At 40.2% G+C, this 144,179-nt stretch overlaps 3 protein-coding genes across 12 annotated transcripts; 2 read left to right on the top strand and 1 right to left on the bottom strand.

Moving 5' to 3' along the window:
- Positions 1-45,101: 45,101 nt before the first annotated feature.
- HABP2 (hyaluronan binding protein 2) lies at positions 45,102-68,381 on the top strand. Of its 7 annotated transcripts, XR_008438168.1 has the most exons (15): positions 45,102-45,227; positions 53,607-53,643; positions 58,590-58,718; positions 59,490-59,597; positions 60,018-60,134; positions 60,439-60,558; positions 61,213-61,384; positions 61,823-61,911; positions 62,020-62,251; positions 63,147-63,292; positions 63,622-63,756; positions 65,259-65,404; positions 66,264-66,464; positions 66,734-66,813; positions 67,448-67,618. XR_008438168.1 is itself a non-coding variant. In XM_053984044.1 (14 exons), the coding sequence occupies exons 1-13, from the start codon at positions 45,156-45,158 to the stop codon at positions 66,438-66,440; spliced, it is 1,680 nt and encodes a 559-aa protein (XP_053840019.1). In that variant the 5' UTR covers positions 45,102-45,155; the 3' UTR covers positions 66,441-66,464; positions 68,037-68,381. The 7 variants fall into 7 exon arrangements, 6 of the variants coding, with proteins under 6 accessions (XP_053840019.1, XP_053840023.1, XP_053840021.1 ...); XM_053984044.1 differs by lacking the exons at positions 66,734-66,813; positions 67,448-67,618 and adding an exon at positions 68,037-68,381; XM_053984048.1 differs by lacking the exons at positions 66,734-66,813; positions 67,448-67,618 and adding an exon at positions 67,927-68,012.
- Positions 67,927-115,632, bottom strand: NRAP (nebulin related anchoring protein). 4 transcript variants are annotated; one of them, XM_053984043.1, is made up of 42 exons: positions 115,561-115,632; positions 115,206-115,300; positions 114,410-114,497; positions 112,126-112,230; positions 111,507-111,611; positions 110,733-110,840; positions 109,827-109,931; positions 109,172-109,279; positions 108,093-108,197; positions 105,237-105,341; positions 103,381-103,497; positions 101,908-102,012; positions 100,866-100,973; positions 100,059-100,163; positions 97,646-97,744; positions 97,044-97,148; positions 95,376-95,483; positions 94,459-94,560; positions 93,747-93,944; positions 93,423-93,527; positions 91,059-91,157; positions 89,958-90,062; positions 89,398-89,505; positions 88,460-88,771; positions 87,306-87,410; positions 85,171-85,269; positions 83,259-83,363; positions 82,757-82,864; positions 82,212-82,325; positions 80,690-80,887; positions 79,221-79,325; positions 78,094-78,192; positions 77,174-77,278; positions 76,699-76,806; positions 74,794-75,105; positions 73,877-73,981; positions 73,112-73,210; positions 72,889-72,993; positions 71,269-71,376; positions 70,293-70,604; positions 69,908-70,060; positions 67,927-68,096 (listed from the first exon to the last, which is right to left on the bottom strand). In XM_053984043.1, the coding sequence occupies exons 1-42, from the start codon at positions 115,630-115,632 to the stop codon at positions 67,995-67,997; spliced, it is 5,214 nt and encodes a 1,737-aa protein (XP_053840018.1). In that variant the 3' UTR covers positions 67,927-67,994. The 4 variants fall into 4 exon arrangements, with proteins under 4 accessions (XP_053840018.1, XP_053840015.1, XP_053840017.1 ...); XM_053984040.1 differs by lacking the exon at positions 67,927-68,096 and having other exon boundaries at positions 68,477-70,060; XM_053984042.1 differs by lacking the exons at positions 67,927-68,096; positions 89,398-89,505 and having other exon boundaries at positions 68,477-70,060.
- Positions 115,633-123,155: 7,523 nt separating this feature from the next.
- CASP7 (caspase 7) lies at positions 123,156-143,635 on the top strand. The gene is made up of 6 exons (XM_053984386.1): positions 123,156-123,268; positions 137,933-138,081; positions 138,931-139,059; positions 139,532-139,707; positions 141,368-141,506; positions 142,058-143,635. The coding sequence occupies exons 1-6, from the start codon at positions 123,156-123,158 to the stop codon at positions 142,279-142,281; spliced, it is 930 nt and encodes a 309-aa protein (XP_053840361.1). The 3' UTR covers positions 142,282-143,635.
- The last annotated feature ends 544 nt before the right edge of the window (positions 143,636-144,179 follow it).

The following is a 144,179-nucleotide window of genomic DNA, read 5'->3' as shown; positions in this document are numbered from 1 at the left end:
CAATACTAGGCCTGGGGTGAGATTCACAGAGGTCTGGTATTAGCAATAATCCATGGGTTTATTGAGATACTTGGAGATGTAAACACTTTGTCTCCTGTTTTTTTTGTAAGCTAAATAAAATTAGGACTGTCTGGACCACTGCACCACAGCTCTGTGGTTCAAACAAAACAAACCCTCCCTCTTGACATGAACCTCAAGATCCTATATATAACCACAGATGTTAAAATAAATGTTATTATTAAGCAACATTAGAATTTTCAGCTATTCTGAGTGCTTTAATATCTATTGCTATACACATTTAAAAAAACAAACAAACAAAAAAAAACCAACAAAAACACACAGAGAAACCTTAAAACGCATGTCTTAGTATTGAGGTCCTTTTGCTGGTCAAATTCTAAAAATTCTTTCTTGTCTTTGCACGAAGTGGTAGATCACATGAGAAACCTGGCCTGGGATTCATTACTGTGTTTGTCAAGTTTCACTTTTGATAATTGAAACAAATGTAAAAAGTTACAGTTCAAGGAGGAATAGGTAGAAGAAAGTAGAAATGGCACTCAGCAAGCATCTGGGAGGGTACAAATGTCATTTCTCTTTGAAACAGCACACAACAGCATTCAGCACCTTTTACAGCAACCTACATCTCTACGGTGTCTGATTCCAGTGAACTCTTTGAGCAGAAGAGCTTTGCCATTGCTTTCATTGTTAACAATGTCCCCTGATGTCTAATGTAGGGGGAAAAAATATGCTCAAGTTTTTGACTCCGCCATAGTAGATGAATGTGTTCCCATCCTCCTGTAGCCTGTACACAAAAGGTGCAGCTGCCCTGCGCGCATCTCCAAGGCGAACTGTGCACACAACTTCAGTGTCTTCTCACACATCAGCCAGAACTTTGGATTTTAGCACTTGGAAGATTGGGTAAAGCCCGCCCTGTACCTTTATTGCAAGTTAAACCCCCTGAAGATTTCAGTGTTTTTCATTTAGAAAGCTGCTAGAAGGGGTCAGGGGAGTTGCTTTCGACTCTGGGGGATCTAAACCCAATTAAACTATGCAAAAAGTACATTTCTGGAACAATTTTACAGTAAAAGTTTCAGTCAAGTTTTACTTGTTGAGGTTTTGGCTCATCCCTAAAGAGCCAAAAAAGGGGGAAATGTATTTTTTTTTTTTTCCTCCTGGATGGTGCACAGGCTGCCAGTTCATGCAAGCTGAATAATCATTGCTGGCTGTTAGGTCTTAGATTTTCTGATGATTTTAAAGCAAAGCAGGGGCAGCCGCAGTTGTTTTACACTGAGGAATTTCAAAGAATCATCATATGCTTTTTCTTGTAGTTGAAATGCTTAAAATATTCCTGTTCCTAAAGTAAGCTGAATTTACACACATTTATATGTATATATAAACAAACACATACTAAGGCTCTAAGTCTGCTGGGAAAAAAAAAAAGTAGCAGTTGAAGCAGGAATACATCTAAGTTATTCTGTGAGACTATGAAAGCATCAAAAATAAATAAAACCTATAAAAAAACCCAAACCACGAACAAAAAGAAAAAAAAAAAGAAAAAATAAAAATCAAACATTCTTAAGGGCAGGAAGATATTTCACCGGCTTTGCTCATTTGCATGTCAATGCCACAATGCCATGCCAGCTTGGAGCTGCTTCATAGCAGCACTGGTGTCTGAGCCCAAGGGAACAATGTAAGAGGTCAGAGCAGCACGTTTGTAGGTTCACTGATTTCTTTTCAGCATGCTCGGCAAAACAAAACAGGAGTGGAGAGACAGGATCCGTATCCTACGTGGTGATTTGTCACTGACCTTTCAGGTCTCCAGCAGAAGCATGGTGGCTGGTTTTCCTTTACACTGCACAACGTTGGGCAAGGAAAATCCCTGGAATTCCACTGTGGGCTCTGCTGCATCTTCACAGGCAGCACAGCTCCCATCTAGGTATGCTTTGACTATCAGCTTTTCTGTGCCAGAACTGAAGGTCAGGGTGTCTTCAGCTGAAATAGGAGCAGTCAGCTTTAATTATTACTGTCAACTTCTCTAAAGCCTTGTATCTGAATGTTCCAGGTCATTTAATGGATGTTAAGGGGTAAATTTGGCTCTGTTACACATACAGATCTTTCTTAAAGGATGTTGTATTTGTGGCTCTGATTTGAAACAATTAATGAAATTTCATACTATCACATCAGCAAGTGCTTTTAGGAGGACCCTTCAGTTCCTGTGTGACACAGAAAGAAACTACACTGGTATGTGGGGTAGGAATAGGAAAAATACTGAGTCTGAGGATGGGAAGGGTAAACAAGCCCAGTAAGAAGCTCCTGCTTCAGTAGTTCACAGGTGAAGTATTCTACTGAAATTCTGGCTGCACCTTATTGGTATTACACAGGACTCCCTTATCTTTCCTTAGCACTTAACCACTGGCTCGTGATCTCAGCCCTGAATTTTGTGGTTCATGCTTTCAGGTGGTTATGGTTCCCTTCATGAGATGGTTAAGAACTTAGAGGTTGCAGGCCCAGGACTCAATTTTCTTTGTGGAGCCAGCTCCAAGTTTTCTCACCATGCTTATGATGACTGCTTAAACAAGTCCAGCTGTTGCCACATGATAAACACAAACGGCTACTCTGGACTAGACCTCCTGCTACAGCTACAACTGGTTTATTTTCTATTTTCTTAAATGCCTGGGAATTTATGCCACCATGCTGTTGTACCAAAGCAAGAACAAGAGACCTGCAGAGGAATCCAAAATCTCTAAACAAACTAAAAATAAATTTTGCAGCTGGAGGATACCAAGAGGAAAAGGAAGAGCTGCCAATACATGCAGCATTTTTCAGCCTATCATTATGTGCCAATTTTAGCTTGTCAACCATTGCTGGCAGTGGCCAGAGAATGTGAGTGATTTTCATTAATTACCATTTCCCTGCCAATGTTGATAACCAGAACTTTCTTCCACCTCATTGATGTCCATTTTGACTTCTCTTTCTTTTTTCTCTTTTTTTCTCAGTTACAAAACTTCCAATTATCTTTGGAAACAGGAACTTTCACCAGGCCTTAAGCCTGCAGATTTTTTCCTGGATTGAAATTGTGTCTGATTGATTTAATTTCTGTTTTACGCTTGCTTGCACCTTCTTGGACACTGAATGCTGATCAGCTTTTCTGTAGCTTCAGCTGGTTTTAGATGATGGTAAAACCTTCTCTTCTCTGCACTGGATTTTTTTTTTTTTTAAAGACAATAAAATTTCCCCAAACTTTCTTTCATCTGTCTTGGCCATGGGATAGGTGAGCAGAAAGCTGGTTTGAAAGGGAGGAAAAATATCCAGTTGGGGAAGATCACATTGTGTTAATAATGAAGCAGAGTTTGTGGGAGTAAACTAGCTAGAAAGCTGGTGAAAGCTGAAATACTGGTGTTAATCTATCTCATGTTTTGTCGTCACCTGTACAAATGGTGAACTTTACCTTCCATGCTCTAGCCACAATCATCAAAGTACATGTAAGCAAGGGCTACAAAGAGAGGCAAAGCCATTTGGCTTTATATAAGGTAATTTCTCCCTTACTGCTTCTGTCTTGCTTGTATTTTTAGACTAGCAGGACCACAATGATGTTAATCCTTTGTCACTGGCAAGACTTTAATTATTTTGTTCATGAACTAGCAGGTGATTTTAAAGGCTACAGGGTTTTTGCTCAGATTTGCTCCAGTATTCAGTGCTTAATTTTTTTTCTCCCTACATAGAATATTTAGTCATGGTTGAACAAATAACAGATGAGCAAGTTTGAGAAAAGTGAAAGCTAATTTAAACCATTGATTCAAGACTGCTGGTATATTCAGAACATTTTTTCTAATGTTTCTGTTAACCTAAACAATTGTATCTCCAGCACAAAAGGCAAAAATGCTGGAGTTTTCCATAGCAATATTCTCAGCCACTCCATCACTTTCTGTCAGGCCAAGTTATTAGTTTTCTTCTCTTTAAAGCATAACACCTGCTCTGCCCACAAACTTAAGACTCACTTTCTGAAATAATCCCTGCAGTTCTGTGTCTTAGGCTCTGACTTAACATACTCAATTTACTTTCTGTGTTAGCAGAGAAGATCAGCCTGTGCTTCACACCTTTTGGCAACCTGCCATTGAAATCAGAAAAGTGTTTAGAACCAAACATGTCTATCTCAATGGTGGCTAGCCAGTGTTTAGAGAAAAGGGTTTTGATGGTAAAATAATGTTATTATCCAGCTTTCCATAAATTATTCTAAACATATCTAGTTTCTTCATAAGTTCTAGAGAGAACCAGTGGTCTAGTTTGATTTCTTTTCTTATCTTAATCACCTGGGCACTAGCATTTATGAAGAAAAAATCTTTAAGATTGGATGTAGTAGAAATAAAATTTTAAAAAGTAGTAACTTTGGCATGCTTCTTTCATGTCTCCTTTATGTTATTCAAGGAAGTTCTTCGGCTTTGATTTGGCTCACCTACAGCTTTATCTTTCCAGTTTCCTATTAAATAAAATCTGATTCATACAGGAAGTATTTGTATCCAAGTCATGACACCATGAAACATACATGTAAGTTCCTGATTAAGTTCCTACCTGAGGAGATGCTCAGATTGACCATTTTGTACCTGTTGAGATCCAAAATACTATTTCCATTCTCTTGTTTCTGAATGAAAATCTGGTCACTCCTTCAGGTCATTTTTGTAGACAGATTGAATCTTTGCTCTTACCCCTCCATCCTGAGGGACCTGAACCTTTGCTAATTCTACCTTGGGACCCTGAAGCACTTTGTTTCTTTCTGTCCTTCAGGCTGTACCACAAAGAAAATGAACCAGGCTTGATCTTGTAACTCACTGTCAACATTTCTGAATGTCTGTGAAGAGCTCTGCTAATTGTGCTTATGTATTTGCATAGCCATGATCATGTTTAAGTGTTTAGCTGAATTCTAGGAACAGTCAAGCCTCATTAACTAATCATATCTTTGGTGAAAAAAATTGGGTCTGACATCTTCATGGACATAAATGCCCTCTAGTGACTTGTGATCACTGTAAAGAGCTGTACTTTGGGTACAACCTGTGTATTCTTTGATAAATATCTTGTATGTTTGTCTTGAAGAGTTACTTAGATGGACTGTTGGCCACTTACGGTACTGGTTTGTTGTGGGAAAATTCAATGAAGTTTAGGGTTTTTTGAGAAAACATTCACTCTTTATTCTTTAACTCCATGCTCAGACTGAAGGTATTATATGTGAGAAACCCCTCTCATACTGCTGTGTTTGCTCTGCTTTTCCTTCTCTCTCTCTTTTTCAGATAACATGAGCAGATGATAGCTATCACTTTTCCCTGACAGCCCTCAGTGCCATTTTTTCCCCCAGTGTGGAGCAGCACATCTGCAACCAGTATTACTGGGTCTAATTGTGCTTCTAATTGTGTTTTTCCACAACTGGAATAACTTAATTCTCCTTAATGAGCAGGAGAACTGAGAACAGGAGGATTGGGACTGCTTGGTTCTGTTCCCAGATCTTACTGTGAGATAACTTGTATGAGTAGATCTTTAATATTTTAATTTGTTTTTTCTTAAAGCTCTTGGATCCCTAATTCCTGGTTTCTGCTTCTGTTAGCTGGGGTTCAGAGATCCAAGGAGCACTCTTGCAGAGAAAGTACAAGATGCCCATTGCCTTTACTTTTTAGCATGATAGTGCCAACCCCTCTGGAGAAGACCCCACCACTGCTGCTCACTGACCTGTGGATGGATGGGTCTGCTCCCAGTCTGAGCTTTCACCAGTGGAGACAAAGCCCTTTAAAGCTGCACTTAACCAAAGCCTTGAATCTAGACCTTATCCAGCTGTCATCAGACCAAGAGGTGTCTTTCATCCACTTGACTGGGAGATACAGGTCTTGCCCACTGGCACAAGGTGTGACATCCACAAGTGGCACGATTTCCACACTGGAACCAGGCACTCTGGCCACGCCGTGCTGGCCATCCTCTACCCGGCCTCTGACCACCCAGCTTGGACCTGCTGTGCTTCCTGCAAACCCCCTCTCGTGTTCCAAGGTGGGTTCACCCAATTCCTGGAAGTCCTCCTTCCCTGCTCCCAGCCCATCCTTACCCTGCAGGCGTTCCGGGCCGCTGGCTGCGTGCTGCTGGCAGCCCCGCCGTGCCCGTGCAGCGCTGCTGCTGCTCTGCGGGTGAGCGCATCGCTGCCAACGAGCTCCTGCTCGGCCTCCTGCGCCCACCCTGCCCGCTTTGGTTTGGGTTTTGTTCCTTTTAATGCTCTTAATCCCCAAATCTTGTGTAGGACAAATACAGGACAGCGAAAGCATGATTCTTTTTTTGGCGAGAGAGCCTTGCAAAGCTCCACAGTCAGCATGTGAATGCTGTCTGGGGAGGGGGAAAAGCAGCTGATCTTGGCTGTGTCTCAGGGTGGCTGAAGGTTTCACATTAGTCTGGGCTGATTTGTTTGGAGCTCTTTCACACTAGGGTGCTTGCAATATCTGCTATACAAACATATTCTGTGTTCTTTCATGCACGTGTGTTATTTTCCACGTTGCTCTTAAAAGGATTTGCCATTGCTATTCATATTCCTGTCCCTTTTGGGTGTCATTACCTTCTGCCATGATAATTAAACCAAAAAGAAGGAGGGAGAAAATAACCATACAAATAAAAACTACAGACTAGTCATATTTGACAAAGGCATCAATGTTAAAACAGGTTTTTGATACCATGACTGCTTCCTTGTTATGCCTAGCTAAGGGAAAATGCAACTGATGTTGTGTTTTTTAGTGATTAAGTGGTTAATGATTTAATGAACTAAAAAAAAAATCTCATTTGTTGCATCCCTTGGACTCAGAAAAAACCTCAAAGAGCTGATTTTCTGTGTACCTCAGTCCAATATTGCTACCTGCTGGGATATGAACACAATCTCTAAATAAATTGCAAGTGGCCTTGGGCAAATGGAAGAGTTTTGCTTTGATCTTGCTAGAGAGAATGAACTCAAATGTTCAATCAATCAAATTCATAACTTCTAGCTACAATCGGCCTGACAACAGCCTATTATTTATTTTTAAAATCATATATTTCATTATTGCAAAACACACAGTCTCTCGTGGGGGGAAAAGCCTAAATTATTGATAAGCCTTGTATGTGACTGAGTTTGTTGGTTTTGACATGCTTGTCACTAACTATTGTCAGGAAGAATTTACTAAGATGTTTAGTCTGAAAAGTTGGCCAGGAATGTGTGTTGTGCCACATTTAAACTGGGTAGAGAAAACTTTAATAGCTGCTTTCTTCTTGAATTCCTAGTTGGTAAAGACAGCTGAAGGCAGACTGGGCTTTCTAGTGTGAAAACAATGCGTTAGAACAAGCGCCCTTTGTTTTAATTGCTGCAAACCAGATGATTCAGGCTCTGAAATTATCCATGAGTTGGGGATATGAAACTTTTACTTGATTTGTGTATTTCTGGAAATAGCAATTCTCAGTCTGCAGAATATTTACGTGTACAGAAAAAGGAGAACAATTAACCCCACACCTCAAGAGTCTGTTTTGACTAGTGTTTGCTAAAAGCATCTGAACAGTGGGTAAGGGAAGAATGTATGAGAGAAGTCTGTTGGGAGAATCATCCTATTATACAAAAGCATTTATAGAGATGTTTTAATAAGTAGTTTCTCCAGCCCAGCTGGAGTTTGTGAGGAGGCTGTACAGACACCTGGTGCAGCTCCCACATCCCACAGGGGACCCCATGCCTGACCTAGCAGGTGTGCCTGGTACTGGTTTTGAGTTTTGTAGGAGAGCCATCACCTCTTCACTCCCCACTGCTATTTATGTGACCCTTATGGGCCTTACATGTCTGTAAATAACTACTAATACTTCCTTCTTGCTGATGCAACTCTAGAGCAGATGGAGGGACACCTCTGATTCATAAGTATAACCTGAGCAAAATTCTGCAGAATTATCTAAAACACTAATATGTCACACAGTCATAGGGCTGAAGATAATTTTAATGGGAAGGTGATCGTATTACAAAATCAAAGTGATTGAAATAAAACTTGGTTTTCTTCTAAATTCTGGCTCTCTCTGCAGAGTCTAAATAAGTTATTTTATTTCATTTCAGATTAGTGTAACACTTTTTTTTGTTTGTTTGTTTTTTTTTTTTTTTTTTTTGTTTTTTTTTTGTTTTGGCATGGCTTGATTCAAAATGAAATATTTCAGGTCACCAAAAGAAGAAAAACTAAACATTGTCATAATCCCCCGAATGCTCTTTTAGTAAGATATTGAAATTATCATTTTAATACTTCTGGTTGTACTTCCTCCCAAACAATTTGTTCCATGAACTTTTGGATGATATTTCATCATTTGCTATTGACTTCACAACAGTGGAGAATCCCATGGGTTACAGGTTCCATGGGAAGGTAGTGGAAAAGCTGAGCAGGAGGACTGATTGAACCAAACTTTAACAATCTGAAAGCTGTGAATCTCACCCAAGGTCTTCCAGGGTGCTTCTGCAGACCCTGCAAAGAGGGGCCCGTCCAGGGAATGGTTTGCTTTGTACCATTCTCCACAGGAATGGAGGTTACTATTATAAGTACTATTTGCATTTTTGACAGCTTTCCTTGTCTCCTTGTTTTAGCTGCCACCATTTCATGGTTTGTCAGAAGCAACAGTGCAAAAAATCTTCAAACCTTTCCAGGTCCCTCTGTTCAGATGTATCAGAAACAGCACCATAGGAGCAACAGGCAGCTCCAATAAATCTTGGGGGCTTTGGGAACTTCCCTTCCTGGTGCTTGCTTGGCAACTATGAGCATGAACTCACACCATTTGCCTGGTCTATGTCACATATGGCAGTCCTATTTGCACCTAGGCTTGAGTCCAGACAGCGAATGCCTTTTAAGCCCCACTCCAATTCACACTTGTTGCAAAGCCTGGAAAATTAAGCCTTTCTTTAGGCTTTACTCCTGTGGTATCATTGCACCATGTAATTATAGAGACTGTAATATTATTTTATTATGAAGGTTTAGCAAGATGAGCAGTTTGGGACACACTTAATGCCTAACATGCAGTTCAACTTGGCTTTGATTTCCATTACGAGATTTATTATCACAGGGAATACACACTTCACATGACTCTGCTGTGTGCCTGTCTAAGCTGATACAGTAGACTTTTAAAACTAGAAAGATTCATTTGTTCTTTTTAATGTCTGGGACTAAACTTTTGCATGGAAGGAATGTGTTGCCTAAATATAATGTGATCCTTCCAGGTATATAGTGGAATAGAATAATTTGCTTTATATCTGTTTTTGTCTGAGAAGTATTTCAAAGATATTTCCTGCCCAGGTTTCCATAGGGCTCTAAGCGACTGTTGTCTGTTTTCAGAAGTTCACAGGTCTATCAAAATGTACAAATCATATCTTTTCCCTCTTAGCACGCACACAGGCTCAGATCATTGTGGGGAGGCAGTGCCAGCGTTGTGTACTTTGCCAGATGCTTAGCTGCTGTGATAATGAGGGTTATTAAGGGAACAGGGATATTAGCTGCTGCAATCCATGATAGTGGGGGACTGTGTCTGATGACTCAGAAAGTCTCCTCAGCTGCTGTGTTCTTGTGTTTAAGGAAGGTGGTGTTTGTTACCTGCCAAGCAGCCTCTGATTTACAATCTCAAAGCACCGTGAAGTGTCAACACCAAATTAATTTCTTTGTGTGTCAGTTGTGATCTCAGAAAGCCCCTTCTGATACGTGGTGGTTATGGAAGAGTGGTAAATTCAACTCTGAGGTTGTTTTGGTTTTTTGGCTCAAGTGAACATCAGAGGAAATCCTTCCCTTTTTACTCAACTGTGCTATTGAGAAGAGCGGAGAAATGGCTCAGCTATGCAGCTGGAGTCAGTTGGAAGTGTTTTCAAAGGAAAAACAGCACTTGAAAACTGGATCGTCCTGTGATTTCTCTTAACCATGTATATTTTGCTGTTAAGTATAATAATGTAATCCCAAGCAAGCCACATACCATCTGTTTATCAACTTATCCACTTGGAAATGAACACGCAGCAGGTAATTCTGCTGCCGTGGGTGGCTCAGCCATGTCTCTGGAGACAATAACTATCAATCACTTCTGTCTGAATTAAGATACCCTCTGTACCAGTTCACAACAAGAGCAGATGTTGAAAGTTAACCACACATGCCTGTACAGGGGACCATTAGAAGAGGTTTGTCACCCAGGACAGGGTCCTGTTGCCATTTTGTGTGTCAGAAATTATTCATTGACTTCAGCAGCCACAGAGTTTTGGCCATGGCTTGGAGTGCACGTAGCAAGGGTTTGATAGCACAGCAATACCTACTGCCTTCAGGTTTGGGGAATGAGAGAGTTTGACATTTTTCTAGGGAACCTGTGCATGTTGCTGCCTCAGCCTGTGTTAGTTTTCTTTCCCATTCCACTAATTTATCACACCATTTCATGACTGAAACCTGGACTTTAAGGACACCTTTTTTCCCAGGCAAGCAATTGTGTGCTTTACACTTACACCGTAGGTAGGTACTTCTGAAGGAACCAAAAGTGCCAAAAGATTGTTTGCTTCTGGATTTTGCATATGAGGCTCCTCATTTGCATATTGACATGTTAACATACCAAAAATAAAAACCTTTTCTACAGAAAGTAGAAACCATATAGACAACCTGATGCTTTCTCCAAGTGAAAAGTGGAAGTAAACAACTCAGGCAGTGTAGCATGGTTCAGTTCCTTGTCCTTGCTGTGAAAAATTTTCTGATCTAATTTCCTCAGGTTCTTGGGATGCTGCTCATCTGCATCATGTGCTTTATCAACATTTAATTATAGCAAATTATCTGTTTCCTCAAAAACATAATTGATGCATTTAATATTCACCCTTATAAAAGCCTGGCCACAATAAACTAGGGAAATAGAGCTTTATCCCTAAAGAGAAGCTGATTTATTCTAGCAGTGTAGCTGTAATGGGACTCTGTGAAATAACTAAGGGACAAAAATGAAGCAAGAGGATGATAATCAGTACACACAGGCTGGAAGAAAGGGCCACGTACCAGGCTTGGATTGCAGCTGGCCCAGGCTGGGTGCCCAGGCTCCCAGCAGAGCTCCGTCTACTTCTGCCTGTGACTGCATGGGCAGTGCTGACCTCCAGACTTTACCTGCTCAGAGCATTTCCAGCTCTTGTCCTTATTTTGGGTTTTGATACATACAGGAATTCAGGTGTGATATCTGAAGCTGGTCCATGAAGCTCCCCAGGAAATCTTAGTATGCAGCACCATTGCTGATGCTGGTGGGTTTCCCACTGTTAAGTGGAACACCTTGGGTTTTGCCATGCTGTGGTGTTGTTTGGAGGTGTCCTGCTCCCAGGGAGAGAAGCATCCGAGTACAGAACCACTCCTCAATGTCCATCCTGATCCTGGCACTCAGCTTACTGTCTATCCACCAGTTCTAGAGTCACTGTATTGGTGGGGGGCTTGATTTCACAGGGGCAGTGGAAAAGATTTGACTTCATGACTTGCTTTCCTAGAATGACACTGACAGTGGTTGATGGTCAGGTTCTGTTTTGTCACTGTGTTATTTTAATTGAACTTCTTAAACCATAAAGTGCTTATATTCCCATTTTTATCCACGTGGTAGCACAAACTGCAACTCATCTTCTGGATATAAGATGTGGTTATCTATAAATGCATGGGAGAGAGTGGATTATGCAAATATGCTTATTACTTTGTTATGGTGCTGGTGGTGGTTTGTTTGTGCTTTTTTTGTCTTTGTTTTATTTTTAATTTGAGCTCATTAACACTTGAGGCAACATGCATTTTTCCTGCAATCTGAAGACAAAATCATAGGAAAAAAGATTGTTGCTACCTCTATTATGCCTGGGCTGAGACATAAAAACAAAGAGGCTGCACATTGTTGACCAAGTCTCTCTTAAATCCCCCCAGCTCCCCCTATGTTAGTCCTTGTTTTCTCACTCCTGAGCTGAAAGTATCAACCAGGAGCAAGCATACAATGTTTTTGTAGTTATTTCCTTAGAAATTAGGCAGTTCTGCTACACCTTAATTGCATATGTGGCAGATCCCCTCATAAGTCATTCTGACAAAAAGGCCAGGGTACGTTAATATTTTTGTTTACAGTATGTTAAACAGATGTTTTTTTCAGTGTAGAGATAAGACTACATTAAATATGATTTTATAAATAGGGGCCCTCACAGCTCAGCTCCTCTCGGGACTGCTCTGATTTGCTTGTTGGATGATTATAATGGGTTTTTAATTACACCTGTTAGCCAAGGTGTATATCAGAACTAAATTACAAAGCACCTTACAGTCAAGATTTTTCCAGTGTACAATGAGCTGAAAAACGCTTTTTGTCCATAAGGACAAAGAAATTATTTTTTACATTATCAAAATTACAGAAGCTTTCTGGGAAAACATAGTGATAACACAGTAGATTAAGAAAGACAAACTTTTTCTTTCTTTATTTTTCTTATTTGCTTATTTTGGGAGGTGCTTAGTAATTACTCCCAGCAAGTTTAACTCCTTGTGAGTAGCTACTTAAGCCTCTGCTGGCTTTCATACTTGGTGAAGTTTGCAGCAGGTTATTTTGTCTTGGCTTTTTTTTCTAAATCTTTTTTCATAAGAATGAAGAAGGCCAACTGTGACATTAAAAAAAAATACCCCACAAACAAGAAAATCCTACCCAAAACTAAATGACTTGTGTTTAGAAGAATGAGGACAAATTATTTTCATCCTTGAAAGAAAAACATTTAGAATAGTTCAATCTTTTCTGAGTCATCTGCAGCTGTCACTTAGGCTGAGAGGTACCTCTAGCTGCCATGAGGAGTTTGACAGCTGGAATCATAAAGGAGTGGCTATTTTGGTTATATATGAATGCTCAGTGAAGTTACAGGAGCACAATAATTCCATATAAACAATGATTGAAGTAATATTTAGAACAGTCTCACTTAGTGCAGGCTTTCAAATACATTATTTCAAACATAAATGTCAGGCTGATCCAAGTCCTGCTGAGGGCAGTGGAAATAGACCCGGTTTCAAAGTTTTGGTTTTGATTATGACTAGATCCAGTTTTGAATTTACCTGAAACACAGGCTGATGTTTTTGAAAGCCCTAATGTGAATTAGGCTTCCAGCTGCAGAAGTCTATTGAAACATTTTTGAACATTTCTTCAGTGTTGTGGTGTGCTTTTTAGCCGGGAGTTTTTGTGTGTTTCCATCCATTGAAGCACATGATGGCTTGAACATCAGAAGATCTGGGAAGGCTAGAAGGGATGTGCTTTGCAGGGCTGCCCTTTCTGGGAGTGTGCACAGAGGGAGGTTGATGGATTTGCTGGGAGACCCAACTCTTTAGGTCTTAACCCAGCAAACCACAAGTCTTGGCGAACCTGCATCTTTGTTTTAGAGCATGGCATCTGTTGAATTCCAGACTTCCACAGGGAGAGCCCACCAGTGGTGTCTCAGGGATATCCAGATGTGTTTGAAAAAGCTCTGTGTGCAATGAGGGATTTGATTGTTGGATGATTATAAGATGCCTGTTGCTTATCCTTTTTTAAAATAACTTTTTCCAGTACCACACTGTATCAAGGAAGCCACCATGCACCTCCCATATTTGTTTTTCACCTTCTGGGTGTGCCAGCATGCAGGGACGCTGCTGGTCTTGGGAATGACACAAGCTGCGGTACCTGGAAGCCCAGCTGCACTGCTCCAAGAGCTCCAAGAACAAATGACCTCCATTTCACACCTAACAAAGAGTGTGAAATGGAGCTCAGCTAGCCTATCTTGACTCCTGACGTGTGTCAGGAAGCATCATTTCACTGTGCAAGTGAGTCTTTTTCTCTGTCTATCAGAAGAATTTTTTTATTGGTGGTTTTAGTGAACTGATTATAATAACTATGTAGGTCTGAACTTCTCTGAAAAGCACAAGAGCGGGTTCTTCCATAGTTTGTCTCTTAAATGCAGAAGTCTGCTTGGAAAAGATGTTTGTCTCATGGTATAAAAAGACATTTCTTTGGTTGTTACAACCTGCGTAATGCTGACCCCAACTGTTTGCCCCTTTATCAGCTCAGCACTGCCTAATGAAAAGAACAAGAACTCTCTTTTCCCCACATGTTTTGAGAAGGGGAGGGGTTGTTTCTTTATAAAATTTTGGGAAAGTAAAAACTCTTCTGTAAAGGAAGAAGGGTGAACGTCAAATGAAGGAATGGTGAAATAGTCACCTATAGAAACCATTGTTGAAAAGCTGTGCAGTCCAAGGACGTTGGTCAGACATAGGAAGGGAGAAAGTGCAAAAAGCAGAGCTGATTGCCATGTTTACCCTACCTTGGTGAACTTACCCACAGGACAGCCTTCCCTGTTTAGTTTATTGCCCATAAATGTGCACATGTACTAAGGAGGCAGTATCTCTATTCTTGCCTCGTATATCTTTCAGAGAATGAACTTGCTGTGTTTCTGAAGGTATTGCTTAATGGCCGAGGGGTAAATGGACCACTTGAGAGAAGCCATATTTGAAGGAGCCTGTAGGCATGTTGTTCATGAACTTTAATTTTTCCCTGAGTGGAACTGGAAGACAGTAAGCTGAATGTTGAAAGGTGGTGATGGAAAAGCAACACAAAAAGAAGTGGTAGGAGAATATGCAGGGCATAAAAAAAAATAAGAAGATATGAGTAGATGGGAAAATGGAAAAAATGGCAATGAAGAAAGACATTAGTGAGGCAGCTGGTACTAAGTGATTGGTCCTAGGATGAGCCTCCAGAGGAGATTTTATTAGCTCATTTTATTATTCTCATGCAGAAAGCAACTGACTGTAGATATTGGCTTGAATACTGTTTTCAGACACTGGGTTTCACCCAATACAAGTGTTAATGCTGGTTTGAATAAAGCATTTTTCATAGAGAAAAATGGAATATGATCCCCCTGGGCTCTAATCTGATGATGAACAGTGGTGTTGTCCATTGTGCTGATTCCAGTTCTAGTGAAATTCAGACGGTTCACTCATACAGGGTGTCATCAAACTTCAGCAGGAGCTCCTTTTAGCACCAGGTCAAAGGCTGAGAAAAAGACAGGCTAACTATGCCAAGGCTAACTATGGTAGCCTTATCTTCTGGAAATGCCAAAATAGTGGCTGAATCTTGTTTGGTTTAGATGTGGCACATTACAGCCAGCATTGCAAATGTCAGTCTAGTTGGTTTGGGGAGTAATATTATTATACACAGTTCCTGATAGGAACATGAACACAGAGTATATAAGGCCAGATCTGTAGCAGGTATGAGTTTTCTACACAAAAATATCTTCTGTTCCATTAAACCAAATAGTTCTTTCACTTGCTAAGTGTCTGCCACTTCCTGCTGGATGTTGACAGTCAGGGATCTTCCCAAATGTTCTCCTCATTGCTCTGCTGGCATTGGCCAGTGTGTGATGTCTGGGATAGCCCCTCCCAAATGAACACAGCAGGACTGCCAGTTTCTGACTTTTTCTTGCTTTCAAAGGGGAAGCAACAGTGCAATAACTGTATAACTTCCCTGATGTTGCTGACTTGAAATTAACCCAGGTAGCATGTTTATCACAGATCACAGCTCTCTCTCAGAAATCAAATTACCTTTGATCTCCAAATCCTCAATTTATTATCATTCAAGACCAGAAAGCCTGATTGATAAAAATGAAGGTAGAACCATGTTCAAGAAGCTGAGCATGGCCTCTGTTGCTCCTCCTTTCCTGAGGTGTTTGAGCCCGTATGAGGGGACTCACATGCTTTAAGGCCTCCAAATGACAGGAGAGTGCACTGGCAGTAAAAAGAGATATACTGTAGGACTGTGGCAACTGGAGTACACAGCGTTATAGCAAGTAGCTCTCCAGTTTCTGTCAGCCTTGACAAGCACCCTATTGAAATGCAGATGCCTCCTTCTTGAACCCAACCAAGCAAATGGTTCAGCCAGAGTACTTTCCTCTGGCTCTAATGAGAAAGAGGGGAAAGGATGAGCTTTTGATAATGCCTAATCATCTCGGCTTGTCTGTGCCTCAGGGTAGGGCCATATCATGCAGGTGCTCAATGCATTATCCTGTTATGAAATTTAATATTTGGCCTGTCCTACCCAGAGCCCAGCCAGGAAGATGCAGTGGTATCTGAGGATTTGTTCCCTATTTTTTGACTTTGTGGAAGTAAGTGGGAATGACCTCAACCTTGACAGAAGATGAAATTTTATAAACATTTACCTACAGGTGGATGGAAATAAATATTTCTTGCATTCTAATATCCTTCCACTTAAACATTATTAGTAAAATCTCCCTTCTTCCTTTAATCACCGGAGCTAGACATTTCTGAGCTTTTGAAAAGAGACAAACACGCAACAAATCGCGCTTGACTAATTTTGTTAAATTCTACAGAAAAGCAAATGTGAAGTCAAGTCTCTAGAGGTCGAGTCTTTGGCAAGAGGAATTTATAAGCAGAGTACTATTTGTTCTCTGATTATTTGCTCCGCTGACAGTAGATGAAGAAAAGACGAAGCAGAAGATTTGTGCTAATTTAGAAAAATGTTTGAAAATATTTGCCTTGCAAATCCAAATATATTAGCTAAATGTTATTGAATAATAATGAGAATGGGCGTTTATTGACTGAAGGACTTTGGAACTAAGCAAAATTAATTTGTATTTATTTAACACTGCCTTTCAATGGATCTTTGTTCATGTTTCTGCAGCTTGGATTTCTTTGCAAGAGCTGATCTCTTTTTATAGCACTTCTTTATTTTAGTAACCAGCCTAAGTGCCTTGGTTCCCTAACAAAGCTTGAACAAGAAACGAAGTAAATATACAAAGCAAGGGCTTGCTTCTCAGAGGTGCTATTGTTTGTACAATGGTAAAGTGCCGGCATCTCTGCTGAGGCCTGGGCCACCTCTTGCTGGATGTGTAGTAACCCCAAATCTTCCCAGACAAATGGCTGAAAGAAAAGAACTCTGTTATCTTTGACTTGCAGGCAGAGAGCTGAAGTGGGGAGCAAGCAGGAGACCCATCCCAGTCTCTGGTAGCAGTGATCTGGGCTTCCCCAAGCCACAACCCCTTACCCCAAGCACGATTCCCTCCTCTCATCCTTGACGAAACTCTCCACCTGATGCCTTTTTCTTACACAAAGAGAAATGTTTCATCAGATTAAAATGAAGAAGGATGAGAGTCATAGGTAAGGAGATCTGAGAAGGACTTACTAGTAAAGAGTAGCTATTGAAAGCAAAAAATCAAGATCTCGCCAATCTTTCATACAAAGATGATGTTGTCCAGCCCATGCTCACAAACACCATGTGGGAGGTGAAATGAGTTGAATACATCCTCTTCCTCAGTCTTCCAGCACCCTGGTTCCTTCCTGGTGTTTATGCATCCCATTCTGCTGTGCCCTGAAGCACAGCAGTGCTCAATCCTGTGTGGTCAGCTCTCTGCTGAATGTCATTCCCCTGTGGGCCAGTGTGGAGCATGGCCAGGTGTTGGTTGACAGAATGGGTCTGCAAAGACCCCCATCTCTCCTGCTGCACCCCATATAAAGGGCAGCTGGGCTTATTTCATCCCTGTACATCCTTTGTGGTGCAGTCTCAGGAGCCTGTTTAATCCTTCTTCCTCGCTGAGATGGGATTGAGCAACCCCTAAATCCTTTCTGATATCTTCCCCAACAGCTCCATCGAGGGCACACTTGAGTATTCTGTTGCTCCAAGGGGGCTGGTGACCTAGACTCAACATATCTTTACGTCTCTGTGGAACACAGAGGGTTGTTACTCATTCCTCTTTCATAACAGCCATTCACATGTCAAAGATTTTGCCCTCTCTGCCTTTTTCTTTAGTTCTAGACTAATCAAAACCATGGGGTTTTTCCTCTGGTGTGGGTGGGGCTTCGTGGAGCTCAAGTGCTTCCACTTCGCACCTCTCCATCACCACAGAGCCCACGCCCCATGTGTGTCCTTCCTGTATCTCCCAAAGAGGTTAGGATCCCCCCACCCTTCCCATTTTGGAAATGCCACCAAGGATTTGTGGAGAGGCCAGTGAAAATGTTTCACAGTTTCTCTGGAAAAACAGAGAATAAGCAACATTTTTCAATAGGAGCAAAAGCAGAATGTGGTGTTCCTTTTCTCTATGGGTGTGGAAGTGTTAAAGGCTGTTAAGCTCTGCTGAGGACAAGGTAAAAGGAGTCCCCAGCACGTCTGTAACAGTTGCACCGATGCCTGCAGGTACATGTGTTATCTGTAGCAACACAATACTTTTGCAGAGGGCTTTGGGAAGTGTGAGAATGAAACAGACTCTTTTTAATCTCATTTATTTCCTCAGGCCATCTGGATTTAGTAAACACTCAAGACAACTGACAGGAAAAAGTTGCACCTTAGAACTAACAGGTTCATATGTGCATTAAAAGCCAGGACTTTCTGCACTCCAAGCATGGGCTGGATCATTGGCTTGCTATGAAACCTTAATAGCTTTTCTGCAGTTTATATGTCTCAAAGTAGGCCCAGCTCTGACTTCTTGCCACATGGGGTGTTGGGAATGTTTATTACTTATTGCTGAGAGTGGACAGCATTACTGAAAAAAAGCTCTCGGTCTTATCCAAGGCTCATTAAAACCCTGTGAATCTGGCTTGTGCAAAGTCATTCTCAGGAGTTACCTGTTGAAGTTGCTTTACACCTTGTGTGAGAATGGCAGAGCTGAGCCTTTCAAATGGTTTCCAAATGAATCTGCTCTCAATCTGGTCAGGAGAATCTTAAACTGGCTTCAGTGGAAGCATGGGATGTGGTCCAAAGGAAAAGAATCGGCACTCTGGGAGTTTGAATGAAAACTAGTAAGTAATAAATGAAAAGTACTTTTGTTTATCCATGCTGGCAAGCAGCCTGTCTGTAGTGGGAACACCAGTGCCCAAGTATGTTCTTTATCCATTTGGATTTATATGATGCTAAATTGGGAGCCTGGCCAAAGCAGGAGGTGCCCCTGCCACAAAAAGCAAGCTTAGCACTGAGAGCCATTTATGAAATCTATGTGAAGCAGAGCTCCCAACTCCATGAAATCTCTCTCTTTCCCTGTTTCTGTTTGTGTCTGTCTAGCACAGACTTCCATTAAAGGGGCTGCTGCATTGCTGACCTCTGTGCAATGCTGAGTATGGTGGGACTATTTGGATGTAAATTGTGCAAATCATCAGCTAGAGACCTGTATGTTTTTTGGTCTCATAGTCCTTAAAGTTCTTTCACTGGGAGGATTCTCAGATGGTTTAGTCAGCTTGGCTCTTTTACTGCCTTGAAGTAGCATTAGGTGTCCAACTCACCAACACTTGTGTGACCCTGTACCTACCTCTCTACTTGCTGGTGTCAGAAAGGGGATGAGTAAACCATAAGTTCACTTATGGTTTCTGGGGCTTAAAAGCAAACTTGTAAACCTTGATTTATTTTGATGTGAAGGCAGCAGAAGGAAGGTTAAAGTGGTATTTTTCCAGTATTGTCACCTATCTGATGCTTACCCTTGTCTATAGTCCTGCTGTGAGACTTGTGTAGTTTTATTGAAATTTATGTTATGGTAAGTGTTATGAAGAAGCTTTATTGTTCCTGATCCAGAAAACTGAGGATGCAAATATTCTGCTTAGACTTCAAGGTGCATTTTAACATTAGGAGTGTATTTTAACATTAGGAGAAAGACATATTTAATGCCTTTTCTTGGGGTTTAAACTCAAGATACTGGGTTAAATGATAAAATTTGGTCTAATTATTGTATGAATGAAAAGCTGCTGGAGGGAATTTTGAGGAATCATTCAGCTGAGCGACACCTTAAATATCTTCCTGATTTTTGTGCCTCAGCACACTAATTACAAAACCCTCCACAGCTGAAACTTGTGTAGGACATTTTATTCAAGTCAGGCATATATTAATAGCTGCTACAGCATGATACAGTGCAATGATAAAACAATCTCTAGCTGCAGCATCATGGAGGGGCTTTTTAAATTGCAGACAAAAAACTCCCACCTATTGCAAGGCATCTTGGTCATCTTCAGCTGCTTCATGTCGTCCACTGGAGGGGGAGTGGGTGGTTTCATACAGGCTGGTAAATCTGAACCCTGGTTTGACACCACCTCAGTCTGAGGTTGAGCCATTTGTATTTCACGGGTATGCAAAGTGATTGGGATGGAAGGTGTGGGGGGAAGAGGCTTTCAGCTAGTTAGAGCCTTACACTGTTCTTGGTATGACGCCTCCTGATGGGAAGCAGTCTAATAAAGCTTCCATTTTCAAGTTGAGATAAAAGCATTACCTATCCAATAGATCTGTGTGTAGAGACTAATGCCTCTCCGCTTTGTTTTCACGTGTTATATGTACAACTGGCATTAATTGTTACATTTTCCTTATGTTTTTCCAGTATGTTTTTAATCTCTGCAGGCTGTATTGATTTTTTTCCTGTGTTGCTTCTACACTTGCCACCAGGACCTCCTTGTAGATAAGGTGTTTCAATTCAGCGTGTGATATTTCTTGGGAAAACACTCTAAAACACTTTTTTTTCTTTTTAAATGTGTTTTTTTTTTCTTCTCTCCCCCCTTTTGCGATGTATTAAAAGGAAGATGTTGGAAAAGAATTCAGAGCACAAAGCAGGGACTTGGAATGCCCTTTCTTTTTCAGCAAACCCTTTTATTCTACTGTGAGGAATGAAATGCTCCTGTTACAGCAAACACAGACTTGTGTTTTACAGCAAAAGCTGTTTAAAAGGTTATACACAGACTGTACACAGAGTTGAGCTTGGTAACAAGAGTGTTTCTGTGTTGCTAATATTGAGAAGAGAGCACTCATTCTGAAGTCACAGTTGTTACGGTAGGAACCTTCCTTTTAGTACTTCTGTCATCTCTTTAATTCAGAACTGAGGGGATTCTGGTTGGAGAGCTAGGAGTTAAGGCAACATTTTAGGGCTGTCACAGGATTAGGCTTGGGGGCTACAAAAAGGGTGTCCTTGGCTGTTCCTCTTGCCTGATGGATGATGATGAGGGATAAAGTTTGACGTGGGGTGGGTAAATCTGGTGGTCCCAGATAGAGAAATCTGGGATTACAATATTTTATAAGTTGTTAAGGTTTATGATGCATTCCTTAAAAAAATTAATTAAAATTCATCATTACCTCAGCACATACAAATAGCAGACATGAAACAGTCTGAAAATATTGTGGAGGTGGACTCAGCTGCCATCTCCAGGCAAACAGAGCTGCCAGAGATGGCTTGTGGTATATTGTGATCACCAGTGTTGTGCAGATGTGATTTATGTTCCTGTCACGCATCTCCCACCATCCCAGCATCCCAGGAAATCCGAGTGGTTCTGCCAGAAGGTGGCTTTTCTCTCAAGCATGCTGCCTCTCTGCTGCCAGCCCCCACCTATGCCCTCAGCTACCCAACCATAAACTGAGTTGTTGAAACTTGGTATGAGCACAATTCACCTTGGCACAGCACATCTGGAAAAATGTGTCATAAAGTCCAGCCACAGCACCCGGTGAAGGTCCCACAGAGGGGCAGTGGTGCTCCTGTTCCCCCACCCTGCTTTCTCAGCCAGCTCCTGTGGCAGCCCTGGCCCAGGGGAATGGGAGTCACATCATTCAGTGACAAGTCCTGGGGAATCCACATCACTGCCAAGCCCTCTTCAGTTATAAATTAAGGGGTTTCATTTGTCTTAGGAGGCAGAACCTTTTTCTGCCCTGTGCACTCCCCTGGACACAAGGTTGCTGCCCTGTCTCTTTCCTGGTGTGGACTGTGTGAGCCTGCTGCCCTGTCTGCTGCCTGGACAGTATCCTGCTGGTTTCTGGATGTGGTATAAACAGGCTAACCCACATTTAGCAGTTAGAAAACGGTGCTTGGAGCATCATGCTGTGCACTTCCCACAGCCTGTATGATGTGCAAGCCAGCAGCCTTGTCTGCCTCAGCCTTGCATCATTATCTGGGCCCTTCAGATCCACTCCTGCTCATTAGGTCTCTTTCTTTAGCACAAGTGTCCACCTGTGCACCCCCAAAATGTCAGGGTCCCTCCTGGCTGATGCTGCTGGGGTGATGACACACAAACAAAAGCAATGGTCACCAGAGATGATTTTGGTAGACCGCTGGAGCTAGTTCAGCTCCAGACTGATGCTGCTCTGGGGAGTGGAGGACAGGGAAACACAAGCTACTGTTGTTACCAGGTGCAGTAAAGATTCAAACCTGTTTCTCTCCTCTGTCTCCCTTTATTCATGCCCTGTGTTTGGGTGCATTTGGCTGCTTATGGACCCCCCACAAAATGTGCTGGGGGTGATTGCACTGCATCCACTACTTTTGCCAGTACTTATGTGGTGATCTCACTTGTCTGGCAAAGTTCTCAGTGCAAGATAGAGCAGAAGAAACTCCCCTTCAAAGCTCAGAGCTCAAAATCAGACCAGCATCTCCCATAGCACTTTATTGCCTGGGAAGCCTATCTCAGCTGTACCTCCTATACCATCAGCCTGAGATGCTCTAGCATCCAGCCTCCCACAAGCAAGAGAGGGAGAGGTGATGAACTTCCCATCAAGCACCAGGACAAGGGAAAGAGCAGCAGCCCAAGCATCTCCCAGTGATGCTCATTCTTTCATGCACAGTGAAAGAAATTGCCACGAGTAGGTCAAAGAGCTACACTCTGTTGTCACGAGCTGTACCTCAGGCAATACACAGCTGAAGAAAAAATCAGAAACCTTCCAACCCAGTCAACCTGGATCCTAAGCAGAGTGAACAATGTTAGAGCAGAACTACATTTCCATCTGATGTCCTTAAATACAAGTGATCCATTTAGAAAATAATTCAGTAATAAAAAATTCAGCCACCTTAATCAGAAATAAGCCCTGATTCAACACAGATGTACAAAAAAATGTTTTGAATTTTTAGGTCTACACCCCAACCCCAGAGAGCTAAACACTGAATCGTCACTGCTCTGAAATGCATGTTGTCTCCTGGAAAGTTCTCCAAAAGGTGAAATGTGCTGTGGTTTGTTTTGCTTCCAAACTGATCTAACTAACTGTTCAAACTTTCAAAGAAACTGTGTAGGAGTCTGACATTTAAAAGAGTGGGGGGGGGGGGGTGGGGTTGGGGAAAGAACGTGGGGAAGGAAGTCGAATTTGAAAAGATATTTTTCTGCCCCCCTCCCCGAAGGAGAGTGTGTCTGGAGCACTGCTGGGCTGGCGTTTGCTCCCAGCGGGCAGGAGATTGGCCCGTGTGTGTCCCAGGGCTGCCGGAGAGAAGAGAGTGCAGGTGGGGGTGCTGATGTCAGGCTGGGCTGTCCGCTGGGAGGGGATCGCTCAGGAGATCAGCTCTCCCTGCATCGCGAGATGCGGCTCGGAACAATAGGAGATGTTTGCCGAGACTTTATGGGCCATGGGAGATTCACAGCTGGAAAACACAGAGCGTGCTGCAGACCGGTCATCTGCCCAGGAGCCAGACAAGTCTTGTACTCCCCTTAGACAGTACAACCAGGAATTTACTACACTAAACTGGGGTGCATTTCCAGTGTGCTATTCCCCCTCTGCAGTATGCAGAATTTCCATGCATGCATACACATACAGATATATAATAGAATCATACAGAATATATGCAGCTATGTTATATGCAAGTATTTTCCCCATCTGTTTAAGTATTTCTTCTATATTTTGAGATATATCATGGATGCAAGTCAGTGATTTGGACGCACAATTAACAATTTGCCAGAGCCTATGTGTAAGCCATGAAAAGGTGTTCCTAACAAGCTTTCTGAAATTTAGCACAAGAGAGGAAAACCTGCTTTTTCCTTAGGAAACCATCACCAGGCAATACATATTCTTAGAGAAAGGGTTTTTTTTTGTTTTTTTTTTTTCCTTGCCATACTGGCATAGACAGATTCACATAAATGATCTGGATTTAGATAAAAACTCCTGAGGTCTAAATGTTGACATACAAATGGCAAAGTTCCCTGTAATCTTGTTGAGCAGGTGACCATGGATTGCTCAGCACAGCTTCACTCCCAGGGCCCTTGCAGCTCCTAATGGAAGGTGCAGGTCCACACTGAGTGCCAGAATGATGCTGTTATGGCTGGTAAGAATTTTCAGAAACTGAAATAAATGCCTCGTTCAGGAGGAATGTGGTGGATGTTACTGAGGCTCATGGCCCTGAGGTGTGGAAACAAACTATTAGGTTAAGTCCTCTCCCTTGTCAGCACTAGAAGTGGACTGCTGTCCTCCAAAACTGTACTCACACTAATTCTTCTCACTTATGTCATGCTTCCCATTGAAGTAAAATCAAATTCCAACACTGTTCCTTTCTCTGAGCTTCCCTCTGCATCCTGTCTCTTTTGTTTCTAACAGAGGTTGGGAATACGGGCTGCTCAGGATTGCAGCTTTCAGCACTAAGACTTAAACTGAAAATAGTGCCTTACGGGTGAGGTGAGAGACAAAAAATATCAAATAGAGGTTAAAAACGCATTTTCAGGGGTTTCAGTAAAAAATGCAATCCTAAGACAGTATTAACTGATATAACGATCTGCAGAATTTTTTTAAACTAAGTTAATATTTTGATTTATTGGAGAAATGCAAATCATGATCTCTCTTCCTTAAATATTTTCAATTTTAACATTTTTCTTTCATACAAGAAATCTGTAAATCTCCTGGTTTTCTGTTTCCTTTTTTTTTTTTTTGTCACAGTAAGATAAGCTAAGAATGTTCAATAAAAATTTAAAAAGAAATTTATTTACATGAAGTAAAATAAAATGTGTTGTGTAAAAACAGGACATTAACAGGCTGTCTTTTCATTCCTTTTTTAATTTTTGGTTGTCACCTGGAAATTGTAGGGGTATATTCTGCTAAAATTATTTCAGGACTTACATCTTGCATATTCCAGTTACGTTTTAAATATTTCATATTATCTTAGTGTCATATTTTCTGTTATCAAGAATGACAGTCATTAACTTCTGCATGTTTTTAATGCTGAGGTTTCTTACATCTGGTTTGTAGCTAACAAAAAGGTGTGAACTGATTTGCACCAAATTCCCTCATAACAGCAAGAGTTTATAATAAAAAGTGATTGTGAAAGTGAGGGAAGCATTAAATATAATGGCAGAACAATTCCTTTAATCACTCAGAATAGGATAAGCATGAAATGCAACTATAATATGAATGATAATCTGAGGGGGGAAGTAACAGCTGAAAGACTGGAAGAATTTCAATTAAAATATACTAAGCTTAACTGATTGTGCAGATAAAGCCCACCGATACAGCAATGATGGGCTCTCCATACATGCCAATGTAGATTTCCCGAGCACACCGAACAGTTTAATTAAAAATGAATTTCGATGCAATTATTATTTTAGCCTGACAAACAACCGCAGCAGAAAGTCTCATTTCATCTTACGAGCTCCCGGCGCACAAAGCGTTTCACTGTCGGGTATTTACCCGCCCGGTTTTGTTTCAGACCCGGTCAGGGACAGTCGGAACGCGCCGCAATGAGCATATCCTCGCGTTGCTCCTTTGTTCTGGAATTTTATCCAAAGATATAATGAGAGGGAAGGCGGTGGCACAGCCGGAGCCGCCGTTTGGCGCAGGAGCCGAGCGCGCTCCATCCCTTCGGTTGTGTGTCAGTGCCCTCTCGTGGCTCGCGCGCCGCGGGGACACAGGGGACAGGCGGCCCCACGCGGGGACACTGCCACCCAGGGATGCCCCCCGCCTCGGAACCCCTCGCACCCCACCGCGCCTCTTGCCTGCACCTGCACCCTCCGACAGCCCCGGGGGATATCGCCGCCTTGGAGCGTCCCCGTGGGGCCGTCACCCCACGCAGGTCCGCGGGTCACAGCCCTGCGGAGCCAGGGCCACCCACGCTGCAGGGCACAAGCCTTGCCGGGAAGCTGCACCACCTGAGCCCGCAGCCGGCGGGATTGCTCGGCGCTGGCCCCGTTGCGGGAGCGGGCCGCTGTGGCCGGTCCCTCGCCGCGCGGTGACTCGCGCTCCGGCCGGGTACCGGACATCAGGGGATGCTGCAGCCCGAGCGGTACCTGCCGGCATGGGGCTTCTGTAACAGTCAGGGGTTACGGACTGTGTGACGGCTACTTCAATACTTAATCGAGCATTTCAAAGTTCCCCTGTGATCTATACGTACATGGCATTTAAAACATCTTTCATGTCTGTTTTGTTCTCATAATATTTTTTCTTTCCCACCAGCTGCTTCTTTCTGCCCCTTCCTCTCCTCCCAAACCGAGCGATGCCTCTCTCAAACTGCAGCGCTCGGTGCAGGGGCTGCAGGCTCAGGAGCAGCCAGGTTGTGGGTGCTGCCCAGGGAGCATCCCACACACATCAAAACTTTCTCCCAGAAATTAAGTTTCTTGGTCTCTCCTAGTCCCGAGTGTGCTGTCAGTCACACTGATTTGTACCAAACTGTGCAGTACACGTGCTCTGATACAGAAAATTGTGCCTAATTCTGAATCTCAGTCACTTATCTAAGAGTGGTAAGGAGTCAAGCTGTGACCATTACATTCAGATCACTTATGACATAAACTTGATTTAAACACATATCTCAAGAAGCATAAACCTGTGTCTTCTGACTTTACTACAGTTTTAGATGATGGTAAGAGTCAAAACCACCACTGTAATTACCCATCTATTTCTCATTGTGTTTTCTGTAGTGCCCATCACTGTAAAACCTAGGATATGATGTTTGAAAGTTAAATAAATGATGTGGAACTTAGATCTTTCTTTCAGCCAGACATTTTTTACAGCATCAGAGCTTGAGTGCAGACTGTAAGCCTTGTCTGTGCACCATGTCTTTTATTGCTTCCTTGCTTGTTCAGTGCAGCTTGGGGATTTTAAGGCAGAGGAGGGTGTATGAATTGCACAGCTCTGTACCACAGATGGAACAGATCCCTGATGTAATTCTGCTGAAGTAGGAGAGCTGTAAATGAGAAGGGGTTTTGCTCAATGTTTAGTATATCCATTTCACCAGGCAGTGCTCTGCCCAGCCCCTGAAGCCTCGTGCCGAGAAAGAGGCAGCTGGTGGAGAGCACTTGTAGGTTTTAAAAGAATTTTAACTGAGCAAGAGTCATATTTCCTTCTCCTATTTTTTGTGCCTCTGTGAAACTATGTAGACATCACTTTTTATTTTCAGGGACATAGCAAATCAAAGCCAAAGCAGATCTGAGTTTTTCCTCTGATGCCCTCCAAAGGTGTGGGAGTCTTCCATTAAGATGTTGTTGAATCACTGGTTTTATCTTCTGCTGATACTGAACTGATGTTCCAAGTGTGGAGAAGTTTCTTACAAAGATGTTTTTGCAAGAAAAGGAGAAGAAGAGGCGCCCTGACTCTCTGTGTTTCTGTGAGGTTCTTACTGGTTGGAAATTATATATCAGTGAAACTGAGGCAGCTCATGGAGGTAGCTGCTATTTCTGCCTACTCTCCCAGCTTTTCCAACCACACTAAAAAGAAATGTATCTGGTCTTTGAAAAGGGTGGAGGGAAGCAGATGGGGTCATAGGAGCAGGCAAAACTTCTACTGGGACCATCCAACTCATCTGGTCAAGCAGCTCTGCTACATTATTAATATAAAAGTGTGCTCACACAGTTCTCAACCTTGTATTTTGTGAATCATTAAAACCTTTCAGTACAAACTAGGATGCCTTCTTTTCAGTCTTTAGTATTTCAAATGCCTCTAGCATTGAGTGTAAAGATGTGGAGAGAGGAGTCATTTGCTTTGTGACTAAAATCCCAAAGGACCGAGGGCTAAGAGATATTGAGCACCCCTTTCAGTAGGTGTTCCCACTGCAGACTAGAGAAACCTGCAGTTCCTGCCACACAGATGTCAGATGTGTGTCCAGTGGTGGGAAGAGCTGAGGGACTCTGTGGCTGCAGGCCCTTGCTGTGACTGTGAGTTGAAATGCAGCTCCCTTTGCAAAGAAGAGGCAGTGAAAGGGAGTTTCTTTATTTGCCTGGACTGAGATGAATTCTCTGTTGCCATGATTTTGCTTTTCTGCGACTCCTGTCCTAGTGAACCCTATCTTGTTGCTCACTGACATTTTCTTGAATGCAACTGTTACAGTCAGAACAAAAGGTGAATACTCAGAGATGTTTTTGGAAGCCGGTTGCAAAGGCCAGGTTAATGGTTACTTGTGTGCTAACAGACTCTGACCCATATGGTGCAGCCAGAGCAATGCAGAGCATGGCCATCATCTGCTCACACAGCACAGGATGGCACAACACAGAGACGACCTGGAGTAGAGCTGTCTCCTCACTGCCTCATCTCTCATTAGCAGCAGCCTCTACAGCCAGAGATGCTTCTTTCAAAACTTAAAAAGTGAGCGTGAATGCTGTTCAAAAGCCTGCTTGTTAGAAGACTAGAAATGAGTGGCAGCCTGAGCCAGAGAGATATAGAGGACTTTAAATACATATATATGAATCATATATGCCAGCCTATGAACCCAGGTATCCAGAAACTGACCTTTCTCTTTCATCACTGCAGAGTAAACAAACTGCAGAATTTGCTCCATCCATGTGTACTTGTCCCCTCTGTGCTGTCTGTCCCAATGTCTCACGCTGCAGCTGCATTTGGCAGCTTGACTCCCTCCCTCTTCCCTCTGTTCCTTCTGTCCTCTGTCAGCCAGCACAGCAGGGTACCCATTCCTCTATCCCCCCTGTTTCTTCATCAAAAATATGATCCAGTTCATTCAGGTGCAGGGGTGAGTCCTGATCAGCTGGGCAGAGGCAGGGTAGATCAAAAAAACATAGGAACAACTTTGTAGGAGAGCTGTCAAAGCAGTCCCAGTTTTACTGGGACAGACAGTACATCTGTCTCAGATACAGAGGTTTAGGTGGCTGGATGCTCATCTGGAAAGGCAGAGATCCTGCTCTTGGTGGAGGAAAAAAATGTTATGGCCAAGGAGAGAGAGAACAATGTGAAAGTCTACCACAAAAAAAGGCACATGAATGGAGCGCTTAGAACTGGTCTAATACATGTTCAGGTGTCAAGACTTGAGGTCACACTCAATGTCAACATATTTCCAGAGTCCTTTTTGAGGATGTATCTGCTCCAGCTTGAAGAAATTCCTCAAGAGTAGGTATGGTTTTCCATTTGAATTTCCCAATGTTGGGGCACTTTCAGATTCAGCTGGAAAGGGTGTGGGGGCATGTTGTGTAGACTGTGCTTTTGCCAAGCAAGGCTGGACCAGGTCCTTAATGTCCCCTTCCATCATGGTATTTATGATTCTATGATTTTGTGATTTGTTAGCTAAATTGCACAAAAAGTTAATGCTCTCAAGGCTGAAGATCTACATTCAGTTTTTCTTGAGGTAAGCAATCTTCATTAGAAAATATATGTTTTTCACTCACAGAAGCAAACAAACATTCTACATGAAACTGATGCATAAAATAAGCAAATAAAGCACCCTCCTGTGAGTACAGCAGCCTTCTAGAAGTCCTGAGTAAGCAGCATTAGAAATCTATTACTTCATGGAGGCTGGAAATGGTTTGCTTAATATTTTTAGCCCAGTTGACAGTTTTGCTAACCTCTCTCCCTTTAGAACATTTTTCATGTAAACATTTTTCAACAGTAAATATATAGAAACAAAGTGGTAAAGGAGCAGGGAAATCTAAGAGGAGCACATGAAGCTGGCAATGCAGGAACCGAGACCTATGAAAAGCCAACTCTGCAGCCTGATCTCCACCTGCTCTCTAGTGGATGCCTGCATGGGGAAACTTCAAAATTCCCCTGCCTACAAATAAACTTGATCTCCTCCAGGCTGCACACACATGTTTCATACATACTGCCAACACACAGCCCAGCTCAGTGCATTCAGCTGGGAGCCCTGGCCCCTCAACATAGCAACTCTGACCACTAAACATGAGTAAGAGGAACCCACATGTTGCAGACAGGCACCTCAGTGATGCCTCTGAGCACCAGATCCATGGTGCCTTTTGTGTCCAACTCCAAAGGGCTCAGGTACCACTTAGGATAACTGGCTTCATTTCAGTGTAACACTGAGATCTAGTCATGAAATAGGAGTGTGAGCTCTTTATTTGTTCTTGGCTGCTGATTTCAGGCATTCACTGAGGGATAACCATCCCAGAAGATGATAGGCAATTATTTAATCAGCCTTTTTCTCATTGTTCCAAAAGAGATTTTTTCCTATAGGTTTCCAGATAAAGGTGAAACCATGGCCACAGAGAATTACAGATCATAGAAAGGTCAGGCTGCAGGAACACTCCCACCTGCATGCCCTGAATCCTACAAAAAGTATTTCCTGAGCCTAAAAAGCAGGAAGAATGGTAAAGACTCACTGTAATGGAAATTCTGAACATGTACTAAACCACCGAGCATTAGGGGAGGTTTAGGTGGTGGGACTGGGGAAAAGCATTATTTGTGAGGAAGTGATGTCATAACTGGAAAAGCCGTCCCTTTCCTTTGTGCAAGGTCCAGCCTTGCAGTGAGATCAATGCTGGAAGGGGCTGTGCCAGAAGGCTGCAATGCCTCTGCTGTGAAACGTCTCTGAGATCCTGCTAGAGAACATTCCAGCAGTGCTAGGACAGGGGACAGACTGATGAAAATCACATGAAGTTGTGTGATATTTGCTGTTTTCTGGCAGATTGGGTTGTTGGATGATTCAGCTATGTGCAAACCTCTGTCTCCTCCCTGCTGTAACATCAAGTTACGTTCACTTCTCCTCTCTCCCTTCCTGTGCCGCTTATTTGGATGGAGGTTAGGTGACCTGGCATCCTTTATTCATGAAAGGAGCCCTGTAATATATGTACATTTGTTCCATGTTCATGGGGTTAATTTATTTTTGGCAAAAAGTGCAGAGAAGCAGCCCTGAAGATAAAAATCCTGTATTTTCCTTCCCAGAAACAGACAGTGCTGCCCCTACTGCAGTGGTTGTCCTGCAGAATTTCTCTTGCCTCGTCTTGAGCACCACAGGGAATTTCATCTGCTTGTACAGTCCTTGGCCTTGCTGAGATTAGGATAACAGCACCAGCCTGTTATGCTAGCCTGGTAGATTTTACAGCTTCCCCTACCTCCTCCAAGCTATAAATTGGACTGGGGGAATCAAATTTTTTTTTCTCTGGGGAACCACAGAGAATCACAGTTGGTGACTGATGTCATCCTGTTCTCACTACCCAGCTGTAACTCATGGGCAGAAGATTTGTTGTCTTCAGCAATTAAATGGTGGTTTAAAAACTGGTTATCTATCCGTCTTATAGCAGGAAGTGTTTCTTTAATTGTGAAACTTAACACCATCAGAAAACCCCCATTTGTCCCACATGAGCTATTATGGAACTTTTGAGAAAGAAGCTGCATTTGTCACTGGGGAATAATAAGTCTTATTTATAGAGTAGCCCATGCATGAAATCCTCTGGGCAACTAACAAAATACAGTCTGGCTTTAAATAAAAACAACAAGTAAAGTCTGAAAAAATATCTCCATGTAGTCCAATAAATGCCAAGAGGGGTGAAATAGTTTCTTAATGTTTTTAGACCAAATGTGGTCAGCAGTAAATGAGTGTCAAATGGATTTTTAACAGACATTTTCTGGAGTTGCTTGGCTATCCTCTTCCCAACAGTTGGTAGCTGTGTGGGATGATCAGAAAATGAAGAGAGAATACAGCTGAAGAGGTGACGATGTCTTGACCTTCAGCTCATCAGAGCACCCCTTCCGTCTCTCAGCAACTTTCATCTAAAACTACTGGAAAAAACTAATACAGAGATGGCTCTGCTGAACACCAAGTGACATTAATTTTACCCTCAGATGTGGCAAATTAGGAGAAAAGGCTACCTGTTTAAAATATTTCTGGGTTAAGTCTTGAGATCCCATCCCAAGGGGGGATCCCAAGGGTTTTCCCTTCAGTTCATGTGAGCAGGGCAGTGCCCATTCTCTGAAGAGGCTGAATTCACAAGGGGATCTGGGGACTGCTGGGCCACCCTTGAAGATCTGCTAGTCCCCAGTGTCAGGGGTGGGTGAGACAGAGACAGCACTGGGGGAAAAGTGTGAGAAAGGACAATAATATCCAGACCCTTTTTATTCCTGGCTGGAATACATGTGAAGATCCGGGGAAGAGACTGGGGACCAGAGCCAGAGGTGCTCTCCATGTCAAGGTTCTCATCTCTACTTGCATTTTAAGGAGAATAAGAATGAATTCAGGGTGCTATCAAAAACCAGATGATAATTTATGCAGGTACAATGCATCTCTTAATATCTTCCTTCCAACCACATTTCCTGTATGTTGCAGCTTTTATTTTAATTATTGCATTCCAAATGACTTGCCTTTCAGTCAGCAAGACCGAAAGATCTTGAAAGACCCCAGAAGTAATTTATGAGCAATTATCTGATTTTCATTTTTAGCAGCCTGTACTGTTTCGATTTCTGTCACCTTGGAATATTCCTCACTGCAGTGTAGATAATTTAACTAATAGGAGGGACACCCATTTAAAAGGGGGCTTTCTAATGACAGGCCCTGCTGAGCCTGCTGACACTGGTGCTGGTAGTTGGAATTATTATGGTGATTCTCAGCATTTTCATTAATCTCTTCTGCATTCTCTGGGGTTTTTGAGTTGAAATTTGCCAGGCAAGGTCTTAGCAAAATAACAACTTTTATTCTCTTTCCTTAGGGCCTTTTTTCCTATTGTGGGAGTCTATTAAATAAGTTAAAAGTAGTTCACAAAACTACAAATGAAGATGGTGACAACAGGTTGAAGGCATATATAGGGAGAGCAATGATTGTCTGCTGGAGCAGTGGATTCCCCCTTTCTCATTCTCTTCTCCTGAACATCTGGGTCGAGGAGCGTGGTGGAGTGGCAGTGTGTTGGGAGAGAGGAATGAAATGCATGCAAAGAGCCCTCTGGGGTCTCCCCACCTGGCAGGGCATGCAGAGCAGGATGCAGAGCACTCACCTTCCCTCTCTGCTTGTCCAGGCTCAGCTGAGGTGTCCTCCATCAGGTGCTGGAGAGTGGGGCAAGATTGTCAGTGGGGCAGCACAGTCACATCCATTGTTCACTCTCTCTGTCCACCAAGTGGCCACTAAGTTCAGGAAATTGTCTGGTCTGACAATGTTTGACCAGCCCTGAGAGGATAGGGAGGTCATGGAAGAGCTGATGGGACCAAAGCTCTTGCATTCCTGAAGCACGAGGGCTCCAAAGGGTTCCCTCTTGGACAGAGAGCCCCACAGAGGTGGTGGAACCCAGATATCTCTTGTCATCACGTCACCAGCTGGGAGAGGGTGCCCACAGCTCTTGCAAATCAAGTTAACCAGAGATGCCCCAGCAAAATGAGCATTTCCTCATTCTGGTTACTAACAGAAATAATCTGTTTTCATCCCCCCTGTGTTAAATTTGTTTATTGAGACTGCTGGTGATTCAGAAGACAAGAAAATTCCACTTTTTGCCTGTACAGCATTGACTGCAGGAGGTCCCATTTTTGTGTGGAGCATTTGGGTGCTACCACAATCCAAATCACAAATAACATTTTTGTGTTTATCTTGTCTTCTCTTTGATCTTTCCCACACTGTGATTGCTAATAGATTCAGCTAACTTAGAAACAAATATTTATTGCAGCTATGCTCTTCCATAAATAGAAATTGTATACTTTTAATTTATTTTTTTAAATGTGTATCTAGAAGTTAAAGGGAAGGAAATCATAAGCATTTAGAAAGGCACAGGATGTAGGCACGTGTCCCATGTCTGCACTAGTGCCAAGCTGAGCACAAATACCACTGCTATTCTCAGCAAACATCAGAGCCTTTAGACATTTAAACATTCAGCATGCAGAGGAAGAAAAGGCATGGCAGCTACCAGCTAACTGGGAGGTTTTGTTTTATTTCTCTCTCTGTTCCTCTTGAACACACTTAGAGGGGATGGCTCAGAGGATTCAAACTTCCTTGCATGCTTGTAGGGAAAAAAAAAAATCATCCCTGCTTTGGGAACCCAACTTCTCTACCCAAGTAGGAAGTCACAGATGTAACACATCAGTAGGTAAGAGAAATGCTCACCTTGCCCCCACCCTGGCACATCAGAAGTGAAACCTAGGTCAAACCTTTTCATGTGTTGCTCATAGTTTCTTTAAAATAGTGTTTCCACTGATGCACACCAACGTGATGAACATTTTTTCATGTATTATTAATGCATTTCTTTGTACCATGTTCCCAAAAAAAAAAAAAAAAAAGTTTGATTTATTCTACACCTTAAACCTAATGTGACAAACTAGTGAGATGGCAGCAGGCTGCCTCTTTCTTTCTCCAAGATTTGAAAACTGAACTTAAAAGTCTGGAATTATACTCAGATGCATTCCACTCTTGTAATATTAACATTTTTTTTATTACCTGAACTATTTTCCCTGTCTCCCTTGACTCCCACAGCAGGGACTCTCATATTATTTCCTGCAGTGTTCCACCCCCACTTTCAGAGACCTGGATTTGAGGAGCTGCCCTACCGTTTATCAAAGCTTTTCCCTTGGTCATCAGAGAGAGTCTTGTCTGGTTTGGGCTCTATGAAATTGTCTGCTTCTACTTTTTTCCTTGCTTTTTCTTCCTCTTCTTTGTATCGAGTTATCTGTTCACAGCTGAGTAATCTCAGTAGAACTGCGGGGATGGAGATCTTCTTGCCTCACGTCAAAGATACAGAACCTCTTTCAGCTGAGCCCGGCATTGGCAATACAGACAGGTATTTATAAGTGCTCACACAAAGTAGGCATGAGGTGTCCTCTGTGGCAATTCCTGTGCAATATTGTATTGATCATGTATACCTCTGACCTCCTCTCCTGCCCTCTAACCCTACAGTTCACCTCCACCAAGACTAACTGCTTTCTGTCTTCTTTACTGCTCGGTGCCTCTCAGGCAGCAACCATCTTTCAGAGAAAAACAAAAGAAAAGAAAATAAAACCCAAACAACAACACACTCAAATCAGAAAAAGAATGTCTTTGTTTCTTTTCTTCAAGATGTAGGATTTTCTCCCAGACCAGGGCTGTAAAATATAAAATATCCATTCCTAGGTGAGATGATATATTTAGATCTCAGTGGACTGTGAAACACATTAAATCATCACCGTATTTATCCCACATAGATTTGGAAAGCATTTTTTTGACAAGAGAAAAAAAAAATTAAGATTTAGATAGGTTGTGAGATAATAGATTTGAAATTGCCAGTATTGTTGTACAGAGAAAAATCACAGATCATTTCTCAGTGAAACCAGGGCTACTAAATTTGTAGACGGTGTCCATCATCAGTAAATATTTTAAGGATATGATATTAGTTTAAGTGATCCATCTGCAGAGTGATGTGATATGACTCTAAGCAAACATTTTTGTTAAACTGGCTTGGGGGCTAAATTCTTTGTGAGCTTTCAGCTCTCCTGTTGGTGATCTTTTCCTCACAATGCAAAGCCCCTTCCCTGCCTGTGCTTTACTTCTGAAGCTCTTTAAAAACATTTCTCCCTGCAAGCCCTTCTGTGGTGCAGGGATTTCACACAGGTGGAAATTTTCGGTTGTCCCTAATCTCTGTCCATTTGTGTGATGGTCCCCTGCATGGGACCTTCTCAGAATAGAAATGAGTCTCTCCTTCCTGAGAGTTTGGAAATCATCTAGACCAAATCAGCATCTGTGATAAAGATGCTGACACCAGTGTTGCAGATGGCTATTATTTATTTATGTTCTTGTAACAGGGTAATGGAGTGCTCTCACCTAATATTAATAGAAATATCTTTTTACAGCAACTACACACATACACACACATATAAATAAGAGTACATATAATGGGAGCATTATAAACTTCATTAATTAGGTCCTCGAATATTTTCTTGAACAGAAACCTAAATCTCCTTTATCTCTATTTGTTTTTCAGCTATTTGGAGAAAGAAAATATTTTTTTCCCCCCAAATATAACTGTCTCATGTCCTTTTTTAAAAAATAGAGAAAAGACCTCTCTTCTGCTGTGTTTTTATGTTGCAGCCCTTTCCGAGCCTGGGCACTTGTGGGGAAGATTATCACTTTCTGTGGCTACTCTGAGTGACAACTGCAATCACAAAGCACTGATGTTTGCTTGAGATCCTGAGATACAGGCAGAAAGCAAACTTGGAATGCTAAATGGAATGCAAGGATACAAAATCTCATTCTAAGAGTAACACTCGATCTGTTAACCTGACAGTGAAAAGGAAACCCATATGAGCTATATATACCAAACCAAGATTTACCAGCCTGGCTCAATGCACCCTTACCAGAGGGTTGAAGGAAACTCTTTTGTTCATGGTTACAGAATACAAAATCGCAAGGTATTAGAGCACATTTTGTAAACATAAAAAGTGGGCAAATCTATAGAATATACATACTTTTTCACACTTCTTTTTTCTGACAGTATAACTCTGCCCATACTGTGCAGAAAAAAAGGGTTTTCACAGATTTATGATGTTAACTGTTGAATCTATATTTATGAGTTTCCATGATGTTTCTGTAATAATAAGATTATTAACGTCCTTTTTACTTAGTATGAGGCACCAAGGCAATCAATGCATGAAACTCACCCGCCTGTAACAGTGGCTGGTTCATTAGCCAGGGAATGCTGTAAAGACTGGAGTGAACATTATAGAGTCTGCATTTATTTTTAGCAGGGACTTGATATTATATGTGAATCCAGCATGAGAAAGGGGAGTGGATTTCTCATTGGCAAAGAATGCTTTCCAGAATGGCCTCATTCAAACACTTTATACCTTTTCTTTCTAGTCCTGTGCCCTAAGGTGCTGGTGAAAAAGCATGAAAAGCACAGGGAGGGTTTTTTGGTGAAACTGGTCCTCTGTTTTGAGTGATGTCTGCTGAGTGTGGTTCTACCAACAGCTGTGCTCATTGAATGCTTTGTCTATTTCCCATTTTTGGCAATTAGCTCACGAGAACATCATTGTTGGGTTCTTTCAAAAGCCTCACACAATCTTCAGACTTACCTTGCTCCTGTCGAATTCTGCTCTGCCCTTAGTATCTCCTTTCCTTTCAAGTGAGACCAGGTTAGATGGGGAGGCAGCTCCCAAAACCTGGATTTCGCACCCTTCTGAGAATCCTCAACCTTGGTGACACCCAGATCCCTTGGTGGGCATTGAGTGGCCTCACCATCCATGTGTGGTCACAAAGGCCCTAATTCAGCGCTGGAGTCCCACCCCGTCACTGCGCGGGGCGGTTGCACACCGATGGCACGGTGCTGGAAACATCGCTTTGACGGGAACAGCTTGTGAACATAATCAGTTCTTAAGCTTTAATTAATCAGAGTGGAAGTCCACTTGATCAGCTGAAGAGCTTGCAACAGCATGTGAAAGTGACACCTATGGAAAATGCCATCATTAGGAGCATTTCCATAGTGTCTATGGCTCTCCATCAGCAGGCAGACATCCCAAAGCAATGCACACAATATTTTCAAATTAATATAAAGTGTATATTAGCGGCCTTTGTAAGTTTGCTGTATATTCAGGGGAAGCTCAAACTGAGGCTATGACCTGAATTTGGAATTGAGTGCTCCTTTCAGTTAAGTAAAAGCTCATTTTTCATGACTAGAATCTATTTATTAGGTGAACCGAAAACCCCATAAGCAGACTGTTTTAGGATTTCAAAGTGCCTTCATACAGGTTCTAGGAAACAACTTGCAAAACATGCAGGAATTTATACAGAGATGTTTAATAAATCAAAGAGACACTTACAACAATGAACATCACTCAGTTTAGGTGATTAGTTCTTTACAGTCATTAGGATTGGAGACCAGAGTGTGTGGACTAGTCTCTTTTTATAGATGATTGATGGGATGAGAGAGATCAGAAACAATATTGTAGACAACAGATGAACAGAGAATATTAAAAAAGCAATGGGGGGAGGATTGAAGCCCTGCTGAAAGATTAAAGAATAGAAAGAAGTACAAATGAGCAAATCAATTATTGTGTGAAGATTTCTAGGATGCTGTTTAATTCATATTGGCCTGTTCTATATTTAGTTTCCTCACAGTTTCTTTTTTTATTGATGTTTCTTTTAGTTCCCTCTCTGGAATCTGATTCTAAGATGCATCATTGAATCATCCTTTGAGGGGAAATGTTACAAAATGAGACCCAATCTAGCAAACATTTTCTGACATGAGCCGTCTTGCCTTAACGAAGCAAAATTCAATGGTGCTGCTTCAGAGTATGAAAACCACTCAAAGAAGCAAAAAGTTTGGAAATATGGGCCATGGAGGGGGGTACATCTTCTTTGGGAAGAGGAAAAGGGGAAGGGAGAAGGAAGGGGAACGGGTAACTTCAGACATGCTTTTTCCTTCCTCTGGAATTTACTTGAGCAGCCAGTATATGGGGCAGGTTCCTGGAAGGATGGACCCACAAACGTCCAGAGCAAAGGGGATTTATGTGCAGCATCTCTCTGTCAGCTGCCCTTGCTGGATGCAATGTCAGGAGCTGGGCAGCCCCGCCATGGGAACATCTGTTCAGGACCAGCTTCAGGGGCCAGGGAAAATGGAATTGCCTGCTTCTTCTGCTGCCTGAAACCTTCTTTTCCAAAGTATCCTGTACATGGTGTGAAAGATCCTTCCCTCAAGGGGGGTGTTTGCTTTGGTTTTTGGGGTCCCACTCAGGTGCACAAGTGAGGATGTCAGAGAGGAGAAACCTTTGTGCTAGGGAGGCACCATGGTAAAGGGAAAAGGGGAAATAAATACAGGTTTTAAAAACCATATACTCTTATAACAGACCACAGACTTTAAAATAATATAAGCATATTGCTTTGCTGTCTTCAGCATGGCACTGAAGAGCTGAGATCAGGCTGTTCAGGAATCAGTTCCACTTTGGAGCACATTTGCATTAGTTTTAACAATAAATTATTCAGTTTTTCAATGCCTGGCTTAGGAATGATAACATCACTGTAATTACTTTTAATGTAAACACTGATACGTGCTGCCACCCATACCAGCACCTCCACATTCCAAATTTGCAGTGAAAGCTTAGGGATTGTCTAATGCTACTGTATGAGAAGTGCTACTTTACACACAAAATATCAACTTTTTCTCAAAAGGTTCTTTTTAACAACAGCCAAAAGAATTCACTGATATCCTTCTTGTGAAGTATTTCATAGGAACATAGTGACTTTTGCCTCTTTTCTTTTTTCTGGAAGACTATGATGCTTTACAGGAAGATTGTCAACCAGGATGTTCATGTTATTACCAAGGGTTAGGAAAGGAGGAATTGACAGCTGCTATCATGAAACATTGTCATGGTAGGCTCATATAAAAATTTCTCAACCTTAAAAATGCTCAACTTTTGGTTTAGGAGTCTGGAGCGAGAAAACCATGGTGACTTTCCAGTGAGCGGATACAGTTGGCTGTTAACAAGACAAGCTTCACTGGACACTGTCTGCATTTCCCTTTATGAACCCCAGACTCTGATTTTTCATGGTGCTGGGTCTGTCCATTCCCAGTCTTGCCCTTTGAAGGTTGTGCTGGTGGTGTGGGTACAGAGACCCACTGGGCTGCAAATACCTTGCTTCCATCACTTCCACTGCGTCTGTCTCTTCGTACTTTCCATCAGTGTATCTTTAAAGCCTGCAAGGTTTGATTGCAATGAGAACAGAAATTGGAGATTGGAAAAGGTAAAAAAAGAGATTTGGTAGCTGCTTGGCCAAAAAAAGGATGGTTAAAGAGGACCAGAGGGAAGAAGGCAAACTGTGCTGAATGCAGTGAACTTGGGAAGAACAGGAGTTGGAGCTTTCAGAGTAAGATAAGGATAAATTAAGTGGAAACGAGACACAAAATCCCTTAGGATCTGCTCACAATTCCAGTGACTAACTTACAAACCCTGCAGTTATTGATCTGGTGCTCACATTTAGCATTGCTGCTTGAGAAACAACTTTTTCATCTGAAAAAGTCTGATAAAAAACAATGATCAGTTTTACGTGTGGTTGCCACTGCTACATGGAGAAAAGTGCAAACCATGCTGTGCTGCTTCTGTTACAAGTTTCAGAATCTTAAATTACAAAAAAAAAAACCCTTATTTGACTCCAACTATGTTAAAAATGAACTTGAATACTGAATCAGTGTCTACAGAAAAAACAGCTTTTCAGAAAGAAAATCCAGGTCAAAGTATAGATCTGAGATGAGGGAAGAAAAAGAGGAATTGTAACCTGGGGAAGCTAATCATGAAATTAATCAACGTCTTTATGTTCAATCAAATTGGCCCTGCTTATCACACCAGGCTGGCCAAGTTGAACACAAAACCAAGATAAACATGACATAAGGCTACTCATGTCACCACCTCCACAAGGAGAACAAAAAGCTAAGGCAGGGTCTGCCACCATGTACAGCCTTCCAGCTGGCCATTCAGAGGAATAATTCTGTCCATATGCACTAATGACCATTAGACAATATATGAAAAATTAAATCTGCTTTATATACCTATTTAGTGTGCTGCAGAAGGAAATCTAAACATTTTAGGAGAATGAAATATTTGTATAGTTCTTACTGAAAATTCTTTGGCTGTGTCAGAAGTGCATAGCTGTGCTCATGACACTTGTGCATCTTTGCACCTGAAGTTACTTGTCTCTGTTATTTCAGTCATTCAGACAATTCATTGAACAGCATATTAAATTATTCTGCCGAAGAATTCACAGATATTTAATATGTGTATTAGTGTATGAACCTGTTGGATTCCTTTCCTGAAAGAAATGATGACTCGATGAAAAATTTGTGAGTCCTTTTTAAAGTAACAACACTACAGCAAATGGGAAGAAAAATAATTTTTTAAATGGCAGTAATTATTATTTAATGATGTGTTTTGGAGGCATGTCTTGGGGTTTTTTTAGACTCAGGTGTTTTCTAATTCGTGATTGCCTCTAATGCATGCAAAATAGCATGGGGTCATATTTTATTACATCTTTGCTTGTACGAGTTCCCTCTGATTAATGTTCCTGCTCTCCACTTTGTCTGGAGAACGACCAATGGGGCCTGTGGAAGAGGCGTTTGGTAACTGGAGCAGAGAGACTATATTAGCTCTACCTTTGCAGTCTAAAAATATCTCTGTTTTAGGATGGCTGGACAGAATTTGGCCCTTGGGATTTATGGCCTAGGCAGGTTAAGTGAGTGCTGTGCACATTAAATGCAGACATTGAGGTAGGCCATCGCATCTTTCCTAAAATGATGTTACCCTACGGTCAGATTTTTGTTTGTTTTTAATACTCTGTAAATTTACTACAGGGGCTTTGATGCATGTTTTTCAGCTTTAAAGCAAAGCTGTCTTCCTTCATCCACCACTTTACAATTTTAATGCTTTTAGCAGGCAGCTCCAAGACACAGAAATGGGCTCAGAAAGCAGCACAGCTAACAAGAATATCTGGAGCTCTTCTAGGAAGGATTTAAAAGAATACCCAAGAGGCCAGAAGAGGACAGAAAATCTTTTAGCTGGGCATCTGTCAATCTTTGATTGAGCACGTGGACAAAGCTCCACTGTGGCAGGTTGTTCTTCGAGGTGGTGTTTATGCACCTTCAGAGGAAGAGTTTGGTACCAAATCAGTGCCAGAGAGACACTGCTGGTCCTGGTGTGCATCCCTGGGGTGGGATTGCCTCTCTCTTGAACCAGTTCAGCTTTTTGCACCAGCTTTGAGCTAGCATAAAGCCTTTGATGAGTTACTTCTGGATTACAGCAGAATGGACAAGAGAAGAGCCCTCTTGCACATCCAACAGAACTTTCTGCTGCCTGCACTCATTCTGTTTTTTGTTTGTTTGATTGTCTTGAAATTTTTAACTGTGCTTTTGATCTGAGCCCAAGAATTGAAACCATCACTGGCAATGTGCTGCTAGAGCGAATTGTGAAGCAAAATGCAACCACAACACTTTAAATGTTGATTTAAGGGATGTCTAGACCTCATGCTGGCTTTCTGCACCAAGATGAATTTCTCATAGAGAATACCCCTCCTCCACTTTCCAGATTTTATATTAAAAGTCAATTCCTTATACTGTCTCTCAACTCCAATCCTTCTGTATAAAGAGGAATAATAGGGCTTCTGCTTTCTCATTTCCATTTGCAGTTTGGAAAGGGCTTGTATTTAATGGAGGTGGAGGGAACACTAAAGAGGAAGCATGAACATGTGTAGGGTTTTTGAGTTATTAGGTTAATTAAAGAAAGCTACAAAATGGTATCAGTGTAAAAGACCAAAGTCAAAGCATCCACTCATATTCCATGAGGCATTGCTGTTGACTCTGAAGAAAGATATTCTTACCCTTGAAGGGTGTGGCCTGTGCTCCTGTGGGCTGATGCCAGCAAGTATTTCTAGAACTTCTGCTTTTGTTAGATTCACATAGTAGATGTTTTCATCCTGCTTTTATCTTTGGAATTTTCTCTCTTCCCTCACAGCTGTGGTGATTTGTTTATTCTGGTGTTAATAACTAGATCTGCAGTTAGTGTGTCTAACAGCATAATAATCCACATACACCAGACATACAGAGGTCAATTTATCACAGAATATTCATTTGTGTTGGAGGATAGAGAAGAGTTATCAGCCAGGAAGGGTTTGAAATGCTTTCCAGGATCAGAATTCAAGTGATCTGTACAGTGGCAGAAAAAATATCCAAGAGTAATATTTTTTCAGTGGAAATTCCCATTTTAAGGGAAAAAAAAAAGGACAAAGTAATGTTTCTGCTGTTTATTCTGGCATCCAAAGCTGCTCAAGCATTATAGACTATAATACTCAGTAGTAATTCCAAATAGATCATTTGAGACTACAGTCTTTTCAGTTGGTCATTTTTTTCTTCCTTTATAGTAGACATCATAGCTAGGACAGGGTATGTCTTTTGCCTGGAGCTGCTCATTAACACAGGAAAAATAGTGAGCCAGAAGAGTTCATTATCTAAACAGACAGGACATAGTGAAAGTAGAGAAGTTACTAGCCACATTCTTGTGATGGGAATGATGGAGTATTTAAAGAAATTACTTGTTCAAGACAGTATCAACAGTGATGCAGAAAACCCCCAGCCCACCATAGTCCTGATCCAGTACTTCAAACTTTTGTTTTAATCTATTTATTCTCAATTTAAAAGGATTTGATGGGTTTTATATTTTTTTTTCCCTCCATGTTTATTGTTGTAAGGCACCTAAATTGTCATAGAGAAACGCTTCATGTCTGATGTCCAAGCCATGATCACTAGGATGGGCTTGGAGATGTAGGGAATAGTCAATTCCCCAAAAAAACCTCACCTCTACCTGAGTCCTGCACCACCCTTGAAGCCTTTTGCCAGGCACAGCATATCCTGATGGACAAGGAAAGCAAGATGTGCATGTGGGCTCACAACTTTGAAATGTCAGAATGGTTCCAAAGCCTCTTTTCAGTTTCTTGAAGCTCCCTACTGACAAAATATTTCTGTATATAGGAAAATGAAAGAATGATTTTCACTTGTTTGAACTTATTGTATAAACTTCACTCTATCTCCTAAAACCAGAAGGAGTTGCAGGGAGGTTTGCCTTCCCATTGGGTCTGACATGAGGACCACTTTGCCACTGTCAGGGAGCAGAAGAAAAATGGATCCAATGGACATTCTCACTGGTCAAAATCCTCCTGGCAGTAAAGAGAGAGCAGCGACCTTGTGCCTTGCATCTAATTGTGTAGATTTATGTGGTATAAAAGGACCATGACCATTGTGCTAGCTCTCTGCACATGGCAGGATTTCACTCAGCAGCTTGGAAGGTCAATTAAGTATTAAATAGCACCCTGGATAGCAGGGTAAGATCACTGGGTGCCATGTAACATTTTTTTACATATCATGAGCTGCGCACAAGGGCATATCTAAATAAAATGCATAGGAAATAGCATCACACAAATATGATCTACATTTTTTTCTTGATCAAAGAGGCTGAGGAAAAAAATAATTAAAAAGTAAAAGCCTTATGCAATGAGATTTAAAAGAAAACTTCGGAGGCTGATAAGACGCATCTGGCACAACTTCAAAGTCCATCAAAGTACATATAATCAATGTTTGTCAATAGCAGTTTTGCATCCTTTAATTTATCCTTCATGGATATAAAGCAGGATGTTATTAGGATCTAGTCCATACCTTAATTCTGTTTGAGATTTGATGAATCAGGGCTCTATTAAAATTCAGTGCAAATCAGCTTACTCAAGGACACATTACATAAAGTCATGTGTTATCTAACTCCTTTTATCTTGCTGTCTTTCTAACTAGTTAAAGAATCTGGAATTTCATAATCTGGAATTTCATAAACTTGTATTTGTGGCTGGCCACCAACATACTGACTCAAACACATATTGCTGGTAGGCACCTGCTTAAGGTATGCACATGTGGCATAGTCAGGATACCAAAATTCTTTCTGCATTTTTGGTGTATGAAATCTCCTTTGGGAATGCTTATGTTCCAGAGTAAGGAGTCATCAGAAACAAGGTTCTCTGGCATCCAAATTTCAGTACCTGTCTTTTTCACCACAAAATCACATTCAGGATGGGAAATTTTGAAGCCCCTGTGATTTCACTGTTTTCTTCCTCATATTTCAACATGTGGACACTATTTCTATCACTTTCTTCCTTTCCAGGTTCTAAACTGTCTTGGAGAAAGAATGGTCACTTCATTTGTTTTTGTAACATGCAGCACAAACGGTATCTGATCAGTCAAATTTTGTCAGCATTTCTGCTACAGAGGGTTGTTTATTCTTGCAATAATTCTCTGATTTCCTGAGTTGCTCCTTTTGTTACAAATGCTTCAGCCTCAGGAGAATAAAGGTTACTCAAGAATTTAGATTTTTAATTTAAAAAAATAATAAATCCTGGTTCTCACATTAGTGGAAAAAAGCTTGAGAACATGAACTCTGATTCATGTCTGAAATTCAGAAAATAATCAAATAACACACTTTGATGCTTTTAAAAATCATATATTATGTAACAAGATCTCACTGTTTTTTCAGCTGAGAGAGAGGTAAGTATGATTCATACTTTTTTTCCAATTTAAAATAATAGTTGAAAGATAATTCTAATACATGGTAAATGCTTGTTTTTATTGTTAATTTATACTGTTCCCATCCTTGTTACTTACTGATTTGCAACATTTGCCACTGGTCAATGCAGTGATTATCTGGACAGGATGTATTTATTTGATCAATCTGTTGAACATTAAACAATATTTGAAGCACGGTTAATTATTTGCACTGAATTAGCTTGGCCTCAAAAGACTGTGGCTTGTCTTAAAAATCATAGGCAAGAAGAAAAAGCTAATTTCAAGATAAAAAGAATGATGGTTAACAGTGCTTTGATGCTTCAGGTTCTTCCAGTGGTTATTCTCCTAGGGACCACATGTTTGGGCGTGAGTATGTTTTTATTCTCCTTTTCTTTCTGTGTGCCAGCTCTGCTATATCTGCATTTCAGGCCACTGAGGTGACCAAGTTAATGCAACCTAAGAGGGAAGCCCCATGGGTTTTTTTTGAAGCAGACATCTACAGTGTCAAGGAATGGCTCTTCTGGGTACACTGAGTGGCCATACCATTCCTGGTGGTCTGTGGTGGGGAGTGTGGTCTCTTTCCTGGCCTTGGGCACTAAGAAATGCTCCAAAACCTTGGCTGCAGCATGGGCAAATCATCTTAAAATCATAGAATGTTTTGGGTTCTAAGAACCTTAAAGATCATCTTGTTCCAACCCCCTTGCCATGGACAGGGACAACTTCCACTAGACCAGGTTGCTCAGAGCTCCATCCAGCCTGGCCTTGGGTATTTCCATGGATGGGGCATCCACCATCTCCCTGAGCAACCTGTGCCACTGACTCACCTCCCTCACCGTAAAAACTTTCTTCCTTATTTCCAGTCTTCATTCTGAAGGGACTAAATGTCTGATTAAGCAGGTCAGGTAGGCCCTGCCTTGGCAGTTTTGCAAACTCTTCTGTAAAAGGCAGAATATGTTTTGAATGACTGAATTATCGTTGTCGCTAACGTGGGAGGAAGGTTAATGGCAAAATATTCACACAGCTAGGGGTGACCAGAGCTCTGCTCTGGCAGAGCTTGATATACTTTCTTACATCTATTCATCTCCTCTTTAAAGAAGACTGGAAGAATGACTTGTAATCAAAGGAAAGTTAAAAGTCGGTTTTAAAAAAATTTCTTTTGTTCTTTCAAGCAATCAAGTAGATTTTCTCTTGAAGGAATCTGAGGTTCTTTAAAGCATCTGCTTTCTTAGTGACTTTTCCTATGTGTGCAGGTTCACATTTACTGAAATGCATTGCAAAAATTCACATGTTGACGTGTTTAAATTGAATTCTTTGGGAAAAATATATAGTGAGGGTGTTTAATGGGGCATAGATTTTTTTAAGAAGTCTGGAATTTGAGATGAGTGATTTTCACAACTTAATAGAGTAATTAATAATTAGTGTATCACCAGGACCCATGCCACACTTGGTCCATGTAGCATGTATGCATGTAGCATCTTACTGAGAGGACCAGCTCTAGGGTACTTAAATGCCAGTTTTACAGACTTTATGGGAACCCCATCTAATACAAATAAGTTCATCATGAATTTGGCAGTGTTAATTCATGCTCAGTTAGGAAGATGTGGGGCCAGTCTTAAACAACATGAAGTTTTGTCCAGATTTTTTCTGAAGAGTCCTAAGTGTTAGATTGAGTCAATGCTTTGACATTCCTAAGTTGACTTTGCTTTAAAAATTGCTATGGAAAATGTAGAGTATATCTCCCCCTGCCCCTGAAAATTCATTAACATTGCTAAAATGCAAAAGCAATTCTGCTGTCACTGAAAAGCAGCACGACAGAATATTCAGCAGGCTAGTTTTTAATAAAACATGCTTTTTCTTCATAATTAATATAACAAGGTTTTCTGGCTTAGCACTTGGCATGGATCCCAGAAAAAAAAAAAAAAAAAGAGGGAATGAGTTGCCATGATGTGACCATTGCATGACAAACAAGTTATGAGAGGATATTTTTGTCTTAATGATTTGTCCTGAAGAAAAAGTTGCACTGAAATAGTTTGAATGAAAAGATAAGAGATGCTAAACTTTGCTGAAACCACAAAAAACACTCTTAATTCATATTTTCATCCTTTTCTAGAACTCTCTTTATTTTTAGAAGTTTTTGTTAGTAATAAGATAATTAACAAATATTATTGGTGAAATATAGCAGAAGTCAAGCATGGGTTTAAGCAGTAGTTCATGCTGAGTCAGTCACAATAGAACAAGAAAATACTTGGACATTCATGGATCTGGCAGGTTTGGAGCAGAATCCTAGGACAAAAATTTTCATTCAGTTCTTTCACACTACCTGAAAAGAAGCTGATTCCATCTGCATGAATCCAAACTATTTCCATAAAAAGCATAAAGCTGCATAGAGAGCACAGAATTTGGTCCTTTACTTTAGAATATGTGATGCAACTGCACCAACGATTGTCTTCAGACCTGACAGGTCTTCTTGGGTTGGGTTTTTTTACCCCTGCTTTTCATTGCACTTCAGCTCAGCAAGACACTGTAGTAGAAATGTGCCTGCCATCAAGGTATTGTATTGTTAAGTATTCCTTAATTAGTCAAAGAGAAAGCCAAAGAACTCTGCTGCAACTGAGCTGTGTATCCTCAGTTATCCAGACATGTATTGAAGCAACTTTTCTGGAATGCACTGAGAGCAAAATGACATGCTGAAATGTTATGCTGAGTTGGGCTAGAGAAATCTGGAACAGGACAATGAGAAGTAGGATCCCACAAAACTCCAGTGACAGCTCTTCCTGTACACCAGGCTGCAGCTCCCACTTAACAGCGTTCTAAAGTGATTCAGCACATGTTTGCAGGAAAAAAAAGTAATTTTTAAATCTACTGGTGTTTAGATCAGGCCTTTTCCTTGTATCAGATATCCCTGCAAACTCACCGTCCCTGGCAGCAGGGAGGAAGACTTGCAAGGGTCAGAGTAGCAGAGGTGGCTCTTCACTGAATATTTTGGAACTTCAAAAAATTGATGTCCACTTAGTTGTGATGGAAAGTGTTTTGAAATCACGAGCCTTGCTCAATCCAATAACCAAGTGCCCTTAGTAGTGGAAAGGGAAGGATAAAAGTATCACATTAAGATCAAACAATTGCAAAAAAGAAACCGTTATCATAAGGGCCTATCTCCCTCTTGGCCCACAGAACACAGGATACTGTTGCCAGCAGTGCAGGTCTTTCATTGCCTCAGGCACTTGGAGACCAACATTTTGGGGCGTTCCAAAGTCAAGTCTGTCTGACATCTTTTTCTAACCCCCAACGGATCCGTTCCTGTTGTAAACTCCCACTGCTGCTTCCCTCACCCTCACCGCAGGGCTGCACCGCGCACACAGGGCTTCACGCTGCGCTGTGTCGATCACCGTGAAGAGAAGCGAATGCTGCCAAGCCCTCCTGGATTTGTGGCCCATCAGGTGTAATGCCCTTCTGCAGTGCTCGCCTAAATTTGCCTGATGCGGCAGGAAAGCAACAAAGCCCTGGGAGCGCCCCCAGCTAATTTTGCACCGCGCTCTCAGAGAGGGAAGCGTTCCTCGCTGACCCCCGAAGGCAATCAGCTTATGCCCTGCAGCATGCAGGTTGATATCCCGTGTAACTAAAGGGACTTAATGACTTTGCATAAGCTTTAAGTCTAGCAGTATAACCTGCATTCCCAGTACTGGCTGCAGGAGTGTTTGATAGCACAGGCACTCGTGTTAGTGTGACTAGCTGGCTCCTGCAGCCCCCTGAAACACATTTTGTAGCTTCCCTGCGCCGTGGCATCCAAAGCTGACCCCATTTTTCACCTGGGAGCATGAGTGCACTTCAATCACCAGTGAGCTTTGAAAACATCCAGCTGCTACCAGGCTACGTCTTACAGAGCAAAGATTAATTTGGAAACTTTGATCTCTTGGAAAACAGGAGCAGGTAACTCCTGAGCAGAGGACCAAGCTGGTTTCAGCAGCACCTCTGAAGGATCTTGCTTTTTTTTTTTGATCCCTGTGGGTTTTGTATCAGGAGCTACCATGGGAAAGGTTCACCACTAAATAATCAGCAAAATAAAGATTTTAAGTGTGAACTTCTCTGGGTACTCTGGGACTGGTTGATAAGGAACACACCATTTACTCTGATGCACAAATTGCAGTTCAGTGTGGAGGCAGGAGATGCCTTGTTAGCAGAGAAGTGAAGAAGTGAAGAGGTTTTGGTGGAATCCTTTCAGAGAATAGTTTCCCAGGCTAAAAACACAACATGTGTTGCATGTGTACTCCAGATGATAATATACCCTGCTTTCATTATACTGCAACCATGGCCTTGGCTGAGAAATACAATGTCATTGCTGAAAAAGCCACTTTCCCTTGAAGTTCAAAGACTGTCACTACCCAAGATGGTTGCAGGCAAAAATCTGGCCGATTGTAAGAGCATCAGAACTGTCGATTCCCTCCTCCTTTGGCAAGCAGCCCAGACAAAGGTTCCTACTGAGAGCTGTCAGCAGGATCAAGGGGTTCACTACGAGAAGGCAGTAGCTGTGTCTGCCCTCGTGGCTCCTTCATGGCTTGTGTCACTTGTGGATGGAAGTTGATCAAATATCTATCTTCATCCTCCAGTTCAACCCCATCCCACCTCCTTCTTGGCTGCAAAGCTGTGACTGCACAGATGAACAAATGAAAGCATAATCTGTGTTTTTCTGCCACAGAGCCCACTTCGTGACAAGTTGCAGGAGAAATTGCAGGACTTAATGCAATTAAGTGAATAAGCCAATTCCTACCAATGCAGTTTAATACTGGAATTCCTGAAGTGCTTTGTTGCAGTGTCTGTGTATGTGTAGACCTAATTTTTGTCCCTTTTGCTAGTCTGCCATGCAAGCTTGAGTGATTGCACTGTTTTCTCTGGAAGTCTGTTTTACACACATGTAAATTCACAGCAAAACCCTGGGTTGTCACCTTTTTCCTCTCCTCCATATACTTTGGTGTTTTAGTGATTCATTTTTATTATAAGAAGTAGCAATGTACCCAAGACACAATAAATAGTTCAACTGGAGAATGGTCTTTGCAGCCGTAAATAAATTCCCTTGAATTTATGGCCAAATCTTTCTGGGTTTATTCAGAAAGAATTGCTAGAGATTAACTAGACATTTTTGTCTAAGAAAGAGCCATAGGATTCCATCCTGAGATAAAGAAAGCTCATGGTTCTGTCATTCCTGTTTGAAATCTATTACATTTCATTAGTCTCTCTTTCTTAAGGAGTTGAAATGGAAAAATTGCATGTATCATGTATGTGCAATGTAATTAGTACAAAATATATTTAGCAAAATTTTGGAGGTTCTTTGGAGGAATGACATTTTAGTGAAGTGCTAATCATTACAGTGACAAAATACAATAAAGGTCAGGTGAAATTAGGATATTTTGAATGCCACAGTTTTTTTTCTAGGAGACCTATAAATGTAGTTGGCTCCATAGTCAGCAGCGCACTGTACCCATGTAAAATGCTTTTTTTTTTGTTTTTACTGTTTGGGGGTTTTTGTTTGTTTGTTTGTTTGTTTTGTTTTGTTTTGTTTTTGGGGGGGTGGGGTTTTTTTTTGGTTTTTTTTTTGGTTTTTTTTTGGTTGGTTGGTTGGTTGGTTGGTTTTTTGCGGGGGTTGGTGGGGGTTTTTTGTGGGGTTTTTTTTTGTGGTTTTGGGTGGGTTTTTTTGTGGGTTTTTTGTTGGTTTTTTTTTTGTTGTTTTTTTGTTTTTTGTTTTTTTTTTTTTTTTTTTGGGGTAGGGTTTCTGTTTTTATGAGCCTGAAGTAGTAAAAATTTAAAATTGCTCTCTGCAAATTCTTCCAGCTCTGTCCCTCATCACTGCAGAGCTGCTATGAACAGAACCCAGTGATTTTGTTCCCTCTTGAGAGAGCACACAAAGTATCGGTGTCGAGCTGCAGCAAGGAGACCGTTTGGTGAAACCAGCCCACGGTCTAGTTTCTTCTCCTCCCGCCCCCCTTCCTTTTGTTAAAATCCTGCTCCTCCTTGGGCTCAGTGTTGCACCTCGTCGGAAGGACAAGATCCTCCTCTGCTGGCCACGAGCAATACGGCACTGCAGGCAGGAGGCCCTGCCTTCTCTGCCCCTGCCTGCCTCCCTCCTGCAGCCCCCTCCTGGACCCCCACCCTGTGCACCCTCCTGACAGCCTTCTTCTGTATCCATGTCTAACATCCTGCATCCCCCATCCTGCATCCCACATCCTCTCCTGGAGGGGATGAAGGGGAGAGCTCCAGCACACAGGAGGGAAGGGGTGAGCTCTTCCTCCTCCTCTGCTGCACACCACCATGGCAAGCTTCACGCCATGAGTCAAAAAGCTGAAATTTGGCCCTCTCCTGGCTAGCAGGGGTGAAAATGCTTCAAAACCAGTGTGGTCTGGTGAGTGGTCCAGGGGACCCCAGGACAGAGGAGAAAACTCTCCATGCTGAGAAGTCAGCTCTGCCTGAGGTTACGTCCCCTGTGGCTCTGCTGCTGCAGCTTGTGACAGGCACACGAGGAGGGAGAGCTGCAGCACAGAAGGAGATACAGGAGCCTTACAGTAAAGATTGTGTTTAACTCCTCGATTCCTTCTGCTGGGTGCTCCAGAAGCCTTTCTTCCCAGTAATATTTATACTATGGCAGCAGACAGAGGCTTTCATCCAAAAGCAGGAATCAAAATCTGGGACTCAGTCACCAGCCACCAAGCTGAAGGATGATACTGTAAACCTGCACAGTGTTGAGGGCACTGTTTTATTGCAAGAGGGAGTTTAGGGTACCTGCCTTTCTGTGGTCAGCCCGACCCATGTTTGGACAGAGCAGCAGGTGGATAACCTGGGAAATAAAGTAGTGTAGTACAATGCTGCATCTCTCATCTTTCCTATTTCCTTGGGGTATGAGCATTGTGAGACTGTCATCTCCACCCTACAGCTGGGGAAACTGAGGCATAGAACAGCCTGGTGCACCTCACTCAGCCTGGGCTGAAACCCTCTAGCATTCCCTGGGGTACCAAGGGCTGCCCCCAGTGCAGGGGCAAACTCACTCAGTCAAACTTCTCAGAGCCAAACCCCTTCCAACCCCATAAGGCAAACACCACAACAGGGCAGCACTAAGAGCTGGAGAGTGAGATTAAATGTTTCTTGCATCATCCTGCTCCTAGTGCTGCTTCCTTGTTCTTTGTTTCATCTGTTCCTCTAAAAGAGAGGAGTACACTTGCAGGGTTTGTTTTGGTCTGAGTTTATGGGTGAACACTACCACTAATTGTAAATGGAGCAATTAGACCTTTGCTTTATGTGGTCTCCATTGGGGTCTGGCAAAGGATCTGACAAATGCTGTACCTGCACTCAAGAAACATATACACCAAGGACAGAGCTTTTACAGCCTTCTCATTTACCATCATCTCTGCACTCATTCAGGAGAGGCAATTGTGTGAGGATGTGTGTCCTTCCAGCTGCAAAGGATTTAGTTCTGTACGTGTGTGGCTCACTCAAATGCACCTGGGAAGGGGCTCTCCTGAGTGGTTCAGGGGACATTGCTCTCATTAAAGTCAGTGGGGAAGGGGAAACTGGAGTTTCTGTTCTCCCTGGCTCAAACACAAGAGGGATGCAAAGGTGCCTGAAGCAAAAGCTCATTTATATATTCCAGACAATATTCACAAACATGAATTCTGAGCTTTTTATTTTGTCCTCTTTCTTATTCATTGCTTCTGATTCATTTGTTCTTAGTCTCAACCAGCATTACCTATGAATGTCTTTCTTCTCTATATAATGTGTGACTAAACAGGGCGCATATTTACAGTTAATTGTATCTGTAGCAATGCATAGGTGCGCATAATAATTGCATGTGTACGTATACTGTCTTTACTATGTGTGTTAAATTGTTTGGAAATACATTTTATTCCCTAAAATTATGTAAGGGATGAAGAATAGCAGCTTCAAATCTCCTTCATACCCACTGTTAGCATGTGTGTCCTCACTGCAGGTGGGTAATCCTGTCCTCAGCTGGGATTTAGAGCAAGAGGAAAAGCAAACGGAAATTGTCACGCTGGGGACGTGTCCTGGTGTAGAGTCAGTGCCTTTCCTTTCAGAAAAACCTCACTCACACTCTTCAAAGGCTAAGAGCTGTTTTCCTTCTTCTTCTGTTCCCTTTTGTTGCTTGCCCTTGATCATGAGCCAAACAGGAAAGGCTGGAGCCCCACACTGGAGGTGGGACACATGGCATTTCCTCCTGGAGAGTGCCAGAAATATTCTCCTACATCCAAAGACTGTTGACAGCCTTCCAGCTCAGGGGTCCAGGTCCCACTGGGTGCACCAAGTGTAAGGTCCTGGGCTCTGCTGCACTGCCCAACATCCGCTCTGCCATGCCTGGGCACCTCCCAGCCTCTGCTTTGGCAGCGAGCTGGAGCACGGCCTCTGTCAGCATCTCAGAGAAGCTGGACAAATAGCCGGTGTGCCATCACCTCATAAGCAAAGAGACAGCTCATTCAGGTCAGGTTTGCCCCAAATCAGACCAGCCCAGCAGTTTAGGCTGTATGCTTGGAAAAGCCAGACCTCTCCCATGGGTTGTTGACATTTTGTTACCCTTTTCAAAGAGCTCTTAAAATCTAGGTCAGTTAGCTCCAAAGTGGGGGTGGGAGGAACAGCCTTATCTGGATGTCCAGCACTAGAGGCAAACAGAATCTTTGTACTGTAAGCAAAGCTCTGTGCTGCCTTTTGCTTTATCCAGAAAATGACGCTGACCTTTATTATCTCATGCAGGCTTCTCATTTTTCCTTCTGGGCCAATGTGATGGAAGGTAAGTGGTTTCAGTTTCTTCATTTCAACTTCTGCCTGCCACAAAACCGAGAGGCTGGCAACCTGGTTCATCAAGACCCTTCACTAGTGCCCAGTGCTGAATTATATTAACTTCATAGAGAGCCTTGCTGTGCTTAAAATATGGTCTATGATCAAGTAGAAAGTCTGTTTGACTTTGGACAAGTAATATGGTGAGTGCTTTCAGACCCCCACATGTGCTGTGTCAATGCAGGAGACAATGCTGCATCATGTCCCAGCCAGGAGCGTGTCAGACACACTGGAGACAAAAACAGAGGTACAGCAGCAGTACCAACGTGCAGCTGATCACAGGGTTCCCCTGGATCACACCTGGAACTCTCAATTCTGTCCCAAACCAGGACTTTTCTGCCATTCTCTGTCTTCTTCTTCTTTGGGGACTTTTGGGTGATACAGTGAGCCATGGTCTGGAGGAGAGGTCATGGTGCAAACCTCACAGAAGGATAAACAAAGAGCCTAGTTGGGGATCAAAACTGGAGGTCCAATAAATTAAGTCTGACTTTCCCATGCAGTATGCAACTAACTGTGGAACTTATCCCTGCAAGGCTTAGTACCAAGTGCTAGAAGATTCAGAAACAAGCCCATGCAAGTAAAAATCGTTAAAGGCTGTGTCGCATTAAGATGTTGATAAGGGAAAAGCTGTGATGAATATTGTGTGAGGATGTGTAGGATGTGTGAGGATTTGTATACCCTTTCACAGCCTACGTGGTCCATGTAGAAGATTATGGTTTTATTGATAAGTTTAGTATTTTTGCAGGTAAGCCCTGCCCTTTCTTTTCTTGATTTCAGTGGCTGTTAGACCTGAGTTTATAATGCAATCTAATTAAATATTATAATAATTTTGCTCCTTTTCCTTCAAAATAATAAGGTGGATTTTAGTATGCACTCATTATTCATCTGCATTCCTGTTCATTCCAGTGGTATTTGGGCTTTCAGGTCAGACCAGAAATCTTGTCACTCATATAGCAGTGCCCAAATCAGTGTTGCTGTTCTAACAACCTGTGTGTAGAAAACAAATTTCCAAATCATTTTTATGTCTGAGCTCAGTATTTGGGTTCTGCAAATATTTGGCCACAGTCATGCACTTGATTCAGGGTTTACACAGACTTGTGCAAACTGGTTGATTTGCTTTTTGAAGGTAGCTTATCCCTTTAACAATTTCTTAACTCATTCCCTGCCTTATGGTGTATGGTCCTACATCAGTCCCCCCACGGTTCCTACGATCTCCTACTCCCCATCCCCCTTAATGCCTCCACTCCTTCAGCCATCACGATTCCCCTTCACCCCACATCCATCCCTCTGAGGAAAAAAGTGCTGCAAAACTGCTTTTAAGTAACAGCCACAAAACTATTTGAAAGGCTTTCTGGCTTTGTTGTTAGCTGGTCTCCCTTCTTTCTGAAGCTGCAGCTACTCCCAGCCACAGCCCGCTAGGAAGGGAGGAAATACTGTGAGGTCTCATCTCTGCAGAAGTAAATGTGGAATATCTCATTATTTAAAATACACTCAGGATTTCAGCCTCATAAAAATAAGACTGCAATAATCTCAGAGCTGAGGACAAAAAGTATTTAGGGGGGTGGTAGAAAAACTCATCCTGCTTAAATTAGGCCAGATTTCAGTCAGTCTCCAGAGGTTCAGAGAGCTTGAATAAATGCTGGGTACTTTCTGGCACTCTTGATGTGTGTTGGCAATAGGCTTTAACTCTGCACATCACTCATCTTGACAACTGCAGTCCAACAAAGTTACCTCGCAATTCAGGTCACCCGATGGCATCCTAATGCATCACTTTCCCACTTGGAACATTAGTCATCACTTGATCCAGGGAAGGTTTTGAAAACAGTGTGACTGTCGGCATTGGGGTATCTGTTCCCTCCGTAACAGAGAGCCCGTGTCAGCTAATGAACAAGGGGATATTGATCAGAAATCCATTGCTTGATTGACAGCTCTTGGCAATGTGAAAAACTGCAGATGAAAGCTTGCACAGTTTAAAAGATCACCCAGACCTCAAAGCTGATTTGAAGCTTTAAAAGTCAATCTCTGTCTATCAATTATGGGGGGATTTTTTGTACTACACAGAGGAAAGTTATTCTTTGAAAATTTGCATGCAGGATGTCTAATTTAATTTCATGTAATAGTCACATTTCAGTGACAAATGTCAGATCACTGCTTTTTTAAGCATGTTAAGGTTTTCCAGCACTTACAAAGAATGAACACTCTGATTTAGTAATATGTTTAAATCAACCAGTGTATCAGACTTTGTGCTTTAATTATGTGCTCAGATAAAAAAAAGTGTTGCTTTTGCTTTACTAAACCTATGGCTTGTTATGAATAATTTAAAAAAATGGAATGGGAGCACTTCTTAAATAAGAGATGTGGAAGCCAAATAGTTATTTAGTGTCAGAACAGTGATAAATAAGAAGACATCTCTTAGTTTGATATTATATGCCCCAGTGCGGGTTTTCTGGTCTTTGTTTTTCACTGCTTCATGCAGCTGGAGATGACATGGAACAGCTGGGAGATGGGAAACATCACTCATGTGACCTGTAGGAGCTATGTCTGTTTCTCAGTTTCATGAAGAAGGATAGCAATGGGGAAAGCAGGGACACTGGTCATTTCTCAGATATGGTGCACTCTTACATCACCTTGGCTGGTCTCCCAGACAGTAACCTCAGCTTCCTGATTCCCATATCCACATGGGGGACAGGGTACCCAGTAGGGTTTGCTGATGTCTTCTGAGCCCTTTCCACATGCACCCTGAACTCTATGCCTTGGCCATTAAATTTATTGAGATGATAATTACCAGCCCTTGAGGGGGTTGCTCAGGGTTGCCTGCTTTACCTCAGCCCTGGCTACCTGAAGCTGCCTTCTTCAAGGGCTGCTGGGTGCCCAACTTGCCTCAGGTGTGCTATAGCCTCTCCCAAAACTGCCCCATCAGTGCACATGGGGGATTGTGCCCCCAAACCTCTCAGAGCCACCACAAGCACATCTTGCAAAACATGAATTACATCTTGGCCATCGTGTTTACAGAGGAGATGAACTTAAAAATCATTCCTAACATGTCAAGTAATTACATAAGTGTGCTTAATAAATGATTAATCTGTTGCTGAGAAATCATGCCAAACAAAAATCAAGTGACAGTAGTGTCACTTAACAACACGCACAGAGCAGTTGGCTTAAAAACCAGGGTAGATGATTCTACAATGGCTTAGCTATTTGTGCTCATTCAGGGCACTAATTTTTCCTCTGTTGATTCAGAAGAGTCCTCACCAGCCTCTGTAAAGCATGCTGGCATGTTTGCAGTCTGCCTTTCGCAGTTGTCACTCCCCTGTTCATCCTTCATAACTTTTAGCAGGTATATTTTTCCATAAAAAAGGATACCCGATCCTTCAGACAGCATCTGTGGAATAAAAGCCAGCATGCCCCTCTAAGATTCTGAAAATAAACAGGGGATACAAAACCAGACTACTTCAGACAGTTCCCTCAACCTCAAGTCATTTGCAAAATCTCCTCTCCAACAAAGTGAACTTGGAGGCTTCATTTCAGGCAAAACTTCCTTTTTGTTTTTCTTCCTTAACTACATCACATTAATTTTAATTTTTTTCAGTGTAGACAATGTCCTTATCTTTCAGAAAGATCCTTCTGTTCCTCAGCAAGGCGTACACTTCTGCAACACTTGCACATAGTCGAGACTCAGCTCCTGTGGAAATAATGAGCTGAGGAAAAGGAGTCTTGACTTGACATAGCAATAAATGAGGTGAAACTTTCCTCTATTTTTTTTTTTGTGAGAAACGAGAGTTGGCATGTAGGAAAAAAAAAAAAAAAGAAGAAAAAAAGATGGTTCTATTTTAATATGAAATATAAAACACCCATTGTACAAACGTGAAATTTCTTTCTTTTTTTCAGAAGCAAAGAAAGAATAAAGATAAAGGCTGCAAGTGAATGAATGAGGAGAGAAAACTAAGATAATGCAGTCGATAATCAGTTCAAGGCAGAGCATTATCCATGGGGCCATCGGTCCAGCCCTAGGGGAGAGCTTTTTAAAATGTCTCTGTACGTAGCTTAGCTTTGCTCATTACCATAGCTTGTCTTTGAAACACTGGAGTGGCTTCCACTGGCAAGAGCTGTACCTGTGCAAGGAGCCGCCAGTCCACTTTAATCAAACACCCCCCTGCATGGCTGGCAGAGCCACGCTCCCCGCGGGCTCCGGGGGTCCTCTGGCTCCTGCTGACCTCGTGCCAGAGATGGCCTCCTCAGCACGTGTCTGCAGTGCCAGGCCCTCACTGCTTGGAGGCTGTTTTGTGGCTGAGAAGTCACAAAGTTGTGCAGGTGCCTTGGGCCCTCTGTTCCCCCGATTGTTCTTGGGATGGGACTCTGTGTCCCCGCAAACAGCGGGGCCCCTGTGCTGGGGAGGGCCCTGCCTCATTCTGCAGCAGCAGTGGTGATGGTCAGCAAAGCAGCTGGACAAAGAAAATCCCTTCTTCTTATAGAAACCTGGATGTCTTTTTGTGCTGGTACCAGCCTCATCATCTGCCCTGGCTGTGGTACCACACAGGGGGCTCCTTATGCTTTTGCCTGGAGAGCCTGGCCTGCATCCCCTCTGGGGCATCCTGGCTGTCACCAGAGGAGCCAACTGGGCAGCCAGAGCCCCAGTGCCCTCCAGGAGCATCCTCGAGGGCAGAACTGGGTCCAGCTGTGCTCAGGGTGGCCATACTGAGCACTAGGTGAGCTCTGCCTATGCCAAGGAAGAGCAGAACAGCGTCTTTGGTCCTCAAGATGGTCACTAAACCCACTGACATCCCAAATGAGCTGAAAGGGAAAAGTACTGTCTGTCTCAGGAATAACTTCTTTCATAACTTGTCTCCTTCCAATTTTAATTCCTTTGTTCTTTCACTCTCTTCTCACCCGTCCCTGCAGATGAGACTGATGACTATGAGAACTATTACTACTCTACAGAACCGAAGCAGGACCCCAACCTCCAGCAGGAGCTCTCGGAGGAATTTAGCTGGATCGAGAGATCTTTAGGTGACATCTTTTACATGGAAGGTACCTGTCAGGAGTGGGCAGGAAGGCAAGGAAGGGGTAAAATCCCAGCCCTGTGCTTGAAGCATGAGTGTGGCAGTCCTGGCTGCCAGCCTGCTCTCGAAACGCCTGCATCAAAAGGATGAGTTAGGAGAATTGTTTGCAGTGTTCTTCTTTGTATTTCTCTTGTAAGGATTCTGTGTTTTATCTCCAGGTTTCACAGGATGGATTCTGATCATGCAGAACATTTCTGATTGCTACTACAAAAAAGCACAGGCTTATTTGTCTATAGACACTGTAAGATGTAATTGCTGTTTTCATGGGATATATGTTCTGTATTTATGCTAGTAACCAAATGTAGAGCAGGTTTCTTTTTTTTTTTTTTTTTTTCTTCTTTTATCAGTCGCAGGGGTTTTATTTCCTTTTCATTATTTGTTTTGCCAAACTTCGGGAGAACAGGAAAGGATCCTAGAGATTGCTCAGGGGACTCAAAAGGAGAGGCAGGCAACTTGCCTATCTCTGCTCAGAGGAAGGGACTTGCCCCATTACAACTCTGTAATAGGGCAAGGGGAGTAGAGGATCTCCAGACCCAAAGCTATGAGCCACTTCAGCTTGGAATAAACTCTGCAGCAACTTGTACCACTCCTGTGAGTGCTGAGTTGATGCACAAGCACAGCACTTGTTACACAGGATGCTGTGCCCAGGAAGACAGACTCCTGCAACCACAAAATGCAAGAAGAAAAAGCAGGTGATGAAGGTTGAGAGGCTGAAAGATCTTCATCCTTACCTCTGCAGACTCATGCTCCTCCAACCCCTGCAAGAATGGTGGTATGTGTGAAGCCAGAGGAAGTGACTTCAGCTGTCGCTGCCCCAAGCCATACAGTGGGACTACATGTGAAAAAGGTAAAGGCTCTTTTGCTAACCTACACTCCTTATTTTGGCAGTTAATGCTACTGTTGCAACTTTATAAACCTGCTGTTTGCTGAGCTGAGTGTTCTAACAGCCCAGAGCAGCCATGTCCATAGTTCTTAGGACCTCATCCAGGCCAAAGTCTGTCTAAAGAGCATCCAGTGAAATAAACTTCAGGACTGCAGAGAGTGCTCCTCTGTGCCCTGCAAGGTGGGCAGTCAGGAGTTGCTCATTGGTACCACAGATTTTTTGCCATAGATGCTATGAACAAGAAGTGAGATCCCAAGTCCACATCTGCCAAATGAAAGCTTCCTTGGACCGTCAAGGGAAGGCATCTTCCCATGATCCCTGCAAGGGCATAGCTCTTGTGCACGCACAAATGCTGATGATGTACCTTATGTGTGTTTTCCACAGTGGAGGACACGTGTCTGGAGAAGAACTGCCACTTTGGTGACTGCCTGATTATATTAACCCCACCTTATTTTAAGTGCAGCTGCAAGCCTCCCTACAAGAGACCCTCCTGTCAGCGCGGTGAGCATTCAGCTGGGCACAAACTGTGGTGGGGACAGCACCATGGCCAGTCTGCAGTGGGAAATCACCCACTGCAGAGGGTGATCCTGCCCTAGTAATGCTGCAGCTCCCATCCATGGGCCTGGCCAGTTTGATTTGCAGGGTGGTGGTTCAGTCACTGGCAAAACCCCCATTCTACAAGATTTCATGAGAACTCAGAGCCAACAGGCTGAGTGGGAGCTCTCCCCAGTTTCCATTGGGATGCAAGTGGCTGTGTAGTGTTCAGCACATTGACAAGGCTGTTCTGTGTTTTGCACATTGACAGCATCCAAACAGTGCAGCCCAAACCCTTGCAAAAATGGAGGCACCTGCAAACGGAACAGATACAGATCAAAATTCACCTGCGAGTGCCCTGAACCTTTCAGAGGGAGATTCTGCGAGATCGGTATGTCACAGCCCCTCAGGGGGAGGGCTGAACCTCCAGGGAGCCAGGGGCTGGCTTCCCCCTGCTGCCAGACTAGCTGATGTGATTCCTGATGCATCCTGTGGTGATCTCCTGTCACTGCTCCAAGAGCCTGACTACACTGGGGCACCAGGGACCTTGGAGAGAGGGTCAGAGGAAGAGGCTGACTTCTGCAGCTACTGCTGGCAAAGGGACTTGAAACAGTTCCCATCATGGTGTTTTCTAAGTGTGCTTTGGCAAGGTCCCACTGGTATATAATAAGTGAGGTCCAGAGGTCCTCAGAGGCTGCACATCACAGAGGGAAGAAATGTTGGGATTTCCTTAAACATTCAAAATCTGATGTAGTGAAGATGCCTGCCCAGTTGCCTGTGACTCTTCAGGCTGAGGGGACTGCTTCTGATGGGTAACATTTGAAGTCAATCAAGCTAGATGTTGGGACTTTATTCTAATTTCTGGCCTCTGTACAATAAGGAACAAAATTACTTGTCCCAGTAGGTACTTCTGATCCTCCATAAAATGAATGTAGGGAGGGAAGGAAGGGAAGGAAGAGGAAGGGAAGGAAGGGAAGGAAGAGGAACCACTTTGAGCAAGGAACAACACAAAAGTCATTTTCATATAAGCATTGTCTTTCTACAGAACCAAATGATTGTTATGAAGAGGACTCCTCTACATATAGAGGTAGAGTGAACCAAGCAGAAAATGGCAGGACCTGCCTGCACTGGAATTCCCACCATCTCTTGGACCATCCTTTTAATGCTTTTATGGAGGATGCTGACTCATATGGCATTGGTGAACACAACTTCTGCAGGTAATATTTTGAAGAAGCAGCTGTAGAGGTCTGTATCAAAGAAATCCTTGAGGACAAACTGCTCACGAATTTAAGAAACTGATGGTGTTAAGATCTCACATCTTTTTAGACACTGCCTGCCCATAAAACACCAGAATGTTAGAGATGCCTTCTCTAACCATGCTGATATGAGGCTTCCAGAAGCTGCCCTCTTTGTTTTGGACCAGTCCCACATTTTTCTTATGGCTAAGATAGGGAATAGGCATGGGAATAGTAATATGGCAGTATGCCTCACTCAGGCATCTTCTTTGTCAATCTTATGAAATATTATCTTTGTTCACCTCCCATATGGGAACATGAAGCTTCCCCCTAAGAATCTTCAGCTCCTTCACTAATTTCACTAATTTCATGGAGATTTCCCCATTCCCACTGGCTGATTCTCTCAACTGTTCCCTTCAGGAATCCTGATGAGGATGAAAAACCCTGGTGCTACATCAGGAAAAATAATGAAGTGGATTGGGAATACTGTGATGTTTCACCCTGCTCAGGTAAAGAATTAGAAGCAAGTGATTTGGCAGCATGTAGGTGGTCTAGAGCAGCAGGTGACTCCGTGATATTAACACTGCATTGTACATCTGCTGTCTCGTCCAATGCAGCTGAAGAGACCCCAACAGAACCCCCTACAGACCCCCCTGAAATATTCCAAACATGTGGACAACCAGAAGTTCGTCGGACACTCAAGAAGATCTATGGTGGATCCAAGGCTACACCTGGAAAACATCCCTGGATGGCATCTCTGCAGAGACAGACTCCAGATGGGAATGAACATTTCTGTGGTGGAGTGCTAATTAAATCTTGCTGGGTTCTTACTGCCGCACACTGCCTTGAGTAGGTGCATGTCCTATCATTAGGGTAGATAAATGTATAAAAATCAAGATGGTTAGTGAAGGCAGCTTGGTATCCAAATTATTTGCAATCAAAATGATTGCTAGGAGTCAAATTGAAAGGGAAACATATGTGGATAGAAAAAGAAATGAACGCATTCAAAAAAGATTTATATACTTGAAAATGGGAAATAACTGAAATAACAAACTTAGGCTCCACTCAAACAAAATGAAGTTGTGTGAGAGGAAAAAAGGAGGAAAGTAGGAAGATTTTGCGATGTGTAAAAGAAGAACTCTATGTAAACCTCAGGAGATATTGGGATGCCATAAGCAATCCCAATATCACCTATCACATCACCTATTACATCAGAATTAAGTTCTTCAAAACAGTCAAAATATGCACTTAGTTTTATTTTTTTTTTCTGTGTCAGCTAGCTTAGACTATTACATTCCCTTCAACATTTGTATTGAGTCAGTTGGAAACCATCACCCTAGGAAACAGGTAAATTACACACTGGAAATAATTTCAACACATATGATTTTAAATATGCTCAGACAATGGCAAGCAACTCTACTCCCATGGCTATATGAGCTGCCACTCATCATCACTGCCACCGTAATAGACTGTGCACACTGCTACTCTGCCCTAAAATGCAAACAAAATCATGTACATGCAGCTTTAAATCACTTTATTTCATGATTGCAATAAGTTAAGAGCACAAGCATTTTCCAATACCACTGCTTTCCTATCTAAGCCTTCCTATAATGATTTTAGGAAATCTCTGGCCAAGCTTTACAACAGGCAGAAATATCTTGACTTCTTGTTACTAAAAGTGCAGGTTTACACCACCACTGATATAAAATGTCTGTATATAAATTACTTTTTTTTTTTTCCCCAGAAAACTAACAACAAAGATCCAAGTAGTCCTTGGCAAGCAGAACCTCAAGAAGAAAGAGGATCATGAGCAAATATTTGATGCAGTGCAAATAATTTTACATGGGAAATACAGAGAGGAGAGGGGTGGTGCCCTATACAATGATATTGGTAAATCCTTTATTTGATACTCTCGTGGCTCACCTCCAACCTTTATTGTTTGAAGTGCTTCTCTCCCACTAAAGCCAATGCAAAATTCTCATTGAGTCTATGCTCTGGAAATAATCAGGCCAAATTGTGATCTTGACCCGTTTGAATCCTGGGATGTAAATGGTGATGGGCAGGCAGAAGTCACTACTCAGGAGGAGCCAAACAATAGGAACAGGTCCAGCATAGGGGGGCAAATGCTGGGTTTATGCAGCTTGGCATGGTAACAACTGCTAACAATAGTTAGCAGTTAGCTTACAAATACTTTTTCTTACTGTTTATCTCCTCTCCAGCACTACTTAAACTGCAGCCTGTTGATGGTTACTGTGCAGTGGAAACAAAGTATGTGAAAATAGCATGTCTCCCTGACTTCTTCCTTCCTGCTGGGACCTCCTGCTTTATTTCTGGATGGGGCGATACAGAGACAGGTACTTGTGGGCTAACTGGATTTTGGTGGGTACTCCAGTGGCAAGGTGGGCTGCTACTTTCAGTAGCAATTGCCAGACCCAAGTGAGGACCTAGACACTAGTGAAACCAAGACATGGAATTAAAAAATAAAGTTAGCTAAACCATGCCATGCAAATAACTCATTAGCAGAAATCTGCAACTGCTAAATCAACCAAACCTGTCGGAGTTCTGAAAAGATGCCTGGTGCATTTTTAAGCCTGCCATCCGTCTCTCCATGTCATGGTCTTATCTGAAGCCAGCTACAGAAGCAAGGCAGTATCAAGAGAGGCTACTGTATAGCTTGTGTGTTTCAAGACAGGACTAAGAAAGACAGGAATTTTCACATGGTTTTCCAGCCCATTGGGTCAGATAAAGCTTTTTGGATGCAGCATCTGAACCTTCAGATGAACTGAAAAATAAAAAAAAAACCATCCCAAGTTTTTCAAGTTCAACTAGCTCCATCCAAAACCCTTTCTTGCCTACAGTAAATCCTAAGGGGAGAAATTATTATGCTTAAAAAGAGATAATGGCAATTTTCTGAAAAATGCATTATCTCATGTTTTGATTGATGTGTTGCTGTAAAGCAGCAGAAGGGAAATGTGTCACTGAGGCTGCAGTAGGTGTCCTAGTGCTTTGTGACTGAAACAGCCTGATACAGTACATGGGACCGAATTCTCCCTTCATATAACTCCCACTAAAGTCCACAAGAGACAAGTGTGTTCATTTGATCAGAATGCACCAACAGAATTTAATGGACATTTTTTTAAAAGTTCCAAATAAAAAGTCTCCCTTAAAAAGGGTAAGGGGGATTTTATGAGTTTTTCCCCCCAACAAAGAATATCAAGTACCCTGTATGTGTTCAAACTAAATGGCTGCTTCTTTGAGCAGAGCTATTATTAGCATTTCAGGAAATCACTGCAGAAATGGAATATTTCCTGAAACTCAAGCAGAACCAAACTTATAAACCACCTTTAATTATCTACAGATGTAGTACTTTGAAACTAAGGCTATTGCCTTTAGATGTCAAGTTATGTCTTTAGATTCACTGTAATTAATCATTGCCCTTAAATATTGTATGATTTTCAGTTTTCATCTGTTTCATTAGCTTGCATGTTAAAGCATCTAATAGTAGCAGTCTTAGAAGTGCTGAGCAGCTCAAAGTCCCATGGGGACCTCTGGGAGCTGCAGACAACCAGCACCTTGGAAAAGCAGGATTACACAGAGAGAGCTGATTGGAACCAAATTCTGAATACCTGACTTATTTAGACAACAACTCTGTCCTGAGTGAAACTTCAGGCTCCACCTCATTGGAAACTTGTCATTTTAGCCAGATAGTTCTTTCCTTCCCAGGCTAGCACATGCATTCCCTCTTCTCTTCCCTCATCCCATCTTTTTGCCAAGCAAGCTTGTATTTTGAATAAAAGATAAATTACGACAGGAATGGGAAGAAAGTGACTTCATTGTTTTGGTGCACATCCCATAGGTGACCCATCCCATCAGCTGTTAGATGCCAATGTCAAGCTGATTTCGCAGAGGAAATGCAATGAACCCAAACTACATGATGACAAACTGGATGATAGCATGTTTTGTGCAGGAAACCTTCGGAAACCTGGAATCGATTCTTGTCAGGTCTGTTGCTTTTTCTGTTTTTGAACACTAATTTTTTGTGTAAAGAGTCAGACTGTGCAGAACTTTGGCAATGTGCTGCATATGTATCTGTTCTCACATCAGTGTATTTAAACAGCTTTTCTGCAGTACCTTTGAGCCATCCATCCTCAGAGCTAATATTGCCACTGTCACCTACAGGTGGATCTGTGGAATCAAGAGACTTCTGAGGCAGTTTGTCATAATAACCTGAAAACTTGCTCTTTTTTCCCCCAAATTTTGTTATGGCCTCTACCTCGATTCCAATTCTAATCTGATTTTCACTATCAGAGCTAAGGCTTGCAGGGAGTCAATATTGATGTTTCTTTACATTACAGCTAACACAAATGTAAAACAAGTTCATACTTATACCATTGAAAGGTAGGAAACAGTTTGAACAAGACTTCCTAATGTGCAAATTACCAATGTAAAGTATATTTTGCAATAGAAATCAGAAATGAAACAAAAAAAAAGAGCAAGCAACTCCGAATAAGGCTATTTTGAGATGTGTGAGACAGCTTGTTTTCATTAATGCCAGGGATCACATCTTTATCTTTCTGAGCTCAGGCTCTGAATTCCTGGTACTTTCATGCCTGGGAAATTTCAGATGTCAGATTTATGTCACAGACTGGAAAAAAATGAAAACTTACATCCAAAAACTCTGCTATCATTTGACCTGGTCACAGAACTGCAAGTCCACTTAGGGGCTAAGCAGCATCTGATGGTACATCTGTTAGGAAAAAAACATCACTACAGCTTCAAAGTCTTGTGATGAGAGAGAAGCAGTCTGATTTTGGTTACTATTTTGCTTCATGCTTTGAACATGTGTGCTTTCCTTCATCAGGGAGACTCTGGAGGCCCGCTGACTTGTGTACAAAATGGCTCCTACTATGTATATGGCCTTGTGAGCTGGGGTGAAGGATGTGGGTTAAGAAACAAGCCTGGAGTTTATACCCAGGTGACAAAATTTACCAGTTGGATTAACACTGCAATTCAGTCTTCATCAAGGTCACGTCATTAGGAGAGAGCTTTGGAATGACAAATGGTAAGATTGAGAGTTTTACTGTTTTTATTCATTCCCTAAATGCCTCATCTTTGATGAAAAAGATTACTGATATTTTCTCATGGCCTACATGGGACGTCCTTCAGCACCATCTTGAAAATAGCCTTAAGAGTGTTAGTGAGAATGTCAGTGAGAGTTTTTCTGTTGTGGACTTTGAAATAAGCCCACATTTTGTAGCTAAACAAATCAGAAAGTAAAGCTACTCCATTTCTTCCCCAAACAAATCAAAGGCCTTGATATCATGTTTCTAGATCTGATTTTCAAGCCGTGAAGATTCTCCCGTCTCAGCTGCTGCCAGACATTTCCTCTTCCCCTCATGCTTCTGTCTCAGGTGTATTTTTTCTGAACTCACCAAAGCTATTGGTGTGTGCTCTTAAAGTCAGTACCATTTTTCACACACATAAGAATCACCATGTGACTGAGTTTGCAAGATTGCAACCTTTGGAATTTCCTGAGGAGGGAGAATCAGGCAGGACAATTATTTTCAAAAGCACTTTTGTGGGTAAATAAGTACAAATGTCATTAGTGATGCATTTCAGATTGAAAAACCAAACAAACTTTCAGTACTAGAATTATCCACTTTATTCCTGACTAGAGAATAATTACATGTTATGCTCCAGATCTACGATGGTTTATACGTACTTAACCAGTGAGAGCTAGTAGTACTAAATGCTGTTTAAAAAATCTGTCTAAAGCCATTGGATAATCTGAGAGTTCTCATAAGATGTACCTGTCGAATTGTGTAATCATTCTGCCCGATGATTCTGCACAGAAATTTGAAAAACAAGGGATTGGTATTAAATCAGGATATAAAGAATAGACTTGTTTGTGAAGAGTCAATTTCTTAAAACAGTAATGTCACTCTCACTTGAATTCCAGAGTTTACAACCTTCTCTAAGCAGCTACCTAATCTGTCAATAGCTACCCCTACTGTAAAGTGTAATTCTGATTTTTTACTTTGGAAGGTTTGAAAAAAACTGAAGAACTGATTGTGACCTGAATTCATCCTGATAGTCTAGAACAGATTCCCTGATGTCTGCTAAAAGACCTGCCTTTGGCAAGTCAGTGATAACTTTTCTCCCACTAGCCTTTGACTTGTTCATGTCTTAAACCACCTGAATCTTGCTTTTGTACTCTCTTAGGTCAATGGTGCCAATATTCCAGGAACACAAAAATATCCAAAGTTTACATACATGGAATTAGAGTCACCTGATTTATTCATTACAAATTATTTCATATTCTACCATCAGTGGTACAAAGCTGAGCCTGCCAGTCATCTAGTACTAATTTCATTTACAGCTTTAAATAAATAGCAGAATCTGTAATACATTCAGTGATAAATCACAAAGTATCCACACAAAAATAAAATTATCAGTTATAAATTGCAATGTTTTGGTTGCCTCTTAAAACAAAAATTCTTAAATGCATCTATTGTGTTTCCCAGAAAACTGGAAAAGCTACAGGATTTACAGGACAAGATGAAGATCTATTTATGTTATGTCATGCTTCTGTTTACTTCTGATAAAGCTGCATTTGCCTTCTCTTGAACTGAAGAATTTCTGAAGCATCAGGATTGACTCCAGCTTGCTGAGATCCTTCTGTCTCCAACTGGTCCTGTAAAATCACAACCCAAAAAACTGTGAAACCTGCCAGTAGATAGGGGAGGGTTTTAACTATTATTCTATAACAATATTTTCATAGTCAAAATTACACAACTGGCAAAAAAATGAGGAAAATCTAAATCACTGTTCTGCACAGAGTGAATTTCTGCTGTGGAGAAGTGCAAAAAATGGACCTGTTCATGTAAGTTAGATACCTCACATACCAAAGGACTAAATGTGCTCAAGTCCTAGTTTCTATTTTGAAATAAAAAGCAAATCAGCAAAGACCTGAGTTCCACATGGATTGCACACCTGTGGGTTTCCCTGGGACCATCAGGTCATTATCATACCTTTGACTTAAGAAGATACTGCCTGTAGTTCCCACTGCCTCCATTTCTCAACCATAGTTTTCACTTATTTCCTGAGCAACTGTGGAAACCCAGGGCACCAGGAATATTTCTCTGTCTGCTCTGGGGTGTCCTGACCCCCAGGGGAGCACTGACTTTGACCCTCATTCATGGAGAAAACTTCCTAAGCCTCAAGGTAAACTAAAAACCACAAAAGTGTGAAATAGATTGTAGAGATTGTAGAGAGTAGTGTAGAATGTCACATGGGTGAGAAATTTAGGTTTTAGGATTTTTAGTATGTTTTAGATAGGTTCAAGATGGAGGATATAGGGTGTTGTCTTGAGTTCCTTTCTTCTTTCTTCTTGGTTTTGGGTGGTATCTTGTAATTGGGCAGAAAAATCCGCATTGAGGGTCTGTAGGGGTCAGTTATTGGGTTAGAAAGGAGAATAATTTAGGTGCCACTTCTTAATTGGGTAGCTTCGTTTTTGATTAGACTTAAAAGGCCTTGTAACAAGAGATTGTTAGCCATTTTTGTGCTGTTTTTCCTGCACATAGAGTCTGGTGCAGACACTGTGCTGAAGTTTTGATAACAATAAACAGAAGCTGAAGACCAAAAATGTTCAATGCATCTCTCGTTCCTGACACAGAACTGCTCCAGAACTCCCCTGCCAGGGGACCCCCAAGGGTGTTGCCCAACTTGGGGCCCACAGACTCACAAGCAATTTTTCAGATGGGAATGTAAATCATGGATTTGTACTGTTTCTCTTGGTCTGGATTATTGTTTGACTTCTTACCAAAGTTAAATGATCAAAGCATTTCAAGTGCGGTGCTTCTCTTTCATTGTAGCTGAATGCTTCCTAACTGTAAGGGCTACAAGATTCCTGTATGGACTTGGACTGCTCTCTTGTGCTGGGACACTGCAGACTGGGAGTGTGACAGAAAGAAAGCCTGGAAGATCCCTGTTTGTAATATCTTTAACCTTGAGCTGGACAGAGGCAGAGGAGGCTGGAGCATTGCCCCTTTGCACAAAGCCTCCCACAGCACATATTACGCTGTCAGGAGCCTACACTCAGCCTGTCTATACGGCTGCCAGTGGAGATTACATGGCAACATGGAATTACATGGCAACACATGGTTCCTGATTAAGTTAGGAAAAGAGAATGGGACTTGCATGGGGAGTCCCTTCTACCTCTGCTTCTGCTTTCCTCAGACGTACTAGGACACTTGGAAATATGACATCATCCACAAGCTGGGGAAAACACATCCTGACATGACACTGCTGAATTCCCTTCAATGGTTCCTTCAAATTAAGATGCACACTAATGCACAAAGCTTCATGAGGGAAGTGCACATATCCTGTCCAGGTAATGGGGAGAATTGTAGACTCCAGGGAGCATTCAAAAGTGTTAGACAGGATGTGTGCAGGTAAGGAGCAGAGCTGTTGGGATTTGTGAGAAGGATGGTTTGCTCTACTTACAGCTCCAGGTCTGTACTGAGTAGAAGCCTGCAGCAATCCCATTTCCCGAAGGTATGCCAGCTCAGCAGCTCTTCTTGCCATTTCAACTTTGTGAGAGCCTGGGGGAGTCCAGCCAATGCCTCTGAGCCAGTTCAAGTCAGACTTGTATTTTATCTGAGAGAATGAAACATGCACCAGGATGTATTATTTTGTTGAGCTCTAACCAAGTCACATGCCCTGGGTATTCAACAAAGAGCATATAAAGGAGCAGTAGAGTCAATAATAAACAAATTATTCATTTTTAGCAAGCAGACTGTGTTTCTTTCAAGGCAGGTAAGGTTTGCAAAGGAGATTGCACAGACAGCCCCCAGCTCAGGGAAAGACAGTGTTGCTCAGCCACACTTACATCACTCTGCAGCTTGTAGGCCTGCTTCGCATGTTTCACATTTAGCTGCTCAGGGTCACAAGTGTATTGGTGCAAGGGCTGCCTGTAGTTAACATTGCTTGCAAGCTGCTGGCTTCTCTTGGCATGGAGGAATCCTGGCTGGTTGAGGTGACTCTGGAACTGTCCCATGTTTAGGGCATAATCACTTCTGTACTGGAGGTCACTCTGGAGTTTCCCCACTCTGAGGACATGTCTGATTTTGGGATCATCGTTTGCACTGAGGAATCCAATCTGCTGGCCTCTGTCTCTCAGGAAGGCTTCTCTGTATTTGTACTGCAGGAAGTACAGAGGAAAATCTCATTTTCACATTCAAATTACCTTCAAATTCTGTTATGAAATAACTTATCCTCCCCTGGCTATCAATCATGTTTCCTGTAGTGCACAAAGACCAAGGGTTTGTTTGATATCAAACCACATCTCCTAATCTAACAAGACACTTTAGAAGAATTACTTTTGTGATCATTTTTAAAGGAGTGGAAAGACTTAGGGGGCCCAAAATGCTCATCTCTCAAAAGTCATCAGAGATCCTCCTACTGTTGCACCCTTGGGTACATACAATACACAGCTCAACCAATGAAGCTCCTCCATCTTTAACTTTCTTGCCAGCTGTGGTCTTCTGTGTTCAAAGATAACCCACTTTATCCTAAATCATGCTTTAACTATTCATAGCCTAGTATCTATATTGTTTGATTAAATCATAATATGTCTTATTCCCAAGAAAAACGCTTGGCACATAAGACAGAACAGCCTGGTTTTGGACATTACTAATGGCAGACTTTAGTTGGAAGACTTTGCACTTAACCGGCACTTTGTTTCGTTGGATCACCAATTTTCCACGCCAAAACAAAGATCACTCATGTCAGACTTCACCCATTTTTACAGGATGGGGTGGCATGGGAAGAGCGTTGGGAAGTGCTTGAAACAGAACAATTCTTACATCACTAGCAATCTCTCTTGAAGCCTTTGCTGTCTGGAATGGGATGGCGTCAATCCTAAAATCATAGCCAGATGCCCTTGTCTGTTCCCAAGATGTTTTGTACAATTTCTGTGTTGAAAAGAAAAGGAAAAAAAAGTCATTTCCCCCTGCAGTTTCTTAAATGCAGTCCCATAACTGCAATAATAAATGTTTTATCCTACTGGGCTTATTTGTATCAAGAGTCATCAGTACTATCTCCAAGGTTTTGATCCAGTTCTATAGCACTTCAACTTCTTTTCTATTCACCATAATGATAAAATGCCTCATCTGAAAAGTGCCACCAGGGTTTCCTTTTGTACTTGAATGTGGTTGTTTTTGATGTGATTTAATTTCTATTAGAAACTGTGATGCATCAGTCACATCAATATTGCATTGATATTGCCCTTATTCTCTCTTTTGATGCATCCACTCACAGTGTCTTGGGTTTCCTGGCATCCTAATTTCAATACCAGTTATTTCAAGCTTTTCAAATGATCCTCATCTCTATCCCCAGCCACATGTGGCTTCATTAACTCATGTGGAATAACAGCCAGTTCTAATGTGACTTTGAGGATGTGAATCACATTTACATCCTGAAGAGAAATCGCTCTAGATTTGGTTCTTCTTCTATTAGTAGCTTTCTTAAAATAGCTCCCAGTCTGCAGGTCCTACTACACAGCCATGGTATCTTAGCTGACACTTTCAGCTGTCCCTTTCTGATTTTATTCATTTGCTTTCTGTCAGTCTTTGATTCATCCCTTCTGGGGTTTGTGACCGTAGGAAAAGAAGCACAAAATCCACATTTCAAGACAATCTTCTGTTTCACTGGTGACTGTAGTGCTAGGTGGTAATAAATTTGAAAGTAAATTTAGATGCCAGAAATCCTGCAAGACAGCTAGGGCAGAAGCAATGTAAGCATCACTGTACACCCTGCTAGCAGGGATGACCTTTCATTTGTGTGCAATCCTTGCACATAATATTTGCCTTTTTACATTTTCCTCTATTGCTTCAAAATGTAATTTCTACTTGTTTCTTTCACCTATCTCAAAGCTCCTAGCAAACTAAGGTCATTCTGACCCTACAGGTAAAGACAACAGCTATTTAGTCAGGGAACAGGACATTAGGAATAGACTGAGTTCCTCTGTATGAGATAATGTGGAAACAAATTCTCTTTAAACTAATTCCACTCACTGATTCAGTTACATCCAGATTGATGACAACTATGCTTAAGGGATCATTTCAACACGGTGTTGCAGCTTCAGAAAGGTAGAATATATAGTCGAGGAAAGAGAAGTCTCCCTCCTCTCTCACCCAAACAAAGCCAAAAATATTTTAATTTGTAACTAATCATATCTATAATGAAGGTTTGAAATTCTTAATAATAGCTTGCTTCCCTAGAAAATTAAATGAATGCTCAAAAGGAAAATTAGCAGACTTTACCCGATTCCTCCAGCCCAAACCTAGCAACATGTTGGCTGTTCACTACCTCTGGCTTCTTTTAGTTCTGGTCAGGTTCAGAGAACTTGGCTTCTACATATATGAAAGTTTTTATTCCCAAAGAAGTTTACCAAGTCAGCTGCCCAAAGGAGAAGGTTTACTTACATCACTGATGTAGAGTGCATTCTGGCGGGCTCGGATAAAATCCGGATGATCAGGAGGCAGCGTGTACCTGTGCCTGTCTTCAGAACCTCCAGCCTTGTACAGTCTCTGTGGGGCCAAAAGTCATTGAATGCAGGTGATACTGGAAGCAACGTCAAGATCAATTCTTTTATGCATTATGGTTCAGCAAAAGTTAGGATCACTTATACATTAGAATGAAACCTACGTCGTTGCACTGGAGGTAGCTGTTTTTGGCATGGATCAAACTTGGAGAGTCAGCCACAGCAGTGAACTTCAGACTTTCTGGCTTCTGACGGTACTTTATCTGAGAGGGGCAGGAGGCAACAAAAACAAACAAAGGAAAAAAAACAGGAGATGTTTCTGTTAATGATACATGACAATTCCAGGAGTGTGATAACTGGGGTAAAACATAAAAGACACTTTCCTGAAGCCGCTGTTCTGCTTTAGTCTCAGTTGCTCTTTCAGCTAGGGACTGGGGATGCCTTTGTATCAGGCACAGAACTTTTTTGTGAGTGTGTCTATGTGTGTGTGTGCACAAAAGACTTCCCACTAAAATTGACATGCAAAAAGCTTTTGAACACTACACTTTTGACAGCTCATAATTTTTCTCCATTAATGCATGATACTGAGCAGGCAAATGCCCCTTCATTGTGGTTGTCAGTGCTGTATCTTTCTATACAACTTCCATAACCACCTGCTTAGAATTTCATAATGGAGTTTCCTGCATTTATTTATTGCTACATGTTTTGCTTATACTCTTGTGTTTCATTTGGAATGGAAAATATTCAGCAGGTGTCACACAGTGGACTTGCGTCTCCCATACTGCTTCTTGGTAACTTACACCTTGTATAAACAGGCTCCCACATCAAAAGGAAATGATAAGCTACATTCGTAAGTGTCATGTAACGAGGAGCCTTGATGGTAAACAATTCCTACAGACTTGCTATCCCATGAAAGATTTATCAGTTACCTCACTGATGAGCTCTCCAGCCTTCTTTACACTTTCTATCTGTGGAGATCTCAGAGCCATCCAACCAACTCCTTTCATGAAGTTCAGGTCTGATTTATAGCGATGCTGTTAAAAATGAAAATCATTAGCTATCAGTTTTGTATCCACAGCTATTAAGGTTTTTTTTTTAAAAACTCCCTGGTTCATATTCACATTTTGAGGTTTTTCATTTGCCATGCACATATCAGATCGTAAAGCCAAACTGTTTGCATTTGTTCGTTCCACCAGGAATTAAATAATGTATCATATGCAAGTTACAAGAGAAGGCCCCACGAGTGAATTAGTATGACTCAAAGCAGTAAGTAATAACCTGTTTGTACTGGGCGTAAAAGAACCTCGTTTGAAATAATTTTATGAGGTGAGTACAAGTCAGGAATATTAATTATTTTATCTGGTTCATGGTTCCTCGTTAACCCCATTTCTAGGAGGACACATTACTCTTTCTTTACTCACATTAAAGGCTTGCTTTTAGCTCCTAATCTATTAAAGAAAATCAGGCAGACCCAATAAAAAGTGAAAGTCAGTAAAGTGCCCAGAATCTCAACAATCCTGACTTCACTTCAGAGTCATAGTGTCTCACTCTGTGACTGTAATCCAATCATCCAATTTTCATTTTTGTTCTCCCCTATATGTAAAAAGGACATGACAATCAACTAACTCATGTGTGCTGTACATTACTCTACTAGGCAGTGAGGGTATCAGGCAAAACCATCATCACCATTTGTCTGGACTCCTGACTTGGGGTTCTAAAGGAAGAGCCAAGGGCTGAGATTCTCCCTCACATCCTATCCTGTCCCTCTCTAGGCAGGCTCAGGAGTAGCCCGAGCTACTGGTACAGCCTACCTACTGGCTGGCAGGGTCCAAAGGAAAGATTTTACCTCACTCTGCAGCATGTGGGCTCTTTTGGCACACTTCATCTTCATGTCTTCAGGGAGTGCTGTAAATTCATGGAGCCTCTTTCTGTAATCTTGATCACTTGCCAAGGCCTGGGCTTTCCTGGCGTGGACAAGATTGACCATGTCCATGGGCAGATGAAACTGAGACCACACATCTTGGGACCCCTTCTTATACTCTTGTTCACTCTGTAATTTGGCAGCGTGCAAGCAGTGCAGCAACCTGGCGTCATCCAGAATACTCCTGGCACCAATGCATTTTCCTCTCTCCATTACAAAATTGTGTTTATACTGGTACTAAAAAATTTAGAAAAAGGGTAAAAGTGAAAATGTGCCAAGCTTAGACGAGCTATTCCAGATAAATAACTTAAGATAAATTACTAAAACATCTATGTTTTCTGTAAAACCAGTCAAGGTATGTAGCAGTAGAAAGCAATTGTTTGAATTTCTCATTGCTCTCAAATTTAAATCCCACAGGAGCTGCAACATTAAAGTTGAGTGCACCTCATTGCATTTTCTGAATATGCCCAAAACATTGATCATGTTTAACCTCAAATCATGTACTTTTATTATCTCTCTAAGAATTCTATTCCTATCGCTAGGAATGAGAATGTGAGAGAAACAAACAAAAGACAGAAGAAAAAGAAATCTATACAAAAGCAAAACACCATGCACTCTGTAGCCTTCAGATTTGCAAATGCCACCCAGCTATTTTAAAGAGTAAATTCAGTTTTCCTGGAAAGAATAAGAACCAGCAACCCCTCATTCTCATCTTAGCTGGGACTATGACTCTCCCTGTGATCTTGCATTTATCCTCTCTGTGAAATAGTGATGATGATGATAATGCTTATTTATACAGCATCAACAGGGTGCTTAGAACTTTAAAGGGAAGGCCTGGGCCCTGAAGAGTTCATAATGTAGTTGAAATGGGATAATAACACTTATCTACCACACAAGAGAGTTGTGGGGATTAAATTACAGCATCTAATGTTTATAAAGTGCTTCCAAGATGAAGGGCCAAATTCAGATCTGTTGTAAGTGGATGTAATTCTATTACAGACTTGTACCCTCTAGAGCAGATCTGAAGCTGTAACCAAAAGCACTCTGCAAAATATAGTTAAGTATATATTATAAATTACAACTAGAAATGGTTGCTTCATTAAACAAACACATGTGAAATATATTCATATTTTATCACATTAGAGATAAAGTATGCAACTAAATACTACACAAAATGAAGACCTTTTCCATCTTCCTAGAATTTATTATATATCTTGTGAAGGAGGGATGAACTTACACTTTCTGAGAAATGGGTACCATCATGTCTGAGTGTTTTGCATACAACAATCCAAATGACAGGATATTTATAAGATGACTTGTTTCCTCTATTTTAGAAGTTAAGGGGATACATATTTACAGGAATTTGCACTGATTTTTACTTCCTAACCAGACAGGGCACTCCTAAGTTTTGGAGATTCAAAGAACCCTCAGCTTTTCCTGACTTAATTTCAATTTGGAAATACCAAATACTTCCAAAAGTCAGCTCAATACAGAGTGGACAGAGTTAGTGGGCACTTTATAATATGAGGAGCCAGCTGCCTGAAAAAGAGCAGAATTCCTTTTCTTTCTATTTGCAAATACTTTAATTCATTTGCTATTTCCCACTGGAAGATGTTTAACCTGGCTTGGTTCCCGATTAGCAGCAATTCTTCCTCTTCTTTTTTTTCCTAATTCACACAAAGAATCTCATTCATAAGTAATATATTCTGTCTCACACTTGTCTCACATGGTTATGGACTTGCTTTAATTCAGTAAAATCTGCTTTAGACATTGTTTTACATGAAGTTAACAGAAATTAGGCAAGAAGGGAGGTTGAATCATTCAACTCACATCACTGGCAATTTCTCTGGAGGCCCTGGCAGTCTGGAACGGGAGTGCTTCCATTGTCAGCTTGTAGCCTTGAGCACGTAGATTATGCCAAGATTCTCTGTATTTTGCCTAAAGTAGGAAAGGCACATGTAGACTGCTGCTTTACTTTTAAATGCACAAAGGAACAAACAAAGGAACCATCTTTCATTTGTTATTCTGTGTTACAGTCTCATTCTTTATAATCAAAGGATTTTTTTTTTAAATTATCTTTGGGAAATCCTACTAACTCAGACAAAACATGTCTCGTTCTTTATGTAGATTTAATTTACTCACAACCACATGTATGCTAATGGAGATAAATATCATTATAATCAAATCAGGGAAAGCATAAATAGAATAGACCTCAAATTTCCTCTACTTATCCATCTTCCTTGCCACTGCACAATTTCATCCTGCATCTGAAATAATTTGTAAGAAATACTGAACAAATTCTTACATCACTGAGGTTGGCTGCATTTATTCTTGCCCGTGTAAACTCTGGCAGACCCAGTGTTGGTGTGTAGTGATGCCGACTGTCCTCTCCTGCTGCTTTATACAGGCGCTAGGAAAGAGATCAAAGAGACAACAGAAATTAATTTTCTCTCTTGTTTCAATAATACAACAGCAGTACTTAAGTTGTTAATGTTTGTGACAACTGTAGTCAGCCATCATTGAAAATAGCTGAGGATATCGTTGAAATTGCAAAGCTTTTTTCTGGGCATAAAGATGTGGGGTTTTTGCTGGGCATAAAGGTCATTTACATTAATTTTTATAAATATATGATGGCTACATTCTCAGCCTTGCATTGTTACGTTCCCAGCAGGGCAAAAGTAGACCTAAGAATATCAAGGGCATCATGAATGTGTGTGAAATAAAAAGGCAAGCATTTCTGGTAGACTGGGCATATTTTTGAGCTTGAATTTTTTCTTCAAGTTATTATATATGATTTTGATAATTTTTCTATAGGTTTTGTCTTGTTTCTTCAGGATTTAGAAAAATGATTCTTTTCTAAAAAAGAAAAGGGTCTTTGAGAAGCTCTCAAAAGTGGATCATAGTATGCAAATGAGCTCCCTCTAGAACACCCCACAGTCCTGATTTTTGAGTCTCTGTTTCATGCAAAAAACTTGATAATGGAACTCTGTTGTATGGATACTATGTGAGCTTTTTGAAAGAGATTGACTTGAAAATGGCATTAAATGTTTGGGGAAAAAAAAAAAAAAAAAGAGTGATCTAACTGTGAAAAAGCACAAATCAGTGATGCTTTCGGTTTTTTTGATGCATTTAGCTTTTAGAGCAGGGTTGTCTCTTTCCCAACTCCATCCCCAGCTTGCTGCATTTTGAAAAGCATATTTTCTGATTCACGTTAGGAGAGCCTACCTCATTAGCAATCATATTGCTGAATTTTGCATGAAGGAGGCCAGGAGAGTCTGTCACCGATGTGTACTTGAAGGAATGTGGCTGCTGACGATATTTACTCTGAGTTCACACACAAAGAAAAATGAGCAGAATAAGTAAATTGCCTTGTCAGATAAGGGATTTTTTTTCCAGTTCTAGTGGTCGAGTACTGCTTTTTGTGCTTAAAACTCTAGTTTGTCTACTGATCCTCAGACTAATTTACCTTTTGCTATTCTGAGTTAGGTGCCTGCAAGTCTCACAGGGAAAATGAAAAGTAAATAAGGAATAAGACATGAAAGAAAAGTGCTGCCACGCTGTATATGCTGAAAACAGTAATGAGATTATTTCATCCCTTGGTGTTATTAACCCAGGGTAGTGGAATTACAGCAAAGGCAATCCAGTCCAGAGAGAGAAGGAGCTGCACAAACCCACTGGATTTTTTTTTTTTTTTTTTTTTTGTGAGGAAAAAAGGTTTCACCTGGCCTGTGGCCCAATGTCAGAACCGTGAACAAAACAACTTCAAGATCATTTGTTCCCTAGAACACAACTCCTACTTTTCCTTGTTTCACATCTATGTGAATATGAGCAAAGGATGCAAGATTTGAAACTAGGAGAGACTGTATGAAGCGAACATGACAGAGGAAATAAAAGTCCAGTTACAGAGGGAGAAAAACAACAGCACACAAAAGCAGCAGGTGAAAAACAGACTGACTGTAAAACAGGAGTAGAGATGAGGACTCTGTAATATTCTGGGCACTGCACAGCTCATTCTTATTTTGGAGGAATAGTATAAGGTACTTATTATAGATAGGCATAGCTTTATTTTTAGTTGAAAAAGCCCATTTAAATTCCTAAATAAATAACATAAAATAAATACCTCCTGGGTCTGAAACACGGGAGAAAAGATTTGCAAAATAAGTTAGCAAAGTTTGCAAAGCCTAAGACTCCATCAGGCTCACCCATCTGCAGTTAGGACACGAGTGGAATGATCAAAAGCAGGGGAGGGAGTGTGGCATTATCCAGTGAGTCACTTTGCCAGCCCAGTCTAATAGAAAGACATCTGGCAAACTCTTGTTCGTAGTGGAGAAATCAAAACCCTCTTTTGTTACCTCGCTGATGAGTTCAGAAGCTTTCTTCTTTCCTTCAATCTCCAGGGCCCCTGGGGTAATACATCCAACGCCTCGCATAAAGTTCATGTCAGAGCGATATAAATTCTAAGGAAAACCAAGCAGAAGTAATTATGAGTTTGCTTTTGAGATGCCCTATATTTATTCACCCAAAAATATGCAATAACTCCATTAAAATTAGTATCTACCACAGAGAGTTTGTACACATTGCCCTAAGATCTTGTTATGTTTATGAATGTGTCTGTGTGAATACAGCCCTGACAGGTCTACAGCACAGATGCAGGATTCTGAGGACTACTGACCCTCATGAACACCAAATGCTGCTTCAACTTCTGTTTTCCATTTGTAACCTTGAAAAAACCTTTTTTAGGTACATGAATTTTCTTCATATATAATACATAAATCACAGGTAGATGTTATTGATTTATAAATATACATAAAATAAGACCAGTTTATAAAAACATAAGAAAACATGTTTTTTTCTTTCTCTTTTAAGTAAGAGAAACTGCAGACAAACTAGCCTTGATTTTTAACGGTTCTGAATGGTCCTAATATAAGCAAGGAACACTAAGGAAAAATAGCACTGAACCACTGCATACACTTCATTAAAATATTTTCTAGACCACCAAACCTAGCAGTGACTCCCTGTAAATATTAATTTCTCAAAAGTTAGAAAAAGGTTCCTGATAAATACATAACAACAATATTATTTCATTTGATAATGAGAAGGATGAGGAGTAGGATGGATGAAACCTGCCTCACAATCTCTGATTATGTGTGTTTCACCCAGATTAGGATTACACTTGTTTGGACACATCCTGTTATCTCTAAGTCTGTTGGCTGTAAGTGTTAAGGTGATATACAGTAGCATTTTGTGGCCAGGTATGTTTTTAAGATACAGCCCCTCCTGAGGTCTGCAGGGGTAATATGATCTATGAAAAGCCCTTTGCTCAAGGCTCTGCCTATAGATTTGTAAGGCATTATTTAGTTAATTTTATTCAAGGCTATGTAGGGAGTTAAGCTCGTCCTTGGAATTTCAGTGGATGTGTCTTGGGCCAGAGTTTAGAAGTGTCTTACAAATCAAATCTTTCTTGTCAAAGTACACATGAAATTTCACCCAGATCCAAACCAAGTTGTTAAGACCAGTTGGAAATGGGTTTGCATTAAAAAGGGTATTTTTACCAACTGTCCAATCATCCTCACTTGCAAATCCTTCTCTACCCAATCATCAAAGACTACTGGCCTTTATCTCTTGGTGTAGTGTGATCACACACTTTATTCCACTGCCCAGTAAGATAAATGTCTTGTTCCTACACGTAATCAAGGGGGAACAGCCCTTGTTTATCCCTCAGCTGCTGCTCAAACACACGCTGCCAGCTGTCATGGGTTGGAGCAGAACTGTCTTGCACCAGAACCAGCGGGGCAATATCCCTGGGACACTTTGCAGTCACCTCACTCTGCAGTCTGTGGGCGTTCCTGGCGCAGCGCAGCCTCACGTCGTCAGTCAGAGCCGTGTACTGGTGGAGCAGCTGCCTGTACTCCTGCTCACTGACCAGCGACTGGGCTCTCCTGGCATGCACCAAGTGGATCATATCCAGAGGCAGGTGGAAGTGAGACTTTGTGTCCTCAAAACCTTGCTTATATTTCACCTATCAAATGAGAAACAGATCACATAGGTATCACAGCAAAGTAATTAAAATTCAGGTTTTGATCAGAAGAGACGTTCCTCGTATTTCTTCCATTTTGCAGTATAAATTATTCTTTTTAAAATAAGTTCCCTAACTTGTTTAACCATACTGTGAAAGAACAGTAATTATAATTGGAATATGAGGCAGCCTATTCTTCATCAAAAAGTAGCCATCTATATTATATAAAATTAAACTGAGATTATTTAGTTAGGTTTTTGTTAAAACTTGATACATTGATTCTATAAAATTAAGCAAACTGGCAAGTCCTAATTCACTGCATTTTTAGAAAGTGCCACAAAAAGAGGCAGCTACTGCCTGAGTAAAACATGCAAGCAGCCTTATTTATATTAGAATTAAAAAAACCCTCAGGTCAAAATATTTGTTGGCTTGGCCAGTTTAGTTTCATAATTTTAGACTACTATTCAGTGCTGGGTTGTTTTTTTTTTCACTTCTTGTGTCTGTCCAGGAAAAGAAAGGTGCCGAAATCTTCAAAGAACTTTTTTCACATGACATTTCCCAATCAGATTATGCAAATTTGAGATGTTTAGGCTGTTCATCAGGATAATGAACATCCAGAGCTATTGGTGGTCATCAAATGACTTAGAGTAACCTGACAGATGGATAAATTCTTCAAACACTTTCTACTACCTGTTTGTCTAAGCCTGCCATCACTACAAGACCAGCACTTCTGAGAACCATGAACACACTCCCATATATTTCACTGCTTTCTGGATGAAGCTACAGTCTTCAAAATGCACTGAAGAGTTACCATTCTTATAAGCAAACAACAAATGATGTCATTTTTAGTACATGTCAAGACCAGGTGGGAACCATTCCCCAACCAAAAAGGTCCAACTTGAAATACCATAAACTCATTCATCCTCTGGTCTTTCAGAAAAACAGTAAATTGAAAATCAACACTGAATAACTAATTTCATTTACTTCTGTACAAAGACCAGTGCTAATTCTCAGTTAGACCTGCCTCTGAGTGACGCTTTCACAGAGTAAAATATTCTGTGATAGGCAGCAGTGGTATGAAGCAGAGGAGTGTGCAAGAACAGAAGCTTCATTTACTGCCAAATTAATGTTACTCTAAATAAATCAGAAGAATGGCAAGAATATCACAATTATATTAATATATCTGAAAAGTGGGACAGAAAGCCCTAAGTTTACAATAAGTAGGCTATTCTACAGCTAGTCCACAGCTAAGTGCATCTTCCTTGAGGAACTACTCACGCTTAGGAAACCAATTCAAGAATGCCCCCATCTTCTTCCTTGTACTTACATCACTCTGCAGAGATGTTGCACGGACTGAATGAGCAATATGAATGTCACCATCCAGGCCACATGAGCCAGCCATCTGCCCTCTCATTTTCTGAAAGGCCTCCTTATATTTGTGCTAAAAAGGAAGCAGGAGCAGAAATGTGGATAGGAGTAAAGAGAAGTATTTGTCCAGCTGTTAAAACCTGAATAAAAGGGCTTTCATAAGTTAGTCAATTCTGACAATATTCAGTATGATAATAAATCTGAATGAAGGTTTAGTGGGTTCTAGGAAGACCTCACCCAACTGCAATCCCTGTGACTGTGCAGTCACTGCAGCAGGTAAACTGCTCAGCTTTGCTTTCACAAACCTGCCTTTGCTTATTTACCAACAACACCTCACTGTGACTGCACCTCCAGAAGCAGCACTAACTAGTCCAAGGCCAGATGTCTCCCAGATGCTGAGCTGGCTGGACATGCTGTTTCCATTAAAAATCACTCAGCAGGGCAGATACAGTCTGGAGTGACTGACATGTCCTACTGGACAGTATCAGCAGTAGGTTCACGTACATCACTTATGATTTCACCCGAAGCCTTTGCTGCCTGGAAGGGGATGGCATCCAGTTTCAGCTGATAGCCACCATCTTTCATCCTTCTCCAGGACTCCTTGTAATGAGTCTAGGAAATATGGAACAGAAATAAAGAAGAGTTGTTGTTCAGAGGGTTGACATCGCAGCATTATGGAAACCCTAGAAATGTTACCAGATGAGTTTCATTCTATTCTAATGCAGAAGGCAAACACAAATAAAAATATCAATGCACAACAGGAATTACTGCAAGACAAATGTCTATTATAAAAGATTATTGATTTGATCATTCTTAATCTTTCTAATGTAGGTGAAGTTGGATAAGAACTTTGATTTCCCACATTACTTCAGAAATATTTAGGCCATAGAATGATCATATACTGGGGAAATGGAAGAAATCTAGTATGATTTCCTGTTTAGGACAAGCAGCAAAGCACTATCAACATTTCCACTTTACTTTAAAATATTAAAGGTCACGTTTATACCTCACTGATATTCATAGCATTTAATTTGGCCTGGAGGATTTCAGGAAGATCTGCTGTTGGTGTATACTGATGCTTTATACTCTCTCCATGCTCCTTGTACAGCCTCTGCAAACAGAGATGAATTTCAGTAGCAAGTACTCTCTACATGTTCAATCATTAGTTCAAACAAAAACATTAACAATTAAGTCTATGGAAAGCAAACACTACAGAAAAGCAGCAGAGGCATTAATAAATACAGGTAATTGTATCAGTCAAAATGGATTCAAAAGGCTTTGGGATCTGATACACTTATCAGCTAGAGTATGCTAGAGAGGAGCTCCTTGAAGTTTTGAGTGTGTAAATCAATGTATATGAAAATTCAGATATTTGAATATTAATTTGATAAAACTTCTAAGGTATGTGGGTGGGGAGAAGAAAAATAAACAGTAGTGATTAAGGGTGTGCAGCAATGAGTAGCCCACTAACACTTTGAAATTCCACAGAAATACAGGGAGTTGAAGTTCCCCAAACACCTCTCCAAAGGTGTTCAATTTTAGCAGATAAATGGGATGGTAATTACCTGTGCAATTATTCCAAATTTATTTGCAGAGTTAGTTGCAAAGGGGTGCTCAATAGTCAATGGGAAGAGATTGAAACACCTCAGAAGGTGATTTATCCCATCACAGAAGGGATGGGATGTGTCTGTGTGTGCCACTCATATAAACCCTTGGAGGAAGAGCACAGATCTGGCCAAGGACCAGGTAACTTTTAGATATTTGCAGACAGAGGAGTTCTATGCAATTAACTGGAACTGGAACTTCCCCTGCAATGGCTATGCAGAGTTCTCCTTCTCATAATGTTTTTCTTTGCTAGCCTAGGTTTCTTCTTTCATTGACACCATAACTTTCAGATGACACCTTTCCTTGGCCATAGATATGACCCATGTCTGGAGCACCTGACTTGCCTTTCCCAGGGTATTATTTCTGCAGAAGGGTTTGAGATTAGAATGGACCCCTCCATTTCACCTGTCTGACACTTTTTTAGCAGCTGGGCCCACTTGTATTGTAGCTCCATAAGAGGAAAATTAATGAGAACTCCATGTGTGAAGAAGTAGAGCACCAGACTGATTTTGACTGTGGCTCAGTGAAACAAAATTACTTATATTTATCCTGCCTGAGATGTAAGCCTTTTGGATCTTATTAATTAAACCAAAGGCACAGACACCAAAAGTATTACAATAGCATGTGTTTTACACAAAGTCTTTCATCTTCTCCTTCACTTTAAAAATATCTATTTTCAAAATAAAACATCCTCTCATGTTTGAAACTTGTCTTTTTTGAGTGACTTTTGCTTATTATTCACTACTGTATTATCCCAGTTAAGTCTACAATATTTTTAAATCGCTCTTCTATTAAAAATAAACATGTTTAAACACCAAACAACCTCAATTCTTCCCTTTAAGGTTTCCCCTCCTGGATTTCTCTCTCAGCAGGATGACAGCTTGAAATAATTTATTTTTCCTTCCTTGTCATGCTGCCTTACATTTTTTTTCCAAAGAATATGCAGAAACTGAAATTTGAAAGTTCTGTTTGAAAAGGGGAAGGAACCCCAAACATGTTCTTCCATAATGAATATCAAAAGGCCAAAATTCTTTAAAGGTCAAAGGTCAGTCTTACTCCTAAATTTTACTTCTGAAAATAAATGAGACAGAAAGTGCTTTCTGTATGAAAATCCCATTCACTTCTGTGGGATCTCCTCCCAGTCCAAGTGAGAAACATGCTCTTTGTGGGATGCACCACACCAGAATACAGAAGTTTCGTGGTTCTGAAGGATAATCTCAGAGAAAGAAAGAGAGAGAAAGCCAGTGCTTCAATCAGGTCGTTCAAAGAGGATACCACTCTTATAATCATAATGTATATACATTATAACTTACATCCACAGCCTGGTTATAACTAATTCTAGCCTGGATCATCTCAGGAGTGTCTTTAATACTGGTAAACTTCAAAGCATATGGATGCTGACGGTACTTCTTCTGTTGAGCAGAAAAAGATCAAAGCTGTGAATTTTGTGCTGCTCTTTCATGCTATTTGAAAGAGAAAAATCATAGGTTGCTGGAGATTAGAGTGAATTTGTGAACATAATTATTATTCCTCTTTCCTCATCTTTATGTCCTAGGTACTTTCAGATTAATATTTGTTTCAATTCAACAATAACCTTTTGCCAATTAATATTAATCTTTAAATATAAGAAAAATATTTCAAAATCAGGTTCTGCTTACCTAAATACTCCAGAACTCAGGATTTTAAAATCTTTTCTACATTACTTCAAATAGAGTATGACCTATTGTATTTTTAATTTACAGTTCCTTTAAGCAAGAAATGATAGGCAATTGTAGTGTGTTAATAATAGCAACTATTTAACTTATTGGTTAGGGGTTTAGGTTACCTCCTTAAACCTGCAGCAAATCTGTGCAGTTATTGACACAGTACCTAATCGTTACGGCAGATCTTCTAGATAATGATACTAATTTTGCTTGCTGTTAAGGACTCACAGTACCTTCTGAGAGCTTCTTGGTGTTGTTATATATACATATTTAAGATGTCAGCAGTTCAGTGGAAAAACAACAGTTTTTCCATTTGGCCAGGTCACTAGAAGCTTCCCTTCCTGCAGGACTTGTCTTAAATCCATCAATACCTTTATCACTTCTCCAAAGAGCACATACTAAATTTTCCAAATGCCTGAGATAAACTCCTGGCTTGTCATTTTCTTTAAACTGAGCTGTGACCCACAGAAGTTTATTTGAAGCAACATCTTGACCCTTTGAATACTAAAAATACCAATGTAAAACACATATACACTTTAAAGTATTATAAACTTAAGTAATGTTTTGGTTTCCAAAAGTAATTTCTTAAAATTGAGCAATCTTACTGAGTTTAACAGGGAACAAAAGTGGTTTATGCTTTGTCTTAAATTTGGAGACAAAGCAGAGTTGACCAGAACATCTCTGCAAAAAATTGCTAGAGATTATATCCTGGCAATTGTTTTTTATCAGTATTAGAAGAACTCGTCACTATACGTAAGGACAAGGCTCACAGCAACCTAATATTACTTAGTACTCACAAAAAGGTTGAGATTAACAATCTAGGGGGTTAAATTTCTACTCAGCAGTTTTCACTACTGAAACACCCAAGTGGAATACCCATACAGATTTACAGTTACTATTCCAGCTGGCCTTACTGTAGCAGCTTTTATAAAGCTACCTTGCTTGACACTACCTGAGGATCTCATTAATTGTGTCTAAAAAAAATCATCCTTCTTCACAACGGATGATTACATGGGGGAAAATATACTGTTAGCAATCAGTCTAAAAGATGTATTCTTCTGAGACTCCATACTCCACAGACTGAATGGACACATGATTCCTGCATCATAGTTATTGAAAAAACACAGGATTCAGTCTCTTGCAGCAACAGATTTGGCCAGCATGACTACCTCTGAAATAACAGTAACAGAATACTATGAACCTTTTAACCATTTCCACCAGAACTTCATTTGAATGCCTCATGGGACAGGCACAAAGTACTCTAGTCTGACTTCTCTTGTAAGTGATATTGGTTATAGGGAAAAATAAGGATGAAAACTGCTTGGGCTGATAGCTACAGACAGAGATATCTATATGAATTTCAATGAAAAACGAGCAAGAAGGAAATACGTATCTGTTACAAAAGGAGGTTCTGGGTCCAATGGCTCCATCTTTTCATCATCTCTCCTGTTTTGGTTCATTAAAAAGGTAGGCTAGTGGGTAGCAATTGAGCACTGTTTGATTGCCATTATTATTCATAATATCATTTGTCACCTACTTTGTTTTTGCAAAGGCTATATGGACTCCTACTGGTATGTGTTTGGTATCTGGTTTCCCTCTAATTACCAGTCCTATCCCAGGTTTTGAGGGCTTTCATGTGGTATGCCTTTTTCTTTCCCCTTTGAGTGGAAATTATTTTAATTTCATACAGACATTTTGCACGCATTATGCAGCAAATTCTGTTACATGCTGTCATGAAATCTCACCTCACTAATGAGTTCTCCTGCCTTCTTAGCCTGTTCCACATTTAATGACCCAGTGGCTATCCATCCAGCTCCTTTCATCCAGTTCAAATCTGCTCTGTATCGGTTCTGACAAAGAAAAGAAAATGTCCTATTGTTGGTGTTCATACACTTAAAATGCCATTAAAGGATTCAGACATCTCCAGAACAACAATGAAGTCAAATTAGTGCCTGCTTTTGTTTTATTCACTATTGCATAGTTGCAAGGAAAGCAAAAAAAAAAAAAAAAAACAAAAAAACAGAATGAAATAGAAGTATAAGGACTCATTGTGCACTATGCCTTACAAGGTAATTTTTAAAAGTGGTCTACACCTTACTGTTGCTTGCAATTTTTACTCTAACTTCACTTTTCTTGTATATGGAGCACTTTTAAAAAGATCATCCGTGACTTGCAATAAAAAGAAAATGACACTTAGCATTTCCCAAAGCATAACCTTTTGTTTTACTGGAGAGAAAGCATTTTGGTTTGTTTGTTTTTCCATGTGTCTTTAAGGACGAAGAGTACAGGAGCACTTCTCAGTTTCCTCACAAATTCTCTCCTACCAACACTACTGCATTTCAAATGCTTGGCTGTAAGTCAGGTTTCTCAAAGCTGCCACAAAGGTTTCAGCAGCCATACCTCAACAAGGCCTGTACACATTTCTATCTCAGTCTCCTTGAAAAGTTCTGACTTACAACCTCAGAATGGAAAGTTTAACTTAACTGTTTACAGTACCAGACAGTTCATCTGATGGTTACATGTGGTGTCCATATGGAATTTTATCACCAATTTTATCACCATAAGTTATTTAAACTCCCTGCACATTAGGAAACAAAAATAAATGTACATCATATAGGAATCCTAGTGTTTTATTAGCATTTGAAGGAGGCTTTGAAGAAGCCATGCTCATAAACAGAGTTATAACTCTCCTCAGAAGCACTGCACAACTTAAATATACCTCTTGAGGAAATAAGTGCTTAATAGTTACTGTTAATACCCACTATTTAATAGCTGAAAAATTAGGTGCATAAAGGTGTCGTGGCATTACAACCATAAATGCCAGAATAAAGTCAGCCCTAAGTGTGCTGAGAGTGGGCAGGATGAGAGGGCACTGAAACAGGTGAAGCTCTGCACTTACATCACTTTGCAATCCGTAGGCCCACTTGGCCCATGCCACTTTCCTGTCAGTAGGCAGGGCTGTGTACTGATGGAGAGAGGTCTTGTATCCTATATCTGTGGCCAGATTCTGAGCCTTTTTGGCATGAACGAGGTTAACCATATCCATGGGGATCTGGAACTGATTCTTTGTGCCCTCAAAGGCCTTCTTGTACTCCAGATCACTCTGCAACTTTGACATCTGCAGGGAATGAGCCATCTGCGAATCTTCCTCCACAGCTTTTACTCCAATGAGCTTCCCCTTCATCTTCTCATAACCTTCCTTATATTTAACCTGTGAAGAAGAAAACAGACCAAGAGTAAATGATTTAAGCTGCCAAACCGACAGCTCTGCTGGGAGTAAAGCAATGATCTGTCAGTGGTGTGGCATGCTGGGTCCTCAATACAAGCAAGAAAGAAGATCATTTGCAAAAGACAACTGGAATGCCTTAGAAATTAGTGTCTATAGAGAATAAGCCCTTTCTTGATGATAATAATATGTTCACAAAAACCTGTAAGAAATATTTTCTTTTTGGTTCTCTCTAGGAAAAACAACATTCTTCAGACACAGAGGTCAGAAGATTCTTTCAGGAATTTTCTGGCCAGGCAGAGATGTATTAAGTTATGATGTTTCACAGGAGATTTCCACTTCATTTTGAGTTCTAAAATTCACCCTCGGGTCAAAATGAGAATAGGAAAACACAGTCAGCATGTGGGGAAAAGCTCTGAATTCCTCAGAGCAAACCTTCTGACTAATTACAGAATGCCAATCACCCAGACAACTCCTCCATCGCTCCTTAGCATGAATCGAGTGAGGGTGGCTCAGGGCACTGAGACATATGTGACACATCCCCAACACTAGCAGCAACCTGGACTGTCAGCTGTCCTAAGAAAAAGGAGGCTGATGGAGACCATACTCACATCACTTGCCAGATCCCTCTTTGCCTTAGCTGTCAAGAATGACAAAGCATCCAAACGAAGCACAAATCCTTTCTCCTTCTGCTTCTCCCAGCTACTCCTGTAGAGTTTCTAAAGAGATGACAACAGCACAGTTTCTTTATTACGATCAATCCTTTCTATTTGTTCTACAGTCACAGTGAAAGCCTTCAAGTAATGAGTCCCTCCTGCACTCCATGCCCAGAGACTGTATGGCTACAGATCAGACCCTGGTGTCTTCCCTTACATCCTGTATTGTGGATACTGTGGTTACTATAACCCCAACATCTCAGTGGTTCCAGTGAAACTGGCAGTGTGCCACTCACCTGGAAGCATGTGAAAAGTGCACAGCTTCAAACTCTAGAAGTGGCTAGTCTTCAGAACAGCAGATATGACTACTATTTATTAGGAGCATGGAATTAATTTTTGAGTTTTTATATAGAAAACATGAGGATCTTCTCTGAGAAAAAACATAATTTTACCTAGAGAACAATTACTTCACTGCAGCTGTAACAATTCACAGGAGTGAGGAAATCACACAGTACCTCACTGATATTGGCAGCATTTGCTTTGGCCAGCATGAAGACAGGGTCATCTTTGCTGATTGTGTACTGATGAAGAAACTGCTCCTTCCCTAACCTGTAGGCAACCTGTCCACAGGAAGCAAAGCAGGGTCAACAAGCAGTAGTCCACATTTAAGGATTGAAGAAATACTGGTTAAAACACCTAAAATATTCAAGGATTTGTATGGGTTAACTTATCTGGGAAAGTTATTCTTTAGTATCTCTAATTTTTGTGTTAAATATGGAGTTAAAAACTGGTCTACAGAGTCAGTGGCCAAAGTACTCATGGTTCAATTTCAAGGAAGCTGTGAAACATCACATATATCAGGGTACTTTAATTTTATTTCCCAAAGTTAGCTACTTATCTAGCTATAAAGCTGACAGCAATTCATACTCTACACAAAATGCAAGAACATATTTCACCCAATGTTAAACTGCAGCTACTTCTCGGGTAGAATGAAAGTCTTTAATGGGACATAGAAACAGAGAATTGTAGGCATGAAATTAAGGATACTAGCAATTGAATCTGCAGAGAACATTTCTGACCTAATTGTAATTGCTGACACAATACTCCAGTGAGGACTAACATTACAACTTTGAATGAAAACATCAAGGACCTCTTATGATCTGAGTAGAAATCATCCCCATTTTATATCCCAGGGCTACGACAGCAGAGAAATTAACTTCTCTATTTTAGCCCATGAAGTTCTTGGAAGAGCTGTTGAAAAACTATGAAAATATGCCCCATTCACAAAGTACTACATTTCTTATATCCCACAGAAGAAGTCCCTACTATAAAGCTCAAAATCTCTGGTTACTATTCTGTTTTCAGCACACCCAGAAAGGCAGCTTGTCCAGCACACAAGAGATAAGCACACAAGAGATTCCCAATGATTTTTGTTGCTGTTGTTCTAGTTCAAAGAATTCAAGGAGAGAATTAATCAAATAAACAAATAAAACCCCTTAGAATTAATCAGAAGAAACTTTATATATTGAAAGGCTTCATGACTGTGTACATATGTCAGCAATGACCACATTATCCCTAAGCTGCTTGTAAAGAGACAAATTCAGTCAAGGACTCACATCACTTTGAAGTTCCTGGCTTTTCTTGGCGTGCTTGATCTGAGAACTGTCAGCCACACTGGTGAACTTCAGAGCATCAGCCTTCTGCCTGTACTTTTTCTACAGCAAATTAAAGCAAGTTACACAAAATTTTCTGCAGTACTTGTCCTCCCCTAAAAATGTATCACTTTTAAAAAATACATGAGTGATAGAGCCAGAAGTGGCCTATAAATTCCCAAGACAGTTTTAGCACAGGTATCAACAAGATAAGCTCCCAAGTCTGGTATTTTGAGGTGAGGAGGGCAGTGCACAAGTGTGTGCCAAATGCACTGTTGCTGACACTGCAGGCATGGACACCTTTGGTGCCTGATGTCCTGTCTTCATATCTTATAGGACCTAGGTTGCACACCAACCAGTGAGTGGTGCTCACAACCCAGGTATGACTTAAATCAGGACCCAAGAGAGCTGACAAGCCGCACAGTCAGTGCTACTATCTCATATCCTTATAAGAGACTTCTCAAGCACATGTATGGGTGGTTCAAATCACTGAATATTTGTTACTGAGATATTTCTAAATTATTAAGATGATACTTTAATTAGAGTGAGCTATTTAGAGTTCTGAAAGTAACTTGAATTCAAAATCTTCCTCATCCTCTCAAAATTTTTCTCTTTTCAAAGCAGATCTAGGCATAGACATTGCTGTCAAGCCTTTCTGGAACGAACAGCTATGAGAGGCCTCCACTAGGCTCAAGTCTCAGATATGGGAAAAAAATATTGTTCTTTATTCATCTTCTGGTGCCAGTACTTATATAAAATCCATTTGAATGGACAAATGTCCATAGAGCCTAATATTTTTAGTTTGGTATGTAAGACTGTCCATAGTTTCATTCCATTTTACATTCTGTTTTACATCTGAAATACATTGAAGTGAATGGAATACTTTAATTGACTTTATAAGGCTTTAGCCTGTTTTAAATTAATGTCTTTGCCTCAACCTTTTGCACCACTCATTCGAGAGTGAGCTAAGCATCCTTTCTTTCTTTGAGATAGTACAAGGAAATGCAGGACTCTGTTTCAACACCACAGTGTGACAGGGGAGACCAAGTAAACTCTTGTTGTGCACTTCAGTTGAATTCTTATTCTACCAGTTCAGTCATGAAGTGGGGCATTCCACCTAGAAAGAGTGTAAATGCTTTTTTTTTTTTTCATTATCTGGCATTTCAGGAGAGAAATTCTTCTGTTTGAACTGATGGGTGAACAGATCAGTTTACACTGTGTCTCTGCTAGGGGAACACAAAATAGAAGTTAAAAAAGCATGCAGCACTTCAAAGAGGTGCTCATCGCTTTACTTTAGAAAGCTGGAAGGGAGGGCGGCAGATTAAAAACAGCATGTTTTGTCACCTTGCATGGAACACAATGTAGTGACATCCTGCAAAGAAATGACAAAACACCAGGCTTTGTATGGCAATAGAGATCTCTAAAATAATATCCACCAGTCTCCAGTTTAGGTGACTGTCAGCCATCTCGTGGCCTTGCACAGCACTGGAATGAAAAGGCAGATCATTATGGATTAAATATTTGTGGAAGTGATTATTACTACAGCACACCCCAGAAGCAGATGTCAGTAGCAAGACACCAGATCTGAGGTAGCTGCTCTTCTTTTGTTTCTAAGATGTATTTTTTCCCCTTGTAGGAGTAGTGAGAGGATGTCAGAGACCCAAGGTGTCAGAGAGTGTGATCCCTAGTAACTAACTGGCTTCTGTTCCTCCTTCCAGAGCTAAGTGGGATTTTATCCCTCTTGTCAAACTTCCCCTAATTTATTCTTCTCTCTGTTCTCTAGTTTTCCTAGCACTAGTGAGACTGCTCAACCATAGCTAAGAAGCTGAGGAAGTTTACTTCCATAAGGTTAATGGCAGTGCAAAGCCATGAATTAATAAGGCAAAAGCAATGAAAAGCAGGAAAAGATGAGGCTGCCAGTAAAACCAAACCTCTACTTGACAAGGAGTAAGGAAATTTTCAACTATGGCTAGCAAATATCTAATTTTTCAATACTGCTCCTTAAAGCCTCTTTGCACTTCATGCAGTACATGAAACTCAATGGAAATTCAATGCTGATCTGCAAAATGGACAGGAGAATAAAAAGAGGTGGAAGCACAAATACAGGGATTTCTACCTCAGAGACTATTCTGATAATTATATAAAGGGAAAATGTAATTTTAATCTCTAAACCAGATCTTCTAAACTATAGAATAACTAAATTATGCCCATCAGTTTTTCCATTTCTCAGATATTCCTTGTTTGGAATCTCCATTACATAATAGAATGGAATAAGTGGGCATGAACCTTTGAACAAAAAACAGGCAGAAGCCTGAGAACTTTGCTTACCTCACTGACTAAATCTCCTGCCTTTTTGGCTTGTTGTATATTAAGACTTCCTTCTGTGATACATCCAGCTCCTTTCATCCATGTCAGATCTGCCCTATATTGGAGCTGCAGAGGAAAATGACATTTACTGGCACAGGGAACACGAGTATAATGTTTGTAAGTGAACATGTGTACCCATTCCAGTTTCAAAGCCATTGCAAAGACATTTAAAAAGCCATAGTACAATCAGACAGAGTTCATAAGAAACAAGAATTAATATAAAATGGAAAAAGTTATCATCTCTTGCGCTGTTTTAAGAGTTAAGCTGGGTGTACATCATCTTACATCACTCTGGAGATCATAGGCCTTCTTTGCCCACTTGGTCTTCATATCTTCTGGAAGCACTGTGTACTCATGGAGTCTCGTTCTGTAATCCAAGTCACTGGCCAGTGCCTGAGCCTTCTTGGCATGCCTCAGGTTTATCATATCCATGGGCAGATGGAAATGGGCCTTGCTCTCCTCAAAACCTTTTTTGTAGGCAATCTAGACATAGGAATGAAAATAGAATATCTGTATCAGATATTACAAAGCCATCTTAAATCACCCCTCTTGTTTGGGTCCTTATGCTGGTTAAGCAAAAAATCCCCAAAAGATTGTAGAAATCACATCCTAGAAGTGACAAAACAGATGCCAGGGTAAATTTTCTAGATTCTAGAGGCATTTTTTCTATTACAGTAAATCTTGCTTTTAAACATACCCTTACAGACTTGAAAGTTCTGTGTAGAAGTTTATACTGAGGTTTTAATATGATGATATTTTATTCATATTGAGATTTTAACTGGATGTTATTTTCCTGCCCCAAAATAAGGGCACCATTGACCAAAATCCCCTGCTGTGCAATCATTGCAGATTAACAGATGGTGAAGGAAACCAATTTTGTTAAATGCTTCCAAGAATTTGTTACAGTGAGAGCAGTAACAGTGGTAGATCACATAGTGTTGCTGAAAGTTTCCTAATTATGAAAAACCTTACCTTTTGAGTAAGAGAAATAATTTACCTCACTACTCATCTTGGCCACCTTCAGGGAGTGCAAAAGTCTTGAATCCTTGGTTTCAGTTGCTTTTCCTTTTGTTTTTTCATATTCTTCTTTATATTTAATCTGTCAAAAAAAACAGTGTAAATTTAAGAATATTTCCAATTACCCATGAAATAAGCAGTACATTTTCACTGGTGATTTGGATGGTCAAAATTTAGAAGAGCTTAGTCTGATTCTCTCACTGTCACTTCAAATTTCCCAGATTTTCTCAGAAATTCCAAAGATGCAAGATCAGTCTCATTTATGAGGTTTTTAACCTCATTCTTTAAGGCTCAGCCCTCTGAGGTGAATATGCTTATAAACTTAAATTCTTCTGATTAGCTAAATTATCTGGCTCTTAGAGGCAAAGATAAAAAATCAATCCAAGCAAGGAATTTAAGATTTGATTTTTTTTAATGAGGCTGGAGTTTAGAATCCCCACCACTGCTGAACACTTTCCAGCTGCAGAAAAAGTATCTGCCTTTTCTGCCTCTCCTTGGGTTAAAAATCTTGATATAAGTTGTTTAGAAAGATTTTGTTTGGAATTTTTTAATATACATTTATATTAAGGAAGCAGACTAAAGAAATATGCATTCCCTTTGTAGTAGAAGATAATACTATTTTTGAGGCTATAAACAATTCAAAACACTGCATTTCACTATGGGTTTGTTATGTAAATTTTGCTTCACTCTGTTCACATGATTTTAAAAAAAATAATTTTTGGCGAGTGAAATTTCACAGCAGAATCTGAGAAAGTTTCCAACTGCTCATTAGCCATTGAGAAAGATGGACAGCCAAATGCAGGATTTAAAAATCCAGATGAGGTGAGCTATGCTTTATTTGCCTGTGCTATAGCTACTTATATAAAAATAATTCCCAGGTAACTGAATGTAACACACATCACTGGCGAGATCCCTTGAAGCTTTGGCAGCAAGTAAAGGCAGAGAATCAAGTTTCATTTCAAAGCCCCGGCCCTTGCTCTTCTCCCAGCCTTCTTTGTACTTAACCTGAGAAAGGAAAGACAGCAACATGTCACTAACACAAACACACAGGATTTTCAAACAAATGTGGAAATGACTCAGAGAAAAACAGAAGCATAAATATGCTCAGTCCACAAACTGGGACCTTCTTAAGTCACAGTTCACTGTCATTTTGAGCTAATTAATTGTCTAGGATTGAGTCAAAATTTTATTCTTGGAGTTCACAGGCACTTAATGCCCCAGAATACCCAGCAATAATTCTCAATTTCAGACAGATATAGAGGAGGGAGGGTTTTTCAAAGTTGCCTCTGGTTATGTCTACTAGGCAAATAGTATAGATCTATAGGAGCTGATCTGTAGGCAGAACAGCTGAGAACCAGACAACACTCCACTCATTTCAGCATTTTTCTTTCCCATCTCCAAACTATAACCAGCCAAGTCCCATGCACTGAATTTGAAGGTGCAGCTCTTTACATGAGCTGCTGGAGAGCATTCAAAAGGAATCCAGCTGGTGTGCTCTGAGACCACCCCACAGGGTGAAGCAGAGGTCAGAGCAGCATCCCTCATGATCAGATTGCCTTCAAAAGCACACTCATGAGCCACACTACCTCACAAACACCAGTGAAACGCATGAGAATCACACACAACTTCTGGAAGTTGGTGGTGCTTTAAGTAATAGCTTTTTAAGCTCTTTTTCAAGATTCCACTTGAAATTCCATTAAAGCAAGATTAAGCATGCCTTCATCCATACGGTGCATGCACCTAATGAAGTAGAAGGTTTTCAGGAAGCCTCAGTTTCTGGATTTGGCTTTCTGCATGTTTATATTTTACCAATATCTAACAATGAGCATGCATCCCAACGCAGTACTGTGCAAAGAATGCTCCTCCACAACACCCTGCCAATGCAACTCAAATAAAACTTAGGGGAAGAGTACAAGGCACAAAAAACCTGCAGTAATGACAGCTCAAAACCATGAAAAATTGTGAAACTGGTTAAAAAATAAAACTCACGCCAGTAATAGCTGGAGGTTTTTTCCTCATTTTGCACTTATTTGTCTTGGGGTTTTTTTCCTCCAAAACTATCTATGAAAATGCAGCCCTGAAAAATACTCTAAAAGTTAAATAGAAATTCAACTTTTCCTGCAAGCACGTGGTTTTAACCCACAAGACTCTAAGTGAATCACTATTTATTGCCAGGAACTATGAATGGAGCAACAGTAGGCTTGATCCAAGTTGGCTGAAGTCACTGTTTCTTTCCATTGACTTCAGCGCACTTCGAATTATTAGAACTGTGCAAATGTAGGTTCTTCATACAAATTTCACCTCAGAAGCAGTTAGTTTTGTAAAGTGAATATTAATTTCAAGAAATTCAGATCATCTGAAAATATCTTGGAAAAAAAAGTCTAGAGGTTTCACTGTCCTTGAAATTGGATCTCTGTCTATTCTGGGCACCATATTTCATGTTGTTTAGTACAAAGCCAAATGATAAATGCTAAATGCTTCCAGAAAGAGTGTCATCATCATTATATTAATTTCAGTCTATGAACAGCACCATGAATACCAATATTTCCCCAAGGCTTGGCTTACCTCACTGTATAACTCAGCATTGGCTTTTGCTTTCACCAGCAGTGGCACATCCTGAGGTAGAGTGTAATTTGTTTTTGTCTTCTCATACTGGGCTCGGTAGTTCAACTGCATATGTTGAAAAGGTCAGCAAGAAACTGAGTTATTTTTAACTTAATAAAAATATAACCATTCAACTGAATGGTTGCTGTTAAATTTCAGGTTATTGGTGCCATAAATTATAAATACATTCCTAGGAATTTGTGATGTAAGTATGAAGGCTATAAGGCTAACTTTTATTTAAGAAGTAGGAAGTAGAAATTAATTCTATAAATAAAAGAGTTACTGATTATCTTTAAGTACAAAAGATATAATTTAAAACCTTGCCTTAATAAAGATACAGAAAATAATTTCTTTAAAAAAACATGCTGATACAAATCTTAAAAGTGGAGACAAATATTAGATCTACTGGTATATTTGCCACATTTTTGAAAGTGATTTCATTTGATATGTATTCTTGGTTTGAAGAACTGTCAAGAATAAAACACATAAGGCTACAAATGCTATGAAATTAGATTATTTCATCATTCTATAAAACAACAGTGGCTAATGATGGGAGAACTTACATCACTGAGCTGCTGTGCATTTATTTTGGCTTGAGCAATTTGTGGAGTACTGGCCACAGAGCTGTACTTCAGCTTGTCTATGCTTTGCCTGTAGTTTACCTAATGTAAAATTAAATTAAAAAAAAAAAAGATTTAGTAAAGGAAGAAATGGTCAGACTGGAAAATGAGAGATTGAATAGATGAAGTTTTGCTAACTAATACTCTGGATAAAATATTACTTAACCCATAATAAATAGAGCTGAGGAAAAATGCCAGGATCTCTTGGATGAGATCTGAGTTAGTGCTCTGAAAGTTTCCCTGTCTGAGGTCACAGTTTTTATCCCACTCTGAAAATTACTTCACTTATAATCCCTTCCTGTCAAACCTACAAATTCTTACAAAGATGCAGCACCAGCTGCAAATCATTGCTATAAATTCCCCAAATCATTGCTATAAAATCCCCCAAATCATTGCTATAAAATCATTCTTAACCATCACTTAGTCCATTTTTATCTTTATCAGACAAGAATTACTGTAACTGTCTATGAAGTGGTCTGTCCAGTGTACCACTGGATAGAGTAAATGAACTCTCTTATACTCGGCCATTACTGGGTTTTAATGTAATAAATTAACCACAGAATTTTCCTGTGGTCAGAGCTTTGTGTGGATGCTGAGAAAAGAAAAATATGTATTTATAGTACAAAAAAAGTAATTTTAATGTCAGCCATCAAGAGTTCTGTACCCCACTAGATTACTACTAGTTATAAAAGAAATATTTTAAAGCCCCAAATTATGCATGATTAAAAAAAAATCATATGACACTTCCTTTCAAACCTGTTGCTGCAAAAGAACTATTGCTATACGATAAAACACAATTATTGTTCTCTGTAGGCCCTCATTAATATTCACTGTAGTTAATCACCACTTTGCAAACATTGCAAATCACATTGTTTAAAACTAGTTTCTGAAGAACACTTCTTTCCAGTAAAGTGGAGCATATTTCTGGAGACTTTGAGTTACTGAAACTATTTCAATGCAAACCTTCTTATCTCCTGTATCCTCACATAAACTTCCTCATTCTGCCAGAATGATAAAAGCTAGGAAAAAAGGCCTGAATTATCTCACAGGTCCAAAGTGATTAAGGTACTTAAAACAGTGCATTTGCTTTCTCAGAGACAGAGAGAATTTTAATTCCATGGAAAGGGATCATTTCTTTTTAACTGAAGCTGTGTATTTATTGCTACTTGTGATTGCTTAGGGTATGAGAGAGGTGTATTCCTAAAAGAGTTCAGAGTAAGCATGTTGGTTATTTGGGAGCACACAAGTCCTGGGACTAATGCAAAATCCTAGAACAGGACTGGTGCAACTGAGTCTCTGTGGCCACTGGAATTATGTGTTTCAAACCCTGATGCTGACTATCAATTGTAGAGCCACTTGAATTTCTGAAATGTTTTTTACATTTTGGACATGAATTTATGCTTACCTTGAACTCTTTAAGAACACAGCTCTGTCACACACTAAGCAATCAAAAACTGAATTTTACTGTTTTCCGCTTTTACAAAGGCAAAGCTGAAATTACTGCTGTAGAGGCAAGAGTTCATCTCAGAGTTGAAGGGATACCCAATACTTCCTCAAAAACATCAGGGTTCCCAATTCTAGCTCTTCATGCTACCATCCTTGTCTTGGAAGACGTATTTAGGCCCAGATAAATCTCACATAATGTTAATGACCTCTCTAAGGCATAATGCTCCTGGGTTTTTGCAATTTCAATGTAAAGACAGGGTGTATATACTTTAGGAAGTCAGAAATGCCCTGCAGAGCTGCTGCTCTCTTCCTGTTGATTTTCTAAGCAATGCCAGGTGACTGTGCTCCTGATTAAGGCACAGGGTGAGTCGCCAGTGGTAGAGGAGATCAGTCGAGCTTTTAATGCTTGTGAGAAGTGAAAGTACCATGCTTTCACTTCCCACAGGTCAGGGGCACAGGGGGCTCCTCTCTCAGGGACCACAGCTGGAGGAAGGTTACATAACCAACCCATTCCCCTCCAAAGGGGAACACCACTCCCCAGGGAATTCACAAAGGATTCACAAAGGCTGTTTTAGTCTCCCTGTGCTTTCAGTGCTTGATGCTGCTGTTGAAGCTGCCCCAGGATGGTGAGATTTTAGCAGCACAGAGCTGGGATAGGGCAGAAGTCACTGATTTCACATGGCTCTACAGTCTGTGCTGAACTGACACCAGCAACAGGACATGGCAGCACTTTCTACTGCTCTGAGACCTCTTGACACTGCACTTTTTTGCTTAGCTTTGTTAGCAGTGGCTGTTTGTTCCCGTCATTAAATCATGATTTGACACACACAGTCTATCACAATCTCTCCTACAGAGAGATGACGTAAGTCATAGGGGAAAAAAACAAAAACAAAAACATAAAATTATTTACATCTTTCAAAGGGACCAACTTTCTTGTTGTTTGGTATGAAGGAGTGAGAGTAGCTGGGTAATTGCAGTCAACACCATCATGTTTGTAATCAGACTTATAGGCTATCTGAAACACAAGGAGAACAAAAAAAAAATCATTCTTTTTTTTTTCAGCTGTCATTTGTTTGAATAATTATCAGTCAAGAGGAAAGGAGAAACAATAATATTAATATTAAATGCAAGAAACAAAGTAAGTTCAATGTCATGAGTGACAAAGAAAATGAAATTATTTGCATAGTTTAGCCACTAATTGATTCTTTTTCAGCTTCTCAATTAATCCAATGCCAACAGTGGGAGCATTAACTTAACTTCCACCTATGACACATCTCTTTTATCTTTCTGCTTAGTTCTCAAGCTTCTTACAGATTTGTAAATAATGTACTTGAAGGAATGGTATGTAATGAAATAGCTTCTTGACTAACCCAGTAAATTAAATTGGAATCCAGAAATCTTCATTAAAGACTAATCTTCCTAGCAAAGGTCTGACCCTGGGGGTGGTGGCAAACAACCTTCAGCATCCTACTGATGTCAAAGAAAACTGAAGGATCTCAGTATGTTGCCAGATCACTGAAATTTCTTATTTTAACTTCTTCCACACAGTGTGCCATAAAACAGTACAAAAGGGTTTCCAAAATTTCACCTCTTCTCAACATATCTATCCATCAGATCCCCAGCACAGTATGATCTGAAGTTTTCTATCAACTTAATTCTGGAAAAACTGAAAGACAAGGAGGCCACAAGCATACAAGTGTGATAAAAAGGGACTCACATTGCTTGCCAAGCTGCCAACTTTCATGGCATGGAGCATCCTCTTGTCCATGCCAATACCCACATAGTGACCTTTCATTTCATTCTGGTAGGTTTCTTTGTATTTAAGCTGTACCAAAAAAAGAAAGGTAAAAATACTCTGAGAAAATTTATTCAGCTTTTCTACTGAAGAGTTTCAGCTTTTAAGAGTTTCTATATTCTACAGCAGGGAGACAAATTGTTACAGCTCTGGTCTACTAGTGCTGCTCCAATACTGCAATTCATTAGTCCACAACAACCTTGGTATTTTAAAAAATAAAAGCTAAAACCCTCAGTGAGTTTCTTTTACTACAGGATATCATTTACTTGCTCTTCATATCACCTAAATGCCACATAAAGAAGATATATCGGCGTTTCATCAGAAATAAATACTAGAACAAAGTCCCAGGGAGACAATATTTGTACATTAAGAAATGAACAATTGGGTTGTTTTGGTGCATCTTTCACCAATCCCAGAGTGGGGGATTTGACAAGAAAAATTGATCATTCAGCCATCTGAACTGTATGGCAAAATATTTACTCCTCTGGGATTTCAGAGAATGGTAAGAAGCAGTATGAAACAAAAATTGTATTTCATGAGAAACAAGAGGTTTAACTATTAACGCTGATTATTTTCACACAGTAATTATGTTCCTCTCTCGCTTGAACTCTGCTGAAGCACCTTCTGCCTACCTGTCCAGTCAGGAAATAGACATGCACAATGAAATCAGTAATAATTATGACAGACAAGAGTAACAACTGGCTGCTACTTTTCTATATCAGCAGTACATGGTAAGTAACCTTTCTTCTAAATACCATAATAGTTCTTTCCATAATCCTAAATAAAATCAATGTCCCAGCTATACATCAGGACACATTAGGATAAGTGTTGTACAAAAACAGGCTAAAATGAGTTATAATCACATTTCCAGCACACATTTATATGAAACACACACTCACAGATCACCTGTGATTCCAGCAGCTACCAGGGCAAGCAAGCCACACACGAGGTACTGCAAACTTACATCACTGGTGAATTTTGAGATCTTGCTCATATTCTTGAATTGTGGAGTGTCACAGTAGTTCATGCTGTAGCCTTTGTTGTTTCCAAGATCCTTCTTGTACTCCACCTTAGTGACAAAAATGCACAACGGGAAGCTATGGTAAAACCTTAATCTGCTCTATCAAGTTCCTCCACACACCTTTTTATTAGGCAGACCCACTGTTCAGAGATTTTGACACATGGTATTTATCAGATGGCATACGATGAAAATTAATAGGAAGAGAATATTCATATACTCAGTTCTCATTTTATAGGCAAAAGAAATGCAATTTCATTCTCTGTGAAGTATACAAGACAGTGACAGGAGGAAAACTATTAACAAAAACAATGATATACAAAGAAATTCTAAGGTGAGAGTGGAGCAAATAAGCATGTATAAATGTGCCATGTACCAAATTCCAGCAAGACCTCAGCAAGAGCTTTTGTACTCTTACAGTCATTCCTGTTTAAGGAACTCAGCCTGTAACAGCTGCAGTGAAAGACTGAGAGATGAGAAGAACTCAGCTTGCTTAGCTGAGGAAATCAAAGGCAGAGAGAAGAAAATGATATATTTGTAAACCTCTCAGAAAAGTAACCATGCAGAGAGAAGAACTTTTTAAACTAAAGGGCAACTCTAGCACAAAACACAGTGGTAATAAAGTGGACAGGAATAAATGTAGGCTAGAAATTGGAATAGGAGGATTATGCAGTGCTGTGTCGAAGCAGCAGGAACCAGGAATCATTGGCCCAGGAGGCCCCTTCCAGCCCTACTTCCAGGGGTTTTTCATTATTGAAGGTTTTATACTTTGACATCTCAAGAGTATAAGTTTTTAAAGTGCCATGGGGAAGTTCTAGAAACTCACATTTATTAATAGTTTTATAGCTGGTATGACACTATAAATAAATTAATAATTCAGAATCTACTGAGAATTTTCCTGCAATCTTCCCTTATCAAGCAGAAAAAGAATCAATTATCAGCAACTCACAGTCTTTCACAGGATGGAAGAAAAGATAAATCTGCATAACCAGAGTGGCATAAATTTTGTCTCTCTTCTTATTTTTGATTATTAGAATACCCTTTGATACACTCTAAGGCACACACCAAATTGGTCCTAAAGCATTATATCTTAATATCATATTAAAAGCACAATTCAGGTTTGGGGTGGGTTTTTTTTCAGATTTCAGTTCTTCATGTGGTCAGAACTAGAATCAGTCTCCTGGGGTTAATTTCCCACACTTTCACACAGATGATTGGAAGGGCCACATTGCAGCACCTAAAGATTTGTTCTTGAGCTTTTCTCTCCAATTGCTGTGCTACACACAGATGATTTTTGTTATGTACAATGCAGTAAGAACAACAGCTTTTTTTTTTTTAACTTGCAGTCCTTACTCATCAAACACAAATATTTGTATGAGCTGCTCCCAAACTTGTTAAGAGATCGATTCAAGCCCTTACCTCACTGACAAGCTTGTTAACACTTTGGGCTTGTTTAAGGACCAAGTTGTCTTCAGCTGTTAGGGAGTGAAAGTGAGCTGCACCTTTCATCTTGGAAAGATCTTTCTTGTATTTTATCTGAAAAGAAGTAGGGAGAATTAGAAAATAAATGTGCACCTTTTCATCCTCACTATTTAGACTGGCTTCATGAGTCAGGATAATATCTTCCCTCTGCTTGCTTTGATAAGTAAATGGAACTTGCCAAGCTGAAACACAGTATTTACTACCTTGAATAACACAAATATAACCCCATAGCCCTTCACAGTCCCTCTCAAGACATTTTACTAGATAGCATTTTTTATAAATTTTTGACATAGACTGAACAGCACTGGTTTTTGTTCATGGCTTGAAGAGATTGCTAGCAGATTCTTGGCTGGAGCTTGTGTGCTCTTCTATTAATGAAGTTAATCCTTGGTACTTAATTTTAGTCACAGGATTACAGATAGTCATCAAGCACTCTGCAGACTTTTCCTTTTGTAGAAATCAGCTTTTTAAAAAGCTGTATCTTTTTGTACTTTTAATGTGTTTAAGGGAATTATATTTCTCAATAAAATCAAGATTGAAATAAGGGATTTCTAAATTAAATTTAGACATCAGGTTGACATAAATTGGACTTGGAAGGGTGAAGAGAGGTAGTACTTGGCCTTTTATAAATTATTTTACATTAACTGAAATGCAAAGTGGTTTAGGTTTTTTATTTTCTAAGTCTGCACACATTTCCTCAGGCTTTAAAACTCTAAGGAAAGTTTGTAAGTACTGTAGTGTGCAAATGTTACTTCCATGAAACAATCCTCCTTTTCCTTCTATGTATTATAAAATAATGAGGAAACTACTGACCATTGGTATTTTCAAAACCTATGGAGCTGTGATCTTTGTCTGGAAAGGTTAAATATTTCATGTTTAAACAGGGGAATCACTGAGTTTGTCATTAAACTGGGATTGGTCACAGAGGATTTGAGGTGTTCTATATTCTCTCAGTGATAAGCTCAGGTAACAGCACATGACTGATCCTTTCACTCCAGTTTATTGCTCGTGTCTACTCCAGACTAATACAAGCTGAAAGACTCCACCATCTGTTAACTCCCCAGAAGACAGACTGAGCTCATCAGCTCAGGCAGCCCCATCGGGGACAGGTGTCCACACTACAAAAGTTGTCACTCACAGGAACCCTTCAGAGCAGCCACAGGGTACTGACCTACAGACTGACCCATTTTTTGTCACTGCCTGAAATGGTCTCCCCAAAAAGGGCTGAGGCCCTCTAATGGATGGGCTGGATGCAGGAACCACACACCACCACCTCTTTGCCAATTCTTTAGTTTACCTCCCAAAACCAAAAATTACATCCCAGAAATAAGCTCACTTTTGTGAAGTGACAGTGTCATACTCTCTGCTTCTTTTCCTCCATATGACTTGTTTTGTGCTAGGGGCATGATACATCAAAATATCAAAACCAGTACAGTTCATTCATCCTCTATTTATTCACTACTGGGAATACCACAGTAGTCCACAGGATGATTAAGGCAGTTGAAGGTTTCATTAATAATACAGGTGCAGATTTGCCAGGAGGGTTAACCTAACAGTAGGGATCCCCATTAGTTGCTACATCCATCTCCTCCTTCATGCAAGCTGGAGCTGTGCCCCCTTCTATTAATGGATATTATTAATCCCCTGAGCCATCCAGTTCCCAGCAATGCAGCAAAATGTCACTTTTGTTTACTTCTCAAGTGCAGTTTTAGCATCCTCCTCCCAGGCACTGCTCTGACAAACTGCTGGTTTTAATTGTTTATGAATTGTATTGATTCAGGTTTCATACTTACATCACTTGCCAATTCATTTGCTTTCTTGGCATTTTGATAAGCTGGAGTGATCATAGCAGGAAAGCTTCCTTTCCCTCTGCGCTCCTCAAACTCATCCATATATCCCTGAAGAAAATTCAGAGTGTTTACTCATCCCACATGAGCAGGTGGGGCCATGGGTTATTTTCCAAAGCCCCACAGTCCTTGTTAGTAGGAAGGTTCATGGCTTCAATGCTTTTTTTTAATAAAAAAAATGATCAAAATATAAGAATAAGTTGACCTGTTAAATTACTTATGCCTCTGAAGCTACCTGTGCTGCATTCCAAGAGAAATTTAGGTAGCCATTAGCTGTGGTAAAGATAACATTCAAGTGTACAATGACATAAACCCTTCTGCTCTCACCTCATTTCTCGCAGAGATGGTATCTGCTTGCTTCTCTGTTTGTCAATACATGTTACCCTGGAATATTATAAAAATAGCTAATGGCTTGGTTAGCCAGGAGACTGGCTTAAAGTTTACAAGTTTAACATAGGATCAGCCTTCCTTTGTGGTGTTACAGGAGCTGTTTGATTTTTCCATGGTCATTTTTCACATCATAATTGGCCAAAAATACTTCATTAGTGCAGTGATGTATTTTGAAGAGGGATGAATAAATGAAGCAGAGATACCTGGGTATCAAAATGCCAAACTCCTTAGTGAATAAAATCACAAAATTCCATTTGTCTGATTAAAAAACACCCAATTGTTGTGCAAGTAACACCCTTAAATCCATCTATAGATAAGTTTATGTGTAAATATCTGACAATTTGAAAGCCATTTAGATAGTTTAACAGCAAAATACTGGAGATTTTTTCTTTTAATGTAAGGCACAATAATAATCTCAAAGCCTTCTATGGCAAGAGATGGGGAGAATATGGAGTACAAACAAGAATACAAAGAAGTGAGATAAAGTGTAATGTGTCTTCTCTGCAATATTTTGTGAATCTTTTGTAGTAAAGAGGCAGTTTGAGTGAAAACAGAATGTGCCATGAATAGAATGCATGTCAAGAATGCCATGGAGAACACAGATAGGAACAGCTACAAATATCTGGGATATCTCTTTTGTGTGTTCTCAGTGCAAAACCATCCATTGTTGGTCATTTTGGGCACCATCAATGTCACATTTTAAAATTGGTCACACCACAAGTTTGTGAACATTATGATGCACACTGGTGAATAATAGTTACAATGGCATTAAATTATTCTATAAACAGGTACAGAAAAGAAAAAATACAGTTGAATAATCAGCTGAGTTGCTTTCTTAAAATACCATTAATGAGTTTGAATTCTCCAGACCAACCTGAGTTTTGCTTCTAACTTTCTTAAATATATTTTAATATAATTTCTAATATTGTGCATATATTCAAAGTTTCAGAAAACTATTTTAGCCACGCTTAAGGTTTTTAAACATGAACAAAACAGATGTTCAGGAATTTTATGGTAAGATTCCTTAAATTGCCTCATGTTATATATATAAATATGCATGTATATATATATATCTATATATATCTTTCTGATGCACACTCCATTCATTGTTAATGATTTCAACAGTTAGAAATCTAATCCTTTTACCCATGTTAAGTCACAATTTACTCAGAAAGTTCCATTAATTTCAGTGACTCTGTGTTATTTGACTAATAATATCAGTTTCCAATCTATAAAGATTAAAACTCAAATTGAATTTGAAGTCCATGACTGAAGTTTCAAAGACACTTTCAAAGAAAGAAAACTTAAATTAATTCTAAAACAGAAGCATTCTAATGCTTGAAAATGTAATTAGTCCTTTTTCAAATTAATTTTATTTGTTTATTCCTATTAAAACTTGTAGCAGTTCAAAAGACAGAAGTAATTGAAGGCTTCATTGCTACAATTCTAAACTCAGATTTTTCAAGGATGGTTTGCTTTCTACAGAATACTAAATGTAGATTTCAACAGAAGAGGTAAAGAAATGTAATACACCAAAAGTTTTAGGAAAATAAAGCCCCTGTTCCTTCATTTCTCCAAAGTATATGGGCCTACTGAAAAGCAGGACAAAAACCCCTGAGATTAACCATATAGTTTTCTTTATACAACACCACTATTCAAGTCCATTTAGCTGCATTCAGTTCTACATAGCTGTGCTATTCCCCTAACCTAATTGGAATTTGGGTGCCTCTTGGGCAACCACAAAACCAATTGTATTCCTTTGAAAATGAAGCATAAGCAAAACAAATGCCACTGACCAAAACAGAACTAAAGCCTATCTGGTTCCACAAATACAGAACTACAGCTTGTCAGGTTTATAATTCCCCTTTTGTAGAGGAGGTGAAATCTAAGAGATTGTGTATCTAAGGGATTCAGTGATGTTCACACATATATAGAGCTGCAAAGCTCCCAAGATTTGTGAAAATACCCACAGGGAGAAGGCACCTAACTATGTGCCAGGCTTTCTACCATTTCACAACCCTTTAGCTTTTCTCCTGACTGAATTTCCTTATTCATGGAATGGGAATATTTCCTCGGGTAAACACATTTCAGTGTGATACATAACAACACCAAAATAGAAATGTAGAGTGTGTACATGCACACAGATAAATTTGCCAAAGTCAGTCTTTAGGAATGGCCCTACCATAAGGGTCATGCAGTGACAGTGCAGCCACCTTGTAGTCGCATTTTCAGGTGCCAGTGACAGATGCATTACACTTTAGGAGCACAGTGCTGTTTGCACACCATCCTTTCCCTTGAGACCTTGTTTTCTCACACAGGAAAACAAAGTGAAAATAGGAGTCACCAGTTTCTAAAGCCTTGAGCTGTAGTAATGATCAACATCAGCATGGCTGTCTCTTGGATGTTGCATACCTGTCCATATTGATCTGCATTTTCTCTTGCAAAAGCAACATCTGTTCCAGCTGTATGGCTGGCTTTTCCCTTGATCTCTTTTTCATATCTTTGATGATACTTCACCTAACAGGAAAAAAAGGAAACAAATAAGCCGGGTGAATTTAGTCTGGTTCACAGATGCTGCACAATAAATAACAACCAATGGCATGCACATGTTCTCAATAAAGGATTGTCAAAATTCCCGTTGCCACCAACCTGCATAAGTCAAATATGCCACTTGAAGATACAAAAATAGAACTATATCTGTACTTAATAATGCACTAGGAACAGGGGACTTGCCATTTCAACCCAGACCATTGGGTCAATGTGTTCAGCACCACCTGCTTCACAGTGGCTAAACCCTGATGCTCCAGCAGTTTAAAAAATAGAACTGATTGTAATGCAAATTCACAGTTACCACAGAGCACTTTTTTACCACAGGGTCAGTCACCTGAACCCCATCAATAAATGGGTTTGTTTCTGAAAGATGCTTTATCCCCAGTGATAAAGGGAATTTTAGGAAATCATCCTTCAAGTTTAGACTAAGATTTGCACTACATTTGCTGAAGTCAAAGCAATGCCTGTAACCTGATGCTGCCCTTTAATGACCATGTGTGTTTGCTGACAAAAGTGAATGGTTTTCCACAGATGAAAGGCAAATAAAAACATCTAATTGTTTTAGAGTCAGTTGCTTTTACCTTCAAAATTACGGATGTCTTATTTTCCTCAATGACTCTTAACAATGTTTTAAATTCACTTCCTTTGAGTTACATGTTCTTCCATATGTTATCTTCTCCAACAAAAAGAGCTTTTCTTTCAGTTTCCAATAACAAAGCACAATTAACTGTACATTTTGAAGGAACACTGATGTCTTTTTATGGTGCCTATTAAAAAGTACCGGGGTGTTGTGGCTTTGTTATGTTTGGAAAGGAAAAGAAAGCCAGTAAAGATCAGTATGCCATACTCATGGAATTTCTGCCAGTAAATGTTTTAATTCAAAATTTGTGTGACAGTTTAATATTTTTTTCCCCAAAAGAAACTTTTCTTTGGACACTTACATCACTGGCTAATTCATTCGCTCTCTTGGCTATTTGATAAGCTGGAGTGATCATAGCAGGAAAGCTGCCTTTTCCCTTCCGTTCTTCAAAGTCTTCTGTGTATTTCAACTGTAAAAATTCAAGACAGTTCAGGTGCAATTAGAGCAAATGTGTCTTGATTGCACATATAATCAATCCTTAAAGTTGCAAAGTCAGGCATTGGATGTCTGTCATCTGCCAGAAGGAAGATGAACCATGAAATCTGAATCTTTGCAATTTAGTCTTTAACTACACAATCCCACATCTTCTGCATGGCCCCTTTGTCTCATTCAGGGTGTAGGATGAAAAGAGTTGTTTAAAGAAAATACTTAAAATGCCTGCAAGATGCCTTCTCTTTTTATGTTAGAGTCAGGCAGCTTCTTTCTTTACTTTGCATGGCAGCCAGTTGCTGGGTATGGAACAGACTGCTTCCCCAGCTTCTGTTCTGACAGCCTAAAATGGCCTCAAATTTAATGTGGTCTTTTTAACTGAAAGTATTGAATGCTTCATGGTAAAACAAGTCTGCCTTTAAAATATTAATTTTTTTTCTTTGCATTCATATTTTCAAGTAATTTATACATATCCTAGGAACCACTTGCAAAGCCAAAAACAGATCAATCTATTTTGTTTTATTTACATCACTTGCAAGATGTGTTCCAGCCTTTGCATGAAGTATATCAGGAGTGTCCACAACAGAGGTGAACTTTGAAACTCTCTCTTCATGTCCACGCTTATATACCACCTGAAGAGGAAAACATATATATCCATATTACAAACAATAAACAGCAAAAGTATATTTCCTATCAGAAGACTTCAAGAGAAAATGAGCAACAGCAGTCATGACACTCTCCACTCTCCACAGGCAAGCTATCCATATATTTAAGCCCAAATTTCCTTAAAATGAATACCAAAACCAAACAGAAATAGACCCAGATATTCAAATTTTCAATTGATTTGTGTGAGCCATACATTTGATTAAAATACCATGAGAATAGTCATTAATGTCCCAAGATCATACTGCAATGACATTGTAGATAGTATCTGCAGAAAACAATACAACACTTTTATTTTTACTTATCTTTTTCATGCAAATTGTTCTTAAATAAACAACCAATTTTCTGTGCATAAATTTAAAGTAGCTTGTATATGAATTAATTTCAATCTTACAGGTATTTGATTTCAAATAATGAAGTGAAAAATATCAAATGTAAATAATTTGATGAATACAGCCATAATGGGAAAGCAAAGGTACTGAAGTTATGAACATTTCAGTGCAAGGCACAATCTTTTTCAGGTTGAGATAAATTATGCAAAAGTTGCTACATTTTCCAGGAAATATCTACATTGTCACTTACTCTATATGATTATCTTCCCAGGCCAAGCAGTTTGTTAACCTTTTTTTCTGCATCATGTAACATTTTCTCACTTTGTAACAGTATAACAAATATTCACCGTAGAATCTAACATCTCAAGTGAATGGCCTGAACCCAGGATTCTCCAAATTCAGAAGTGTAAAATATAATTAAAAACCCTTGTGACTTACATCACTGCTTAGCTGGGTGGCTCTCTTAGCAACCTGATAACCTGGAGTGATCATAGCAGGGAAGCTGCCTTTGCCTCTTCGTGGCTCAAATTCTTCTGTATATTGAAACTAGAAGATGAATTTGTTTATTAGAAAAGCATCCACTATAGTTTAATGTGATTCTTCTTTTCATGCCTGCTTCCTAAAGGTGTGTATCACTTTATTTAAAAGAAAACAAATTAAAGAACTTCCACTTTATAAGTTTGTTAGTCACAGCTATTTCCTACATACAACAGAAAACATTTCTCATTTGTATCAATTATCCACTGTCAATTGCCTATGTTGATTAGGTCACTAACCCATTGTATGGACACAGTCATAATTCAGAAGTGGTTTCCATCAGTCTTGGAAATTCAGTCAATGAAAAGTTTGGTCTGTGGAAAATATAGCACATTTTCCATCATGAGTCCTGGTCTACTGAGAGAAAGAGCGCTGCCTGCTAGATCAGATCACCTCAGCCTGGCCAGCAGTTGAAGTGCTTCAGAGTTACATAAATATATAAATGTGTGATGGCAATAGAATTCTTATATGACTTAATCACGTACATGGCTAAGTATTGTTGTTGGCAGAAATAAACATGTCAGTCTCTCCTTTGGCAACATCTTAACAGAATGTAGACAGACCCTTCCTGCAAAGCCTGGAGGTGATTTCTTACCAAAGACTGACTTTGATGCATTTGGAAATCTTCAGAATATGATAGACCATGAAAATAAAGGCAAACATCAGTCCACTTACATCAGTCAGAGCCTTCTGTGCTTGTGTTATCTTGACCATCTCAGGATCTGGGATTGTTCCTGGGTACCACGATTTTCCTTCCTCATAGGCAGCATAGTAAGCATTCTACAAAACAGGAACTATTTAACTACCTATCTTCACCCTGGTTTTAGCACTCAAACAGCTGATCTGACAGTGCTGTGGAAGTGAAATTACACAGCACAAGGCCTGAATTCCACATCCCTTCAGAGTGCCAAGGCAGAACTTGTACAGCAAGAACTGACATCAAGATGACAGGATCTAGGATCCTGGAGTGAAACTCAAATAACACCCCCTGGGAATCAGATCTCCTGCTGTGAAGCTCCAGTGCCAGTAGAGAGAAGACACATAGAGTATGGCTGTACATGCAGCAGCCCCAACAGCTGACTATAGATACATTCTCTCTTCCTCACCTTCTGATTTTTCTATCCTAAGCTATAGTTAAGCTATTTTGTCTCAAAAAGTTTAGCCAAATGAGAAGCAAAGGCTTTTTTTTAAGCATTGAAATGTCATGGTTAAACCCCTGACAATCAGGACATCCCGGGCCAATCCTTGCTGTGCTGCAGGCTGCTGGCTGGGAGATTTGAGGGATATTTCTTACCTGGGTAGCCAGTTGTTGGGCTTTATAGACATTTTCAATTTCTCTGGACCTTGCGTCCCACTGAAAGACTGATTTGATTTGTTCACTCTCTTCTCGATATTTTATCTAAAAAGAAAAGATAATGACTCCTTTTAGTGCTTTGTTAGTGCATACTAACACACACCCCTTTGGAGAGGAATATAGTTTTAATATTTGCATTTAGCCCTAAGGCCAAAACTCTGCTTTCTAGTCCACACCCAACTTCTCCCTAAGATTTCTGCCAGTATAGGAGCTGCACATCTGTAAAGGAGCAGCATATTACACCTGAGACCTGGCATGACATTCTGAAAGAATAATTTGATCTTTAGATAATACTTTTGGGGCAAATAATCTATGAGAATTGAAATCCCTAATTTAAAGCAGGATGTGTCAATGCATTAGATGAAAAAACTATCAGGAGTGAGCAATATTCTACTCTCCTATTTCCCTGCACAGTGTCCACAAAGTGTCATATCCTAACTGTGCATATGTAAATGACTACTATATTTAGTCCTGGGTCATTATCTTCTTACTGCTACTTTTTTCATGATAGCATGTAGAAGAAATCCAACTGAAATCACAGATCTGTTATACAACTCACTCTTCAGATGTAAAAACCCAGAGTAGATAATTTAAACTGACTGGACAGAAATATTACTGAGCACGTGTACCATTATTCCCATTTATAAATTAAGCACAGAGGTGCAGAGAGCTGAATGATTTGCCTGCTAATACAGAAATTCTGTACAGAGAGACCTAATTTTTATCTCTGCATTCCAGTTGATGTCTCAACATAAGACTTATGTGAGAACATAATGTTGGGATTGAAGAAACATTCTATTTCCTGCATCAGAGATAAACTTCAATATGAAAACAACAAACTTCCACATCAGCAAATGAAACCTTTTCCCAAGTTATCATTATTTTATACATTTACTAGCGACACATTTTCCTGCTCTCAAATGTTTTACAGAAGTACTCCCTTTAAGCAGGTACTGTAGAATCAGCTTCTTTACTACCCTTAGCAATTTTCTCTCTGGAACAGAACCTCATTATGTGATTGAAAAGGACAGAAGGTGTTTAAGGTGTATAAAACAAGGGAAAGTGATCTTTGAGCTATAATTTCTCTGGCTTGTGTACTCACATGCACTGGAAGTATCGGTCTCATATCACTGCCTAAACCAGAAATAGAACCTGCAGTAATCCCAAACTCATTCCTGAGCAGATCTGTCACACACAGTTTAAAGTAAGTGAGATAGTCATTGCTGAAATAGTTACAGCCCATGATACAGCAGAAACTGAGGCATAAGAATGCTGTACAAAATGATAAATGATAGTGTCTAACAAAGGCTATTCATGTGCATCAAGTTTTTACAGCTAATACAGGATATCATAATGAATTTAGCGTGCCATAATCCAAAAAATACAGCTTTCTTTGTTAATTTTAGTGATGGCTAATCACATCAAGACACATCGCTTTGCCTGTGAAACATATTCACAAGTAATGTTATTTTAGGATATAGAAAGACGTGACATTCAAGAAAACAGCATTACGCAGAGAAGTGAGATAGCCATCGATTATTGGGCGTTTCTGTATTTTTTATTCCAGCAGATCCTCAGCAGGGCAGGTTTGAAGACGATGTGTCTGGAGGGAAACAAGGCGGGACGTGCAGGGGTGGCGCTGGGAATGCCGGCGGGCCCGGAGCGCCGCTGGCGGCCGGACGGGGCACGGCAGCGCCCGCGGCGGGGATGCACCTCCATCCCCAAAAAACACCTCCAGCAAAACCCTGCAAAGCTCCCCGGACCTGCTGCTCTCCCACCTCAGGCCCGGCGGAAATTACATTTACATTTACATTTACAAAGCATTTATGGGAACTTCTGCGTGTGTCCCACCTAGTTATAATTTATCTGTTGTTTCATAGCAGATGATGAAATCACAAAGCAAGTCGGTTGTTCTTGCTTCCAGAGGTTGTGAAACCCTGCTTAGTCACTAAGTTTACACAGCTCTGGGCAGTTTAGGTGAACTGTGCTTCTGTACAGATTATCAGATATACAGGTGAGCAGCTCCAGTCAGAGTTTTTCCTTCTGAGAGGAGAAGGAAATCCAGATCTAAGATTTCTTTCACATGAGTAATCGCATTGAAAAAAAATTATGATTGAAACCCAGCTGAGGAAGGTAAGTAAAAAGCACATATTTATACTTACAAAACAAGAGACATCAATATGTTATCAAAATATAGAACACATTCAACCCTCAAGCTTCTCACCTCACTTACCACTTCCGACAGTTTTTTTGCATTCATATTCATTGGTGTTTCAAATACACTCGTGAATGCATTGTTTTTTGGATTGTGCCTAGAAAAGGGAAAGTGTACAAGGATATTAGGAATGTACCAGACAGCCCACCAGAAAGGCTCTCTTCGAGCACTCAAAAACACAACACCAGCCTCCACCCCTCTGTACATATCTTTTCCCCCACTCACACAGAGATCTTAGATTACATTCAAGTTATTGTTGTATGGAGTAGGTGCCTAGAGCAAAATTAATTTTAATGATCATCATATCAATGCTGTGTTTCTAATAACAAAAGAGAATAATAGAATAAAAAACAACTGTCATCTCTCCTTTTTCTGCTGACAAATTTGACAGGAATTGATCATTATAAAATAAAAGTTCCTAGAACAAACCAACTCCCAAATCTGCATTTTATACATTTCCTTATGATTAGCTCAACCTTGTTAACTCTTAACCACTGATTTGGAAAGCACTGAATTTTGTGGTCGGTTTTATTTTCTTCCCACAATACTGAAATGGAACTTAATTTGGTATCTTTTAACACACTGGCCAAATGAGGAAGCTTTATGCGTGGTAAATAGAGTTTCCTACTATTTGTGATTGACATTAACCCAAAGATACGCATGAAGGCATGACAATACCTAATTTCACATCACACATGGGACAGACTGAGTCCAAGTGGTGATCTTCCATTATATTAAAATGACTAGCCAAATTAAACCCTTGCTTAAAAAATAAAATGGAAGAGAAAAAAGGAAATACACTTACGCTTGACAGTAAGGCTTTTTCTCATGGCTAACAAAGTTGTTTACTGTTAACATCATCTTGCATACTTCACAGTGAAAACAGGCTTTATGCCACGTCTGGACACACAAAAGAGAAACCAAACAGATATTATTTGTATTTCATTATTAATATGCTAAGTTTAAAATCTCCCTGATGACCCTTACCCTTCATTTAATGAATTTATTATTTTCTTCAAATATATACATGTTATTAATTCATTTCAGTTCTAAACCCAGTTATGAGCAAAGAACTTTTGGAACTGAGACATTTGCACAGTTTTAGAAGTGCCAATCTGTACATTTATTATAGTCCAAAATGATAAAAAAAGAGAACTGACCTGATCTATACAGTTAATCTTCTCAGCAGGGTAAACCCCATAGCCACATCTAGCACACGGCTGCACATTCATCTTGAAATCCACAGAGTGAAAAATATATAGGTTTATACAAAAGGTTCAAAGAGTATGAAAGTGACTTTTTGGCCTGTGCAAAGCACACTCTAGACACTCCAGTCAAGGCCTTTTGCTGTGGTCAATGGCTCCCATTAAAGCTCTGAATTGAAGTCTGTTGCTCCCTTTGCTGACCTTCTGTTTCAAAGTCAGCTGCAGGCTGGCTTTTAAAGCTGCCAGTTAGTAAGAGCGGTTATTTTGGCAACTGTGTCAGTGCAGAAGAGAGGGTAGCAATATCTTTCTCTAAATAGAAGAATGAACTCACAGAAACGAATCACATCCATGTGAATGTTAGAGCTGATCATTTTGTATTTCAGTTTTGCAGTCATAAGCCCAGAATGAAGAGAAAAGTACACACAGCAGCAGCAATTTACCGTTAGTTTCCCCTCACCCTGATAAACAAGCGACCTCATGGGGGAGCATTATGTATTTAGGAGCAGCCTCACAGCAGAAGGAGGTACCACCAGAGACACAGGCCAAAGATGGGTTTGAAGCTTCCTGGCCCTTGGGTGGATGTAGAAGTTCACTGCCATTGCCCCAGACAAGTCATTAATTTTTTCCCTTGGTGCCAGCTCAGTTTCACCTTGTATATTATGTCAGCACACTCTTTTCTCATATCTTCCTGATTCATCCACCTGTCACTCCATCTCCAAGTGTAGGAAGATGTACTGTGAAGCAGGCAGAGCCTCTTATCTCAAAGAGTTCTAAACATGATGGGTACAAATCCAAACTTCTATCTCCTACAGGAAAAACTTCTGAAAGGAACCATTTACTTTTTAATAGATTGAACAAACCAGCTATTTAACAGTGTTCACCAAGACTACACTGCAATAGATCAGAATATAAAAATTCCTTCACCAAAAAAATGATAAGGAATGTCTGATATTAGGATTCAAGCAAGCTATTAGGGTTGTGAAGTCTGCTCTGAACAAAAGAAGCTATTAAATTCTACCAGCTACAAATGGTCAGGATTTAAGATTTACATCTCACCTAATCATAATACCTCCAGCTGCAGGGCTCCATAACCCTGGGACACAGCTAAGAGTTATCTCAATCTGAGTAAAAGTCTACTCAGTCATCTATGCATCTGCCCCACTGCCTGCAGCAGTCCTGGAATATTGCTAAGCACTTCCATTTTCTATAAATTGCAAACAATTCCATCAAAATAATTTCTGTCTAAACCTTCTGGGTATGCTTAGAGAGCCTTCTATTCATCTCTCTGTTGAGATATGCAGTTCTGCTTAACTTATTATTGCTACTTTTACTGAATGCTGACAATGTACTGGCACAATGTCCTGTCAGCAACTGGTGTGCTGAAAATAGAGTCTCTAATCTAAAGAGCAATGGCACAAAGTCCTGAAAACATTTAAGGCCTTTCAAAGTAACTAATATCAGTGTATAAACAGATGCATTTTCATTTTTTAAAAATGTCACCAGAACATAATTTCTTATACTAAAATAACTGCTGAGTTACCTTATGTATTCTTCTTGGGATCAAGAGAGATTTATGTTGACCAAGTTACACCACAATAATATTTATCTCACACTTGTGAACCAAAGCAGTTTGGAAGGCTTCCAGTTCCCTTCTCACAGAGCTTTGCATCTTGTCCAAGATTGCCATTGAGCTTATGCAAGTGACCTGCATTAGGGTCACAGTGGGCTGTCCCCTCCTTCCTTAGCACTTGGCACACTACCAGTTGTCACCTCTTTGTGTTCACCTACTCCAAGAGTGACCATATTGTGTTTTCTAGACAGTCCTAGTTGTCTCCATGCTGTCTGAAGCCATGTTTGGGCCCTTGTCTCACACTTTAGCAAGAATAAGGGTGCATGACCTGCTCCTGTCCCTGCACTGCTGAAGACCCTCCTTAAATGAGTTCAGAGAGGTGGTGAAAGCAGGACATTCCTGAACCACACAAAACCATAAAGACTTGGCAATTACAGAACAAATAAATAATCCAGGGGTCACCCGAACACTGATCATCTGGAGAGGACTCCAGCATGGATCATCATGCTGTCCATATGCACTGTGTACCCACAGAGCACACAAACGTCCCTGAAGGGAATGACACCATGTGCTCCTTCCAAGAGGCCTCTCAGACAGATAAAGCCCTTTATTTCACAGATAAATCCTACTTCATTTCAAGATATACAAAGCCTGTTTTTCTCTTTTCACAGTGACAGATACTACCAGCTTGGCTGGGAGTCAGCAAATGCATTTTCCAAGTTCTCCTGCTTCTCCCAAGTCACAGGATGTTCAAGAGGAGAAGAGTGGTAAGACACAATGTCCTCTACAGCTACTGTCTTTCCCAGCCACACTACTGCCCTGACATCCACTGTGCATCAGTTCTGCTGGAGTCTCTTAAAGACTTTCCCATTTCTGAGGACCTAAAACTGTCCTGTTCTTCACGACCCTGGATTAAAGCCGAGTTGCTAACCAAAAAGGGAGTTTATTAAAAAATAAACATTGAATGGTCTCATTACAAAGTACGTGTTGCATTTTGATCATACAAGGAATTAAATCACAAAACCAGTGCAGGTTTGTTATCTTGACAAATCTTAGCAAGACATTTTCTCTTCAGTTAAAAGCTCATTGTGGCTTTTTTCCTCCTTTAGTAAGGCCTCATAAAGGCTTTTTGATATCAATGAAAATCTTAAAAGACTTTACTTAACAGTAGAACCTTAATCAATGTGGTTTAAAAGGACTGTGGTTACACATAAAGTACAAGGAGACAGCACCTTGAAAGTGCAAATTAGTGGGAAGAAACATTGTTACCTCTCCAGCCTCCTTAAATTCGTTGAATTAACTGCACAGAAAACTTGAAGCATGTCTGCATCCTCAATCTGATTGTAAAAAAGCACATATTAGTTACACAAAGTAACCTCTCAAGAGACATTCAAGTCAGGGTCACCTCCTCTGTCACTCCTGAATTGAAGCTGTGCCCTTCCAACCGCATGAAGAACAGGAAGCCAGACATCACAAATTATGGCAATCCTATCTTCCCTCTGTTTGCAAAAAAACCCCAAAGGTGTTGGTTCACTAGACAAAGTGGAAGTTTTATCCACTGGTAAAAGCTGCCTGTAAAATTTCAAGCACTCAACCAGCCTTCTGGTCTATGTTCACCTTCTCTGAATGCTGTGGTTAGTTAGTTACCTGGGCTCAGGGCCTTTTGCCTCACACAGTCTCTCCATGCTAGCATGGTAGCAAATCAAGCTTAGAAAAATACTGAAAGAAAACTGGAAAAGATTTATCAACATCAAAATCTCCCAAGACTTGAATAAAAACTTCTAAGCAACCTTCCAAACTTATACAGTTGTTTTTTCCATTTTTGCTGTTTTGGAAACCAACCAACAGCTGTTTATATTTCATGATTGAAGAGTTTATTCTTGCACTTTCCCTTTGTTGCCAGTGTCAGGAAAAACTGAGAGTGTAGGGACTGTGCAAATGGTTCTAACAGAGTGAGATAAAGTAAGAGAGAAATTGAAAAAAGAACCAAGGGGCTAAGAAGATATCACTGTTACACAGAAGAGAAAGAATGGCTCAGGATGTGCTACAATCTAAGCTAAAAGCTTGAAGAAAAGTGTGAAAAGCACGTAGAGTATAGCCCACATAACACCAGTGTCCAAATATGCCCATTTGTTGTGTATCATAACACAAATAAGACTCAAGTTTAAAACTCACAAAATATGGCATGTGCATTATTCTCATCTCTGCCTGATTACAGAGACAAAACACATCCATCAAGCTGACTGAGGTGCATTATTCTACAGAATTCCATGAAGCTGTAGTGTGCCCAATCACCCTGCCCTACCCCCATATTCCTCACAGCATATCAAAACCATCCATCCTTCCTTGCAAAATACATGAAAAACTAACAACTATTCTTTAGAAGGGAACACACTGTGAGTCAATCAAATCCTCCATCCTAAAACCATTCCCACACCTGCCTCCCAGGTCTCACAAAACCCCATCCTTGTTTTCACAGATGTTGTGCAGAACACAGGACACAGTTATTTTTCCAGACAGGGACTGCTCAGTTGCCTAGAGCCTTCTAGTTTGTACCTGCCATCCACCTTCCAGTTTCCCAAAGGCATGCCCCATTTTCATCCTGTAGCTGCATGCAGTGGTTAAACATTTATTTTTCCCAGTGCTAATATACAGTCAAAAGCTCCATTATTAATGTTTTTAAGGAGGAGGCTGAGTCTCCAGGGCAGAGGAGAGGAATGGTGATGCTACAGGTATCACATTGCTGGCTCTTTCCCCTACCCAGTAATGCACACAGCCAGCTGTGCCATATTCTACATGAGAACTTCTTTCCTTCCTGACCCTTTCCTAGGTGGAAATCACTCCATGCCCTGAAGCAAGATACTTCCTTATTTTTCTTTTATATTTCTAATTTTCCCCTTACTCCATACTGAAAACAAGCAAGATTTTCTGAAAAAGAAGTCTAGCACCTTAGACTGCATTAAAATTAAGATGTATTTAAGAAAGGTATTGCAGCACACTGAGGAATCAAACTTTCTCTTTGTGAATGCCAGCAACCAATGTGAAAAGAAAACAGAAACTGAAGTTCCATCAACAGTTTGAGAAATTCCCCATAACTAATTCTAATAGTAAACTCTTGAAAACTGGCAAGCATTATTAGACCACTTTTCTGATAGCAGTACAATGGTGTTTAGAAAAAAGTCATTTCTAGGTCTGCTAATTTGGCTGTGGTCGCCAGATGGCAATGGATAAACATTTTCATGAAGATACAGAATCAAAGAGTTTCTGTATTTCCTGGGTAACACCCATACATATAATCAGAAAAGCATATCTGGATGTTCTGAATCTCAGGTGCCACTGTCAATCACCACTGGTGATTACAGAGTCCCTCTCTCCTCTCCTCTCCTCTCCTCTCCTCTCCTCTCCTCTCCTCTCCTCTCCTCTCCTCTCCTCTCCTCTCCTCTCCTCTCCTCTCCTCTCCTCTCCTCTCCTCTCCTCTCCTCTCCTCTCCTCTCCTCTCCTCTCCTCTCCTCTCCTCTCCTCTCCTCTCCTCTCCTCTCCTCTCCTCTCCTCTCCTCTCCTCTCCTCTCCTCTCCTCTCCTCTCCTCTCCTCTCCTCTCCTCTCCTCTCCTCTCCTCTCCTCTCCTCTCCTCTCCTCTCCTCTCCTCTCCTCTCCTCTCCTCTCCTCTCCTCTCCTCTCCTCTCCTCTCCTCTCCTGCTGTCCCTGGTGATCCATTATGGATTTGGAAATGTCGCTGTTTTCTTAAAAAGAAGCAGCTAACAGATGGCATGAGAGGAACCATGGGATTCTGTTAGTTTGATTTTCAGGAGAAAACTTTGACTACGCATCCAGCCAGGAGCCACAGGCTTAATCCCAGGAAGCAGGGAGCAGTCCCAGCAGCAGTGTGCAGACACACGGCAAGAGCTCCTCCATCACATGGACACACTGACCTGCCGGGGAGCAAAAGCCTGTTTGTTACCATGCCTGTGTTTTGTGCCAATTAGGAGGCAGTTACACTGAAAAATGTCTCTTTGATGTAAATCTCTTCAGGTAGTGAATGTTAAACACCACGCACCGCTGGGTAGGTGTATGATTTTGCAGGATTGGAGCCTGCATCCAGGAGTAATTAGCAACACTGTGCCAATCTTCAGTCCATGTACTGGACTGCTATGGCTGCACAGTGGGATACCGTAATTAGCAGAGATGCAACACGCAGAATAATTGGGAGGATAAGGAAATGCCACTGAAGTTTATATAAGGGGGAAAATTTCCTTAGATCTAGACAACCTCGTGTCACCATGAAACTTTCCACTCTTCTTTGGCGGGGTGTGCCGGAGCACAGCTATTAAAAAGTGGTAATTTTGGTTTCACTGTGATGTGGCCGTCATTACCTGGGGAGCGAGGAGGGCCCGAGACCCTCTGCCGGGGGGGACGGACGGGGACAGGGACAGGGGTGGGGTCAGGGATGGGCCCGGGGACAAGGGTCAGTGATGGGGACAGGGACAAGGGTCAGGGATGGGGACAAGGGTCAGCGATGAGGACAGGGATGGGGTCAGCGATGGGGACGGGAACAGGGATGGGGTCAGGGATGGGGACGGAGACAAGGGTCAGCGATGGGGACGGGGACAAGGGTCAGCGATGGGGACAAGGGTCAGCGATGGGGACGGGGACAAGGGTCAGCGATGGGGACAAGGGTCAGCGATGGGGACAGGGACACGCCAGGGGAGCCCGCCCCGCCCCGGCACCGCCCCGGGAGCACCGCCCGCCTTTTCTTTAAGTTTCCCCCTAAGTTTCGCTTTCGCTCCCGCGCGGCCGGAACCAGCAGCAAGGCAAGCCCCGGGCCCTTCCCAGCCCTGCCCCTGCCCCTGCCTGCCCCGGCCCCGCTGCCCGGCTCCCTGCCCTGCTTCCCTCCCCTGGGCTGCGCGTTCCTTGCTGCGTTCCGCTGCCCTGCAGCCCCCGCGCTGCTCCCCGGCACCGCCGCCCGCGGCCTGCCCGCTCCGCTTCCTCTTTGTGCGAGTGTGTTCGCCAAAGCCGAGGCTGGACCCGGCTTTGGGAGCTGCTCTTACAGCCGGGGAGCTCCCAAACCTCTGCCAGCGCCCCGCTCCCCGGCCGGGTGGTGCAGCCGTGGAGCCATTGGTGGGCTCTGAGCTGCTGCTGCTGCTGCCAGGTGTCCGGGGTGGTTTTCGATGTAAACGTGTGTTCTTCTCAGCAAATGGGTGATAAAAGCAAATTTAATCTGCCTAACTATGGGAAAGGGGCAGGAATCGCTGCTAATTTCCTGATGAAAGTCTGGAAGCAGAGACCAGATGTTTCAGTGCATCCCACCCCGAGTGAAGGTCGGCGTCTGCCCTGCGCTTCTCTCTGCTGAGCTGGCGCAGATCGTTCTGCTGTGGTTTCCCAACTGCTTAGTGATTGAATTAAAGCCATCCATGGGAAATACACAGGACTCTCTCACTTGTACGCATCTGACTATGTATATGCAAATGAAAACACAGGAGCCCTTGCTTTCATCCCAACATGCTTCTTTCCAGACCATGGAAAACCATCTGGGATGAGGACAGCTCACCTGGGCACATGGCAGGGTACTTGGGACTACCCTGTGTAGGCCAGGTGTTGGACTTTGATGACCCCAGGGGTCCCTTACGACTCAGAATATTCTGATTCAATTTTATAATTGTATTCTATGATTCTGTGATCTTTCACCATAGAATTATTTTTGATTTTACTGTAATCTGCTTTTTTGAGAGTGATGTTAGACAAGTTCCTTTTCATAACTGGCACAAGAAAATAGAGATGGCTGAACATGTGCAATGCCACAGCAATTCAGGTCCAGAAATCTGTAGCCACTCTTTCTTGAGGAAGTATTATACAATAAAACTGACTAAAACCCTCACATGTATCTTCTATAAACCAGACCATAAATAATCTGGTTCATAGAAGTATCTCTAAAATGTCAGTGCTCACTGAGGGACACTTACATTCTTGTACTTTCATTTGCAGATGTCAGAGGATCAGCATGATGATCTCTCTGCTGGACAGGGAGGTGATGAAGATGGCTGTGATGCAGTTGATGCAAGGCCAGACAGAAGCAGCAGGTTCTCACTTTTTACAAAGTAAGTTCCTATTTGTACTCCTGTTTTTGTTGTTGGATCAGCTGCCATGGTACCCTTTTAATCAAATAAACACAAAAAGGCTTGATTTGGTGTTCAGTTTGCCATGTCCACAATGTTATTGATGATCTGGATAGAAAGGTGGTTCATGTTGTATGAATTTAATGTATCTTGTCTGCACCTTAAAGCATTTCTTTATAATATCCCCTAAAGGGAAACCTATAATATCTCCCATAAGTTTTATTTGGCAGCTAAGAGACCACCAAGTTCATTTAGCATCAATTACAGTCCCACATCTTAAACATTGACCTTTGGTGGAGCTGGGAATTGAATATGCCATTAATTATCTATTTTACTGCACTCAGCTCAGCTAATCTCCAGCATCACTGGAATCCCCTGCTGACTGCCTAAGTTACTTTAAAGCCTGGATGTGCCATCTAGGTTGTAGCACAAAGAAGCCTCACCAAGTCTAGAGATGTAACCCCTTACAGAATACATTAAAAGCCTTTAATTTTAAAGCATAGTAGTCTCACTGAAGCATAAACTTACTTTCATTAAATCAGTGGGAAGCAAGAGCTATTTACTGCTCACCTGTACTCCTGAAAACACTGTATAAATGTGATTAGAAATGAAAAAATGAAAAATGAACATGCAAAGTTGATAAATACTGTTGAATGTCAGCAAATGGTTACTTCACATTGGATTTAGTGAGATTTTGCAAGAGATATTTGATGCAAAGTCTAATGCAGAGAGGTTTTGATTTTTTTTTACTATTGGAAATTTACATTAAAGTGAGCAGTATAATTCAGAGAGTACATGGCAAAAAATACTTTTATTTTTGCTGTTTATTCTATGAGTTTAATAGGGGTAACAAATTTGTGAGAGAAATGAAAATGCTTTAGTCTTAGAAGACTTTTGATGTGCTGTTAAGCAAATCACTGTACTTTCTCTGTTTCATTTTATCATTCCTCAAATATGTTTCATGATATGTATGTGTATTATTAATTTTAACAAATAGACAAATGTAACATTTGTTTCTAAATCTTGTCAAATATTTTTTCAAAGGTTTCTTTTCAACTTTATAGAATGTATGTTTTGATATTTGATCTGGTCTTCTTTATAAAAGGCGATATGCTAATACTATTATTAAATTATGCAACTCAAAGTTAATAATTTCCAAAGAAAAGGCAATAATCAGAATTTCTATGACTTTTTCTATAAGAAATATTTAAAATAATTTGGCTATTCATCAGTTTGAGGAATTAATCTTTTGGGAATTCCTTGAAGATGCAATTTACAACATTTTTCTTTAGAAGTAAAAAATTGCTCAGATTAAATATGAGGTAGTTGAGAGAATTCAACTTAGATTTTGTAGAAAAAAATACATTTGAGAAATCTAATAGAGTTTCTTGAAGAAAGAAGTGATTTCTTAAAGAGTAATGAGGTGCTTGACAATTAATGTATTTGTCCTGCGGAAACTAAAAGTATTTGGTCTGAAGGAAGATAGGGGAGGAATGTGAGAGGATAAAGGAAAATGGGATCTGATCTAAACTATGATTGTAATAAAGGAGAAAGTGAGGGGAGAATGATCATTCTTTGTTCCTGGCAGGGAATCTAGGGGACATCCAATGAAAAGTTCATGCAGTAGGTTTAAGACAAGCATTAAGGTGTAATTTTAACATCGTGCAGAATGTCGCTGCAGCCAGGGGATATGTAGATGTCAAGATTTTAGGTAAATTCAGAAGAGACTAGATGTATGTGTGGAAGAAAATTCCAGATGTTAACATCTTTGGTGAAGATGTTCCTAAGTCATGTCTCTGTGGGAATATATTCTATATCAAATTTCTTCTGTTTGTTTTTTTCAGACTCATTCCTAGTCAGTACCAGATACTGGGCTAGATGTACTTGAACTTGAACCAGTGTGGCTCTCTGTCTTGATTGCCAAAGCTTCATTTGGACAACATGAAGTAATGCATCTTAAATAAGGTGCCTAGAAAGCTTTGGAGTGACTAGGATTTTATTGTGACTAGGATTTTATTGTCCCTTTTTTTGGTTTATTTTATCAACCCAGTCTTTGCCAGTTGTGCAGTACTCCCAATGAAATTCTTCATTGCATTTCATGTACTAAGTTCAATAGGAAAACAAGTAACTTGTGATGTTACATAAGCACATTAATTTTAATTGGAGAGAACAGAGCAGTGAGAAGCCAAATTCAAAGCTGTGCAGAAAGACCAGCTGTTTCCAGGAGCCTCACAGCTTCAATTTGCCACTCTCTGGCTGTGACTGGAGATCTGCCTTGTCACAGCAGTAACTAGAAGTAAATTAAAATCTTACTCACTACAGCACATTTCTGTCTGAGAAGTCTGTGAGGCTGCTGTACCAAGGAGGCCACAAGGCTCAGAACAAGCCAGGATGGGCAGATTCTTCTGATATCTCAACGATTTAGGGGAATTGTGTTCTACATATTTCCTTCTCTTTGGAAAAGTGCTAATACTTAGCTAATACTGGTGAGAAAAACTGTCTGGTGGGGAAGAGAGTTGGAAGAAATTTTGGATTCAATCTGCCAGCCGTGTTTGGCTCCGGGTTTTTATTTAGCCACTAGATGGCAGGAAGTGATTAATTTTGTCTACTGCAAAAAGAACAAAAAATGGGCTGTGCTGAGCAAAAAGTTATGTTCCAGAAAGCAAAAATATCAAGACACATTCTGGCAAGGATGCACACCAAAAAAAGTTTAAGACCTGTTTAAGAAAAGATTCAGCTAAGGATTTCAAATGTGCATTTTATTTTTTTAGCTAACTAATAGAATTTTTCCCATACGAGTTTGGGTTTTTTTACTATGCTATCTGTGCTCCTTTTACACTTTCAAGGCTTTAAATACAGTCTCACTTCTCCACAGGATGATTTAATATCTTCATTTGGTGTCTTTTGTCTTTTATTAGGGACCTCCATTAGGGAGATTGATAGCAGCAAATGCATTTTAGCATCCAGAAAGCTCATGCAACATGAAATGGAATAAAATTGCACTGTGCTAAGTAGAGCTAAGATTTCTCTTAATCCTAATTAAAGTTAGGTTTTTTTGAAAAGCTGCATCCAGAAATTCCCAAGGCTTTGTAGGCTTGTATTTGCACTGTCAAAAATCCTGACTGCTTGTGGGCTTCAGTTATTAGTAGTGTCTAGGCACCAGTTTTATCCTCATTTAATTGTATAGAACCATTTATCATCTGATTGCTTTTATCTGCTCCAGCCCTACTGTCTTGTTTTATAGTCAATATACTCCTTCTCATCTGGAAACAGAAAACACAATTTAAATATTCAGAAATCTTTACAAATTCTTAGTAACAAAAGGAAGTGTGTGATTCTATAGTGCCCTCATTGCAGACACATTAGATGGATTGTAAGTAAAAAAGGGATTGTAAGTAAAAAGTAAAAACTAAGAAATTTCAGAGGTTTTGTGGGGCATGTAGTCACCAAGAATATTTTAGCTGTTTAACACTGCAAATCCAAAATATCTGTAAGATATTTCTTTCTGTCAAGTCACACCACTTTAAAGTTTGAGACTTTCGAGTAATTTGGAAAATTTCCTGGAAATGCCAGTGTGCCTCTCACCTTCTGCAGTTCCATGGTTGTGATAGTTATGTAGTTAAGATATCTACCAGGTTTGTAAATTAGTATTTAGATTAAAAAGATTCAGGGATATATACCTTTTTATTTCATGTGTACAGTGTTTATTTGGGTTGCAGAACATCAAAGTGAGGAAGCAAAGATGTTACCAAAGGCTGTCTGTTTTAACTTCATGACCCTTGTGTCAGTACAGCCATATTTCTCAACATAAATAACTTTGTCCTTCAAAGAATAAATATTCATTTTTGAGATTCATCCTCAGCTGAACCTCAGATCTGGAGTTGGAACAGGTATAGAGAGTTGTCTTTCTTTCAGTTAAGCTTTTCTGTTGTCCCTCTGTCTTTTGGGGATCTATTTTCCATCCACTTTTCACAGTATCACATGCATTCTGAATTGGAAGGACCCACAAGGATCATCAAGGCTAGCCCATAAGTGCCTGAATGAGGATTATCAATAGCTTGTTTTTATATTGATTTGTAAAAGAAGCTCCTTTTCAGGTAGAAATTTTATGAAGAACAGCTTCACACTGATGCAGATATATATGTTTTCCAGAGTTGTCCATTCTGTTACATGATTTTCAGTGTCAGAATATTACAGACTTTTCAAAATAAATAGTGCTAAGAAAAGTATCTCTTTTATCCTTAGATAGACTAAAAATAGCAAGCTACTTTAAAGCAAATAACAGCTGATGAATCATTCTCTGAAGTTATGTTCTGGGCTGCAACTCAGATGTCTGAGCTGACCTCCTGTTTCAGCCTCATGTTTCCTTAATGTCTCTAAGGAAGTCACTGTGTGCCTTAGTTTGTCCTGTAAATGGGTGATGATCTTTCCTTTTGCTGTCACGGCTCCAAAATCTATCACAATATAATTTTAATTTTGTTTGGAGTTTGCTTGTTCTGCTTAGCACAAGGTAAACAATATCAATTGTTTATGTTCACCTGAAAGCACCAAACATAAAATTTCAGAAGGAATTTATGGTCTGGAAAAGTTCCTACAAAGACAATTAAGAGATTGTAACAAAGAACAACAGGGATATTTCATTTTTATTGCTCTTTTTTGAAGTCAGCGGTTGTTTTGGGTTTTTTTGGTTTTGTTTTGTTTGTTTGTTTGGGGGGTTTGGTTGGGGTTTTTTGTGTATATGTGTGTGTGTGTGTCTGTGTTTTGGGGGTTTGTTGTTGTTGTTTTGTTAGAGCAATTTTTGTTAGGTCTGGAACTCAGCTTCTGGAGAACACTGCAGGAATATTTAACAATGAGTGGAAACTCATTGATTTCAGTGGCCAGTGCTTGTACTTTCCCTTGGATGCTTTCTGCATGTACCTCATAGGAAAAGCCCAAGTATCTTGAAATAGAATTTAGTCTATATTACAAGAGCTCATTGATTCACAGTCAATATTTGTTTCCAGTCTCCTTAGAGCCTTTTTAATGTGAAGTACAGCAAACACTGGATTATCCAGGAACTGTATCTGAAGTAATCACAGTCAAGTATCCTAATTACTTCTTAGTGTAGTAATTTATTTCCTTCATTACAACAAACTCTGGGTTGTGTCATACAGAATTTGGAGGACAGTTATTTTGCAGTGTGACGTTTAAGCTTTCAGAGCAATCCAAACAAATTTAAGCCAAATTTATAATAAACAAAAACTGCTTGAGGGTAAATATGTAGGAAGTAGTTGTAATAGAGAGGCTTTGTAAACTATGCATGTTAATTTGCATTATTTTGCCAGAAACATTCATTGTGTAAATATTGTAGCAATGGTGGATCAGGTTTTGACAGAAGGAAGAGGTGAAGTCTGCTGTCCCACCTCCATCTCAAAATCTATTTTCCTGTACTCTTACACAGGAACAGAGATAGAATGAGTGATGGGAGCATGTTTTCTGCTTGTCAGCAAAGGTAGCTCAGGCTGCATGACCTCAGCTGGCAGGGTGATGGCTCGGGGGCTTTGAATGGCCCCACAGAACAGAAGAGTCCAGCGTGACCCACTGCTGACACAGGAGAATGCTGGGCCTGAGCACACAGAGCATCCTGTTCTCTCTGCAATGCAACCCCGAGCATGGTGGGCTCCTAGCATTGCCAGAGAACACCAGACCTGCTCCTGAGGACAAGCTGAAGCTGTTTTCAGATGCAGTGTGGAGTTCCATTTGATGATGAGCCAAGGTACTGTAGAATGTTATTCACCTCCTTCCTTCTCTGGAAGGAAAAATCATGAGTTTATACCATAAAACAGTTCTGTTTAGCTAATCCTAGCTCCACTGGCATTTTGCAATTGCTAATCATTGCCAGAGTGTTCTCTGAGCATTAGTGTTTGGAAGGCTTGCTTTATTTTGAGTCATTTTCCAAGCAATCCATATGTACCTGTTAATTTCTCTTAGTACCTATGAAAGGTAAAAGAACCTTCACCTTTTTTTGCATATAATTATCAGTTGCCTGTGTACATTATACTGCCTAGGGCATGATCATGCAAGATTTCAGTTTCCAGAACACCCATGGAAGGTATGGATGTGCAGGTTTTCTAGAAATGAGCAGAAAGCCTTTCAGCAAGCAAAATTCTTTATTTGTAAAAATTTACCCTTTGAATGTTTTTTGGCTATTATGTTGCATACAGTATTGTGAGGCCTGTGTGGCAGATAAAATGCAGCTAATTGGGAAGCTGAATCTCAATTACAAAGTGATGATTGAGAGTTTAGAACTGTATTTTGCAGGCATCACACCACAAAATTGTCATGTGATTTGTGAGTGATCCCTAAAATATTAAGTGCACAAAACTAGGGCACTGCTACCTGTTTCTTTTCTTTTTACTTTTGTCTTTTTTTAGCTGTTGTGAAATGTGGACAATATTAGATATTTGTCTGTTGAAACTTCTTGTCCAAAGTGCAGCTGGCTTAGTCCCAATGCACTTGTTCTGCTTCATTTGTATATAATAAATTAAATTGCAGTTGTGGTTTTGATTTGCATTAGTTAAGGCCATCACTAACGCATACTTAAAAAGACAGGAAGGCATATTTAGATTAACTATCAGAACTTCAAAAAACATTTGCAAAGCATGCCAGAAGTTGTAGTCTGAGGCTTGTTCTTTCAAACAGCTCAACTCTTTCATTATACTCTGAGTTATCTTGGACTTAGTTTCTCAGTTTTCCAGATTTTTAGAGAAGATTCTCTCTCCTACTTGGAGATGGATCTGAAACTAAAGTGGAACAAAAAAGCTACAAGAGTAGTTTAGGGTCTCAAAAATGTCTTATAATGAGGTATTGAAAATGTATTCAGTGTTTCAATTGGTGTTAAATAGTCATACAGGCACTAGCATTGTTCTCTCTTCAGAGAAACTAATGTGAAGTAATCAAAGTAAGGAATTTGTTTCTGGACTGAGATCCTCTGTAAACCTCCATAGTGGAAGTTTACAATAAGAATGTAGATAATAACTTTACTGTAAGGATGGTTTGTTTCATGCATTTTCTTTCCAGGAGGCACCTGTCAGTAAGCTAAGCCAGACACTCTAGACATAAGCATTGCACAGATGGACAAAATACAAATTTTTAAATTATTCTCCACTTTACTGGGCAGAATCCCAGAGTGGGTCAGGTTGGAAGGGACCACAGTGGGTCATCTTGCCCAAGCTCCCTGCTGGAGCAGGATCATCCCAGAGCACATGGCCCAGGATTGCCCCTGAGATTGGCTCAGTTGGTTGGAACACGGGGCATCAGTTTTTGTATGACCCTCCCCCTGGAAAGAAGCCACATGATCTGCATTGCTGTATGAAATACATTTCTTTAGACTTCATTTTGTGATGGAAGAACTGAGACCAAGAAATACGGAGTTACTTTCCCAAAGTTATTCAACAGCAGAAGCACAACTCATTTTGGTTTGTTTAATACCTTTCATCAAGTTAAATGGGCAAAGCATAGCTAGCATATGGTCTTAATAAATATATTTATTCTGTCTTGTACTCTCAGATGTGATATTAAGAAATTTAGGGAAATGCCATGATTTCTTTAAATAAATTGAAGCAGTTTATTCTGCAAATTTTCTGTGAAATCTGTAACAGTACTGTTTCATATGTCATATCAAGAACAAAAGTACGTTTTTAGTATGACATTGGTTTTTTGGATGAATGAACTCAGTCCAGTCTTGGAAAGAATTTTTTTAATGATAGCTTAGGTCCTTCCCAGCTCTAGTATTATCTTGGTAAGTTCAAGTAAATAAACACATTGTTTGCCTAACTCCTTTCTTTTGATACTGCTACAGCAATATTTTCTGTTCAAAATTACTGTGTTTACAGTTATTTGAAGGGCCTGTGACATGAGCTTCCAGATGAACAAGAGGTACTGTCCTAGTAGGTTCCTAACTTCAGGTTCATTCAAAGAAAAGTTTTTGCCTCTGTTGGCTTTCAAACTGGCTTTGTTTGGTCAGCTGCCAGTCTGATTCCAAAGATGCCCTTAAGAAGTCATGAACTAATGGGCAGTTCAGAAAGAAGCTGAAGGCTAATTAATTCCTATGGCCCTGTTCTTGAGAACATTTAAAGGCATTATTTCATTGCCTGAGCAGTCCTGTTGCTCCCAGGAGGAAAGTGGAGTGTGTTTGTTGGAGGCTGTGGTGTTCCAGGAGGCACACTGGCCATTTCCCTTTATTCCACTCATTCCCAAAAATTACTTTCAAAGTTTAGACATTTCAGCAAAGCAATATATAAATAGGCAAGGGCAGCACAGACCTCATATATCATCAATAAATATGAACTTCTACTGAAATTTTTAATTTCTTTAACAGATGAAACAAGATCGTGACAGGGAACAGAAATCTAGGAACACTTTTTTTGTGTGTGTATGTGTGTGTGGTATTGTGTTGTTTATGTTTGCTATTCTAAATTGCAGCTGTCAGTTTTCACGCCTTTTGTGTGAGACATCTGTGTGCCGTGGTAAGCAATGTAGGTGAAATAATTAAGGTAACGTAAGGTTTAAATGCCTTTTGGGGAACTTCTATGTGCAGTTTTGTAGGATGACTTTTCTTCTCTCTGCTAAATGAAGACTTTCTATTGTGTGGAAAATATCCTGACTTTAATATTAGATTTTTTTTTTTCAGTTTTCTTTTGACATCTATCTGGAATATATTTTAAAATAACCTTCTGAAGACTGGTGATTTTGTTGGTGCTCATCTATCAAAGTCAGCAGTCCTTTGCTAACGTTTGCTAATAGGGAAAGTATTCAGTGCTTACTTGAACTTCCTCCTATACAGTTTGTATTGCCCCTTTTTCCTCAGGAGACTTCTGTTTCAGCTGTTAAGCTTTTTCTTTCAGTTTCTCTCAAGACACATAATTTGCAAGCCTGAGTATGCACTTTCAAGTGCGCTGTAATGCAGTTTTAGTATTTGGTCTAGTCCTTGTGGTTTAGACTTTATCCCATGTAATTTATGCTTTCTGATTTTTAACAGCAAAGAAATATTCATTTTTATGAAAGACAATTCTAATAGTGACACATTCTTCTTGTCCAGAAATGTTGCTGTTCTGCCAGCCTGATGCAATATTAATGAAAAAAGGCAATAGGATAATCTGTTATTTGCATGCAGTTCTAAATCTGTGTGACACTACCAAAACAGATCTGACAAAGAACAAAGAGTGTGGCTTAGAGAACTCAAGATCTAAAAAGCTCTAGTCAGGTTTAACAAGTGTCTTTTGCTTGATATTGCCCACAGGGTTCAAGATTAAAAAAAAATCAAAGTGGGGAGAGTGTACAGTAATTAGAGATGTATTAAATACAGTTAAATTAGAGAGAATAAAGGTATTAAAGCTGAATAAAAGTATTAAAGCTGGTAGTCTGAAGAGAAGTTTATGCAGAAGTAAGAGATCCTAATGCATGGTTATCAGAAAGCTTCAGAAGTATGAATTATGGAGCCCACATCAGACCACTAATTATTGAGGCTAAGGTAGGAACTTAGAACAAAATATTGAACCTTGTTTTAGCTAATTTATAAATTCTGTTTTCTGTTCTTTTTTTTTTTTATTAATAAATCTAAATTAATCTTCAGCACACTCAGTTTTACTGCACATAGCTTGGGGATGCCTTATGAATTCAAACACAATCTTATTTGCATTTTCATTGTTTTCTGTCTGTCCTTTCACTATCTTTTAATATAACTAAGTCCAGTCCAGGATTTTTCCCCAGGAGAGTAAACAGCATTTGTGATGAGCAGTAGTCACAAACACAGTTTATACTGTGCATGCAACAATGGAAGGAGAGTGAGGGGTTTTAGGCAAAAAGAGCAACACAGAGCCACACAATCTGCATAAAAATAAAGCAGCAATATAGGCTATGTAAGTTTATTAAGAGGCCTTAAAACTAATGCATTGTCCCATGCCCCCCACAAGGCTATAACTTAATGGGAAACTTATTCAAATGAAGCCTGTAAAGAAGCCAAAATGAAGCCAAATGTCAAAAGTCCTAAGGGAAACATCTCAGTTGTTTGTAACAGATCACAGAGCATTGCAATTTAAGACACCTTGCATCCCACAACACTTAAGTGTATGAAAGTTCTGGAGGGTGTCAGTGGATTACCTGAGAATGTTTGTACTGTCCACTGCTCTAATCTTACCCAGACTCAACGGAAAGGCTGAGAATGTGACAGAAACCAGAATAAAACTATTCACCAATGCCAAAAAAGCATTTGGACTCCAGAAGGAATACTGAAGTGATGTGTTTTGCAAAGACACCATGTTTTCAAGGGCAAATTTTCCTTTTATCCAAAACATGTTATCAGTTTTTCAAAAACTATATTGCACATTGCATAAAAGAAGGAAGCCAGAGTAAAGCTGTCAGTGTTTTGACATATTCCTTATCAAGGAAAGGTGAGGTTTACTGAACTGCATAGAGCAGAGTAAGACACAGTTCTCTCCTTTTGTGGGTTTACTTCAAATAGAAATGAATGGAATCAGTGTGGCCTTTTCCACCCAACTCTGAATGTCAGCTCCCTTAAATTAAATAGTATAGAATTGTAGAATTTTTTAATCTGCTTACATTTTTCAGTACACCAATAAAAGGCTCTAATTTTCTTGGGAGAGAAGGGGACTATAGCTTTCTTTAAAAACTGGATATCCCTCTGTAATACCATTTTTAGAGTTCATTTTAAACAACTCTCCCTGGGAAAGAACAGTCACTTAAATAGGCAGGCAGAGGAGTAAATGAATACTAGATGAATAAAGACAATGCAAAAGGAAGCTTTTGTCCTGCACATGGATTCTTAGTATGTTGGTATGCCACACTACTATATGGCAGCAGCAGGAGTGGAGGAAGGTGCAAGTAGAAAGGAAGTCAAAAGAGAGAAAATCACAGCTGCTAAGAGACACTGCTTTATATTTTCTAAATAATGTTTAGGTATAGTTAAATGCTGTCAGTGATATTTTTATCCTTAAGTCTTGAACCATATTGAAACAATAATTTATTCCAAGTATAAGAGAAAAGGTTTGTTGTGATAGGTAGCAGTCCTTCAGATGATCAAGTCCACTACTCTGACTTTGGCAGCATTGACTTTGGCAGCATTTTAGCCACTCATGATGATAAAACACTTTACTACTATTTAAAAGTTCAGTAACAAAATGATAGCCAGAATAGATAACTTTCGTTTTATATTTGAAAAGTGAGAAGTTGATAATAATGATTTTCTCAGGGTTGATACTGAGTCTAGATTTGATGAAATCACATTCCCAAATATGCAGTTGGTGAGCCTAAGGCCTGGATTTAGAGACATGGTGAGGGTGAAAATGTGCAAGCTATATGAGAGTGCCAGAGTGGAGTTTCAGTTTTTCTGAACTTTTGACCAAAGGGAGAGAACATAAAATATACATGTATGAAATATAGTGGCAATAATGGGGAGAATATTTCTGTGTAAGGGAAAGATCAGTGACCACTAATGGAGTGAGGAATAACAGCACAGCTGTAATTAAGACCTGAAGAAGGAGCAAACAGTCATGAAATTCAACTTTCTGTTTAGTCCAGGCAAGTTTGAATCCCAAAAGAGGGAAATTAAAGACACTAGATGTCAGAGAAGCAGAAGGAAATCGAGCAGAGGGCACATAGTTTAAAACATTTTATAACAGCATATAACTAATCTGTGGAAACCCTTTTGGAAAATGCAGTAATTAGAAAGCTTAGTAAGAACAGCAGTAAACATTTATATTAGCTGGTCTCCAGTTGAAAGTTCAGAAAAAAAGATTTAGGCTTTCAATCATAAGCCAGCCTGTCAGTGACAGGAGATTTCTCTTAAGGCCTGAGTATTACTTACTTATAACTTTATTAGTTATCATTACAAGGTCTGATTTAGCTTATGGAATCTAAAATGTTGGACATTATACTGTCAATGTAGTCCAGTCAGGCAGTTCCTATATTATGCTATGTTGGCAGAGGAACCAGAATATTCCAAGAATAATTTCAGGCTAAGTATAATCCACAGCCTTTACTCTCTTATTCATTCAGTTTGGACTGATGCCAAAAGATTTCTGGACCTTTTTATTGTCTGCCAGTAAGGAAGTGATAGGCATAACCACACTGAGTATCACATTAACCTGTTCAGCTTGGGAGGAATCATTAGACTAAAACCACAGTGTCCTGTGTAAAGGAATGGGGAAATGTGCTGCCAAGGCTTGTCTGTGGTGTTTGCCATTGACTGGCACAGAGCTTCTGGCTGCTCTTGAGAATTCCAGCAGCAGGAATTACATCCCTTAAACTCACGAGTATTTCTGCATGAATGAGTGCAAACTATTGAACTTGGGAGTGAAGTGGTTTCAGAGAAGTTGCGTGGCTACATTGCTGTGCCACTTAACCCTTGCTGCTATTTTCAGTGGGGCTTTTTCTAGGGTAAGAAAATCAGGCTGCCTGATTCCTGGGCTGGAGTTTGGTCACTTCCAGCATTTTAGAATAGCAGACAGTGCAAACATGATACTGCTCAAATGGGTCCATCCTTGAGTGCTGACAGCTATTCATGGGTTGGACATAAACAGAAATGTGTGCACAATCCCCTTGAAAATATCCTGTTGTCTCTAGCAGGCACTGTTTGAACGACTTTTTCAGGAAATCACTGGAGCCAGATAAATCTGTAGAAACTGGAACCTGTGGGCTGAGGAAATGCCTCTTCATGGACCTGAGTGGTTATTTGTTGTTCTGAAATTTCTTTTTCTCTCTTTGACAAAGAACTCTCTGGTGATGGAGGACCAGGGGGAATTTTAGGTTAAAATAAGAATCCAAAATCTCTTTGAAAGTCAAATGTAATACCAGCATCATACAGCTCTGACTGATTCTTTAAAAGAATTAGTAAAGAATTGGTTAAGACTTTTCTTGAGGCAAAGCATATTTGATTATTGCTTCCAGAGCCCTCAAGAAGCATATGCAAGGAGAATAACCATATTTGCAATTTGTCAGAAAAAAACCCTGTATTTCCAGACATAATCCTCAAGTAGATACGGTTCAATATCTTGTTTTTCAGTCCCTAAGGGAAGTCTAAAAGAGGACATGATATTAAGATGGTCACATGTAAAAAGAGTATAATGGAAGCCTGCCAGGTGCAGCTCTTTAATTTGGCCCTTTATAATAGAATGTTAAGGCACTCAAAGATAAGAAGCTGTTTTGAAATTGAATTGCAGTAGCATTTATACATGATGAATCATTTAAAGAAGGTTTATTATAGATTCCAATTGATCTTGTCCTTTAGTAATAAAAAAGAGGACACTTAAAGCTAAAAGACAACCATTGTTAAATCAGGCAGGTAAGAAAATAGATTACCTAAACAACATTTAATCAATTCATAGCAATCTCATGTCTACAGGTTATTATTGAAGCAAATAAAATAATAATTCCTTAGGAAGCTGTCAGGATGAGAATAGTGAAAGCACTTAAATTAATTGAGGTTATAGGAAAAATCTGATGTTGTTATAACCAAACTGTATTATACAGTTCTTTGTGCTGTGAAAGTAATTTCTGTTTTCCTCTCAGACATCAGCAGTAAATACTATTGGAAGCTGGATGCTGGAACAAATAAGAGAGGTGCCAATAGCTTCTTCTGCCCTTTCCTGAGCATTGTTTTTAAGTGGGCTGGCTCCAAAGCTTGCTTATAATTCTGGGATTGAATTAGACTCCTTATAGGCTCTTATTGGCTTCAGTTTTGCTTGAGAAAATCTTAACCACACCTGAAGCTACCTTCTTGAACCAAAAAGTCCACTTGTACTCAGCAAGTACTGCTGAGTTCCATGCTTGTACATCAGGCGTGCATGCTAGCTGTAATTGATTTGGTATTAATACTTTATTTAGATTAAATCTGTGAGTAATGTCTGTACTGTCCCTTGGCATCTCTTTCTAATCCAGTGTAAGACTCCAGTACACAGCAAAAAGATCAGCACACAGTCATATAACCAGAGAAGATTTATTATTATAACCCATTAACATAATTATTGTAATAGTTTGACTTGTTTTTTCTTAGGTTTATTTGACATGAAGTTCAGGTATTGGTGATTACATTGCAATGTGCTTGGGTTTTTGCATAGGTTCAGACTGCTGCTTGGCAGACCAAATTAACACGTGACTTGTTCACATCTGTAACCTTTATCAGTAGAAACTACCTACTTCTTAGTCTTAATCTGCACAAAATTCAGGGATAATGGTGATTCAGTAAACAAATCACACAGTTGGGTAAACTGCTTATCTTCATGTTCCTGGAATAGCTACTATGGGAAGTCTGCTTTTTAAAAGTAAAATATGTCCAGAAAGAGTTTGCAAAAGGTTACTGCCAGCCTCACTTCGTGTAGGCCATTTGTTTTATCTCTGGGTCAGGATCTGTGTCCTGCTGTTGGCTGCAGTTCACTCCAGAGTTATTTCACCCCATCAGACTCCATCCGCACACAGTAATCACTTCATGGAAATCACAAGATCTTTGTGCCTCAATCCAAAATGTAAATGAAAAAAACAAATATTAGGGAAGGAAAAACATTGGGCAGGGCTGCACGAGTGGTTTGAATTACGGTAAATAGGCCATGCATGTGACTGGTCACTAACAATAATTTCATTTGGTTCACCTAGAAAAAGGAAGAATGGAGAAGAAGAGCAGCCAAAGCCCCCCCTCAGTAATCAATACCGAATTGTTACACCCACATTCCAGTATAATATGGATTACAAGAAAGTTGGCAAATGTATTATTATAAACAACAAAAATTTTGAAGACAAAACAGGTAATGTTCTTTCTTTGATGATACTCATTACAGACCACAGAATTTTTATACTTTCTTTAATCAATAAGTATTCCATTTTTAGGACATGGAATTTTAATGAATGTTTTTATCTTTTTTGATAAATAGTTGTTCCTAAAACTTTTTCTGTTCTCTAACTACAATGGCTCTTTTCAACATCTTTTCAGTATATGTCTCAAACACCGTGTCACCTTGCTGTACCAACTTCAAACTAAACCTTTGTTCCAGAGTTTAAAACTATGTTGTTAAAATTTGAACTTTGGCATCTGCAAGCCATGTTATAAATTCTCTGTCCCTGAGCTACAGCTATGAGCTACAAAAGCTAATAGCTGTAGGTGTGCTCTGTTCACACTCCTGCATTTAACTTTCCAGACCACATGTGGTTCCAAGGTAGACAATACTTGTGTTATCATCAGGTTTGTAGGATTTTTCCTGTACACTTGGCAAACACAGTAAGTTGTTTTCCCCAAAGATTCTGTATCAGTTACTTTTACTGGGTATAATAGGGACACTTTTCAACAAGTTTTCCATGGGGTGCTTTGTGCCTGTGTTCTACTGCATAACCAAAAGGAGATGGATCATCCTTAGAGCTCCTGTGTTGCAAGGTGCTGGGGGCACACCAGCATTTTTGAGGATAAGGTATGTGTTAGCACTGAACATTGCATTATTTTTAAAATCTCACACAGTGCTGCCAGAGGATTGTTTTAAAAACATGTCACCAAGACACTGTTTTAATGTTATTGATGATAAACTTAAACATTTGCCTTTGAACACGTGAATCATTTTGAGTTGCGTAACGCGCAGTCAACCATGTTCTTTGTTTTCCGGCAGGAATGGGCACACGCAACGGCACCGACAAAGATGCTGGAGACCTTGCCAAGAGTTTCAAAGACTTAGGGTTTGAGGTTGATATACACCATGACCGAAGCCGTGATGATATGGAAAAATTACTGAAGAAAGGTAAAAATTCACAATTGTAGAATAATTTAGAGGGGAACAGACCTTTGGAAGTCACTGAATCTGCTCCCTGCTCACAGAAGGTTAAAGTAGAGCAGATTGCTTAGGCCACACACATATAATTTTATGTATGAAGGATTTGTTTTCTGAATGGACTGGGCTTAATTCCCCACCTCATCCCCCAACATCAATTCAGAAATGCACAGTGTTCTTGTGAAGCACTTGTCCTGTGTATTAGGTGGAGAGCTGTGTCATATTAGATAAGGAGTTCAGCCTGTTGATTCCAGTGGGCTAAACTCAGACTCAAGTGAAGGATGTATCCACATACTCATCACATTGTAAAAGATGATCCACTTCTTCTTATGCCTGACAGTAGGAGCCCAGTGTATATTTAGCCTCAGAAAAATGTGTCTGCTCAATATAATTTCCATTCAAAACGTGGCTTCCTTTTGACTCAGAAGTGTTTGCCTTGTAGCTGCCGAGGAGAACCACAGTGATGCTGCCTGTTTTGCCTGTATCCTCCTAAGCCATGGGGAAGAAGGGCTCATCTATGGCACAGATGGACCCATGGCTATCAAGAGTCTGACTGCACTGTTCAGAGGAGACAAGTGTAAAAGCCTTATAGGCAAACCCAAACTGTTTTTCATTCAGGTAATAGCCCTGAGGTAAATACAGTGTCCTTCTGCTGCAGCAGGGAAAACATGCTTTGTTGGTTGTCTGCCCTAGAAAAACCCTGTAGCTTGACTTACTGAATGTTGATGGAAGTTGGTGAAAAATGTGTTGAGAGAAGTATCTATAGGTAAAATTATTGCTTGTTTTTAAAAGATAATTCATATACGAGATTACCAGGTGTAAAGAATATTATTGTTGTCATTTTCTACATGTTTTTTCTTAGTAATATATGGACTTCAAAGCGGAAAGATAAACTCATTTAATGCAGACAGAACTAAGGACAGTACACAATTTTCAATAAGAATAATCCTGTCCAGATCTCTTTCAATTAAGGCTGCCTCTACAAATTACTGCTTAAAGAAATACTTTTCCTCAGTAGCCTAAAAATTTATATTGCATTTTAAATTAGCATGTAATTAATTGTATATCAGTTAAACTTTTAAAGACAACTGCTTCAAATAACATTAACTGCCATATCATGGGTCTGAATTCTCTTTTTTACATAATGCATAGTATTATTTACATATAAGAGTTGCAGCAGATGTGGTTTTCCTTAGGCTATTCTATCAATTAATCCTCATCCTCAAAGTGAAAACTGTTTTAGACTCTTCATACTACTAAAATGTTGTTTCTTCTAATTACACTTCTGAAATGGTTACTTTATAGACTTTAAAATTATCTTAATAAAGGCAATCAGGCCTCTTATATAAGCCAGTCAGACCTGTCCTTTTGCAAGAGCTGTCAGTCAAAGCTACCGATCAAGAGCTGAAAATTACCCACCTGGACTATTGTCCCAGTGTGCCCTTTAGCTAAACCCATGATTAAGATAAAATTAAGAATCAAAGAGATAAATGGAAAAGTATTAAAAACTCAATATACTTGTAATGGGTCATCAAACTCTAGAACAGGTTGCCCACACTGTAGAGTCCCCACCTGTGGAGTCCACTGTCAAGAAATTGTCCAGAAGTCACACTGCACATGGCATTATGTAATAATTGGGGCTGAGAATGACTCTAGACTGGTAAAATTAATCATGGTTAGAATAAAGCAGTGCTGGCATGGCACTTGTTAACCAACAACTGAGATGCACAGCCTCAACAGATTTGCTACCCTCTGCTTACAGGATTTGTATATTTTTCAAAGGGTTAGCTAGTGACTTGATCACTGAATAATTAGATATCCCCTGATGCTGTGGAGCCAGGGAGGGGCGAAATGATGAAATCGCACGATTTCAGAAGGCAAAAGAGTGTTTATTCAAAAGCACTTCTCTCTTTTATAGAGAACATCGTGAACATTAATTCCATTGGTCTTAAAGTAAAAAATCATTTCACCTGATTGGTACACTGGACTTAGGTCAGTGTGGTAGAACATATCTATAAACAATATGAACAGAAAACAAGGTAATAGATTGTTTACATTTCTCTTGGACTTTTTCCCAGGCTTAGCCTGGCAGAAATCTTTCTCTTTTTCTCTCTGACTGAACTGAGAATATCTACAATCCCCCAGAATTGCATTTCTGCTTTTAATACATTCAAAGTACTGCTTAGAACTGAATCCATTAAAAAACTTCGGTGAATACGTATTGTTATAACACCTTGTTTCTGCTTACTGGAAATATTCTATTCTATTCTGCTTTCAGGCCTGCAGAGGCTCTGAATTTGATGAAGGTATACAAACTGACTCTGGACCTGCCAATGACACCCTGGAGACAGATGCCAACCCGAGATACAAAATCCCAGTAGAAGCAGATTTTCTGTTTGCTTATTCCACGGTTCCAGGTAAGGAAAAGAGGGTCAAGATGGGGGTAGAAGCCTGAAAACTCACTATCCATACTGACTGGATTGGAGATGGACCCCCTGGTGATACATTGTGCACTGATGGACAAAACACAAAGGCCCAGTGTACATTGGGTTTCCACCCCTTCTACACTGGCTGCAGAGGAAAAGGGAGGCTACAGATGGCAAAGGCACTATAACTGTGTTCTGGGAATCCTGCCCTTCCATGTCCTGGTGTGCTGAATGTGTGATGAAGGCAGGAAGAGGAATAGTTACAGTACAATACTTATTCTCTGGAAGGAAACCTGTGCAATTTTACTTCTTGCAGATTCCCTAATGCCAAAATATAGAATGGTACTTAAGCAGTGTGAGGTTTGGAGAGTTAATATACATTATTCTCAGCTTTAATGAAGTAGTAACATGTATGTATGTAATATGTAACACAAGTTAAGAGTTCAACTTTCTGTGTGTGCATTGTTAATCTTTGCCCAGAATCTTTCACACAAAAGAGCAAAAATAACTCCCTGTATTTTCTTTCTTGTCTTTCCTGTTAGGTTATTACTCCTGGAGAAATCCTGGAAGAGGCTCCTGGTTTGTGCAGTCTTTGTGCTCTGTGCTAAATGAGCATGGAAAGCAGCTTGAGATCATGCAGATCCTCACTCGGGTCAACTACGTGGTGGCCACGAATTTCGAGTCCCAGTCCGACGATCCCCGCTTCAGTGAGAAGAAGCAGATTCCCTGCGTGGTCTCCATGCTCACTAAAGAACTTTACTTCTAAAAATGCATTTTAATGCAGCCCATGGTGAAAGGTCAGGCTATGGTCTTGGGTGGAGATGTGATATTGGACAGGAGTAACACATTTTTAATAACAGAAATGTGGTAACACTAGATTTTTATGTTGTATAAGCTGGGGTATGTGATGGATGGAGAATATGCAATATTTTAAAGAAGCTGTGGGCCAGCCTGACAGCTATTACTAATTATTGTGTCTTGGTTTCCCTTCGTGTGGCTGTCATGATTTATGGCTACTGAAGATGTTATGAGTCAGCTACCTGACCCATAAAGCTTTTTGCCAGAAAGCAGATTGTAAATTAAGAATAAAAACAAAAAAATCTTGAGACTCCTTCTCATTTACTGCTAGCTCATGGAACCATAACCTCCTTGGAAGTTTCCAAAGACCATCATATTATGGGTTTGTCCAGTAGTAAAACAGTTTGTAGCTATTTAAAAGGGTGTTTCTTAGTCTACTATATTAATTTCCTTTTAATAAACATTATTCATGAAGGCTAATGGTTGCTCTGTGCTCCATCTGGAACTCAGTTTATTTAGTCATCATTCTAGCATAAGATGAATGTATAAAAAAATCATTGTTTTTAGATTATTTACCTGAACAATATAGAAATGTAACAAATAGAACAATCAAAATTAAAATCTTTGTAAAAGATTGGCAAATTTTACTTGGATGGTACCATATTGAAGTGCCTTTGTAAAGATACTTTGCCTTGCAAATGACAATTGACTGAGAGAACAACCTGAACGGTGGTGTTGCAGTTCTTCTGCTTGCAGAAATAAAAATGTCTGCTTGTTGATTCAAAACTTTTGAACCATCAGAAAGATAATGACAAGGCTTTAAAACATTAAAATCTAATGTTGAAAAGGTAGAATTATATGTTCCAGCAACAAATGCACGTTTAGATTTAACTTTTATTTGTGAGGAGTTTTGCCAAAACTGGAAATACTTACTTGAATCAGAAACCAGAAGTGCCTTCTTAGTTACTGTACGGTCTTGATTTTGTGTTTTAGAGTTATGTTCTTGATCTTTATATTTCTACTTTTTATATTCACTTTAGTTGGTAGCTAGGTCAAAAAAGTAAGTTTAATGATTTGGTTAAACTGATAAAGAATTAGTTGTTCACCCTTTTCCCAGTTAATGTACTCTATACTCCTTGCAATCTTCTGAGAAAATAAAGCCAAGTTATCAAATTGTTAAGTTTATTTTCTTACAAATACTGTGACATAGTGATACATATATTTTTTTCATAAGTCAAATTTATAGTTGTTTGAATTAAATAAATAAATAATGATTTATGGAAGTATTGAGCATGACATCAATAAAGACCTTTTTTTAAAAATCTCTTTTGTATATCTGCATGTTTGCCACTTGATCTGGTAAAGCAGAAACCAACCAAGATATATCCCAGTCCCTTTCTCTTTAAGGAATGCAGGTGGTCTCTGGCATCTTTTCAGAAGGAGGTTTACAGTGTCAGGAGAAATGTAGATTAGGAAAGTAATTCAGCATTGGGTGACTTGGGTTGGACAGGCCACGTCCTCTCTTGGAATAAACCAAAGTTAATGGAAGTATTTTATTGGAAATACTGTGTTCCACCAGGGCTTAATCTTGCCCTTTATACAGTAAATTTTACAGTGCTCTAGCAGTGCATGTGAAAGTGTTCTCCCTGCTACTTCTGCCAAATAGCTGCATCTTAAGTTATTTTCTAGAATTAAGGATGGTCCTGGTTTACCATGGCCAGCCACCATTTCAGTATCTGTTACTTCTCTAGAGGCTCTTTCATGTCTTTATAGTTCATTAGTGTTATTTGCTTGAGGTGTAGCCTGTTTCTAAATTTCTGTGAAAAATATTCCCCCATCTCCAGAACTGTCCTCCAGGCCAGTTCC

Source organism: Vidua macroura, chromosome 8, assembly GCF_024509145.1.
Source record: "Vidua macroura isolate BioBank_ID:100142 chromosome 8, ASM2450914v1, whole genome shotgun sequence".
NCBI classification, from domain to species: domain Eukaryota; kingdom Metazoa; phylum Chordata; class Aves; order Passeriformes; family Viduidae; genus Vidua; species Vidua macroura.
This window is presented reverse-complemented; position numbering and strand designations above follow the sequence as displayed.

What these genes read in the sequence shown, in the direction of transcription:
- HABP2 (XM_053984044.1), top strand. Translation starts at nt 45,156, where the DNA reads ATGATGGTTAACAGTGCTTTGATGCTTCAGGTTCTTCCAGTGGTTATT. An exon ending in GAGACCCTCCTGTCAGCGCG is followed by an intron (nt 60,135 to 60,438) that starts GTGAGCATTCAG and finishes GCACATTGACAG; the next exon opens with CATCCAAACAGTGCAGCCCA. An exon ending in GGTGAACACAACTTCTGCAG is followed by an intron (nt 61,385 to 61,822) that starts GTAATATTTTGA and finishes TGTTCCCTTCAG; the next exon opens with GAATCCTGATGAGGATGAAA.
- CASP7 (XM_053984386.1), top strand. Translation starts at nt 123,156, where the DNA reads ATGTCAGAGGATCAGCATGATGATCTCTCTGCTGGACAGGGAGGTGAT. An exon ending in GGAAAAATTACTGAAGAAAG is followed by an intron (nt 139,060 to 139,531) that starts GTAAAAATTCAC and finishes TTTGCCTTGTAG; the next exon opens with CTGCCGAGGAGAACCACAGT. An exon ending in CCAAACTGTTTTTCATTCAG is followed by an intron (nt 139,708 to 141,367) that starts GTAATAGCCCTG and finishes TTCTGCTTTCAG; the next exon opens with GCCTGCAGAGGCTCTGAATT.
- NRAP (XM_053984040.1), bottom strand. Translation starts at nt 115,632, where the DNA reads ATGAATGTGCAGCCGTGTGCTAGATGTGGCTATGGGGTTTACCCTGCT. An exon ending in TTAACAAGCTTGTCAGTGAG is followed by an intron (nt 102,013 to 103,380) that starts GTAAGGGCTTGA and finishes TTTGTCACTAAG; the next exon opens with GTGGAGTACAAGAAGGATCT. An exon ending in ATGCACAGCAGCTCAGTGAT is followed by an intron (nt 97,149 to 97,645) that starts GTAAGTTCTCCC and finishes CAACATATGCAG; the next exon opens with TTGAACTACCGAGCCCAGTA.